This window comes from Watersipora subatra, chromosome 9 (genome assembly GCF_963576615.1).
Source record: "Watersipora subatra chromosome 9, tzWatSuba1.1, whole genome shotgun sequence".
Classification (NCBI taxonomy): Eukaryota; Metazoa; Bryozoa; class Gymnolaemata; order Cheilostomatida; family Watersiporidae; genus Watersipora; species Watersipora subatra.
In genome coordinates this window covers 20,656,159-20,791,204 of record NC_088716.1, presented here as the reverse complement: position 1 = coordinate 20,791,204, position 135,046 = coordinate 20,656,159, and the positions used below count along the sequence as shown (strand labels likewise).

The window sequence follows — 135,046 nt, the reverse complement described above, 5'->3', positions numbered from 1 at the left end:
GCACAGTTCCGTCGCTACCCACACTAACGATATACAGCCTCCCAAAAGCCCTTCCCACATTATGCCCGTCGCCTATCCTGGGGGTGCGGCTGTATATCAATGCCCACACCAAAAACTAGTTTCTTACTATTGTAAGTAAAATAAGCAAAATTCGTCTTTGAAAAAAAAGGAGGTGAAACCAACTACATTCCTAAAAGTCATGTACATTGTATGTATAGTCGACTGTCAACGTTATCAAACCATTATTGGTATCAATGTGTAGGAAAAAATTTACTGGTCGCATTTGATTAGTTGATTCAAGTACTAAACAAATGGTCGAGCTATGCAAAAGTGCCTGTCTATGCCGCTTTGATTGCACTTCATAAATCCGTCTATCAGAAAAGATTTCAACACAGGTGTCAAAGGAGCTATGATATATTCATTGTTTTGCAAATCATGTTTTGCATTATCTTCAACAATATTATTTTATTATATAATTTTTACAAGCAAAAACATTTTCATCTCGGCATAAAGCTTTTATTAAAAATATTCATCTAGTCGTGGCCACTCACAGTTTTAGCTGATACAATAAGACAAATTCATCTACTGCAGCAAACTCAAACAAAACATCATGGTTTATGCAGCACACATTCAAGTCTCTCTTTTCCATTTATGGCAGCTTCCACTCTGACAAAGCTGCTTCGGCTGGTGGGACCACATAAACATCCTGTAATCAGTAAAACAAATGCAATAAATATATGTCATTCATAGATATGTCATTCGAACGCGTATCTACTGAAAGCTTACAAATTGGGAGTTAGATAGATTGCGAGTGTAATTTTAAGAATGAATAAATGTTTAACAAAAGCGTTTATGCTTTTGTACTTATAAGTACGCCAAGCCAACGATTCGAAACCTTGGTTTTGGAAGTTAAAGATTTGGATTGATCAATCGACTTTCTTCACTTTCTACAAGTAAGAAGTGAACATCTAAAGTCAAATCATAAATCTAATTTACTAAATAAAACTGCCACAGAAAATTTGAAGCAAATATAGTTAGGTGAACCGATAAAAAATTATAAAACGATGATTAGTGATAGCAAAAAGCTAACATTTTATTAATTAGTACATGTATTAATGAGAACTAAAAATATTACCTTTAGTATATTCATCAATCTAAGCCATTGTATTGCTAGATGCTATGGATTAAAAAGAAGCCGTCAAGAACTCACTGTACATACCATACGTATCTTCCATGCGCAGGAAATTACATTATAACCTCAAACAGGGAAATATAATCTGAATGTAACCTCAACAGTATATCTATAGGAGACTCAAAGTAAAAGATAAATTTTCCTCCACTCTCCTATTGTCCTCCGTAGCACTTTAACCACCTGATGCCCAAAAAACTCGGAGTCACCTTCGCAGTAACTTTACAGCAATTTTTACAATTCTGTTGTTCGTCAATAAAATGTGTCGATCGAATAATTCATTAAAATAACGATGTTAACTAATTTAGTAAATATCAATGTCCATGCGATTAAATGAGAGAGTAAAATCTTTAAATTTGAGATCACAAACAACGCGTTTTACGAGTGATAACATTTATTACGACCTATATAAAAATTTCGTGCTGATGATTGGCTAATGAAGCAACCTTATATTTATCGCTCGTGGACTCTTTTCATCTTTTCAGATGTATCACTAGTTACGTCACAAATGAAGCACCTGCTGGAATGTGAGCTTTTTAAGAGATGGCCTCATTCAAACGCATATATCTCTGGACAGGATTGGTCTACAAAGACAAAAATGACATTAAATTGTAGCTGATGTTTTAGCCTTTTATTGGTCTTAATTTCATTAAATCGACCTTTTTGACGCAGCCACATCTTTAAGAGCTTTCAAGTTTAGAGCTTTTAAACACTCATTAAATCAAATAAACAAAATGCGCCTTTGCTTCAACTACCGATTAAAAATGCTCAGTAGATATGCGATAGTTTTAACTATAGCTAATTGTTTATTTTTCATATGTTCTGTTGATTCGTAAGCTCTCTTTGCTTATATATTTCAATTTTCATGACATATTTATTATTATTACAGTGTGATATAGTCTCCAGATTTAGTGACACAGAGAATACTGTACAAAGGCTGGTGGAGGAAATCATGCCATCATTACAAATGCCTTCAGTCAGCAAAATACGAGAGACGAGTAAGTCGACCAAGAAAATCAATAATTAATTTTTGTTAACTGCTGCAAATAAATGTTAACTGTTGCTAATAAATGTTAACTGTTGCTAATAAATGTTAACTGTTGCTAATAAATGTTAACTGTTGCTAATAAATGTTAACTGTTGCTAATAAATGTTAACTGTTGCTAATAAATGTTAACTGTTGCTAATAAATGTTAACTGTTGCTAATAAATGTTAACTATTGCTCTAGAAGCAATTGTTCCAGTCTTTTGTTCCAGTCTTTCTGTTCCAGTCTTTTATTCCAGCCATTTGTTTGGACTAAGCTAAAGTTTTACCTAAAGAGACAAGCAGCAGCTCAATGTATGTTTATTTGTAAAAAGTGGATGATGGATAATCATGTTTCTTCTTCTTTTGTATATTTAACAGCATTTAATGCCAAAACTAATTTTTGTTTTCTAAAAGCCTGCAAAGCTAAATTCATCATAAACTTTTTATATTTTTTTCTTTTATATAATGAGTCTGTGAGGTTTTATTACAAACATGGAACTTTATTGTTTTTTTATGCAGATTTTTTACTAAACCAATTAACTTTATTTTGTTCTGAGTAAAATATTGTTGCTTTCTGTGAATATTTAAAAATTTCTTTTGGAGAAAATTGTTTAGAAAAGCAAATTTTTTTTCAGACAAAAATATTTCTGCTTAAATAATTAGAAAAGTTATGTTATTGAATTTAATTTTTATTTATCCGTTCCTGAGAGCGAAAGAAATATTACACATTTTAATTAGTAATACATTTCTACAAAAATACTATGAAGATTGAGTGAATTGCTTGTTGCTTTAGTTTTTGTATGTTTGTACCAACTTTGAGCATTAAGAAATCTCTGATTCAATATTTGCCGCTTTTTTCAACTGAACACATACAAAACTATTTTTGATGGCTCACAGTCACTTTTGCAGTGAGTGTATATTTAAGTAGTTATAAAAAGTAAGTGATACACACATAAGTTGTCTGTATTATTACTGAGAGAACCAAATCATACGGCAAAATCTGCATTATTTTGTTGTGGATAAAAATATAAAAACTATAATATTATTTTGTTTGTAAATTGTATTAGTCAATTTTTTTAAAGCATCAAGAAATCTAATAATTAGCATTGCATGATATTTTTATCAAGTTCAGTAGCTTTTTTTAAAATAAATCCGTCACATGCATACTTGTATGAGCTATTCAAGAACATTATTACTTAAATGTTAAAATTACGCTACCTCTAGTTTCATATTCTGAACATAAAATGATTTAAATAATCATAAAGCCAAAGCATATTATCTAAAAGATGCTGAATGAAACCAAATTTTATTACAACAATCTTTTGTTGCTTTGCAATGTAGGATGCAGCAGTTTCAATACTTTACGGAGTGCAAAATATTATTCAACAACTTTCATAAACATAAAACATGAATGAAACTGAAAAAACCAAAAAACCGAAAAACTGAACTACATACAGTAAATTTCTATCGTAGTTTAACTAAGAGGGATCCCTCTAGAAGCATCATTGTGGTATCAGTCATTGCAGTTCATCATTTGTTTGTTTCATTTTGTGAAGTTCGAAAGAGCAATTTCTTTTTAGCACCTTTTATTTTCCCTAAATGCCTTTGACATCCAGTGATATTGTGGTGGATGGCGTCCCCTTACATTTAGCCGAGCCAAGCCGATGTACAGCCGAGTCAAGCATAGCCAAGCCAGAGCCGTACCGACTGAAGACCGAGCCGAGCTGGCCCGAGCCGAGACGAGCCGGGCCGAGCCGTGCTGGGTCCAACCAAGCAGAAGAGGGGCGGAGTTTAGCAGCTACATGTATATAAGCCTGAACATTTGTCTAGTAGAGCAGAGCTGTTCTGGGCCTGTTCAATGCTTGTCACTTGATTTATTTCTTGCACACCTTGAAGAACTAAACAGAAATATATGTATTGTACTCATGCATAAGTCTTGTACTAGTGGAGGAAAGTGAAGGTCGCACAAAACCTTTACACTGGTGGCAGCAGTGGGATATGTAAATATCCCAAGAACTCCACCACAGGATTTGCATTGGATCACTGGAACTCTGGATAACCTGGGCAGCACCACTCTTACTGAAAGAACTTCCTACTGGAAGAAACCCAGAGAGAGTTGTGGAAAGCCCTACAGGATTAGTAAATGCACTGCTCTGGAAGCAGAAACCTACTAAGAGGACCTATCTAAGGAGGCAGCAGGCTCCTACTAGAAAAACTTCCTACTGGAGGAAACCCAGAAAGAGCTGCGGAAAGCCTGCCAATCGGACCGGCAGGTGCACTGCTCCAGAAGCAGAAACTTACTAAGGGATCCAACAGGACTTGCTTAAGAAAGCAGTGTGTATCTACTGGAAGAACTTCCCATGGGAAAAAATCCAGAAAGGAGCCAGCAGTCGCAAACACAGTAGAGGCACTGCTCTGGGAGAAGAGTAGAAACCTCGTGGTACGGCGTGGTACGGCCCAAAGTGCTGACCTCGCCTCACCACAGAAAGGAAACCTTCCAGACCTCACGGAGCATGTCCTGGAGGACACCCCTAGAGCGCAAGCCCTCAGCCGACCGCACTCCACCAGCTATTTTCTCCCAGGAAAAGTGGAGGGGCGGCCCATCCAGTTCATACTGGACACCGGATGCACCACCAATCTGATCAATAAGCAGGTATTTGGTCGATTGCCAGGAATGGTGCGGGACCGACTCGAGAAGAGTGACAGCCACGGACTATTGGCTGACAGAACACAGCTTCCCTTCTACGGAATAATCCGTCTAGCTATCCGCTTGAAGAATGTGAAGACGGAGGAGGTTTTCATAGTGAGACGACTGAGCGAGGATGCCATCCTCGGAGTTTGAGCAACCGGTGGTTTGGGTGGATGACCGACAGCTAGTCTGCACGGACCGGCATGAGTGGTTGCTCCAGAGCAAAGTGCAGGAGATAAAGGGGGTAGTGATTCTCACCAAGACAGAGATGGGACTAATCAAGAGATTTCCCGACGGACCTCCTATGGCCAGTAGCCTGAACCAGCCAGAACCCAAGGGACAAGTCATCACCTGCTGTATGAATACTATGGAGTGGCCGCTGACTTTTCGGTCCGGAACCACTATCGGCACGTACACGGGAGTGGAGGCCCCGCTGGTCGAAGAGGACGATCCCTCACTGTGTGATGCCGGTCCGACTTCAATCAATGGAGTGCCGGCTCACCTTGAAGAATTGTTCCAGTCAGCCCAGCCGAACTGTGAGGACAGGGGACAAACTTCCAGGCTGGCAACCTTGCTGCGTCGGTATGCCACTGTATTTACTATGGGTGATGACGACGTAGGAAGGACCTCGGAGGTGGAACATTCTATTCCACTTAAGGAGGGCACTCAGCCAATCTGACAAACCCCTCACAGACCCTGACCAAAAAAGGAGGCAGATGCCGAAAGGCAGGTCCAGGACCTGCTCAAACGAGGACTCATCGAGCCCGCCGGAGGAACTTGGAGCTCCCCCGTAGTGTTGGTCCAGAACAAGAACGGAAAATGGGGCTTCTGTATTGATTGCCGGTGTCTCAACGCCGTCATGGAGCAGGATGCCTACCCGCTACCCAGGATCGATGACAGCCAGAGCGCCCTGTCCGGCAGTCGCTATTTTAGCACGCTCGATCTGGTGAGCGGGTACTGGCAGGTGCCCCTGGATGCAGAAGCGCAGGAGAAGTCAGCTTTCTCGACACGGTCTAGGCTGTGGAAGTGGAAGGTGTTGCCTTTCGAACTGTCGTCTGCCCCCACCACCTTCCAAAGACTCATGGAACGCGTCCTACATGGCCTCCACTGGAGAACACTGCTGCTATATCTAGATGATATTATCGTCATCGTCTCGAATTTCGATACGCAACTACATCGGCTGGAGGAGGTCTTCCAAAGACTCCACAAGGCCGGACTAAAGCTGAAGCTTTCCAAGTGCAAGCTACTACAACCTCAGGTTTGCTACCTGGAGCACATAGTAAGCCAGAACGAAGTCTCTACAGACCCCGACAAAGTGGAGGCAGCAGCGAAGTGGCTGAGTTTGCGCGGAGTAAAGGAACTCCAAGGATTCCTCAGGACGGTCGGTTTTTACTGTCAATACATCCCGTAGTTTGCCACTATAGCACACCCCTTGCACCGACTGACTGCAAAAAGAGAGCCCTGGAGATAGACGGAAGGAGGGCAGGCTGCATTCGACACGCTGAAGGAAAGCAAGAGCACCGCCCCGATCTTGGGCTTTCTGAATCCTCGGAGGCAGTATATCCTGGGCACGGATGCCAGCAGATGAGGAGTAAGGGCCGTGCTGTCTCAAGTACAAGAGGGCTGTGAGAGGGTCATTGCCTACTACAGCAAGACCCTCACCCCCTCGGAACGCAATTACTGCTTCACTCGACAAGAGCTACTTGCAGTAGTGAAGGCGGTCAAGCATTTCCGGCCGTATCTGTATGGCCAGGAGTTCCTCCTGCGGACGGACCACGCGCCACTCCAGTGGCTATGCCGGAAGAGGAAACCCTCAAGCCAATTAGCTCAGTGGCTTGAGAATTTGGCGAAGTTCCGCTACATTTTGAAGTACCAGTCAGGGACTCGCCACGGGAATGCAGACGGATTGAGCAGGCAGACCTGCGAGGACTGCCGACAGTGCGCGAGCATTGAACAGAGGGACGGGGGCCTCTCACGGAAGGAACTAGCAAAGGAAAAAGGGCCGTTAGCCGCGTGGGTACCGACCAGTTTCTTGGATGGGACTCCCGATAGAGCGGGATCCACCCTGGAGAACGTTGCATACCCCGAGGGGCTGGCTGGCAACTCGCATGGGACTCCCGCCCCAACAGTGGCGGGATTGAACCTGGGTGCCGGAGGTTCCCCCAAGAGGCTATCAGCCCCACCAGGAGTGACGGAACCAAAGGGTGAACTGGCAAAGACACAGGCTACCAGACAGAGACCAGTGGCCATCATGTACCGTGTCATCGTCACAGGAGAGGAGGTGCCAGCAGAACACCTTGAGGTCGCGAACAGAGAGCTGGGCATCCTGCATCACATGCGGGGCTCTCTGCGTATACGACAGGAAGGTGTGCTGGAAGCCTGCGTGGCCCCGCAGAGCCACGCCAGATGGTGCACCATCTGCCCTCCGGTCATGCGGGAAACCACGGTGTGGCAAACACACACCCTGGCTCACTCTGGGGTGGGAAGGACGATAAGTCGTGTCCAACTGACGTGGTACTGGCAAGACTGACATCTACAGTCAGACGGCTCATCAAGAGTTGCGAGGTGTGCCAGGCCGCAAAGCATGGAGGAACAAAGGCGGCCAGAGGAAAAACGAGGCTCTACGCAGGACGATCCTGGCACAAGGTGGCCGTGGATCTGGTGGGGCCATCTCCTGTCATGCCAAAGGGGAACAAGTGGGTGCTGGTTCTCACCGACCACTTCACCCGGTGGCAGGACGCCTTGGCACTACCTGACGCCACGGCCCCGGTGGTCGCCAACGCACTCGATGAACGGGTCTTCTGCTACCTAGAATTGCCCGAGCAGATCCACACGGACCAGGGGGCGCAGTTTGAGAGCCAACTGATGGCCAAAATGTGCCAACTCTAGAACGTGGGGAAGACCCACACAACTCCGTAATGGAATGGAATCGTAGAGCGGAATAACCGCGGACTAAAAGGCTCCTCGAGGGCGCTGATCCTGGCTCGAGAACAGGACGAGTGGGACCTACTGTTTCCCCAGCTGATGAGGGCATACAGAGGCACTCCCCACTTTGCGACTGGAGAGACGGCCAACATGCTAATGTTGGGACGGGAGCTGAGGTTGCCAGACCAGCTGGAAAGTCACCCCTCACCGATAGAGTTCTTTCCTGCCCACAAGCATGCTCTTGAGGTGCAGCAGAGGCTGCAGAGGGTGCACGAGGCGCTTCGGCAAAGCCAGATGGAGGTGCGGCTAGAGGATAAGGAAGAACCACCACTGTATGCCCCAGGCAACTGGGTATGGCTCACAAACAAACGCCGAAGACGAGGATAAAATCCCAAGCTACAGGCAAAGTTCATGGGGCCATACCAGGTCTTGAAGGACTGGGGGAACCACACGTATCTAATAGAACGGCAGGGACAGTCTTCTATCCAGAGCGAGAGAATGCTGAAGCCTTATCACGCTTGCCCGGAGAGGTTGGGGCAGGCCCCAGCCACTCTGGAGCCAAGGAGGGTCCAAACATGAAGGGCGCTTGACCAAGCAGGCTGGAGAGAAGGCAAGAGGAGAACGTTCCGGAGAACCGGAATCAAATCCGGAAGTGACCGGAAAGACCGCAACACCAGATCCCATCAGCCCCGCAATCCAATCAACTTCGGTCCGGCACAATCCGAGGCCGGCCCGTACAACCAGGAGGCCGGAACGATACGGAGATGGTATATGCTAATCGATGGAATTAATGGAAAACGATCCAGAGGTCGCACGGAAAGGAGGTAATACGGTTCTCACGGACGCAACCAAGGATTTCTTATTAAAGCACTCGCTTTCTCTGAACGACATCAGAAAGCTGGAAAAGATGCAGAGCGAAGGCAACACATCTCTACAGGATTTACTGATTTCGGTCACAACGAGTTTGAAAGAAACTGGAGAAGGAGTGGGTAGGCCTACACCGGCAAACGTGGTGGCCTACAAAAGGAGTAACACGGAGAGGGATGAGGCACGACAGCCAGGTTCTGCCATGTTGAAGATTACGGAGGAGGGAGCAAAGGCGCGGCTGGATGCCACTCTGACAGAAGACAGCGTAAAGGTGCTACTGAATGAAGTTATGCCGGAACCAGTGGAAGAGGAGTGCCAAGTGGCTGCCGTACGCATGAAGAAGAGACGGATCAGTCCTCCTTCACCGGAGTTGTCTTCTTCTCCGCCAGCCATTGCCATGAGGGAAAGCACACCCGTGAGGCAGCCGGAGCCAGAGAGGGTCAGGCCACAGAAGAAAACCATCGTGAGGACCATTAAGTACCTGTCTTCCCGGACTGTGGCATGGGCGGAAGAGCAGGTGCAAGATGGTAGTTGCCGGATCTGCCAGCTCACAACCAGCACCAGGCAGATCCAATTTCACATGCTGCAACACTACGCCGTGTTTGTGTGCCCCTGCGATTGGCAGCAAGTGTCAAAGGACCAGATGCTACTACACCACGCGACTCACCAGCAAGGAGGAGTGGAGCCGGTGGTATATCTGGTGGATCAAAACTCCTGGGAGCAGTTTTGCCAGGAGAACATGAGGGGCTCCCTGACGATGGCTGCTTGCACACTCACTACCAGAAGAAGGAGACGTCGCAGCTCCCGGAGGGAGCACAGTGGGCTAGGACACCACCGTGCCTCCCAGTCCGGGTTCGCCCAGCTTTAACCAGGAGGAGCAAGATGACCGTGGAGCCTGCTGGGTTACGCACCCTGGCCGAAGTGATAGGACGGACTCCGACCAGCCAGACCCTCCTGCAGACGCAGCGCAGCCGGGCCCGGTTGCTAGCGGAGGACGCACAGGAGTGGACGAGGGCTGCTGAGACTATGCAGGCATCCCTCCGGCAGGGACACCTGGAGGGCCGGGAACACCAGCTACCGTTGGAGGAGATAGAGCGCCTCCGCTATAGAGCCTGCCAACATGAGGCTCTGGCCCAGCTAGTCCTCCCACAGAATGTGAGTTGGAGACCCTAGTCGCCAATGGGGGGAGTGTGTGGTGGATGGCGTCCCCTTACATTTAGCCAAGCCAAGCTGATGTACAGCCGATTCAAGCATAGCCAAGCCAGAACCGTACCGACTCAAGACCGAGTCGAGCTGAACCGAGCCGGACCGAGCCTTGCTGGGTCTAACCAAGCAGAACAGGGGCAGAGTTTAGCAGCTATACAAGCCCGAACATTTGTCAAGTAAAGCAGAGCTGTTCTGGGCCTGTTCATTGCTTGTCACTTGATTCATTTATTGTACACCTTGATGAACTAGGCAGAAATATATGTGCTCATGCACAAGTCTTGTACTAGTGGAGGAAAGTGAAGGTCACACAAAACCTTTACACTATTTAATAAACTTATCAGGAAAATGCTTATTATTATATAGAAAGCTGTTAATTTTGAGATATGATTTAGTTAGCTTTTATTCAGCAAATTTTCACTTGTTGAGGTGCTAATCTGATTGACTGTGAAAGTTCAAGGATTCCTGTACACCGTATAATGCAGTGAATGTACGAGTACACTTTTGTTACATTAGAATACCTCAGTTTCTAAACTGCAATGTGCTGTTTGAGAATAATTGAGTTTAGACTGTTTGTTTCGTTCCAAGAACTCCTAAGATAGGCAGATCATATCCTACTGATATGATTGCTCATATCCTACTGATATAATTGCGTGGACCAGTAAAAAGTTGGTAAAAAATTTATGATTTCACAAGCTACCAAAACAAAAAGTGAACATTGATAGGCTTACATAAATATGTAAAATAGTTATTGAACAATGTAATGATTACAGAAACCAAGCAAATTGTAATGGAACTCAGGTATAATTACACATACATGTAAAAAAAAACTGTAAATACTAATATGATTACAACAATAAATGGTTTGTTTAAAGTATTGAAGAGATAGACTGGTGAACCGTCTGTCTCTTTTTTTCAAACAATTCTGCTTCCGTCATAACAACGAATTACTTTGTAGCTTTAAAAAACTTTTTATGCTTTTTCCATGTGACCCTGTAAGTGCAGCTGATGTTACAACTGATGAATGCCTGAGTGGAAAAGAAATCATTAGTTTGACTATTTGTTTGTGTACGATAGAAAAAATAATGAGGTGCTTGTATCTTACTTAAGTATGTTGTATAATGGAAACCAATTTATTATTTACACTATGCAATGAATGCAAGCGATGTTCAGTCTGTTTACTTGTTCAGGTCTTGGAATGATGTCACTTTAGTGTTACTATCATTTTCAGTGAATGTTAGGTTTGTTTAGTCTTACTATTTTTAGCATTGCTAAAAAACTCTTTTGATACACTCTCGTTAAAGCTTATGCATGATTCTGCTAGTAAAAGAGCGAACATTGCTACAAAGCGGTCATATCATTTTAGTTCATATAACAAACGTTAGGATTGTATATGTGAAGATATTATATAGGATGTACAGTAGAAAAGGATATATATATATATATACATATATATATATACATATATATATATATATATATACATATATATATATATGATGGATTAACCTTTCTAACAAAAAGTTCACAATAATAACAAATGAGTACTCAGATCACTATAGTTTTCATTCTGCTATTAATACGTAACTGAAGATTTATAGTTGTGCTTGTATTATACAATAGCATATTAAAATCTATTATTATGTATGTAATTTTAACTTATTCACAGGTGGAAGTTGTGAGATGATGCTAGAAGTTGTCTTAACAGATGGATTTACGATTGATGAGCAGCTGAAACTTCAACATTCTACTCCTCTTCCAAAGTCTCTTAAACACCTTCACACAGTCTCTTTACCATCAGGTCCATCATCAACAAGAGTCTGGAACTCTCAAATACTTACTGGAATGTATAAAAAGGCAGTAGCTACTATTGACAACAACTACCAAGTAAAAGGCTCATTCATCACGTTCAACAACGACCCTAAGGCGATGGAGGTCTACAAGGGCAGACTATATACGGCAGTGTGCGGAAATCCTTGGACCATCTATGTACATGACCAGCAAGGAAACCAAGTCATGTCTTGGACTCACAGCGACTCTTGTACCCACACCACAGGGCTAGCCGTCAACTGTGATAAAGTAGTGGTTCCAGACAGAAAGAACAAGCTTCTCGTTGTCTATTCACTGACTGGAAACAAACTTAAAGACATTTCTTGTCCTCAGCTTAGCCAAGATTGGGTCTCACTCTGTGTTTCAGGATTGGACAAGGTTGTTGTGTCTGACTACCTCTCATCTCAAGTCATTTTGATTGACATCTCTCAAGATCAGCTTCTTTGGACGTGTAAGGAAGTGTCTCATCCACTTGGAATAGCATGCTATGGAACGACGTATGTTCTGGTTACAGCACATAAGAGCAACACCATCAGAATTCTTGATAGCTCGACAGGTTGGTTTACTTGCATATGATAAACCGATTACTTGTGGGCTATTTTGCTGACAAATTTGCTTTACAATTTAATAATTGCTAGCTATAATCAGAGATATATAGTGTCGATATAAACCCATTTAATGCCACCCTGACTACTTCTCATAGTGAAATTAAACGCTATACATATTAATAAAAAGCTCTGATAGTCTACTCGCTAATAATAGACTTAGTATTAGCTTATGATTCAGAGTAACTGTATAATCTTTACTAGTTTTCATTTATTAGCCAACTATTTAAGATTTGTCTACACACTCAATAGACTGTCCGAATCAACTGAATATTGTATAATTTTCATTCGCAATAATATTCTATGTTATCATTAAGTCTCATAGCTGTACGCAAAACTATAGACACTGCGGCTCCTAGATAGGATATTAAAGGCCCATGCATTTTTACCTAAACGTCTTGAAAGACATACTTTGACAATCCTAATAATATTTAGTAATGGCATTTGGCACAACACTGAGGCAAAATAAAACACGTTTATAATCTCAATTATTTTTCATAAAATAAATCACTGTTCGCTTCACTCCTGATGCTATGGTCAAAAAAAGCAGTAGTCACCAAATGCTTCTATAAACAATTTAAACAAAACTTGCAGGATCCCTATGCTTTTGCTTTGTGTAGCCATAATAAAATTTGAACCGATTTTTAGACAAGCAAACTTTGTCTGTCAGTTTGTCTGTATTAAACAAAAAATAGGTTAAGTGTAAGCCTTCATTTATAATAGAAAATTGTATAAACTAAATTTACTTTACTCATTGGATGACCGACATATAATTGCTCAGTTGCCCTTATCGCAGTTAGTCTCAAACTGCAAGTCACACAGATAATTTGTACTTAAGATTGTCTAAAATCTGCTTTTGACTTGGTTTTATAACTAGTGTTTCGAACCATGCCAACATTCCTATGTCTGTAAGTGGTGGCATAATATTTGATGCTAATGGTATGCATCATGTTCATAACCCAGTCAGCTAGTATTTAGTGTCCTTCTATTCTGTATAAAAGGCTTTTGAAGGGCAGCCTGCCAAGCTAGCAGAGGCTTACTCCAGTAGAAATTTGGCTAAGGTTGTACACTAAGTTTAGTTTAAAGAAAACTCAGGAGGGTAGTGCAGAGTTAGAAGAGTGATAAGGCTAAAGTCGTAAGGTTGTCATAAATAAAAACATAATAGTTTTTCTACAATTAGTAGTTAAATAATGAAAATGTGTTAGAGTTTTTCTGCTGCAAAGACTAAAGTAGTAAGTGCAGTGTTACAGATTTTTACTAATGTAACGACAAACAGCTCTACACAGTCGTTTAAGACACTTCAAGCTAATTATCTATGGGGATCTTTGGTGCAGTTTTATACCAGCTCAGGGACGGATGATTTTGTGCGTAGGAAGGATAAATCTAACAGTAGTCATGTTCCTGAGTGACTGAAGAATGCCGTGGAAGCCTTTAGACAAATTTAATTAAATTATTTTACAGACAGCTGAAATTATGAATATGCTGTGACTGCTGATTATACTTATTATATTGTAGGAAAGGTAGTCTTAGAGCTGACAGGCAGCGCTATTGAGAATGGTCGGGTGTGTGACATGAACATATCTGGAGACCGCCTATTTGTAGCCAACCGTGATAGGAAGAACATAGCAATCTTTCAGCTACAACCATAGCTGTTGCCTTATCAGTCTGAGTTACTGTCTTCATTTTATTATGAACTATACCAAATCTAAAACAAAAGAATAAACTTAAGAGATGTAGTTGGCCAGTCTTCTAGAAAGTCTGTAAATTGTTACACACAACAAAGCTTAATCTGTTGACTTTGAAGAGTCATCAGATGAAGCTTGTTAATCTGATCAAAGACAATAAATTCATTGGCTTTGATTGGTTAAATGATAGGAAAAAGTTTCAATTTCTTTGATACTTCATTTTACTAATTGATACGATGACTTGTTTAGAAAATTTCTTATATTTGTCATAAAAGTCTTCATTTTATAAGCCCAATTATCAAATGTTATTAACAATAGAACCTTTACAAGACAATACTTTCTGTTGAAGAACTAAACATGTGAATCTGGTTTGGCTGCCTTGAAATGGCATTATAATTGTTAGTATTAGTAAGTTATCAAATATAATTATGGCATTTCAATGGAATGCATTTATTGCTAATAAATAGTTATCGTTTATTGTATTTCAGTTCTAGCCTTGTCATCCGTAGAGGCATTTTAATACTTCATTTATATATTATTGTTTTGTAGCACTTCCTGTTTCTTTTTTTCTGACACAAATAAGACACAATTGTATTATTGTTATATATAATCAGTCTAATTTCATTTTACTGGTCTTGTAGCTAAAAATCTTATTTTAATCAATAAAAGGAAAATGGGAAAAGGTCTAGATAATTTATATCTACATGATAAGTGCACAAGTATGCATGGACGATAGACCAGCCATCAGCACAACCTGCCCACAAAAACTTTAAAGACTAAAGAAATTGGTATGTAAAATATGCAATCAGCACAAACTAAAATTAACCATCGAAGCTAATTAAAAGTCTGTAAATTTCTTTGGCGTAACCCTTAGCCTCAAGGCAAACATCTACTCACCCTATGCCAAACCGAGCAACACAAAACTGTATGCTCATAAAAACAGTAACCAGCCACCAATTTAAATCAAAAATCTACTACGTAACATTAACTCACGACTAACTGCGCTATCCAGTAATGAGCATGACATTAGCAAAGCAGCAACACCTTACCAAAAAGCACTAAATGACAGCAGTTTTAGACACACACTAAAATACAAACACATCACGGCTTAGCCAATAATTCACATTTCACTCGTAACGATCTCTCACAGTGCACGGGTTGGCAAGTTTACTAGAATATTACAAATTATCGTAAATGTAAGCCACACGCATTGTTACCTAAACTCCAATGTGCGCTCATTTTCAAATTTTTGCATCTGTGATAGGCTCCACCCTTTTCAAACTTGGCTGATCATGCTTAGTCGTGACAGCGGTGATTAGCAATGATGATCAGGCTTAGTTGGCTGTCTAATTTCTCCTCCCTCAGCTGATTGTGTGTACATGCAACTAGTAATGGCTTCACTGGCTTGCTAATTGTTAGTGAGCCCAGCCACCTCACTAGGCCGAACCAACCACACAACCACCTCACACACCGCACTCACTTTTACCAAAGATGTGCATTAAACCTCACCTATATAGTCAACTGTTTACGGATATGGTTGCCTTAATTCAATATCCCACTAACTATTTCTGCTCTAGTTTTTATAACACAAGAATTAAGTCTTTCAAAAAACCTTCTGACTTGAAACTTTACTGATGTGAAATAGGTTAAAAGACATTTTTATAAGAAATTTTCATTGTATCTTAAATAACTTTTCAAAAGACGAAAATGTTTTTAATGTATTATCTAGAGCTAATAAGTTCAAGAAACCCAACTCATTTACACCTAACTTAGTTTTATTCGGTATTATTTATTAAAATAAATAATTTTATTTATTTATTTTATTCTTTATAAATGAAATTACCCAAAATTGAATAGATTTTACCAGAAAGTATCGGTATTTTTTTATCATTTGCCATTGTCTTTATGGTTCAAGTGATCTGACGGCTAGGATGTTTCAAGATTAAAATTGATAAAACTTGATAGCGATTAAAATATTTACACTAAGCAAACACATGATTACGACATCTATAATAGTTACAAAGAGACTGGCAGAATAAGGGCGTGCAAAGCTGTAACTTGAACGCAATAACCAATGTCAAGAATAGCAGTCATAGCAACTAGTGACAAAATTTCGAACGTATACTTTTCTAAGCGTTCAATGATCAAGTACAAGCAACAATCGTGATAAAGTTTTGTCAATTTCAATCTTGAAACATCCTGGCAGTCAGATTACCTCAAACATCAAAACCAATTGCAAATGATAAAACACTGATACTTTCTGATGAAATCTGCTACAGTTCAATTTTACTTCAGTTTCCATGACCTGTTTATACATTTCAATTAAACCATCACTTAGTCAACTATCTTTAACTGACCATCAGATCCTACTAAATTTACTGACAGCTTATTCTATCTAATTCTATTTCAAAAAGCTTAAAATGGTTGATATTTTTATTCCCTTTAAGTTAAAATAACAAACTATCTTCGAAATCCCTATTATTAATTAGCGAGGATTGAAAATGCTCTATTTAACATTTTTACTTCAACTCTGCCCCTTGCTATTTATTACTGTACTATTCTCTACTGACTTATAAATAGCTCACATATCATACATACACAGACTTCAACTCTGCTCCTTGCTATTTATTACTGTACTATTCTCTACTGACTTATAAATAGCTCACATATCATACATACACAGACTTCAACTCTGCTCCTTGCTGTTTATTACTGCACTATTCTCTACTGACTTATAAATAGCTCACATATCATACATACACAGACTTCAACTCTGCTCCTTGCTGTTTATTACTGCACTATTCTCTACTGACTTATAAATAGCTCACATATCATACATACACAGACTTCAACTCTGCTCCATGCTGTTTATTACTGCACTATTCTCTACTGACTTATAAATAGCTCACATATCATACATACACAGACAGATATATTTACTGGCCAATTATGTGAAAATATAATTTGAGAGTCAATTTTGATGCTGTTTCAATTCATGATTACTGAATGCAACCATCCATAAATAATAGAAATCTTAAAAAACTTCAACAATCTTTGAAAGCTTTATTTAATTATTATTGTAATAAAATAGGCTTGCTCATGCCTAAAATTAATGTGCAATGATGTTATAATAACTTTACTAATTTAAAATGTTTTGGCAAATTTTAATTGTTTTTCTGGAGTTTTTGAGGCAGCAATACAGGTATCAGGATCATTGCTCTAAATTGATTCATTCCATAATTTAAGATCAGAAACAAAGTGTCTTCTAGCTGAATTGTAAAGTATATCAAGCACACGATAGTTTCTAACATGTCATCAGTTACAAGATTTTAAAAATGATGTAATTTTTCTGATACCCTCAGGTTCGGGTCAGAAATACTTATATTGTTTATATCCATGAGATGTTGGCTCCCAATGATGCCAACATGATTGTTCCCTGAAATAGCTACCCTCAGTTAAGCTTCATATTAACAAGTTCTTTAGCAAACAATAGAGGAATGTAGTTGTTTGGCCTTTTCACAGTCAGTCTTGTTGAGTTACTCAGATCCAGGATGTACAATGGATAGCTGACGCGGTTGAAAAGACCTACGTAGTCTGATGGTGTAGAGTACACATTTCTGGCTATTTTTCGATCACAAATGAATGCATGGATATCTTTCAGCTTCAAGTGAGAAATTTGACAGGTTGTCTCCACTCTCCACTCCCAGACTCAGAAATTTCTGGTGACACGGGAGTGGATGGTAAAGAGTGGGTGTCAGAAAATCCTTTGTCAACTAACCCAATCATTATCAGCTTAATTTCCAAGGAGAGAAATCCTAGTTTTCTCATCAAGGTTTCGGTTGAAGTTGGTCAGAGAAAGCCTTTTGTTGTAGGATGAACTGTGATGTTGTGTCAGTTTTGCTACCATATTTCCAGAGTTTCCTTCACATATTGAAAAAGTTCGATGAAAATTTCCCTTAGTAACATTTCCTGTTGCCGGTAACTCTCTATAGCTTCCATGACCAACAATTCTACCACCTGTCAATATAAAGTCAGTTTCATAAAAACGAACCTTGCCCTACAAGCCTCAACACAGGTGTTTGATTACTCATTGTCATCAGCTTTGCAATCTGGTTGGTATAATCAACAACACATTCAAGGAATGTCGATGGTGAATCGCAATAAACAATGAGCAATGATAACGTTTGTGTTCGATCTTCTTTAGGCTTCTGCGAAAACATACGAATTTCCTTCCAGTGAGAGTTGTTCAAAAGATCCATTCGTTGTTTTCTAACACACACAGAAACATTCCAAGAACGCCAACACTGCATATGTTTGAAATTTTGTCAATCCTAAAAGTTTTGGTCAAAGTCCAAGCTACGACATCCTGGCTCCCTTTAACTTATATGCTTTCAACTCAGGCTATTTACAGATAACCTCCCTGCTAAATGCATATTATAATTAGCTTTCTATGCTTTACCAGCTTTGTAGCAGAAACATGAGCTTTTCAAGAAATGCATGTAAAGACACGCTTGCTTATTTAAATATCTATTACATTTGCTTATGAAAAAATAACACTCATTGTAATAGAATCTGGAATCTAAAACCTAATTTCATTTATGAGTGTACTTGAGTTAGGAATTACTAACTTTTGTAAATTGGCTGGACATCTTAAAAGTTAGGTATTTTTTATAACAAAAACCATCATATAAATTTACTAATAAACAAGTATCTAACATTGTTGATTGGCTGCATGACATTCTTTTTTCCATTTGCAACATTGTAATCTAATCCAGTTCAGCAAAGTGATGCACATTTGGAGAATAAAAACCTTCGTATTACGCCATTTGAAGTTATGTTGAAGTAAATTCTACTCGACAAGGATAGACAACTCCCAACTCAAGAGCGAGTTCACACAAACTTGATGAGTCAATAAACAGACTTGTGGGTGAGCCGATAACCAGACTCGAGAGTGAGCCGATAAGCAGACTCGTGAGTGAGCCGATAAACAGACTCGCGGGTGAGCCGATAAACAGACTCGAGAGCGAGCCGATAAACAGACTCGATGGTGAGCCGATAAGCAGACTCGAGAGTGAGCCGATAAACAGACTCGTGGGTGAGCCGATAAACAGACTCGAGAGTGAGCCGATAAACAGACTCGCGGGTGAGCCGATAAACAGACTCGCAGGTGAGCCGATAAACAGACTCGCGGGTGAGCCGATAAACAGACTCGTGGGTGAGCCGATAAACAGACTCGAGAGTGAGCCGATAAACAGACTCGTGGGTGAGCCGATAAACAGACTCGAGAAGGAGCCAATAAACAGACTCGATGGTGAGCCGATAAACAGACTCGATGGTGAGCCGATAAACAGACTCGATGGTGAGCCGATAAACAGACTCGATGGTGAGCCGATAAACAGACTCGAGAGTGAGCCGATAAACAGACTCGTGGGTGAGCTGATGAACAGACTCGATGGTGTTTTTTCTCAACTATTACACCCTAGCAAGCCAAGCGCAATAATTCTTGATGTTCGGTCAATAGCACTTATAGTGAATGCAGCTATGATACGCTGGCTAATATCACAATGCTAAAGTCAGAAACAGTGACAAGAATGTTATACCTATTTGCTTTTCAAACTCAAGCAGAGCTTATTTGTAAAGAACGCAGTATCTTTATTGGTGTTATATCTCTCAGTACCAAACAGTAACACACCAACAATGATCAAACCGGCAGGTTATATAGCAATCCCAAGAAAAATCCACAATTGATTGGCTGCACAGTAATCAGGTCAACCAATTCCACAATAACATATTTCGAATACAAAAACGATAACATTTGTCACTAACTAATCACGCAATACGAGTATTAATAATTTTTTTTAGTGTTTTTATAGTAACATGCAAATCTTAGAACAATATGGTAATAAATGGTTAACATAAAAAATTGCTAGTATCACACATACATACACTCTACATTGGACAAGTGTTAAGCGTGCGCCTTATAAATGACTATTCAAATTTGTCTGAATTGTGATAGATCCGTTGAGTTAGCAATTTGAAGCTCCCGGATTATAGGCTTAGAAAAGACGTCATCAACTCTTACGCATTCTGACGTCTACAAATACGGGTACACACTGATTGACAGCTCATTCGCTTTTACAAGCATGAAGTGGGGTCCAAGACCATTCGCCCATCAGTAGATCCTATCGGGGACGACAGTGACCCTCTCGGGCTACTGGACTCCCCAGTCAAAAACGATTTTTGAGTGCCAGTAGTCTCACCAACCACCTCAGCCCTTTTCAGGGCTATCATTTCCATTTTAAGGGTTTTGTTCTGCGACGACAATGGTGGAAACGCGGTGTCGTACTTGTCGTCCACTTTTTTTATTACAATGTCATTCAGCCTGGTGGACTGAAATTTTAACAGCTGAACCAATTAAACACTTTCGATCAATAGTTGATATTTTCAATAAAAATCTAATTCTCTAGTAAAACCAAATAAATGAATTCAAGTCTACATTTGAAGACTTTAAACCATAACTGTCAGGAACAACTTTTATTGTATATCCTAGGTAAATCAGCCACGCTGATTCCGATTTTGTACTCAAAATAAAGATTAGTCCACTAACCTTCAAAGTAATTTAGGCTTTTTAAAAGCGTTTCAATATCCGTTTCGAAAACAACACAATCGGCATTACAAGCTCCGCCCATAAATATGTGACGAAACCTAGCTTTTTCAGGAACGGAAGTTAGGAATGTTTAGTCCGATTTAGAATAATAGAGATGGGTGTCTTAAAACCCATTATCTAAATCCAGCCTGTAAAATAATTTCAGTTTATTATGTAAAGTATAAAAGCTATTTAAAATTGCTCGTAGCTTGTTACATGATGTTTAAATGGGCTGAACGCCGAAAAAAACGAGCACAAAAAGCTAGTTTTATCACAAGCTAGCGCTGTTATCGCGCTTTTTTAAATACGCAATGCTAAATAGCTTATCTACTTTTCAGAAAAGACTGATATTATTTTTAAAGCTGAATTTAGATATTAATGCATTTTAAAACACACATCTCTATTATTCTAAATCGGTCTAAACATCCCTACGTAACTTTTTTCCTAAAAAGCTAGGTTATGTCACATATTTATAGGCGGAGCTTGTTGTGCCGATTGTGCTGTTTTCGAGACCGATATTAAAACGCTGTAAAAAAGCCTTCATTACTCTGAAAGTTAATGGACTAATCTTCATTTTGAGTACAAAATCGGAATCGGCGTGTCTGATTTACCTAGTAAATACGTTAAAAGTTGTTCGTGACAGTTATGGTTTAATATATTACAAACATGGCTATATTCCAAGTCACATTTTACTTCTATTTCCATACTGGTTTTACCTGGTTTTAAGGGAAGTCATGTGACCGGCTGAAATAAGTAGTCTATCTTAAAGCAAATATTACTGTTTTACTTTTACCAGTTCAAAAATATAAAAAATTCTGAACCTAAACAGTTGTGCTTTTGTTTTGTCAGAGTGCATAGATTTGTTATATTAACTTGTTTCATGGTCCAGCACGAGTCCTGTTATTTATTTTTCTGGTAAGATTACAAACTTAGCACTACTTCCATAATAATTCATTTTGCTCAATCTTCGCTTGCTCAGCACCATCACAACTTTATGTGATTATAATGGTCAATGGCAGCATCTGTGCACATCTACATTTCGGGTTATTTGGCTTGTGCAATAAAATTTTTATAATATAGTTTTCTGCAGTTTTTGTTAAAAATGTCAAGAATGTACTGGCTGCTATCTTGAATCAGCCCAGACCGATTCAAGCTAGAAGGCAACTTGGAGCTAGTGGTTCCAGGGCAGCCATTTATCAAAAATAATGAACAATAGTTTCATGCGGTGGTCGAACATGAACGACCATACTTTGGGCAGGGCTGCCACCATCAGGTATATCACCACTTGCACCTTGCTCAGCCGCAGGCATTTGCGTCTGTCATGAATGTCAGCTGCCTTTTGTCCACAGTTACCACATAGTGTTAAAAAATTGCTAAACTCTGGTGAGCCACTATGAATGGCATCCCTAGGATAGTATCCCACTGATGCGGCTCACCATGAAAGGTTTCTCAGTCAATATGTCCTGCAACTATATTAGCAGTCGAATTTGTATAAAGGTAGCCAGGTGCCAGAAGACAATAGGTCGTGGCCATTGTTGTACTCTATTTGACCTCGAGAAAAGGATTGAACACTTGCTTGCTCAGCAAATTCTTGGTCCTCTCAGTATTGATTGGGAACTAGAGGAATCAACCTTCTAGCTTTCCTAGGAGGAAATATCTAGTGGAGTTCGCTTGACCCAAAGCCTGTGCTCTTATCAGTTCTACACTTTTCAGCCTACCGCTTTTCAAAGAAACATTTGATTCATCAGGCTATAGGTTAGCTAAAGATAGCTGGAGATGGTCATAAGGCTTTCAAGACAGACTTCCAGTATGCCATGGGTCTAGCTTTCCTCGTCCTTCATCAGTACGGTTTACTCTTGTCTACAGTGCTTAGAGTAGACTGCATTCGGCTGGTCCTCCTCCTCTAAAACTGAAATTGAATTCGTGGGTGTAGACTCAAGTTTTTCCACAGCCTCGAAATAGTTGTGTGTAGCCACACAAAACTCTTAACTTTGGAGTTCCTTTGGACAGTAGCCAAAGCTGACTTTCCGGGTCCGGTCAGTTGGTTGGCATGCCTGCTGCAAGGGTTATGAGTTGTGGGGCATTTGCGCAACTTCCAGGCTACCCTATTGTTATGCCCCTAATCATTTCCCCATTTCAGGCATTTCTTATTCTTGATTTTGCCAGGCGCACCTTTTTACCCTACTGTTCCCGCACAGAAGGGCCTCTATTAAACTGTTAAGTTCCCTCCACAATTGTTGCACCTGTTTGTTCAGCTGCTGCATCATCTGTGCAAGCTGGCCATTGACTTGGTCTAGTGCCACCAACACCTCCCTACGCGGCTTTCCCTCCGTGACCCTGACGAGAAGCTCCTAGTGTTCCCCAATCCAAATCTGGAAAAACAAATACCAGCTTGCACCATGTCAATAAATATGGGAATGGATACCGCCAGTAAGTGCTGTTGCAAGCAAGGGTTGTTCAGCGTGATACGCGTTGGCCCAGTAGAGATCCATGAGATAGCTCTTAGCTGTTCAGACTAGCCGTTTTATGCTAATGGTATGTTTGTGGTGGGTTGCCTGTGTGTTCCTCCAGTGACTCAGTGAGCATTCCTCTAATATAAATGTATGTCTCAAGATACTCTGTAAACTTTTATTGAACTGATTTTCCTGGCCTTGCACACGCCTTTGTAAAGCAGAGACCCAGCCTGCGCTAACTCCGGGACTGTTTGGTCTTTTTTGAGCAGGCAGCTGTCAAGCTAAATTGGGTTGGCTTTCTTCTTCTAAATCCCAAGAGACTGAGCAGCCTTTCTGTCACTCCGGCCGGGCTGACTCGCCCTCCCGGTTGAGTCAACCAGCTAAGATTGGCCAGCCAGTGTCTCAGATACGTGGCCTAAATGGAGGCTGGCGGGCCTCCGCCACTCTCGTAGTTCAGTGTTGGTAATATATCGCTGAGCGCAGCATTAAGCAGATAATCCTAAACTTTTGGGCATGTGTATGACTGATAATTTTGTAAGACGTAGACCTTTATATAGTAGCTTTTTGTATATACTTAGACACCTGTATTCCATCAGGGTTCGCGATGAGAACCTAAAAACAATCCTCGACTCATGTCAGAGTTCAAAGCGGTTTGACTTTTTGTATTTTCTATAAAAGTACTTATTTTGTTCATGATTTTGTGTTCACCCTTTATGTTGTCAGCCCATGAACAAAAGACAAACTTGACACGTTGACACTATTAATTTTAAACTGCTCTTTACCCAGTCAATAACTTGTCTTAAGTTATCTTAAATCTTTGTTTATACTCATCACACATGTAAATTTGGATAATACTATAGTGGGAATCAAATTTTTTCGGATAACTGTTTCTGATGCTTTTTTCAAATATTGTAATTAATTTATAAAAAAAATTGTTTCTCCTTCAAAATTAAAACTTGTGTATTGATTCTAATATGACTTTGCAGTAATAATAGTAATAATAATAATAGTACTTGTTTTTTAAAGTTGTACAATAGCTCATAAATTCATCAACGGTGATTTTACATAAGGCAGGGTTTGGGGGTGTTGACAACAAAGAAGGGACAAATTGGTGTATTAGTAGCTTTGTAAATTGAGCATATATCGTTTTTTGTTTTATTTGCTGCAATAGTTCTTCAATAAGAGTCAAAGATGGTATAAGTGGTTCAGGAATACTTTATTGCTCTGCATGCTGTGTATTTCCATTTAAAGCATCAGCAACGAAATAAATAAATTGATTATTGTTATACCATTATAGAAGCTGCTTTGCACACAAAAAGGTAAATTTCTTAAATCTGAAGCTATCAAAGATGGTGGCACCTACGAAAATGAATCCTAAACTAATAAGCACCTGAGAGTCACTGGAGGGTCAGCTACCAGCAGCATTGGACATCAAGTGACCTGCAACAGACAGCAAGTTTTCAAATATCACAAAATGACTGGAATGGCAGAATGGTTGAGGTACGGGATGTTCCAGACATAAAACAATGACACTGCCTGTCAGTGGGTGTGTGAATTCGACCTTGACTGACAGCCAACACATTTTTTAAATACTATAGGACCTTTAAACCTACTGCATAACAAATATCACACTAACACACAACATAACAAGATTTAAAACCGCTCCATAGAATTGCTATAAACTTTCATAGTTACTAATGCATAACGATGGGAATACAGCATAGTTAATAAACACATTGGTAATGGAGTAGCAGTACCCGCATGTGAAATAAAAAATTCTTCAATGGAAGCATTTCACAGAAATAAATCAAACATATTTTCCCTGATCAGGTTAACAAATTCACAGACTCATCCAAAGCTCATTTAAAACCACAAACAGTTTGCAAGCAATTGCTCTTGATAGGCAGTTTCTGTACAAGAGACAACACTTTGTAATCTGTAAAGGTAACTCGCAATTATAAAAAAGATACGGTGGCCCTTCTACTTATGAAAGTAATTTATTCTGGAGCCTTTTATAAAGAGAAACTGATTTTACCATATAAATTCCATAAGCCTTTCCAAGCCTCCACAAAACTCAGAGATAAGACTTGTATAAATAATAAAGACAAGTAATGGTTAATACCTATAAGATACACATATTAGAACTATTTTATGTACAGTACGTAAATTATTATGCCGAGTAGTAAAAGTATACAGACGCTCCTTAATTTACGAGCAAGATAAATTCTGAACAGTCGTTCATTAATCAAATTTGTTCGTAAGATGTCTCCGACTATAACATGTGCACTCCTTACGGGCTAAAAGTTTATCATTATTTTCATGAAAATCGTTTTTAGGTAGCAAAGCGTAGAAGTTTTGCTTTGTTAAAAAATTGTTTGGACACTATTGATTATTTTAGCAGAGCAGAAAGAGAGTTAAGGTCAGCAGTCACTTTGGAAGTTATTGAACAGTCAGAAGATAAAATCATTCAATACGAAAGTAACAACCAGAACGCAACTTGCCAAACAAATGATGCGAGTATCTTTATGGAAAAAATGTTAACTTCTGTTGCTGAATACATTATAATTATGGTTTGTTTATATCCCTTGTTTTTAATATATATTTGTAGCATTTGATAAATTATTATGTCACTTATAAGCTTGCAATTTTATACCTTATTAATTATTAGCATCACTGCTGTTATCTTAACTCAGCCCACAATAAATCGACACTCATAATTCTACTTCTATTGCACATTAAAAGCCAGTTTGGCTGCAAAATGTAGCAAACATATCAGTGATTACAATGAGCTTTTATGGAACATTGTTAAATATACATACCCTGCAGGATGAGATTATTCGATGGATTTAACAATTTGCGAATTCGCTTACTGTCAATTCCGCAAATTATTAAAATCCACAAATAATTGGTTTTATTTTTAACATATGAGAAAATAACTACTACCTCAAAATAGAAGCTAGTCCCTAGGCAGAGTTAGTAAACGTAGCTGAGTCCTAAGCTCTTTTAAAATCATCGCCAGGGGCCCAGGGCTTCGAGTTAAACCCATTGTCAATGCATCAAACTTCTTTACAAAATAATTCAAGATTGTTACAAGTTAATCAGAATTTGGCACAGCGTCATCATAAAAATCTCTCCTGCAGTTATTTACGTTGAAAAAACGCATAACTTACTACAAGTTGTTGGTTCACCAAAGGCTTCCAAATTGATGAATATGCGTGAAACCCTCTGAATTCAGTAAGATTTATAGCTTAGCATGATTGACATAAATTTCCTAACTAAATAGAACCCTAAACACGTGCTATAAGTACGTGGAAGTTTTACTCTAGTGCTAGCTGTTTTTACGGATTAATTTATTCGTGAATGTGTTCATCCGCAAATAATTTAGTCCACGAATATGCATGAAAAGACAATTCTCACGAAATTTAGCTCCGCGAATAATTTCATCCTGTAGGTTATAAAGGGTTACAGTGTAGACTGTAGAGTCTGTACGGGCAACACCCTCGTTATCTACCATTGTTCGTAACACAAATGTTCGTAAGTAGGTAGCGTCTGCACATGAAAAAGGAGAAAAGAAAACAGAGAAAAAATGAGAATAAGAAAGAATAAAAACTATGAACACTCTGCACTTTGGTGTTGGCCGTCCAGATGAGCCTAAGTGAAAACCACTGGAAGTTGGAGGAAGGCAGAAGAGGCGAGTTCTGTTGTTGTCTCAGTTGTTGTTGTCTCAGTTGTTGTTGTCTCAGTTTTGTTTGGTGAAGAATAAATGTTTTTAAAAGCGTAAGTAGAAGCATTTATTTACTTATAAGTTATAACTGCCGTCACATAGATGATGCGAAACTTGCATTACTAGAAACAAAAGTTGTGTTACTCTGAATGTGATAGATGATAACTCCAAATTACAAAATGAGAGAAAACAACATTTGTCGTTTTATTGAATTTTCTCAGCAAAAGGAACTGAATGAGATGCTGCCTTCAGAGCAGGGATTACGTCTTTGTCACAATTTCCATTTCCATAACATTTCCATAATTCATTTTCATATTATTTCCATTTCCATAACATTTCCATAATCTATTTCCATATTATTTCCATTTCCATAACATTTCCATAATTCATTTCCATATGATTTCCATTTCCATAACATTTCCATAATTTATTTCCATATTATTTCCATTTCCATAACATTTCCATAATTTATTTCCATATTATTTCCATTTTCATAACATTTCCATAATTCATTTCCATAGTTTTTTCCATTTCCATAACATTTCCATAATTCATTTCCATATTATTTCCATTTCCATAACATTTCCATAATTTATTTCCATATTATTTCCAGTTCCATAATATTTCCATAATTCCTCTCCATATTATTTCCATTTCCATAACATTTCCATAATTCATTTCCATATTTTTTCCTTTTCCATAACATTTCCATATTTCTAAAATGAAATTTCCATATCCATTTCCATAAAAATTATGGAAATATTTATGTTTATGGAAATGGAAAAGTAAACATTTCCATAATATGTTTAGCGATCCCTGGTGTGTACGTATGTGTGAGCGCTTGTGTGTCAAATGAGCGTGTGTGTGTGTGTGTGCAATCGTCAACTCTTCCCGAATATGTTGTTAATTTATACATAATATGAATATGATATTTGCTTGCTAATATACTTTATTTAGGGTCCAGGCAACATCAAAACTGTATGCTACCATTGCCTATAACTAAGCCAGAGATGATTTGAGATGTTTTGAGAGTTTCTTTCAGACTCCCTTAATAGTTTCTGTAATACCACTGATGTTAGCTGGGTTTGTGTGTTACCATTGTCCGTACATGTAGCCGAGCAAGAGACAATTTGAGTTAGTTTCTTCCAGACCCCTTTAATAGTTTCTGTAATACCACTGATGTTAGCTGTTTGTGTATTACCATTGTCTATTCATGTAGCCTAGTCTATACAATATAACTCCCCTCTGTTTATATCTTGGATTACGTGTATGTTACAATTTCCATAATTCAATTCTATATTATTTCCATTTCCATAAAATTTCCATAATTCATTTCCATAATTTCCATATTATTTCCATTTCCATACCCTTTCCATAATTTATTTCGATATTATTTCCATTTCCATAATATTTCCATAATTCATTTCCATATTATTTCCATTTCCATAATTCATTTCCATATTTTTTTCCATTTCCATAACATTTCCATAATTTATTTCCATATTATTTCCATTTTCATAACATTTCCATAATTCATTTCCATAGTTTTTTCCATTTCCATAACATTTCCATAATTTATTTCCATATTATTTCCATTTCCATAACATTTCCATAATTTATTTCCATATTATTTCCATTTCCATAACATTTCCATAATTCATTTCCATATTTTTTCCATTTCCATAACATTTCCATAATTCATTTCCATATTATTTCCATTTCCATAACATTTCCATATTTCTAAAATAAAATTTCCATATCCATTTCCATAAAATTATGGAAATATTTATGTTTATGGAAATGGATATGGAAAAGTAAACATTTCCATAATATGTTTAGCAATCCCTGCTTCAGAGTCACACCCACGAGAAACAAAAGTGCTAAGTCACAAAACTGATGAACAGGCTATAATTTCTAGAAAAATCTTTTGTAAGTCGAGGCAAAATTTTGACTGAAAGACATTTTGTAACTTTAGTTAATTTTGTAGTCTTTCATAAGTAGAGGTATAACTGTAAAACGATTAATTAATGGCGTCTAAAATTAATGGAATCATTTTATCGCCTCCGATGCAGTGCCAGCACATACCTCGCATTGATAGATGGATTGTCACATTGAATGAACATGAAAAAACTACTATGTCATTTTTATACTTTATTCACAAAGAATCTTGCAGCAAACTAGTTTGACAAATTAGTTTGGAATTGCCTTCCCACTCACAAATAAAGAGAACAACCACTCACCTTGTTTAGGAATAGAAATAGGCTCCTTGTCAGCAAGGGTCACATGATGAAGCTTATTATGAAATTTGTATCTAATGTAGAGTTGTTTCGCCTCCCCACAGCACGGGTCGTAAAAACCTGGCATTTCAGCCTGCGAGCAAAAATCACTTTTCATACGGTGATCGTACAATCACATCAAGGAAACAAACATGAATACATGTACACTACATTCATCTCTACTCTGATTTGAACAAGTTTCATTGTTGTACAGACGAAATAGATGATAGGATTATGAAATGCTATTAATGTCAGTACATGAGACTTGTCTTCACAACATCATTAAAGAATAGAAAAAGCATAATATTTTTATGCTTTATTATTTATCTAGAGGTGTTGACTGATGTTCTAAAAAAAGAATCAAGGAGATTGACTAACCAGAAGCTGAGATATAGTCAGCCAAACACAGGTCTACCAAAAAACATACGTGTTTTGGTAATCATCAATATATGACGTATGAAATCGACTTGTGTGCCATTGGTCAATTAAGCCAACTAATGCGCTCTCCAGTAACAATCACGGCGTTTTAATTGGTTCAATCCTTGGAAGTATAGAACAATCAAATTGGGCCTAACAATCATTGCTCTGAGAATTCCGAACCAGTCCCTCTGACATGTAGATTAGTTTTAGAATAAAATAATTACACGCATCTATAATTTCGCAACATTCTGCTATCACTTTCTACAAATTATATTAGTTACATCATTTATTCTATACGCAGTTATATTATTATTTTGTATAATATGCATTATGATTATTATATTAATCATAAAAAATAATCATAGATAAGATAATAGACCAATAGAAAAATCAAATCAAAAGTTATCGTTTTCTTTTCTTACAGCAAGAGCAGCACGGTCAAGTTATTCTTTTTAAGATTATGGCTGTAGTGAACTTACAGTCTGTTAATAGTGACGATAATCATGAAAATCAACTAAATGCTGCAGCAGATACACAATAGAAAAATGATGAATGAACAAAAATTCACATTCTCATTTCTTATTCTAAACGAACTGCAATCGTGGATGTCGCATATAGACTATACACGCGCCGTTCGTTGAACAGAGGATCTTCGGAGCATATCCGTGGAGATCGAGTTAAAATTTGAAGCACAATAGTCAAAATCTGCTCTTCTGTTTTGAAAAATCACGGCGAGGGGTTGTGGGCAAATGCCTTTACCACACAATGTTTGCTTGATTTTCCTGAGAAACCAGAGCTAGTCTGTAAATTATTTACTATCGCGAGAAGCGTTTTACATCTCGTAGCCAAAACAATCATTATACGTAACGGCGGTAAGGGTGCACAACTCCGGCACATGAACATTAAGTCGATTTTATACGTCACAGTTTTCGGGATTTTCGAAGGGTTTTCCTCTGATTCTTTATTAGGTAGACCTGTGTTTGGCTGGCTATATCTCAGCTTCTAGTTGGTCAATCTCCTTGATTCTTTTTTTAGAACATCAGTCAACACCTCAAGATAACTAATAAAGCATAGTAATATTATGCTTTCTCTATTCTTTAAGGTTGAAAAACTCGTAATTTATACTTTTTTTAATTTCCTGAGTCCCTAGTCTATTCTACATGTATTTTACTTTGTCAGTAATTATGCTTCATAACTGTCAGAATTTTGTGTGTGCTAGAACTAGATTTTACTGAAGCCATTATCAACGCTTAAAAATGTGAGCTCTGATTGGTCACCAAGCTGCATTTATGTACTTAAAATTAGACACTGTTTTATTCCTTAAAGGTTGACTTGCAACAAAATTTGCATTACCGTAAGTCCTTATGCTCAAGCCGTGCGGCTTGTCATTAGCCGCGGCTTCTGGTTCAAGGACATAGACCGCGGCTAAAGCCAAGTTTTTAAAACTTACGTGGGGCTTAGGACGGCTTCTCGATAAATGCGGTCTCTGTTCAGTTCCGTGCTATAACCATAGAATCGCAGTCATGATACACTTTTATGTACAGGGTTTAGGCGACCTACTCGTTTATTTTCAAGGTCATGGTTACGGAATACTGTACTTTAGACTGAAAAGAATTTATCGTTCTAATGCGATATGAATTCATGACACACAAGTGAGAGACAAGCGGTTGAGAGCGTGTTAATACCTGCTGACATCGAAGCAAATAAAAATTTAGCTGAGACATGACAAGTTGTTGATGCAAGTTTTCAGGAATTTTAATTCGAACTTGGAAGTAAAAGAAAATTATTTTCACAATGTACTGATGTAGTCTGTTTTCTTATTCAAGAGGACAGGGTATAGCGAAACCTGTCTCAACATTCTCGCTCCCGAAGGAGTCAAGGACGACAAAACCTCAGTCCGTTAGCTGCGGTCTGTGGGCATATGCGGCTTGTTGAAGGATTATTTTCTTTCGTGAGTCATCTGTTTTTGAGCACAAACCGCGCGGCTTGAGCATGAGGACTTACGGTACAGTTATTTAGTATCAAAATATTCACCATGTCTTACTCTGCTGTGCTGTATGTGCAAAATATGTGGAAATGTGATTACAAGCTCTTAAAAGCTCAAAAATGAACAGTTAATCGCAGCCATCGCAAAACCGCCTTTTCGATTATCACCGGTGACCAACAGGCTCGTCATGATTATCAGACAATGATATGTACTCCTTCGAGCTAAGGTTAAAAAATTAAACAAATTTTTACGGTAAGTTATAAGATATCAGTGCTGAAAGTGACAGCATTACAATGACGATAAAACAGATGCGTAAGAACAATAGACATACTTTTATTGAATGCGTGAAGTATATTTGTGAAAATATTTCGACCAATGAGGTTGCGTGAAAGTGTAAACAGAAGCCATATTGTACAACTATGTTCCATTTGAGCCGTTTTGGAAAGAGATTCTAATCTACGGCGGTTTTATGATGGCTACGATTAACTGTTCGTTTTTGAGCTTTTAAGAGCTTGTAATCACATTTCCACATTTTTTGCACCTACAACACAGCAGAGTAAGACATGGTGAATCTTTTCATATCAAATAACTGTAATGTGAATTTTGTTGCAAGTCAACCTTTACGCTTCAATGGCAAAGCGACTGCACTTGACTTGGATGTCAAGGTCACGACACGTACGCTAAAGTAGAGAGTGTGGCTGTCTACACAGACAGTTTATAATGCTCGCATTACCAAACATGCTTACTCCTTATATTAAGCGTAAACACACTTTTGTAGCTGAGATGTGACCTTAACAAAAATCATAACTTACCTTAGAAACATCGGAGGGAATCCGTAGGGATGAGTCTTTTACTTGATGCTGAAGGGCACATGTCACGTTTAAAACATATTCATCAGCTGTTTCAGTTCTGCAAGCAAATAACAAAATATGCTGTCTGTTCTTTCCAGATGTGACTCGTGATACATATCTACACGGCCTTCCTCATCTGTGTCTATATTCTTCAAACACCTACCTATGCTCTCCAATATGGATTCGGCCATAAAGAGCCTTGACAATTACCAGTCCGGCAATGCTCTCCTCGTGAATTATGATTTGCTGGACGGAATTGGCCATTAGTTCCACCTCTTCCTTCGCTGCCGCACGCCTCTGTTCCCGAGCAGCTTTGTGCTCTTCTCTCTTCTTCTCCCGCTCTCTAATAGTTATAAGAGATTATTGACTAAGTTTGCGTAAATAAAATATTTTTTATTAAAATCATTTCATCAATTAAATTAAAAATGACCAAACTGCTTAAATATGTAATACAACCATATAACTCCCTCTAACTAAAATGGCAGGACATCATACATTTCAAACAAGTAATCAAAATTACTTTATGGTTACTTGTTTAACATGTGGCTGAGATGGCAAGTTTGGTCGACATAATAATAAAAAGGTATGCTGTACTTTTTTGCTTTCAAGTGAGTTTGTTCTATTTCCTTGGAGCGAAAATTGGTGAGGATTAAAAAAAGTAGGGTGTAATGTGCACCCTCATGGGCAGTGGCATAGCTAGTCATATCTATGCTACCATACCAAGCAGTACCCAATAGCCGATATCAGCTATCGCAACCATAACGATTAGTGATGTCATTTTGCACAAAGTTTTCTTCTGATATTTAAATTGCAATCAAGTTTTATTAATTTCAATCTAAAACATAGGGACAGCCAGATCACCTCAAACATCAAGAGCAATCTAGAAACATAGGGACAGCCAGATCACCTCAAACATCAAGAGCAATCTAGAAACATAGGGACAGCCAGAACACCTCAAACATCAAGAGCAATCTAGAAACATAGGGACTGCCAAATCACCTCAAACATCAAGAGCAATCGAAAATGGTAAAAAATATCGACACTTCTGATGGAAATTAACAAAAATTCTGTGTAAGTTCATCTTCCAGCACCAAAATCTGAAGACTTAGGAGAGGGTTATTGTAATATCTGTTCGTACTTAATAATAGAGTTTTAGATTTAATTTTGATCAATAACAAATTTATTTTTTTAACGCTCCTTCTAAATGCAGACGATAAACAAAACTCTTCAACTGGCCGTCAATCATTTCGGTCATGTGACCATAACAAGAGGATAACTCCAACATACAAACCATATTCGAAATACTTTACTAAACACTCACTACAGGTATGTAGAATCTGATAATTTTTTTTATTTAAAAGTAGGGAAGTATTATAGTTTAGTAAGCATTATACTTGAGTTATTACAATAGGTTGTTTATTCAACACCGTTAATAATATTACGAGTTTTACAACTATTAAAGAAAAATAGATACATCAACACTTAATGTTGACATGCAACTCTTTCGCTATTAAATTAGTTTCTTCAACAGGACATAATTAAATATTCGGTCAAACCTAATAATTGACAAAGGCGCATATAACCTATCATAACTTTTGAATGGCATAGTCTATAATAAATTCTTCGGTACCAAATTAATCAGTATAAAATTTTACAGCAGCTCATGCCATAGAAATACCACGAATGCACTGCGCGATGAACTTGGCCACCTTTTAACCTTTGCTAAAAAAACTGAACATGTCCGAGTCGTATTATTACTGAGGAAGACAAACATAATCACCCTCAGTATTATTATTGCTATATAAAAATCACCCAAAGTCGATAGATCTGGATTTGGTGAAAATTTGCATCCGCATTGTGTCTGACACGACTTGTCATTGCTAATGAAAAATTCTGGTAAAAAAGAAAGTTCTTGCAAAACGAAACAGCAATCAAAATTTGTTGTAAACATATTTTCTATTGTCTCAACGAATACAGACAATGGATGACTTTTGTACCGGATAATGTACCGTTTAAGTACAGATATGATAACTGATTAACTACTCACTAATCAGAAATGATTTGTACGAAACCTGGTAAAGCCGCATCATGCGGCTTTTGGCCAGGCATAAACGCTTCGCCGGGCCGTACCACGCAGCTCGTCGTCGTGAAAGTGTTGTCTAAATCACAATCAACCAATTGAATACAAGATTTCTAATGCTGCGTAAGTCCTAATAGAATACTATTAGAATCCTAATATGATTCCTAACAAAATTATTCCTAGAAACGAAGAACTCCTAGAGACTGAGTCAGACACAGATTCTTAAAATGCTGCATACTTCAACTTATGCCTTCTTGTTTGTTGAAATATTTTTCATTTCTGTCAATTGTAGAGGCTCATCCTACACAGGAGCTTTTGCAAAAAATGTCAGCAAAACTACAGTCTGTACTAAACAATGGCTGCAAACCAACTACAGAGGGAAAACAGCTAATGCAAACTGAAATACACATGTTAGTGATGAACATGGACACAAACATCTTCAGCATTACGAATGACGGTAACCTCATTTAATTTATATGATTAAAGGTTAATCTCACTACAGATCTTAGGCTATCTGGTTTTCAGAAGCAACAAACAACGAAACGCAGCACCAAAAGGTAACATTAAAGGCAGCCATATTATATAACTCAAAACGTCAATATTTCAATAGGAACATTAAAGTAAACCAAGTCAACTTGCATAAAGAGAACAGAACGTAACTCAGGAAAGAAAGTTAGCGGGATGCCAGGCTTTAGTGATCATGAGCAGACAACTCATAGCCATAAGTTCAATAGTCTTTGAATTTTTGTTTTGTAACAGAAGCTACACATACGCAGCAACAGTAATATTAATCGTGGGTGATTTGTAATCTATTTATTTAAGTCTCAAAGTTTATGTATTCTCCGTGATGCTATAGCGATTAGTATCTAACAAAAAAATCCATGTGGCAGAGGATTTGATCTTACAACCTTCCTTTTACTCAGTGGTGTGCTAACCGATTGAGCTACGCGAGATGAATTTGATTCATTGGGCGATATGAGTGGTTAAATTACGCATAGCGACTTTGCACTTGGCAGCAATAACACGTCACTAAAGCTTGCTCTCACGGCACTTATTAATATGTTTAGCGATACAGATACTACCTTGCTCAATTTAGCCATTGGAAATGTGTCAGGCTGATGGCAAGTGGCAGGCAACTACATTACCTGCCACTGCTTATAAGCTGTTTTTAATACCAGTGCAATGCCAGGAATTCCGCTAATACACTTCTTATGTAAAGCCATAGTTTATCTCAAAAATATGCCAAGTCATTTCCCACGATCCATGTGGTCACAGAAGTTGTCTGTCGCAAGACACAATCAGCACAACCAGCATTTACTGAATCAAAAAGTGTACAGTCAGCAGCATGTTAACATAACTGGTATTGTACTAACCTCAATGCGCTATAAACACAAAAAAAGCATATTTATAACTTTTAGTTCCATAAATGGGAAACTACGGATTTTTGGTCTTTGTCCGCAAAAAGTAATATCTACACTAATTTGTCGTGACTATAGCTATTGTTCATTGGGCATCAAAAACAGTTCTTACGAAGGGCAACTGTTTTGCTGCCATTTATCATGTGGCATACATGTATATTTGAAAACAATACCATGAACTGCGCATATGTAAAATAAAGTTTTTGATGTCAACAGATGTCATTTCAAAGGAGTATCATCGAAAAACTTATATTGCGGGATTTGCTTTATAACCAAAAGACTGAACCGCAGCACCTTCAAATGTCCATTGCCACCAGAATTGATACTAACTGGCCAATAGTTGTCATAGCCTGCTCATGCAGTTGCCAATCATGCTGAAGCTGTTACTGGCGAAAATCACTGATACCAACCTGCTTGTATTTTTCAGTTTGATACCGCAATTTATAATTTTCTCATGACTACTGCTTACCACCACTGACACCAACTTGCCCGTAATTGCCAGTCTGACCACACAGGTGCCTATCCCTCTATAATAGTTGTCCCGACCTACCAGCAGTGGCAACAACCTGCCCGTAATTGTCCTATCCTGATCACATATATAAATCTCTAGATGGCTGTCACAAGCTACCAGCAGTGGTAACAACCTGCCCGCAATTGTCACAGCCTGACTATGCAGTATTCTATTTGCCAATAAAAACCATGCCTACTTGCCCTATAGGGCAAGTAGGCATGGCAAGTAGGGAATATGCATATTAAGGGCAACTTGCCCTTAATATGCATATAAAAGTCACACCCCGCTTATCCTGTTTTAAAACCATCAACCTAAGAGCAAAACCACTAAAAAACCTCACAATTAACATATACCTTTTAAAAAACCTAAGGAGAATACTTACATTTCTCGCTGTTTGTTGAGGTAAGGAAAAATTAGCAGCGCCCTGGCGGCAGCATAGACAAGCGTTGGCAACAACAGGCCATAGAATATAGCAGTTGGTTGAATTTGACTTGACATGTGTAATGGTACCGCATACTTCTGCTTGCCTCTTGTCAAGCTGAAATAAAGAACCATTGATTTACCAAAGCAATAACAGTCAGAGCTTTCGATGCCCTTGAACATCCTTATATTGCACTTGAGCAGGTCTTTCCTCTTTTACAACGTAACAATGACTTCATCACTATTGCTAGATGAAGAGCACATAGGTCTCTGCATAGTGCTATTTTAGCACTGCTAATCACAATAAATCTTAAAACGAAGCCTTAAAGATGAATTTAAACAATATATTGACAGATTTTATCAGAAATTACCAGCATCTATCTATCGTTTGCAATTATTTTTGGTGTGTGAGGTGATCTGCCAGGATGTTTCAAGATTAAAATCAACAAAACTAGATCGCAGTTAAAACGCTAAAAAATGTTGAAATGTCATCACTAGATGCGCAGTTTAATAATTAATATTGGCTAATGTACTGTGTTAACGTTGTAGTGTTACGGGTCACTATCTTCATTCTGTCAGTTTCTTGTCCAAAGTGCAACTACAGATGTTACAATCACACTTTTGCTCAAACCTGAGCCTTTTAATTGAGATCAAGTTCTATCGATTATAATCTTGAAACATCTTGGCAATTACATCACCTCAAACCAAAACAGTCGCTTATGTTAGAACAATATCGATATTTTCTTGGAATATCTACTATGGTTTTTGTAAGTTCATTTTTAAATGACAAGACAATAACTTAGAGCTAATCTGACTGTAAACTCTAGAGACGGTAACTCACTTTTTGCTGTAACCAGCGATTGCAACCACGGAGAGAGATATCACTTGAAATCTAGGAAGGTGACAGAAGGGAACACACGGAAAGTAAAGAACAGACTGACACCTGAAATCACCTGACACCTTTTCATGTTTATTCGTGCTTCTGATCGACGAAATAAATTAAGGACATGTTCAGATTTTGAATACATACTAGTACATGAGGTACACGTGAAGCGCATCGATTCCATCTATTGTTCTCACAATTGTAAGAGAACTAAGACAGATTTCGCAGCAATAAGCACATGATTGCCAATCGTCATTAAAACCACTAAAACCTCTTTATAGTTTAGTGTGTGTAGGCTATCAGAACTAAACACATGCTTTATAGCATATGCATTCAGTCAGTGTATGATAGAAACATTTTATTAGATTCAGCAGCCGATCGACAATAGAGTAATTGCCACGACAAGCAATAACACTGAATGCAGCATGCACATAATCACTTTATGTAAATGCATTAGACTGCAAAAAACAACTAACACCTATTTCAACTATTGATATGATTTAGTATTTGTTAATTGTATCCTTCTAGGTACATGATAGAGATACACATACAAGTTTATGTAAAGAAACAAATTGCAGATAAATGGTTATGTATATTAATGTATATAACTACATACATGTATAAAGATAAATGGGTATGTATATTAATGTATATAACTGCATACATGTATAAAACTAAATGGACTTTATGACTCAAAATTTCTTGAGGCAGCTGTACCGCTGTTTCAAACTTGGGGGGTCATCTCGTTTCGATTGATGGTTTGGCAAAATGGTGCGCTTTCGGACAGTGCTATGTATTCCAAGGTGATAACTCTACGCATGTCTGTATGATGCTGTTGTCTCATCAATTTACTACGCAGTCCGAGTAATCGAGCCGACCGTGGAACCGGAGCTCTTGCCATTAATACGCCAGAATGGCCCAATAATGAATGTTCCATATGCTAACCTCATACTGAAGTCTGGAGGTCGTGTGTACATAGGTGCATTCATGCAATGCAGTGTATATGCTATGTTGTATATTGTGTTGCATTTAACATGGGATTAACATCAAGCTGGATCAGGTGTGTGTATGGTCAAACGGCTAGCGATTTAAATACATGTTTCATGAGGGCAAGTGCTAAACAATCATTACTGACACATATACATGTGTACGTAGATGGTGACTCTTGGTTACATTCTACACAGCAGGAAGCTTTCATTATTAAATGTTGTATTCTTTAGTATAAAGTATACATACAAACAATGTACATCGTATTGGTTCATCAGAAAAACGAATAGCTGAGGTGAAAATTAGAAATTCACCATTATGTAAAACTACATTTGGCACTATCAATCTGATTTAAGACAAGAAACTATTTTCAGTAAAAAAATTCAACTAGCCCAAAAGAAATATGAAAAACAGTATGACTTATTGTGTTATACAAATTTGAAGCCTTTTTAAAACTTGCATACCAAAATAAGAAAAGAAAACCACTGATTGAAGTTTGACAGAGAGGACCCTGTCTAACAATGTCTGATTGCACATCAAGAAAGTCAGGTTTATTTGATAGAGTTTGTAGGTGATCAGACGTTGAAGATGATGGATTATCTCATTGCGTGAAAGCAGTTGAGGCAGATTAGGTTTAGGGCTGCGTTGAGGTTGAAGTCTTCAGCAGGTTGTGAAGGTCGAGCTGCATACAGATGGACTCGATAATACTGATGTCAAATGTTGGAGCAAAAGAATTTGCATGTTTGTCAGCAAACTTGGGTGGCTGTGGTTCTACGCTATCAGCAGCAGAAGCAATGGAGAAAAGAGATTTGGAAATTTGGCAAATCCAGCTTTTCGAAAGCAGTTGGTGAGGGCAGTTGGTATGATGGTTCTTCAAGCTAAGTTGGTCATGGCATGGATTCTAGCAGATTGATGTTTTTGGCAAGAGATCGGATGTCAATAGTATTGATGGTAGCTTGGGTGAAGTCTACTTTGTTGAGAATAATGTCACACAATCGATTCCTGGAATGGTTCTTGAAGCAGCTGATACACCTACATATTCAGTGGCTTAATGAGGGAGGTAGTGCTGGGTAGCAAAAATTCAATATGGATGTTGGGGAGGCTTTTGATGACCAGATGGGCATGGCAGTTGTCAACCAGCAGCAGAACCTTTCAGTCTTCGATGTGCATGTCTTTAGCAAAGTTCCTTGATACAATTGTCACACGGCGATGTCGTCATCCAAGCATTTTGTTAGCAGCAGGCTGATAAGGCAGACTGGAGTGTATTCATTGTTGCTAATTCTACTTTGTATTGTCATGTGTTATGTTTGTTATGTGTTATGTTACTTTGAATGTTATGTAGCCTTGTTTGAATAGACATAAGTCACATCATTTTGTTCTGTTGTTGTAACATCGATAGTGTGCATTTTTCTAAAAACTGGTATCAGAGTTTTTGTTGTTAGTTGTCAAATTCCATAAGTGTGTATTCAGTTCTGTATAGTTTTGTTTACTTCTCTGATTAAATGAAGCCTGGTGGTTGTCGTATTTGGGTTCGAATTCTATTACACACAATCAAATGTATGATTCAATTTTTGTTTCAGCTTTTTTTGTTACTGTCGGTTGATAAATTAGGTATGTTTATGGCGATGCACTTGCTATCTAATACCCATTTGACTTTTTTTGTCTGAAATTGCATTTTTTGTTTGTTTCCGTTGTTTTTATTTGGGGGAGTTTATTGCTCTGTACATTTATTGCGCTCTTCATATTTGGAACACCCGAGTGACTGAACTTCATAGTGTGTTTGTTAAAAATAAAGATATTGCTCAAAAAGTGCTCTTTGTGGAAGTGTTTGGAAGCAATTTGAATGTTTTGTTTCATATGTTGGTTGCAAAATTTGAGGTATATAGGTGGTTGTACCGCACTGTTTTACTTTGTGTAGTGTGTTCTTTGCTTTTGTAGTTGTTTCTGTTGTGTATTGGAGTTGACGATTATAGCCACTTCGGTTTAGTGCGTAGTAATGGTATGGTTGTTTCATTTTGTCAAATTCTTTTTTATGATGAAAGTGTTCTTAGCCAGTTGTTAGTGCTTGTAGGATGTTATCAATGGTTTTTATGTGGTTGGGTCATCTCTACATAATTTGGTGTTTGTTCTTACTTCGCTTGGTAGTAGTACAAGCAGATATATACCAAGTAGTTTGAAGGCTTAGGTTCCATCAAAGCTGCCCTTGGTCACATCAAATGCACATTGTGATTTTGTTCATAGTTCACTTTTAAGAGAAAGTAGGTTCTTTAGCATGCATAACATCGTGCCTTTTTTCTTGGTAATCATGGTTGTTTTGCTGGCAAAATGTTAAGTGCGTTTGCAAAAAATTTAGGAGTTGAAGAAGGGTAAAATACACATAAATCCAATGTGATAAAAGTTTGTTTGCTTTTTCGGGTATGTTTTGAACCATTTTAACACTGCATTTTGTGTTGTTCCATAAAGCATGTTTTTGTAGATTTAGAGGTTTTTGAATTATCTAGTACTCACTCGCTAATTATCCTTATTTCTGATTTTGTTGAGCATAATTGTCTGGATTTGGGTTTGTTTTACTTTAGTTTGTAGCTTTTGAGTTTTATATCGGCTTGTTTTTTATTATTATTGTTTGTTTTTTTTTCCAACCTGCCACGTTCTGTAAAGTTTGTTGGTTCATTTCTATAGTACTTAACCTTTTTGAGATGTTGTTATGAACTAGTCTGTTGTAATCTTGATGTTGATACAAAAGACTAGCCAAACTGCTCCCTATCAAGCAGCCCAAGCCTAACGGGCTAGAGCACCTGACCTGAAAACCACAGGTTGGGGTTTAATTCCCAAAAGGGTAATCAATGACAACAAAAATGGCATCCACAATGAATTTCTTTCTGTCAATGGGCATATCACCAGTTATCGCTTTGCCGCTGAGCTTTGAAATGTTCAGTCAAGGTCTGAGCCAACGTTTGTTGTACAAAGCTCTTACAAAAACACGCACGGCATCTGTGTGCAGTATGACCAGCAGGCTATTGATATTATCCAACACTTATATTATTTAATATTAATGAAAGGTCAGTCTCAGCATCAGTACTCGCTGATGCTTTACGTTTAGACTATTCTACACGCTTTTGTTTTGATGTACGTGTATACAATCTAAATATAGTAATAGAATCAGCTACTCAAAGTCTGAAAGAAAAGGAAATGTAATTGGCTAATAGGACAGAAAACTGACCTGCGTCAACAGTTAGCTAACAAAAAATAATAACTCCAATCAATGAGTCATCCTACCTTATATGTAGTTTGATTCCGAATGAACTATCTATCTTTAAAGTTGTGTTCCATTCCATTTGTCGGGACGGAATAGATTTATGAAAGCTAATTCCTAGGAAGTAGTGGGAGAGAGAAAGGCTAAAAAATGAATTCAAAATGAATGAAAGGAAATTCACCTATACTAAAAACGTATACATGCATTCAGTGAATTGTACATCAAGCTTCATACAACCATTAATAGAAACTCTGCTCACAGTTTAATGTAATTTATGTGATAACACGAATTATACAATGAAATATGTAATAAAATATTCAGTTAACAAGGAATCTTGCATAACATACAGCGGATATTGCACATTGCAATACATTTAGGTGAACTAAAAAAATCAATATTATTTATCAGAAATTCAAAAAACACTGACATTCCTATGAGCTTCGCTTAGAGCAAGTCATTGTATGCCAGGCCAATAGGCCAAATTCCGAAACAAAATTTTTATTTTCAAGCTAAATTGTGGCCTAATTATTAAGCAGATCACGTACTACATGCCTGATTACATAGCTTAGTTCTGATAGAATTGGCATCAACATCGAAACGCTGCAAATTATTTGATCGCTCTGATCACAAAAAAGAACTAGCTGGGTAAATTCCTGAAATAGTTTGTAATAACTATATTTATTACAATTATATTACATCTATTTTAGAAATAGGCATCAATCAAAAGTGATTTTATAATCTCCAACCTTGCTAGAACTGTGGTAGGGCAAAAATTATTATTAGCAGCTACTTGTGTCTGCTGAAGTTATATTGTTTATAAGATTTATTTTACAGCCAGAGGTAAACAAATTCTAAGATTCAATGATCTTAAACACAACTGGGTAGAATTTCAAACGAAAAGATTGTGTAGAAACAAAAAAAGATTTGTCAATTATTACTTTGACAAGTTTATTTCAAACAAACAGTTTCCAAATGAGGCAATAAAAGTATCTTAAATTGAAAACTTGTTAAATTAGGGAAAAATGTCCCACAATTCGGTGTTGTGTTTTTAAAGTTAATGAAAATAATTTATGATCAAAATGCAAATTCCATAATTGAGATAGATACTTTGTATTTTGATTTAAAATTATTTGCCTCTCCGCCTCAATGTTGGTATGTCACAAAAATGCTTCCATTAGTCTGATTAAGATCTATGATTAGACATTAAAATCTGCTGACTAATCACAAGCCTATGACAAGGTTCGCCTACCTAAATGGTTACATACCTAAATGGTCACCTACATAAATGGTCATCAACCTAAATGGTCACCAACATAAATGGTCGCCTACCTAAATGGTCGCCTACCTAAATGGTTGCCTACCTAAATGATCGCCTACCTAAATGGTTGCCTACCTAAATGCACGCCTACCTAAATGATAGCCTTCCTAAATAGTTGCCTACCTAAAAGGTCACCTGTCTAAAAAGTCACCTACCTAAAGGGTTACCTACTTAAAGGGCCGCTTACTTAAAGGGTCACCTACTTGAATTTTCACCTACCTAAATTTTTGCCTACTTGAATGGTCGCTTACCTAAAGGGTCACCTATTTGAAGGCAAAATATTGTCAGCAAGATTATAATCAGTGGGTACAAAGTAGAGGTGGAACGAGACAGGTTTTTTAAGTTCGAGACGAGACTCGAGACACTGTCTTGTAAAAATTCGAGACTCGAGACACGAGACAGTAAAATAATGAGCATTTGGTGATGATTTCACTACACAAGTACTAGCTACTTGGTATATATAAAATTAATAAAACTATTTTTTAATTGAATTTTCACCTGGTGTAAACGATTTAAATACAACATTTTAATAGTGATATGCATGTAGTTTTTGTAAACAAAAGTGACACAAACAGCTCTAAAATACCGAAGTTATATATTCTAAGAATTTTGAGCTTGATTGATCATAATAATTATAAACATATTGCTTTGTACATGTATATTTTTACCATCTATTGAATAGTTCTTACTTTTTAATGTAATGAAACCGATAGCCGTCGCTCTACAAAGAAATACCGCAACTAAAAGAACACACGATAACACTTTCATTCTTATCGTTTCATTAATGTTAAGTGTTGTTTGTGTATTAACTGTAGTATGTGAATTATATTTAAACTGTACTCATGAAATTATATTAATTACTGTATACATGTACATGCACATGTATATTCTTATATTGAGCTAATAAAACGTCATTGTTAACCGAACACGGACTATGGTCGACACCGCCTTTCGTTCGTTTCTCCGTGTCCGGGCAAGTTTTACCGGCGATTGGTAGTATATACGTAAAAGAGGCCCGAATTTTATGAAGGACAGTTGGTGTTTAGACACGATACGATACGACATTTTACCCGCAAGTCTTATTTATTAAATTGTATTATCCGAAGAGTAATTAGATACGACCCATTATCTGTTTTAAGGACACAGAACCGAACTAAAATATAACAGGGCCGTTGTCCGGACTACATGATTAGACTCAGTGGCCAACATAATCAATAGCAACAGGTAGTAACGGACCGGGTATAACTTTAAAGGCAGTTGCCCGCAATCCATTACAATATATGGAGTTGTTGCTACCGCAAGAAGCCATGTTTTGACAACCGTGCTCAGGCGCTTTAGTTCTATTTCCTGTCTCGAGTTTGGCAATAGTTAAGTCGAGACGAGACCGATACGAAACGGTCGATACTCGAGACGTCTCGTGTCTCGTTCCACCTCTAGTACAAAGAACGAAATGTGAAGTTTTATACAGAATGTGCAGATAGTAGGTGAGAAACTCACGAGCCACGCAGGCCGCAGGTAATATTCTGACTAGGTAAGGCTTTAGTGAGATGGAGACCCACTGAGTGGGGAGAAGGACTCGAGTCATGGAACCTCACGCCTGTTTGAACTGACGAAACAACTGAATAAGTCTCCGCTCTGTAGATGAGGCGACAGCGGACCATCTCCATCAGGCCGATGCTACCGGTTATCTCCGACCTCAGCCTCCGTGAAAGCTGCTGACTGTATGCTGTCAATAAGAAATACAACTTAACCATGCAGATATAATTTTATCATCAATTTACGCATCAAGCTATTTGCCCTTTTACGCACAGAGGGGCAACTCCAGCGCGTAAGTGGATGTCAAAGTCATTAGGAAAAAAGCTATTGCCAAAATACTTATGTGTTACATAAGCTGTTACATGTGTTAGCCAGACGCAGTGATACCAGTATTATGGATACCAAAAATAGCCCTAGTATCCTATCTAGTGATAATAGATATCCATTGGTTGCTACGATAAATGCCTGCACTCTTAAGTTTGCATTAGCATTTTCAGAAACTCATTTCATGGTGTCATTTAGAAGAATCTTAAGTCATCAAAAGTTTCGTCTATAACAGTAATGAAAACTGCCTCGTTATCATCTTCTGCGTTGCATAGTTCTTTGATTATTTCAGAATGGCCATGATGATCACGAAACGTTCAGACTTTTTATCCAGCCTTCGACAATATAAAAAATCAACTGTGCTATCCGTGTATCACGTTAGCAACATATATAGTTGGTACCTAGTAAATTGGTGTCAATAACAATATAAGGAGGCATAAATAAATAAATCTTACTATAAACCAAAACACTCAGGAATTAAGAACTTGATGCTGATAAGCTCAAGTAAGCACATCAGAAAAAAAATGGTTTTCATAGTCGCACACTAGTATTAAACACGCTGAATATTTTGGCAGGCTTTCATAGCCTCGTTGCTTCACAAGGTCCCAAATACTTCCTATAAGGAGGCGAATTACATGAACTGAAGCCATACACATACAGCCAATCCTCATTAAAATGAATTAATAGGGCTGGTGGGTGGAGGGCTGGTGGGTGGAGGGCTGGTGGGTGGAGGGCTGGTGGGTGGAGGGCTGGTGGGTGGAGGGCTGGTGGGTGGAGGGCTGGTGGGTGGAGGGCTGGTGGGTGGAGGGCTGGTGGGTGGAGGGCTGGTGGGTGGAGGGCTGGTGGGTGGAGGGCTGGTGGGTGGAGGGCTGGTGGGTGGAGGGCTGGTGGGTGGAGGGCTGGTGGGTGGAGGGCTGGTGGGTGGAGGGCTGGTGGGTGGAGGGCTGGTGGGTGGAGGGCTGGTGGGTGGAGGGCTGGTGGCTAGAGGGTCGTTTACTATCCATTTTAACTGATCTGTCGGCCTATATATACAGGAAAATCGCATTAATACACATATTGGCATTATTGGTATATCGCACAATGGCCTATATACATTGCGCTATATACTGTACACTATACTTTAGTGAATGTTTTTTTTTTCAAAATAGTGACCTTAGTCCTGTAATGGCAGAGCACTTGCTGAAACTTCCATTCACACAAAGTATTACAACTGTTTTTTATTTATTGAATATTAAATAAATTACTCATTCAAACTTATGTTGTGATCTTTTAACAAATTGATAAATAAATAAAATAAATTTTATCAACATGAAAGTTGCATAGCATGCAAATGTTGTGAGTGATTTATTTAAATGCCTTTAATAGACATTTAATAATTTTCTAAATTTTAATAAATAATCATTATAAACTGATTATCAATTCTTTGAATGTAAGTGCACTCTAACTACACCAACCAGGTCAAAAGTTGTCCATCCCATCCTATACACAGACTAACAGGTCATTTTAGTATTCATAGCACATGTTTTCATCACAAACTGTCCATACTAACTGTGTACACTGATGATGTAACACAAAGGAGATCACTACGTCATGACGCTATGATCCCAAAGCTCTGTCAATTACAAATTCTTAGAACATCAGAAACTGTAGTAAGCGTGATAAAGATTTACTATTCCAAGTGCTACGAATGACAAGCCCTCCTGCAGACTATGAGTTGCATCAATGAATTGTGATACACGCTGGTCCCAAAGGAACAACAGTCGGCGGGTGGACATGGCAGACACACGCGCGAGGATGCATGCTCAAATGGTCCAATCAGAATGTTAGTTTTCCCTTGATCACATAAAAACACTAGATAATGATGTAATGTATATAAATAAATCCCATTCTGTCATTGCACGCCTCTGTCTGTTAGGATGTGTAAACGCCATTCATTTCCACTTTTGTAGACTGATTTTGTCCAAACCAGGATGCTAAGAATATGTGGTTTCAAAACTCTGTCTGGTTTTTGGAGAATGGGCCTCTTAAAAACCCACCTGACTAAAAGCTCAATAATGCACCTTCACATGTATCAAGGAGAATTAATACTAATACTACTAATACTAATTAATACTACTATTAACTATTCTCATTGAATAACTCTATGGATCATTGTCATGGAAGTAGTGTAGCAATTTGCATTGAAGATGTGCCCATAGACGCTTGACGCAGGCAATCTGATTGGACTATGCTGAGCTTGAAGGTTGACTTGCAACAAAATTCACATTACAGTTATTTGGTGTCAAAAGATTCACCATGTTTTACTCTGTTGTGTTGCCTTTGCAAAATATATGGAAATGTGATTACAAGTTCTTAAAAGTTCAAAAACGAACAGTTCATCGAGGGCATCACGAAAACGCCATAAATTAGAATCCCTTTCCAAAACGGCTCAAATGGGACGTAGATGAACACAGATGGCTTCTGTTTACACTTTCATACAACCTCATTCGTCGAAATAAATAAATAATTTCACAAATATACTTCGCGCATTCAATAAAACCATGTCTATTGTCTTTACGCGTCTATTTGATCATCATTGTAATGCTGTCACTTTGAGCACTGATATCTTAAAACCTTCCAAAAAAATTTGTTTAATTTTTCAAACTTAGCTTGAAGGATTGCATATCACCCTCTCATAGACATGATGAGCCTGTTGGTCACCTGTGATTGTCGAAAAATGCTGCAGAAATTATTCGAGCTGTTTGGCAGGAAGTATGGGTCACATGATCAGATTACGACTCGACGATTAGACCAAGCCGAAACAAAACTGTAAGGTAGCGAGCATCTATATTTGATACAGAGTTTTAAGTAAAACCTAAAGTGTTTGTCCAAAACTGGACTACAAGATGTTTTATATTGAGCCTTTTATTGTCCTTTAATTCACGTGATAACATCCCGTGTCAAAACCATAACCAAAATGTTCGAGAACGTTATCAAAACAAAGAGATTCCAATCTACGGCGTTTTCGTGATCGCTGCGATTAACTGTTCATTTTTGAGCTTTTAAGAACTTGTAATCACATTTGCACATATTTTGGACCTACAACACAGCAAAGTAAGACATGGTGAATCTTTTAACCCTTTCGCTGCCAAAGACGCATTTATGCGTTTTCTAGAGTCGAGTGCCACACACGTATTTTTGCGACTTTCCCAGCAATTGCGTTGTAACTTAATTTTATTATTTGTTGACAACATAACCCACAGTTTTTAGGACTTTTATGAAATTGACAGTGTTGTCCGAAGATTTCTCTGTAAAATTACCCTAAAACAACGAAGCAATTTCAAATTTTTGCTTGAGAATTTCCAAACTGAAAACGAACATTTTTTGCGTACGTTTTGTTAAGTACCACGCGAGTCAGAAAACAGGTAATTAGTTATGTTGATGACATTATAGCCAATTCAGATTCAGATTTTTGTGATTATAAAGATAATTAAAGTAGCAGCATTGACTGACTCTGATAGTGGTAGAAGTAATAGTTTTGTAAGAGTAAGGAACATTGTGGAGGATCGTCTTAGCTTCGCAGCGATCGTAGCTTCACATAGCTTTATCATCGCACAATGTATAGATACATTAAATTTTTTGCATATCAATGTTGGTTAAATGTTTGCAAAATAAAATATGTAAAAAAAGATTTTAGTTAGTTTGAAATTGAAAAAATATTGTATAAATATCATGAAGCAATATCGGCAATTTTCGGTAAAATGGCTGGCACTAAGCCGATAGCCGAATTTGTACATGGTTGGCAGTGAAAGGATTAATACCAAATAACCGTAATGTGAATTTTGTTGCAAGTCAACCTTTAATGCTAGTATCAAATACATTCGAAGCACACAGATTCCAAGTATGAACTAAGCAATGCATGCATTCAGAGGTAGAGGTGGGGTACAGACACACAGCCTAGCTTACTCTAACCTAAACTAGGTGAAACCTAAACTAACCTACTATGTATTTGTATTATCGTTATAATTTATACATTTTGTCTAACTAGTACCCTGGCAAACTCGCGCATCTCGAGAGATTGTCATGAGTAATCAGTATGTGTATAATTATCCCATGAAGCATGTAGGCGGCTGAGTAGCGTAGTGGTTAGCGCGCCGGTCTATAAAACGGACAGACTGAATTAAAAACCTGTGTGAAACTGCTTATGGAACTGCTCCATGTTGAAAATCTGAACATGGTATGTTGGAAATTACGTAAAGCTTAGACTTGAACACTCATTCATTTCTTACATGATCAAGGAAATTTTTGTATCTTGAGGTGATTGTAAAGGTTTGAATGCGTTTCTGAAAGTTATAGGTAATAAAAATGGTCCAATATAAACAAGCTCTTTTTTACTCATGTAGAGCGCAACTTTCAAACATGTTCAACGTTTTCTTATTCAAAGGCAAATTTGGTGAATTTTAGACATGATGACCTGATGGCCTGATGACCTGATGACCTGATGACCTGATGACAAAACGACTATAATGTTTCCCAAACACGAATTTAGCAGTAAGTCTACATTTTGTCAAGTTGAATGACTTCCAGCAAATATTAACAGTGTTTTAACTTACAACAAGTTCCACCTGGAATGAGAAGGTCCTGAACTGAATCGCACGTCACTCCAACACTCGCCGTGCTACAAGCCATAATACATATATACAACAGGCAGAGCACGGATTACACGGAATCAATATATACAGTTTATATAGCAGTATAAATAAAAAATATATATCAAATAAACAGGATCATAATCAGAAAATCAGCAAATATTCTGTCGTCATGGGGACTGCACAGCTGAAGATCATTTCCTTTTACCAAGATAATTAGCCTTACAAAATAGCACCACAGGGTACTCTGGTCCTATAGATGAGATCTGAGGTAGCAGCCTGATTTCCTTCTGCTCACAGCATGAGGACATGTACTGCTGTTACATGACACACCTGAGCAGGTCTCCAACTTGACACTTATGTGTGGAAAAAAAGGTTTTCTTATTTGTTCATTGAACACACCAACTGTCTACTGAGTGACAGAATAAGAAAGCTATGATTTTATGAGCCAGTGTGAAAGAAAAAAATGTGTCACCTATTGCTCTTTAGATGGTCAGCTAGTCATAAAAAACACACATTTTTTTCTAGAACTGATAGAAAAAACTGAGTTTTGGCAGCTGAAAATGTAATAATAATATCCAAGCTAATCTCACATCTATATTTATAAATATCTATCTATATTTATAAATATTTATATATTTTTACAAACATATATATATTTTTACAAATACAGTTCCACCTCGATATACGAGCTTAATGCATTCTGGGACTGAACTCGTATGCCAATTTACTCATACCTCCAGGCACTATTTCCTATATGACAATATAGGAAAATACTCAACTAAATACAAATTAATGCGTTATCATATTATGAAAAAACACATAAAACAGAATATTACGGTTGAAAAATGTGTTTTCAAATGTTGTTATTCAGTATATATGCTAACAAAGTACCAAATACATACTTAGTTGTTAAAATCAGCAATAAAATGTAACACTAATATGTATACTACAGTAGGTTTTTACCTTCGAAACAGAAGTAGTGACTAACAGCGATCTGAGAGAGACTTGAAAGCAACACAATCGGTACACTAAACTTTTGTGACACTACGTAACAGAGACTTTGAATTTAACTCAAATGAATTTAGCTTGTTAAACGTACACTTGAAGCTAAGTTTCAATTTTTTCTCAACTTGCATTAATTTTATCGTCTTTATTTTATATTACCTGTTTCCGGCTTAGTGCCCTTTGTCTCGCGTTCACTATAATTTTTAGCCGACATCTTGAAAACTTTTTTAATTGATTCAATGAGAAAGACCGAGCGACGCTGTTCTCAAAAGAGACCTCTCGCACACTTGGCCATATAGTGGCCATCGAGAACTGGCTCGTATCATCGTATATCAAGGATTATTCATGTCTCAAGGCTGAAACTTGGTCGAAATTTTGCTCGTATCTCAATTTCTCATATATCGAGGCACTCATATGCCGAGATATGACTGTATATGTATACATTTACAAATATATGAATATATATTTACAAATATATATTCATAAATATCTACATATTTATGAATATACATTTACAAATATATATTCATAAACATCTACATATTTAGGAATATATATTTGTAAATATATATTCATAAATATGTAGATGTTTATGAATATATATTTGTAAATATATATTCATAAATATGTAGATATTTATGAATATATATTTGTAAATATATATTCATAAATATGTAGATATTTATGAATATATATTTGTAAATATATATTCATAAATATGTAGATATTTATGAATATATATTTGTAAATGTATATTCATAAATATGTAGATATTTATGAATATATATTTTTAAATATATATTCATAAATATCTATATATATTTACAAATATATATTCATAAATATCTACATATTTATGAATATACATTTACAAATATATATTCATAAATATCTACATATTTATGAATATATATTTATAAATATATATTCATAAATATTTACATATTTATGAATATATATTTATAAATATACATATATGTATATTTATATATATACATAAAGTATATTTAAATATACTTTTTAAATTCCCAATCTAAATATATAAATATATTTTTATGGTTATTTATTTATACATGTAGTACACATTTATATAAATATTTATTTACAAATATATATTTATAAACATCTATACACACCTATTTATGAATATACATATATTTATCATAAATACATATATATTTACTAGCAAATATATATATACATTTTAAAAAAATTATAATTATATATAAAGATATTTTAACATTTTCCTGTTTATACAGTATATGTTAACATGATAAAAGTTATTACATATATTAGTTATGTATTTATAAATTTATTTATATAGATGCATAAATGCTCAAATTTTTATGTATATGCGTAATATGAATTCTGAACTTTGCATGTGTATTTGTACATTATAAATTCAGACCACACACTTATCAAGTTTTTACCCCTCTTAACATAAAATTAGAATTAGTTTATCCCACTCATACACAAATAATATATTGTCATATTTTGTAAGACGTGTCAGGACTCCAACAGTCACTCAAGTTGGTTTTTTTCACGAGTTGTTAGTTTATATATAAGAGTGGCACACAACATGTCAGGTTTTAATAGCTCAGCCATATATCTGCAGGTTAGACTGTCCAAAAGCCTTCTATATAATATATATGAATGTATATAGAATGTTTTTTGGAATATCTATATATATAGGAACCGCCTTCACAAAAATATTACTAAGTAAAGCTTGTAGCAGTCTTAAGATTACTCAAGTGAATACATGCTACATGGCTATTGATTGACAAGCTTGTCTGTAACAGGAATAGTTCTTTAATTGAGGGTGTTACAACTGAAGACAGCGAGAGTGGAAATTCAAGAGCATGCCGATCGCTCAAGAATATAACTGTATTCTTCACGTCATCGTCATCGGGTGCGAGCTTTGCAAAGCTCATGACCGATACTCTTCAGCTTCATTTCAATACAACAGATGAAACCATCTGGTTCCTGTTTATTAATCAATGTTGGATATTTGCATTTTAAATTCATTGTATCTACTGTTTGAAGTTCAAAACTCATTACAACTCGACAGTTAGCGAACTCTGATGTGAGAGACACTCAAAGCTGATGGAGACAGCGGTTTAGTTCTCCTAAAAGCGAGGTAACGATGTCCAAAGCAAGGATGTTTAAGCAGGGATACACTGGAGCTGACACAAGCAATGACTCGGAGGTATATTTGTTGTAGAGATGAAGTTTACATATTCATTGTCAAATTGCTTTTTCAGAAAATTGAATTCTCCAATGGAGATTGCACTCTGTCAGCTGTGCCATTTAATAGAGGTATCACATCAGTATTTGATATTTTAATAGAACTCTGCCTATAATCATTAGAGCTTTACGATTTCCAAAAGCAACTATTTATAGATGATTCGTGATAATAAAATCGTGATATAACTATTACGTCAAAAACTTGTAACTTTTGTTAATATTTATTTCTATATTTAATTCAAAAAGAAACTGTTTAGCGATCATGATAATTATAAACATTTATTTAATGAATGGCCGTGTGCATGGAAGGCCGTGGAACGAGCATATTATAAGACTAGAAAGCTCAGGCGTTTTAGTCCCAGCATCGCTCAGTCTGAAAATCGTCGATGAGATAAATCGCCATTACATTATTTTTATCGTTTATACGATTGGCTATATCTCGTTAAATGGTGGTGATTTTCCAATCGTCTACCTTCAAAATCAGCTTTTGAGTTGGCCTTACTACCAAAGGGCAGAGCCAACCCAGTCGCAGGAGCCATAATAGACGCAGCAGATTTGAACCCAGATAGAGCACCTGGAGGTCTGTCATTGTGCAGTTTACTGTACGCTCATTGCAGGTCGAACTAAAAAGCAGCCCATGTGATCATGAATAAATTTGGACACACTAAACTCTCTGGAATGCATTTTAAGTATTTTTATTTAACACCATTCTGCAATACTATTTATGAACTATCCATGATTGTTTTGCGATTAAATAACCAATCATTATATTTTAGTTGCTCTGTGGGTTGAAAAAAAGTTGTGAGTCTCTAAAATGCGATGGTCTAGAAGAAGAAACATGTGGCCCAGTCTATGCCTTCGCAACGATAAACATTATCGCAGCGCTCATCATCGTCTTCAATATTGGGCATATCGTGGCAGTAAAAAATACTGCTGGCCTGCTCAATACTGACCATGGTCACAGTGTTCTTTGGTGAGCTCAAGATTACTAACTTACTAGGCCAGGTATTAATAAAACACAGAGAGTCTTCAGGTCGCTATGATCTGGACTTTCATACATTAGTCACTCGTTATTTATTCATACGTTTACTCTCAATTTCCAGTTTCTCGCAATTCTCTAATTCTCATGTACATGTATGTAAAACCTGTTGTTTCCAACAATTTTCTATGATATATTTTAGAAAAGGTTTCTAGCATCGACACATCAAATACGTTGAGACAAGTTTCTCCTTTAACTTTACATCATTATGTCGAAAAAATTGATAAGCAGGGATGATCATAGGTCAAACTTGCCGCTAGCAATGCGACTGGCATGGTTGTCTTAGGTTATTTTTAGCACTGGCTGTGGTGACTACCACAGCCAAATTTATGTTTGTGGGTTCTGTGTCCATAAAGACAAAGGAACTAACACTATCGTGACACCTACACCATCAGTTTGACCTATATGAGCCAACATTGACAAAACTTAGGTTGAGAGAGTTAGAAAGCACATGGCAAAACTGCTGTGGTTATACACAACAAATTGTAAATAGCATCCCGCGTAATATCCAACCTTGAGCATGGGAAAGTCTTTATATATTCAAATGATTGAGTGTTATGTTTGAGAAAAACAAAGAGTTGTGTCCAGAAGTAGAGTAAGTTTTTTTCAAATAAAGCACCCAACAGGTAAAAAATCACTACCTTTTTTCAAACATAAGCTAATTTGAAAGAGAGTTTGAATTTAAGTTAGACCAACTTCTATGCCACTAGCCACAAAAAAGGACCTGTAGATGGGCTGGGAAAGAGCTTTGAAATGACTGTAAGACAAAATATCCTTGGTAGAGCTACTATAAAAGATGCAGATTCATTCAATGTTCACTATCAGAGACAACCATAATTGTCATCAAGCCTGAAGAAATTCTTTAAAAAGAAGCCTTTCCAAACCCAAAGTGGAAGAGTGTTTTAGGACTAAAGGAAACTCGACAAATTCATTGTGTGCAAAAGGTGCATGTCAAAAAAACTGAGTGTTAGCTGTGTCCATCAAAAGTGTAAACCTGGAAAATAGAACCACAAAAACCAGTCTTTTTGTGATGTTTCGTTATACATGCCCTAAATGGGCTTTCATGACTTCAAGATTTGGCCAAATTAGGCAACACTAGCTTCTTCTTGTTCAGAATATTATGCTCTTTCAGATGGAACAGTTCAAAATTGTATACCTTTAAACACAGAAATAGAATTTAGCAAAAATCTCTCTGTCTGTCATGTCATAAATGAAGGATATGCCTATTTATTACAGTGTTGCCATATTCGATTTCTGCCTCGGACTGAATGCCCTCATCTACTCAAACTGCCCAATGCAAAATCGACTGAGAAAATCTCAGATGCTCTGTACAATCAGCACGTCTGTAGCCTTCACATTTGTCGCACTATCTGTCTTTTGTTTGTTTGCCATCGCTATGGAGCGGTTGAGGGCGGTCAGACAGTTTACCCACAGACCAAAAGCTAAAGCAACTGGTCGCAGGCACCGGTGAGTGTAAAGATGTCAGAACAGGTTCAAATGCAAATCCTAATGATGAAAATTAGATGATATTCAAATTGGAATTTAAAGCCAAAAAAAGAAAAGAAACGAACGCACAAAGTTAGGTTAGCTAGGTTAGACATGCTGCACCTCTTTAAATGTTAGCTTAGAGAAATATAAACCTTGTATATTGCTAAATCCTAGAAAGCTGTCAAAAATCTAAATCATTATAATTCCATAAGTCAACATTTTTCAACTAATTCCAATTTTCTGCTGCAATCAAACAGCAAGTCATAAATTGACTGCTTTTCGTTTGAAGATAAGCCAAGTGGACACAATTTGTAAACTAAATGAAATTAATAAACTTGTACAAAATTGGAAATAAATGCTAATATGGAAACTTCAACGTTGAAAATTTTTTGCCTAAAATAATCAGCCACAATGAAAATGTGTCCGCTTTTTTACTTAGCGCCATCTGACATATACTTTACTAAAATCGTTTTTTGACCTTCATGTAGCCTGCATATCAAAGGGAAATAAACATTCTTTGCCAATGCAAACAATACCATTTCCAACAAGAATGGCAATGTAAACTAAAATAACAGACAAAAGATGGATATCTCAAAACTATAAAAACTCTTGCAGAATTCATTAATTAAAATTCTTTTAAAGATGTAGTTGCATCAAAATTTAAGTTGATCTTAAAAGAAAGCATTTTTTTTCTCTATCAGTTGATATGTTGTTTGTTGTGTTACGCGATCGCATTGCCAAGATATTTTAAGATTAAAACCGAAAAAATCTGATTGCCGTAAAAACGCTCAGGCCACAAAAACGTGCCCAGCCTCGCCAAAAATGATGTCACGCGTTTGGCAACCTGTCTCTATCTCTCGTATTCACATCGGCTATTTGCGATAAAAGTCTAGTCTTACGCGGCTCTATTGGCATATATCTTATTTTGTATTTGCTCATGTTGGCTAAAATAAAATTTTAAATCCTGCTACAGATGCATTATTATGAATGTTTAAAAGGTCTCAAATAACGAAAATTGAAAATTTGTTCTACTCACTTTCTCCAAATGTTGTGTAAACATTTGGGTACCGACTACCAATTCTACCGGTCTACGGTAATTCTGTCAAGTCACTTTATGTAGAACGCGGTCTTTGTATCAGCACAGTTCTGCAGCTACCCATATAAACGATATACAGCCTCCCATAAGCCCCGCCCACATTATGTCGCCTATTACCTATTGCCTACGTACTAGTTTCTTACTAGTATTCTTACCGAATACTAAATAATTGAAATAAGCAAGCCACCTCTTTGAAAAGAATATAGACAGGGATAGAGTTTTAAGGATGAGAAGTCTGCTGCAAACTGGATTTGAACTCACATTCTCCAGTTCTGCGGACACCCATATACCATATCCGATTCACTACAATATTCTGCAAATCATGTTTTGCATTATCTTCAACAATATTATTTTATTATATAATTTTTACAAGCAAAAATATTTTCATCTCGGCATAAAGCTTTTATTAAAAATATTCATCAAGTCGTGGCCACTCACATAGTATTAGCTGATACAATAAGACAAATTCATCTACTGCAACAAACTCAAACAAAACATCATCCAGCACGCATTCAAGTCTCGCTTTCTCCTTTATGGCAGTTTCCACACAATGACAAAGCTTCTTCGGCTGGTGGGACGACATAAACATTCTGTAATCAGTAAAACAAGTAAATGTAAACAAAGTAGATGCAATAAATATGTCATTCACAGATATGTCATTCTAAAGCGTATCTATTGACAGCTTCCAAATTGGGAGTTAAATAGATTGCGAGTGTAATTTTAAAAACGAATAAACATTTAATAAAGGCACAAGTACGCCAAGCCAACGATTCGAAGCTTTGATTCTGGAAATTAAAGATTTGCAATGATCAATCGATTTTACCCACTTCCTACGAGTGAAAATAATTTGTCATCATGACTCTAATTTACCAAAGAAAATTCGAAAAAAATATTATAGCTAGGTAAAACGGCAGATAAGCTATGAAACGATGATTGAAGATAGCAAAGAATTATCATTTTATTAATTAGTATATGTATTTATGACTATAAAAAATATTACATTTACTAAAGTATAGAAGACTCTTTAGTTAATAAGTTAATTTACCTCCATTCTGTCTTCTTCTGCAGCAAAACGCTGCTGACGCCTGTCAGCTTTGGCCATAGGCTGTCTACTCTAATCTTTTACTAAAAGTTGCTCAGATAACTCTGAGTAGCGGTCGCTCGAACTTGAAGCCATTTTAAAACTATGTATAACTTAGTAATTGTTGAAACGCGTTGAATCAGTAACGATGAGAATGAATTCTCTAACTAGGAGAATCTTCGAGATCACAGACAACGCGTTTTACGAGTGATAACATTTATTACGGCCTATATAAAAATTTCGCACGCATGATTGGCTAACGAATCGACCACATATTTATTGCTCGTGGTTTCGTTTCAGATACCTTGCTTGTGACGTCACGAAATAGGCACCCGCTGGAACGTGAGCTTTTTAAAAGAGGGCCTCATTCAAACGCATATATCTCTGGACAGGGTTGGTCTACAAAGACAAAAATGGCATCAAATTGCAGCTGATGTTTTAGCCTTTTATGGGTCCTAATTTCATTTTTGACGCAACTACATCTTTAAGGACCTTAAACTCCTCAGATACGACTGGAATAGTTTTACAAAGTGCCCAATGCTTACACAGAGCTAAAAACCCAATCGAAGTTTCGTTGCGCGTGTCTAAACTGAATTAAAAAATGAACATTTCCAATATTTCCTGTCCTATTGTCAAAAAATTAAGTGATACATCAGCTAATAATAAATTGTCCAATCAAACTCAAACTTTGTTAGAATTAAGCTAGTTACAAGCTTATAGACTTTTGGTACTTCAGCTGAATTTCCCAAATGAAGTTTCCGCTGCCGGAAGCTTCTTGTTCAGTCGTCGTGTGATCACCACTTTACGTACACTTTGCAGAAAACGGAAACTTTGCAGTAGCAGCAGTAAGAACACTACCATTGTGATAGCACTTTGCCTAACCATGGTAGTCATGACCACCTCTCAGGTGGTAGACTTGCATGCCACCAGAGATAAGGACCATGAGATCATGCCATGCAGAACTGGGTAAGCTGAAGGAGAACAAAACGGGCCATTGTTTGTCACAAGGTTGACGTGCTGGTGTTTGTTTGTTAGCATTGTTTTACATCTCATGGACCAATTTTATCAGGGCCAATCAAAACTTGTGAGCTTTTGAAACTTAGGTATCACTGCACACGCTGGCTGAAAATAGGTATCAAAAATTGCCATTTTGTCTTAAGAATTAAAAAACAAAATCAGTCGTGGTTATCCTGTGTAGCCACCAACAAATCTTGCTGAACAACGGAGGGCTAAAACACTGGCCCTTGTTACCACTTAATTTGTAAACGATGGTAAACAATTTTTATGTAGCACAATGTCTGTTCAACATAAAGTTAGTGTTTGTTTGAAATTGTAAGGGCAAAGCCAGTAACGAAAACTGGTAAGAGGCAGTACAAGAAAATTACATACAGTAATCACTCAGTTATTACCGTTAATGGAGATCAGCAGACTAAAAAAGTTAAAAACTTGCTAAGTACCGTCATACGTCGACATACATGGCTCATGGGTACGCAATGAGTTAAAATAAGCACAAACTTTATTTCTCCCTTTTTTATTTACGTGAACACTATACACAAGACAGAATAATTGTGGCTAGGGTACTGGTTACTATATAAATCTATTACCCTACAAGATGAAAATATTCGTTAGTCATAAAAATTCGCGATTTCGCGAACAGTCAATCCCGCGAATTATTAAATTCAGTGAATAATTAGTTCTATTTTTAATCAAAAGAGAGAATAACTACTGCATCAAATTGAAAACTAGTCGCTAGCCTAGTTTTTAATGTAAATGCTAAACGTAATTGAGTTCCAAAACATTTTTAAAATCATTGCCTGAGCTTTGAGCTAACATCATTGCCAATGCATCACATTTATTTACAAAATTATTCGAGGTTGTCACAAGATATGCAGAATGGCGTCATCGCGAAAATAGCCGCAAGGCAGAAGTACTAAACGTAGCCGAGTTCCAAAACTTCTTTAAAATCATCGCCAGACTTCGAGCTTTATTGCCATTGCGTCAAACTTTACAAAATTATTCAAGGTTTTTACAAGTTATTCGGCATGGATTCAGCATAGCAAAAAAACTCTCCTAGTCTTTTTACATTAGAATCAACTCCATCAATCTCTAATACCGAAGTCAAGGACGATCATGATTCTGATCTGGACATTATGGTATGTATTTGATTTGCAGTGCAGATACGTTTTTCCATAATCAACTGCATTAGTTAATTCTTTTGTTTAAAAACTCATCGCTTTCATCAAATACTTCAGCTATTGTTTTTGTACTTCCTCAACACTCGTTAATATTTTTTCTTTTTTGTGTTTACTGCAGATTGAGAATGAAACAACCTACTCCGATTACGAAAACTAGAGACAAGTAGTAATATTCATCAAGGTAGGAACATTGGCAGAGAGGCAACCAGTCAATTTAGATCCCTTCATCGACAACAACTCCTTGATATCGCTGTAGCAAACATGATTAAATTATATATTTTATTTCATGTATAGATGTATTATAATTTATTACAAACTTGAGTGTACAAATAAAATATTTCAAATACAAATACAATTTTACAAACGATGAATGGAGTAAATATAAACAGTTTAGTCCATATGGCGGTTGTTTAGCAATAAAATTAAACTGGTACTCTTGATAAGTGAATAGCAGCGTGTAATGGTGCTCTCTGACTAGTTATTTTGGTAATAGCAGCTCTGTCGCTGTCACTGTCTTGGGTAGGTGTTGAAGGCGACTCTCTCGCTACTACATGGCTGGTAAGGAAGTTATCATCAGAACTCTCCTCGTGGCTTACTATTGCAAAGTTCTGCTGGTTGGCCAAAGATTTGTGCTCGTAAAGGCGTTTTTGTTCCTTTTTTAAAAACAGATATATTCTTCTCGTAAGTAGCTGCGGTCACTTCAACCTCAATTTCCAGACCTCCCTGAATGATTGGTGATCTTCTAAGAATGACATCTACCACCCTTGCAATCATTGTTTTTCGGTTTATGATGAAAAATCTCTCTCTCACACTAAAACAAATAATAAAGCAGTAGGGATGGAAAAAATTAGTATTGCGTTTTACTGAAGAACCAAAGTAAAATTCAACTAATTTAGTAAATGTAAAAAACTCATTACTTACCACAAGTTGTTGGCTTATCCAAGGCCTCCAAAGCGATGAATATTCGTGAAAACCTCTGGACGCAGCAAAAATTGTTTACCGTAGACTAGCATGATCGCCTCGCAGTTGTAAGCTAAATATAAACCGAAACACGCGGTGTGTTCATGCGTAGGAATATCTATTACTAGCCGCAATAGAGTTAACTTTTCCTAGAGAGTGGCAGTTTTCAGCCGCGAATAAATTCATCTGCGAATATGCATGAAAAGACAATTTTCGCGAAATATAACTCTGCGAATAAATTCATCCTGTAGAGTAATGGACAGGATTAGGTTGGCCAATGTACTGTACTGATACTGTATCTACCGTACTTTTCGGACTAATAACCGCACCCCTATATAAGCTGCATCTGCTTTATTTTCCAAAAAATGATAATAAAACAATACATAGGTCACACATTTGTATAGGCCGCAGAACTAAGGAGCTTTTTAACACGGCAGCAACTTTGCTGTTTAAAACGGAACGTATTAACCGACGCTTTTTAACCTAGTGCCTAACGTAACAGTATTGTTAGGCATTGTTTCGTTTTTTCTTTCACCGCTAGAGGTGCACTAACCGGAGATTCCGGTTAATGCGCCCTAGCGGTGAAAGAAAAAACCACAGAATAGCTGCACTCTTATATGAGCCGCATAGCTCGAACATCAGAAAAAGTAGCGGCTAATAGTCCAAAAAGTACGATATGTTAACCAGTACCTTAGCCGCAATTACTCAATCTTGTGTATAGTGTATACCAGAAATAAAAAAGGGTAGAAATAAATTGTATGCTTATTTTAACTCATTGCGTACCCACGAGCCATGCCATGTAGCTCAGCACAGAATGTGAGTATAGCCAAGAGCCACATGGTGCGGCTTTTGTAGGCTTTGTATAAAACGTTTCTGATTAGCAAGTAGTTATTAGCCAATCATAGAGGTAAGTAAATAAAAAAAACATCATCTGTCTGCGTAGAGCAAATGCAAAATGTGTTTACAGTTCACACTGAGCTTAGTTTCACTTCGCAAAACCTTAATTTAAACCGAAGTTCTTCTTCACGATTGACTAATCATGTCAGTGGCATTACAGCTACAGTACATGGGTTTCACAAATTGGGGGTCAATAGACTTCTACTAACTATTTATTAAGCAATAGTAGTAGTGGTTATTTATTGTAGCTGTGATAATTGTAATTTTAACAGTAATAATAATGGCATAAGCTATAGTAATAGTGATTACTCCTCTGACTCGGAACATTCTCAACTTGTCAACCACTGTAGTAAGAAGAAAAAATAAGTCTTCGAGCTTATTCTGAAACACATTTGCAACCTTTAATGGTATCAACTGATGTAAATTATCATGCTGATTATTTTGGTATCAAAATGTTTTCGTAGACCGAGTGGGTCAATAGTTATGACAATTTACATGCACCATTGTCAAATATTAGGTTTTATCAAATAGTTAACTATGTCCTGATAAAAACATCACTTTTTTAATGAAAGGGTTGATAAAACATATCCTATCAATGATTATAAAAGAACATTTTATGTTTTATTTTTACCATAAATATCGAAGGAGCAAAGGCTATACCCTACATTACGGTTGCAATCTAGAAAAATTCTAATGAAAGAGTACAGTGGTATATCATAGGAAAATTTAAATGAAACAAAGAGCGCTGCAGAAATATGTCTTCTGATTTTACCAATCGTAACATGAAAAAATCTTCTATCAGTTTGGTGGAAAACCGAATTTTTTATTAAACTCTCAGACACACATGTGACACTCTCAAAATTTCTGATCAAAATCTGACTTGATCCAAGATCAAGATCACAAACATTCAAAAGACATGGTGTGACTCTATTTGCATGGCTACAATTTTATCTAAAGAAAAAAATGTTACACACCCATCCCAGTATAAGAATACTTTGGATTCATGATCCTTGAAAAAGCTACAATCCAGGAAATAGAAAATTGTAAAGTCACTATTTCATTATTTGTAGGCTAAGCGTTGTCCTCTTTTTTCTTAAGTTCTCTAGATGGTTTTGAGATTTTAGGGCTCTTAATAGACACAATGAAAGGCATCGTAAGCACGTTACACTTTTTCACTGTTACAAAAATGTAACTGAAAAATAGCGACATGTACGGCTGCTAGCAGTTATGCTCACTGAGAGATCTTACTGGGTCAGAGTATGGGAGAGATTTATGTATTTTATACTTTTTTATTCATTGTCTTTAATTTCTAATTTTAAATTAATATTTAATTAATTAGTTAATTAATTTAATTTAATTAATATTAATATAATTAATATTTGTTGGCCCGTGAAGTACTGAAGGGCCCCTAAAGGTGAACCACATGATATCGAGAGCTGACTACAATAAATTTGTTACTATTAGGTTCGGCACTTGCGTGATAAGAAGTACTTTACACTCACATTCCACAGGCCTTGTTCAGCTGCTCATCACCATTCCTATGGTAGGAATTGGTATCTGCTACTCCATCATAATCTACAGCTTACTTCGTAAGAAGCACATGCGTAAGTTACCAAACTGATAACTTGCAGTATTAAATTTTAGTAAAAATTAAATACTAGTATTTAATCATTAATTTATTTAATTAAATAAAGTATTTAATGCTTATTAAATTTTTAAATACTAAACTCAATAATAACTAAATAAAGTACTTAATTAATATTAAATTCAGTAGTAACTTTGGAGTATTAAATTTTGGTTCAAATAGCATGCTGCTTTTTACAACTACAGTAGATAACAACATAAATAATCCATTCTGACAACTTCTAAGTTAAAAGGGATTTAAAATTATATGAAGTATAAAATGCAGGCAAATATCCTAATCCGTTTCAAGGTCTTCTCAAACTCACCTCTTTGGCCCTTAAGAACGAACATACTAAACTTAACTTGTTAATTTAATGGCTGTGCAGTAACTGTGGTATTATTGGTTTATATCAACAACTTTTCCTTGTTCTCCCTCATCACTTAACATTTGGTTTAGGGTTGGTGATTCCGATAATTTTACGTTAAGAGGCACGCATGCATTCCTAAAATGAAAATTTATATCAATTTTTTTTCCGCAGAAATGTCTACCCTGCAAAAAAAACTATCGTTTATGCCTACAATATAGTCAAAAATATATAATAGAGATATAAATTATATAAATATAATATATTATATAAATATATAATAGAGATAGCCCTATCTGTCGTTTCCCTCCCAAGTACAGCAAGAGAGAAAATGATATTTTAAAGGCCAACCACGGGACTCGTTATTCAAATCAAATTTGAAAACTTGCGCCAACATGATGTTCGAGTTATACAGAATTTTTTACGTAATTCAAAGCGAAACTTCACATAAATTCTTCACTATCAATATAATTTACATGAAAGGACGTTAATGATATGTAGGCTTGTCTATAGTACAGAAAGATAGGCGGGTAATGAATAAAAAAGATTAATTTGATCTTTTGTGACAACAAACGACAGTTGTTCAGTTCAGTATGTTTTTCTGAAAATAAAAATTATCGCCAGAAACCTGGAGGTGATTAGTTAGACATCAACCTTAGCTGTTATTCTCAATCAATACACAACCGACGCATTTAATAACTCCCACACTTTGGAATTTCAGCCCAAATTACAGTTTAAATTCAACATTACCATGGTAGACACAGCCACTGGCAACTCAACTTGCTCACAAATAACAAATGTTTTAAGCATTTCTATGGTTTTCTGGTAAACATTTACTTTTGGAAAACTAGCTAATTAAATGTCTGACAGAAAGCTGATAAGTACAAGTGTGTATGTTTGTAAAATGGTCAATTTATTAATAACGTATTGGCGTGAAAGATAAGCTTTCCAAACTTACTGTGTCTAGAAATTATGGTGGTAAAGGTCAATTAAAAACCCCGAATTTAAAAAAGATTCCTTTATGTTTGTGAAACAGTTGTTAGACAAACTACCATGTGTTCGGTGAAGAATACCACTGGCACTTGAACTAAGTTCAGTGTGTTTGTTTGGTATCGTCTTACAGCGCTGGCATGCGTTTGGCATGACATTGGTTCAATATCCATATATATTTCTCAGAGTTGGTGTGTGTATCTGTCGTCGTTGTGTGTGTCTAGCTATAGCTATTAAAATCTCAGAACAAAAAAGTTGTATTGAAGAAAATTTGATCTCGGACCCCCTGATTCACTCGTATAATGCCTTACCAATTCAGCCACACGAGCTTGATGGATTCATTGGGCAATATATGTCGCTATATGGGAACAAATACACAACCGCTATCACAACGTCACAACGTAATATCATGAGAAGCAGTAGCTCTTATTAGGAAGCTTACTCCAATTATCCATTAGCAATGTGCCAGGCCAATAGCAAGTGGCAGGCAACTCTCATTACCTCTCACTGTTTATTAGCTGATTTTTGATACTGGGGCAACGCCTGGCATCCAGCTAGTCTATATATATATATTTCTCAAAGCTGGTCTGTTCATTATTGTGTTTGTCCAGCTATAGCTATTATCAATATCTTAGAAGAAAGAATCTGTACCGCAAAAATCTGATCTCGGACTGTCCCATTCGCCGGTCTAACGCCTTACCAATTCAGTCACACGAGCTTAATAGATTCATTAGCTGATATATGTCGCTATATGGGAGCAAATATGCAACCGCTATCCGTCCCGACGCAAAGTGATGGTGTAATGTCATGAGAAGTTATAGCTCTTATTAGTAAGCCTACTCAAATGATCCATTGACAATGTGCCAGGCTAATAGCAAGTGGCAGGCAACTCTCATTACCTCTCATTGTTTATAAGCCGATTTTTCACACCTGGGCAATGCTGGGTAGCACAGCTATTAAAAGTATAATTGTTGAATTGTCAAAAATAATCTGTTGAACAGCAGTTTCATTGGCCAATTCACTATTATTGACAAACTATTCTATTACCAGTTCAGTATTATTGACAAGCTACGCATTACCATCTGCCTGCCATGGGTCAATCACGTATTACCAGTTTAGTATTATTGGTCAATCACGCATTACCAGTTGAGTATTATTGGTCAATTATGTATTACTAGATGAGTATTATTGGTCCATCATGTATTACCAGATGAGTATCATTGGTCAATTATGCATTACCAGTTGAGTATTATTGGTCAATTATGCATTACCAGTTGAGTATTATTGGTCAATTATGTATTACTAGATGAGTATTATTGGTCAATTATGTATTACTAGATGAGTATTATTGGTCAATTATGTATTACTAGATGAGTATTGTTTGTGAATTATGTATTATCAGTAAGACGATAGTTAACCCTTTCGCGGGCGAATTTTCAAAACTAAATCAGACTCCCATGGGCGAATTAATTTTCCACAAAATCCTTTTTTTTAAAAGGTTCATACACTTTTCTGTGTGTTATTATGTGCATATATTTATGTTTAAAGGTGCATATGTATACATGTATATGTCCATAGGCATATATACATATTGTAAACAAATAAAAATGTATAACATAAAATATATGCTTTTCATAATAATTGTCTATTTATGAATATTTTCGAAAGCATTCTCCTTTACAAAGGCCCATATCACAGTCTTTGCACCATGTACTTATTCGTGTAACAAAGAGCTCCCACAAAGATGTACTTCTTGGATTGACAGGCTCAAAAAACTATTCAAAATACTCTACTGGTTGAGCATCTACTGGAGTAAATACTGGGCCTGTCACTGCTATAAACTGCTGAATTGTAGGAGATTTATCTCTGTTTATGTTGGTTACATTCTTCCAGGCACTGGCATCACTCCTACTCACATCCTCATCATTACTGCTACCAGCCTTTTCCTCACTGTCACTTCCAGATGTAAAGTCATTCCAATCACAATGCAAACCTGATTCACTGACATCTCTTGCTACTAAATCTAAAAAGTCACTGTCAGCTCTGAATCTCTTAGTAATTTCGGTACTAGTACTTGCTTTATTAGAATAATCTCGGGAGGTTCTTTTAGAAGTCGCCATGACGGTAAACTAAAGTCAAACTCTCGAAAAAAATTCGGTAAATAAAAGCTAAAACCGAACCAAGAAAAATAAAAGTTGATAAATTATTTAGAACAATTTTCTAATTTTTTTCGAAAGTTTATTTATTCATCGCTGCTAAAAATGATCATTTTTTTTCAACCTTGAAGTCAATTTTTGAGGCTAACCGAAACTACTATATCGTAGCTTGCTATTGGTGAAAAAAGTAAACAAAAAACAGCATTTAGCTAACCAGAAACTGCAATAATAAAATATGTTACCGAAATGACAAAAACGTCGCACTGCCCATTAGCAGCCGTATCGCAAAGCGACAAAAACGTCGCTCTGCCCGCAAAAGGGTTAACAATAGCGAAGGCATATGAAATATCATAAAAAGCTCTGGCATGCTTGGTCAGCCAGTGCAACCACTGAATTATCCACACGATGCCCCTGGACAAATAATTCCACGGCTTTACATAGGCCTCGCCTATATCTTTTGTTTCAGTCTCAGAAACTTCCAGAGCAACACAGAAGCTCAGGAGCTCAACTCTGAGCGTCGGCCTCCTCAGCCTGACCTACTTCCTCTCCTACTTGCCTATCATCATCACTATAATACTCGAGGAGAGTCGTCTGCTCACTACTAGCACAAACCTCAGCCTCTACACAAATGCATCTTTACTAGCAAGTGGTGTAGTTAATCCAGTCATCTATGCGGGCTGCAGCAGGGAGTATAGAACGACTATAAGACGATTCTTCTGTAGCACGAGCGCTCGGGTCAGCTCAGCAGAGCCGACTCGAGCAGCCATAATCCAAGTAGCTCACACTCAAGTAGTAGAATCAAACACGACGATGTGAAGGCGTGGAGATGAGAAGCAAGTGCAAATAACTCCCAATCAGTGTTCAAAGGGGTGCAGATTACACGTGTCCACTTTATAAGATACTACTTAAACCTCTAACTGCCGGCTATTAAAAATTCTATTTATGAGTAGTTGATAATGAACACCATCAAAAATTTTCAGATCGACCAAAGATGTGGAAATATACGAGTGATACATTTTGTCAAGAACTGACTCTATACATATGGGATACCATCCATAGCCAAAATAGTTTCACATTCTGGAGAATAAGGCAAAAGATCAGCATGCTAAATAATCCATGCCAAATAGATGCTTTCTAACCTAATCCTTTAAGGCCTCACGAGCTGGTCAACTAATTAAAGTTGCACTGCACAAAATTTTAGTAGATTTTTCAAAAAATATTAGTATTTTTCTATTATTTGCGATTGTTTTTTATGTTTGAGGTGATCTGACTACCAGGATGTCCCTACATTAAAATCAATAAAACATAATCGATAAAACACTGATAAAAATTAAACCGCTTAAAATAAAGTTAAGTGCGAATTGACGTCACTAGTTGTTATCATTACAGTAGTTGATATTGTGGCCATCGTGTTCGAGATGAGGCATTACATTTCCCTATTCTGCCAGTGTCTTTGCAATCGTAGACCTCATACTCGCACTTTCACTCGAGCTGAGCACATTAATTGTGATCAGGTTTTGTTGATTTTAACCTTGAAACACCCTCGCAGTCGAATCACCTCGAAAATCAAAAACAATCGCAAATGATAGAAAGTCAACAGTATTTTCTGGTATAATCTAAAAAAATGCGTGCAAGTTCATCTTTATGGTTTTTTGAAAGAGAAATGCAAAACCTGACAGCTTTAGTAAAAAATATTCACTTCATTCTGGCATAACCTCTCGACAAGACATGGTTAGTTATTCAATCATTGAAATTCAAGGTATCAGGGAACGTGACAGCATGATGTGTTGAACCGTTTCAAAGCCCACTGAGGTCTAGCATAACAACAGCAATTCCTGGATCAAGAAGTCACATCATTTTTGTTGTGACTTTTTTTGTATGGAGTTGTAATACAGTCAATTTTCAAACATTCCAAAAAGTAACCAGGTGTCTCATCAACGATAGGTTTCTGACCAATAATAGGGTGATGATCAATAATAGGGTGCTGATCAATAATAAGGTGATGATCAATAATAAGGTGATGATTAGTATAAGGTGATGATCAATAACAAGGTGATGATCAAAAATAAGGTGCTGATCAATAATAAGGTAATGATCAATAACAAGGTGATGATCAAAAATAAGGTGCTGATCAATAATAAGGTAATGATCAATAATGAGGTGCTGATCAAAAATAGGGTGCTGATCAACGATAGGACGCTTACCAATGAGTGTGCAGTCATATTTGACAAGGCAAACTGTTTGGTTCTATATTTTCCCACACACATAACTTCAACGATGAATATCCATCCATAGACACAAACTTTTCTCATTAAACAAGCATGTATTTAAAGTTAATGTTGACAATAAAGTCTGCTTCGAAAATGATACTGTTAAAAAATCTTTGATAGCTCGTCAATACGGAGATGAGAAGATAACTCTTAAAGAACTTGTAAAAATTACTTTTCTTGATCTAATGAAATATATGTTCCAAAAAGACATTCAGCATCAGCTTATTCTAAATTATGTTCTTTCTTCGTGAGTTGTCATCTTTCCAATCTTAACAGTTTCATGTTTACAAAAAGCTATGGTCTCAAGAAAGCTATAGACATATGAAAGAAACTATAAGCAAATACGCTGCTTCATACACAGAGCAATTTGCAATGTATGACAACAAAAGATTTTTGAAACAAGTTAAGGCAAACAGACAGGTAAAAAGTATAACTATTTAGAATATGTGAGAGTAAATTGCACCCACATTTTTATCATTCCTTATCGCAAAATCTACACATTGGTGAGCCTTCACCCAATTCAAGTGTTGTCTCTAAGGTAAAGTAACAACAAAAGTCTATTTATATTTAGTTTTTAAATAAAACATTTTTACGTATAGCATTTTAACTCTGAAAACCTTTTCACATAGTTTCATAGAATAAGTTTATTTTAGTGCGATATGCAACTATTTGGAGAATATATCATTGCTTTTGGGCCCTGAAATGAAATAAACAAACTAAATGTATTCCTATAAAATATATACTCCAACATGCAACTGTTTCAACATACAACTGTTTTAACATACAACTGTTTCAACATACAACTGCTTTAACATACAAACCAAATTTATTGCCTTTTACGACGAGGTTTGAAATAATTGAGTCATGGTTTGGTATACAGATGAATTTACACAATTTTTTTGTAGATTTTATCGGAAAGTATCGGTATTTTTTCCATCATTTGCGATTGTTTTTGATGTTTGTGGTGATCTGACTGCACTTATGTTTAAATATTAAAATCTACGAAACTCGATCACTATGAAAATGCTCAGAAAAAAAATGCTTTCATTGCAATAGTTGATATCAGCTATTGTTTTCAAGTTGGCAGCGTTACGCATTTCTATTCTGTAACTACAGACATAATAATGTCGATAGCTACAGAATAGAAACTAGACAACTATAATAGTCGTCTTTGCAACTATAGACACCATAATCATAATTACACTTTTGCTTGATCTGAGCATTTTAATCAAGATCAAGTTTCATCAATATTAATCTTGAAACATTCTGGCAGTCAGTTTACCTCAAACATCAAAAACAATTGAAAATTGTAGAAAAATGCCTACAATGTTTAATAAAATCTACTAAAATTTTCAGGAAGCTCATCTTTAAAGGCTGATTACCATTGCAGCGGCATATGTCGGTTGTAAAGGTTTTCCTCTCGGCAATTATTGGTCGGCGATGGGCCCCGAAAACCCATGGCATCGCAGATATATCGGAAAGCAAAACAACCGCCAAACTTTCTCAATATTTCACAGTGCATCCACAGCAGTGTGTGCACTACTTAAGCGACGGTGATTGGCTGTCAAAGACTACTGCTTCTATATTTCCCTTCATGATATTTGCTGCAGGACTAGTAATTTATCATTTTAGTGACTATTATAATAAAAACGCTATGCCATGCACTATTGGCTGATATGATCGCCGATGGGGACGTGCTAGAGCGACTAATATTATCACAGACGATCACCGATGTATTGCGGTAGTTACGCCAACATACTCCGATATCGTGTGAACCAGCCTTGACTTACAGACGGACATTAATAACATGACTTACCTGTGCTTAGTGATATTTCTAGAGAGAGTCCAAGACAACTGGTTTGACCCTCCCATACCGACCACCAAACCAACCCGACTTTCTAAACTATAGGGCAAAAGACGACGCCAGTAGCCGGAGAGTGTTGCAGTACCCCTCGTACCTCGCTCAAAATTGACCAGCATCGTGCTGTCAATGAAGATCTGGTCCTAAAATGAGTGACCACCTTGTAAAGTCATGCGAGCCTAATGCTGTTAAAAGGTGGACAGTAAGAGCTTTACTCTACATGTCTGGCATTCAAAAATATTGCATCGAAAGGGAAAAGAAACAATAGTCGGCATGCAGGTTATGGGGGCAACCGAACCTTTTATATATTGAAATAAGAAAAGTAACAAATTTAATGCTAACAAAGCTAGTGGGAAGAATCATTGATTTTAGCTATGCACAACAGGTCGTCGTCGACTTACGACTGGTTTACATTCCGACTGACAGGTCATAAGCCGGTTGGAAAGTAAACTGTCTTTGAATATATTACTTATATCTTCTTTAAATATAAAATAAAACATGCATAATGCAACACAAAAGAAATATTTTTCTTTTTTACTATAGCAAACATTCTTATTGAAAACATACTACCAAAAGGCAAAAACCCGTTTAAGGTTTCTGTATATTGGGTTCATGCTGCGTAAAGTAATAAGAATTTTACCTCAATAGATTTGTGACCAAAAGCCTCTCAACAAATACAAAAATTGAAAAGTTTACCTAAAAAAACAATATTTAAGGTCGTATATTTGGCCAAAGTAAGTCATATAGGTTGTAAGTCGACATCGACCAGTATAATGTGGATGTTGTAAAAGGCCAGAACTAGTTTAGCTAATGTTGTACCTCGATACTTTCCTACCAGCAGCGCTGAACTCAAATCCATGCTTTAATATATTAGGGATAATTCTATGAAAGGTCAGGTTAGCAAGCAATACACCAGTCACAAAATGATAACTCTACGGGCAGTTTTGCCTGTAGTAATACTCCAGACAACAATGATATCTCTATAAATATTGTGTGGATAACAGTCCCACAACACACAAACATAGCTCTATGGAATGTGGGGTTAGCAGCGTCACATTAGACAACAGTGATAACTCTATATAATTGTGTGGATAACAGTAACAAATCAAAAAGCTATAACTCTATAGATTTTGGGAATAGCAGCAACAATGAGATCTCCACAGACACCATTTGAACTTGATGGTTCAGTCTGTTCAAGACGCTCAGCAAATCTAAACAACTCCGGCTCAGCAATTCCAAAGCTACCAATGCACACAAGGAATTCATATTTGCGATACATTGATGACACGCGACAATTCAAAATAGGTGCTTACTTTTTATATCGTACTGTATAGGAGGAAAGTTATGTGCGAGCCTGATCAACTTAAAGGCCCACTTAAAATATCTGTGCTAATGAATGGCTCATAGAAATAGTATGTCTATGATTAGGTTTGTCCTAGGCAGGTGTCTATGGTCTAGGTAGAGTGAACCAAAAGCTATTACAACAGCAACAGGTTTTAACCATTAAAATATTTATATGGCTCAAATGATATAAGCAGGTCAGTAAGAAAATATTTTATACCTAGAAAAGAAGAACCCTACCGTTAGGGAGAGATTACAAACTTAGGGAGAGAGAAACAAAGAAAAAGGTCAATGAGAAACAAAACATTCAATGAACTGACCAATAAGAAGCAAAACATTCAACGAACGGACCAATGAGAAGCCATAAACTCGAAATAATGTAACTAACCAATGAGAAACTATCCCCTCAAAACACTGGTTACTGACCAATGAAAAAAAATACCCTCAACGAACTGACCAACCATACACTCAACAAACTGACAAATGAGAAACTATACACTCGACAAACTGACCAAGGGGAACAAAATAACCTAAACAACAAAATATTGTACTTTAGAAATAACTAAGCTACAACAGTAAGATTTCACAGAAAGAAAGCGTGGCACAACTACTGCCATGTTTGATGTTAGCAAATATACACAAAACTGGTATAAATATTCATTCTAACTGAAATTTCACCTAATGTTGGTCCCAGTATCAACTCACAACCTATAACTTAAAGTATTTCAGCAGCAAATGCAAACAAACACTTTAATGCTAGCATAGAAAATGAATGCACATTTTGGCCAATAGGAAAGGAGAAGCCTTTCCTTTTGACTAATGGAAAAGAAGAAGCCTCACCTTCTGACCAATAGGAAAGGAGAATCCTTGCTGTAGTCTCATACGAGAGCAACTAATAGAAGCTAGTTGATCGAAGAGTCTAATGCCTTCTTCTTCCTCCTCTTCGTATTCTTCATCTTCATATTCTTCCCCATTGTCTTCTCCTTGAAGGGGCCCCTCTTCTTCGTCGCTGCCATAGTAACCCTCCTCAAACACACTTCGCATGTCTAGACACACTTCTGTCATTGCCTGATGACAAAAGAAATCTAGTAGACCCCTTGTTGATCATCATACTAAAGACTTAGCGGGAGATTAGCCAGTCCCAGCACAAATACAGTATCTAGTACAAATAGCCAATCACAGATGATCAGAGCAACATACTAACCAATCACCGAAGGTCCTCACCTCAACCGTAATCAAATAAGACTCACCAGTAACCTTTCACAAACAACAACCAATAAAAAAAATTGAACAAGTGGTACATACTTGTGGATTGTAGCTACGCATCTCCTCTTGAAATCTCTTTTCCTCCAGAAACCTTTCATAATCTTCAACAAACTCGCGGGAGGACTTCAGGTCTTTGACCTTAACAACGAGCTAAAAACGACAAATATTTACAATTTTACACACTCTTTCAACTTTGTATAAATGAAACTGTAACAAAAAACAAATACTCAGCGTAATAGCATGCAGATGAATACCAGAGATATACTAAATAAATCTAAAATCGTGAAAAGATCTAATAGAATTTGGATTTGGAGACCAACAGCATTTTTGTTGTGACTACTTTTTGTAATAGCCTATGACGAAGGCTTGTTTTACAGTCAATTTTCAAACAAAAAGGTTTACAGCAAATAGCCAATAATGGCCTCAATTTGTTGGTTAGCTGCCCTCGACAGGGTGCTGACTAATGACAGTACAGTCATAGCTCGAAATATGAGTTATATATATATATTATATATATATTATATATATATAATATGAGATGCGGGCGACATTGCGAAGTTTCTTCCTTGAGATACAAGTAATCTTAGAGATACGAGCCGGTTATTAATGGCCGCTATATGGCCGAGTGCACGAGAGGACAGTTTCCAGAACAGCATGTCGCAGTCTTTTTCCTTGATTAAGTTTGATAAAGGTATTTCAAAGGTTGACTAAAACTAAGAGCAAAAAAGTACAACCAGAAACAGATAATAAAAAATTAAGACAACCAAATCAAAGTTTCATAAAAAATCAAAACTTGGCTTTAGATGTGTGTTTAGTAAAGAAAATACATTTAAGTTAAATTCAAAGCTTCTGTTTCGTATCGTCTCAAAAGTTTAGTGTACCAAACGTGTTGCTGCCGAGCGTCTCTCCGACCGCCGTTAGCTACTACCTTTGTATCCAAGGTAAAAACTTACAGTAAGTAGAGCACATAGTGGTGTTACATTTTATTGCAAATTTTAATAACTAAATGGGTATTTGTTACTTTGTTAACGGAGGTACTAAATTACAACACTTAAAAACACATTTTTCCATCGTAGTATCTTGTTTTATGTGTGTTTTTGTACTCGTAACGGGTTAATTTGTATTTAGTTATTTTATGTAGGAAATACATGTGGTGCCTTGAGACACAAGTAAATCGACATACCAGCGCAGTGCCAGTACGCATTAAGTTCATAAGTCAAGGCATGACTATGGCCATATTCAACAAGAATAACTAATTATGGTTCGAGACCTTTTAAGCCCCTTCCATACAAATTGCTTCATCGATGCATCTCCATTCATCACTCACCCTTGACTAGGCTGTTTTGCAGTTACAGAACTTCAAGAAGTGTCAGTGAAGTTGAAATTGTCTACTTGTGTTACCACCTGGCCAACCCTTGAAGATGAGCTTACACAAAGCACTCGTGAATTTCATCAATAAGTATCGATATTTTTAGAGCACTTGCGATAGTTTATTATGTTTGAGGTGATCTCTGACTACCTTGCTTCAAGATCAAAACCTGATCGCGTTTGAAACGATAAGAAGAAAAATACACGTGAAATTATGCCATTAGTTGCAATCCTTGCTATAGTTGATATCAGCTATTCCGTTCAAGTTGTGACGTTACGAGTCCCTATTCTGTCAGTTCCTTTGCAACTATAAATATCATCATCGAACTTTCGCTTGATCGCGATCAAGTTTTGTCGATTTTAATCATGAAACATCCTGGCAGTCAGATCACCTCCAATATCAAAAACAATCACAAATGAAAGAAAAAATATCAATATTTTCCAATAAATTCGACTAAATTTGCTGTATGTCTATCTTTAACCTGACAAGATAAAAAACTTCAAGCAAGAAAAACTTGTTTCTGGAAATTTCTCCAGTCAATCAGGGCTCACCTGCTGGTTTTCAAACTCTGCAAGCCCCTTCGGTCCAAGAGTATCATAAACACGGCGTAGATGTTCATCACAGAGAACTACAAGGGATATTTACTCATATATCAATGCTGACCATAAACTTGGAACTATGTAAGCGAAGAGACTACAACATGAAGATCTATAAAAAAACTAGTGAGAAGATGCAAGTCATAAAACTTTCAAAGGCAAGTCTCATTTAAATCTATATTTTGTACTCGATGTCAGTAGGCAATATCAATCACACACAGTTATCTTGCCATGACTTCTACATACAAATCTTTTGATCTGACGTAAAATTTGACCAAATAATTGTTTCAATGTATGAAGTAATGTTCAACATTATCTCAAATTTCTGCCAACATTACAGTTCTGCAAGTAAAAGCAAAAGTAACCGGGAAAAACTGAAAATAATTCATACGAATAAATTAAACTATAATATAAAATATAAAGAGTACTTAGCTGTTAGTCAACCACTTGTAGTGAATATCTGACAGTTAAGTGCTCTTTATATTTTATATCATTGAGTATAATGATAATTAAAATGATTATTATACAATCATTGAACGTTTGCTACAGGTATTATTACAAGAAAAAATCCAAAGAAATGAACTCATAAAAAACAACGAGTGAGGTTCACAGAACCTGAGCATTACTGCTAGCCATAGGCTAAGGGTAAACGGTGACAATACTGAAAAGTTTTACATTGCTGTACCAAAGAGGACTTGAGGGGTAATCCAAGTGATGAATTAAAGCTTTGTTCAATTTTATAATCCAATTTATAACACTAGCTTTTAATATATTTGATACATTCCTGTCATTTCATAGATTTATATTATATATTTTTAATGAATATCCAGCAAACTTATCTAGCAGTTTGCTAGCTAGCTTATCTAGCAGCTTGATAGACCGTGTTACTTGCTTATCAGCAGGCATGGCTTATCAGTAGTAGGGTCGTATGTGTTTAAGGGCAATTTTATGGCATGAAACTAGAGCTGATGGAAACCAAAAAGTGTTTGTTAGGCTTCCAAATAAAAGCAGTTAGAGTTTCCATCCTCCCACATAAAAGATGAGTTCAGTATTGTAGTAAAGACATTAATATCATTAATAATCGAATTTATTTCCAAAATTCTTTGCCCTTAATAACCCACCATCTCTGGCCCGTTTGATGCGTTGGAAGAGGTTTTCGGCTGCCTTCTGCGATGAAGGGGAGACATGCTTGTCTGGGTGAAACTGAAGACTCAGCCTTTTGTAAGCAGCATTGATTTCAGCAGCACTGGCCTATTACAGTAAAAAATGATAATTGAATGAGCGAAGCATCCAATTTCGCTGGAAGTCAACAGCATTACCCATTACGGTATTTCCACTTGTACCGCGAAGGTAGGCAAGAAACAATCCTGACTCCAAAACTATAGAGAGCTGTAGTCATTGAAAACGGAATCTTTCCAGTGCAAAGTTAGTCAAGGTTGAGAATGTCTATATTGTTTTCACTACAGACCTGTCCACATGGTGTTTTAGACAAAATCCTACTGGTTACTGAGAGTAATTTCTAATAATAGAATTGCTGAGTCACCAATGAAATGTAAAATCGATTCCAGAAAATACATTTACCACAGTGATCCAAAATAAACTACAGTATTAATATGAACTATAAAATGCTATATGTAAGCAAAAAGAAAATCCGTCTAATGTAGGCCTAAGTGGCGTTCCAATCTAGTTAAATTGGAAATGTTAGATGTTAAATGTTAATTAGATTGTCCAAGTGTTGGAGGCGTTTGAGTTTAGGACACTTTGGTGAAACGAAAGGTCATAATGTCAAAACTCCATATATGAAGTCATAAGATTCAAACAGTATTTTTTGCAAAATTTAATTTTGGCTTTTGCTATACAGATAGCCAGCCTAGCAGTGCTGGTAAGACTCAAATTCAGAACGCGAACAGTGAAAAAATTGTCACAGGGCCTTTAATTTTCATTAAAATTGCAAACCAGTCGTTGAAAACGTTTTTATTTGTTCTAGTGCTATTTAATTTGGAGAATAAAAAACTATTATAACATGGATTTTACAATAGTTGCAAGTCTGCAAGGTATTGAAAACTAACTAAAGCGATTAATTTTTACTGCATACCTTCCTATCAACCATTAAAATTCCATAATAAGCCCATCGTTGCTCTGAAGCTTCGCTATCAAAGGTATCACCGTCTTCATCATCGGAGTTTACAACTTCATCTTCAAATATTAAACGCTCACCTTCGGGCCGCTCATGTTCTACGGAGGCTGACATATTTGTTTGCACTCGCTAACAGTGCCGTGCCTTGGAAACATTTTGCGCAAAATTGTTTTTGATTTTTTATCAAATACAAAATAAATAAAAAATAAAATTTTCAAATAAAAAGTTTTCTGAAACTAAATAACACAAAACCATCTTGAGACTAGTGTGTGACAACTCCAAATTTCAGCTCCAGACACAGAAGGAGAAAACCCCATAGTTTGCGAGTTGAAGTGATAAGCAACGGCAAGAGGATAGCATTTTACAGGATGAATAAGTGCGTTATATTCCTATAAATTATTCGACCTATTATAACTATGCATTAAAAACCCTTAAAGTTTTGCTAACAGCAAGCAATCTGCCTCTATAAGTTTATAAATTAGAAAGGGTGCACCATCTCCCAGTGTGCTTTATCAACTACATTGTTAAAAGAAATTATTAATGAGAAAATGTTGTGTTGCCAACGATGTGATGAGAACAAACTAAAAGAAAATTAAACGTTTTTTGTGCATATTACCATCTGCTATTTTCACTGCAGAATCATTCCGTCATACAAATAGTTATATTTTTCTTACAGGCAAACAAGCTCGATACTTCAAACTTTATAATATTATTTCTTCTACATTTCACTATTTGCTGTCATACTTATACTGTACTCCACATATGTTTAAAAGTGCATTACAACTTACTTCATACATGCATCTGTAAGACATTATTGTTTACTGAGAGGGAGGTCTATCTCAATACATGTATATGCACTTAGAGATAGATACACATATATAGGCTACACAACAAACATACATGTACATAAACACCTACCTACACATCCATATACGCAAGCATAGATTTATATATGCATGCACACCCACACACGTGTATAAATATATTGATATATATAATAGTAATTATATATATATGTCTCTTAATCCTATTTATTTTAAACCTATAATTGCTTAGCTTGCGTTTATACATTTTACCAACTTTTGGTCGTTTTACCCGAAGAATACACCTACTATGCACAAAACTACTTAGTAGTAAAATGCTTTAACCATTTTGGTAACTTTCGCTCAAACTTGTTTTTAGTCAGCTCTAGTTTTACTATTGAGCACTTTTTCAAACAATGCAATAAGCCTTCATATATAATAGTAAATATAATATGTATTATTTCTAGATATATATTATATATTACATTATATATACAATATAGACCTATATAGTTATAAATATTATATGTATTATATATATAATTGCATGTATATATATTACATATATAGTTTCTTTTCTAGATTACACTAATTTTATCTGTTTTGACCTTCTGATCCAATAGACCAAACGACAAACAACAGGCACTATCAGCTTTATAATGTGGCAATTTATTAGTTATTATTATTACTTATTGTGATTGACTGTTGTAGAGAATTAAATGTTGGCCTAATGTGTAAAATTTGACAAAACAAATAACTTAACTAACCTGATAATTTAACTAAACTAATTATGGTAAAACAAAAACCTCATATTTATCCAAAGTTATTCACTGATGAACCCAGAAAGTTGTCACCAGCTTCTTGTATGTTTGACTTTTACTCTTTAGCATGTGTCAACGTGAGCTCTTCTACTTTTTAGCATGTGTCAACAGGAGCTCTTCTACACTTTAGCATGTGTCAACAGGAGCTCTTCTACTCTTTAGCATGTGTCAACATGAGCTCTTCTACACTTTAGCATGTGTCAACAGGAGCTCTTCTACACTTTAGCATGTGTCAACAGGAGCTTCTCTATTTTTAGCATGTGTCAACAGGAGCTCTTCTATTTTTAGCATGTGTCAACAGGAGCTCTATGCAATAATCTATGCCTCCGTCTATGTATCCAGATTCGACAACAACAGTAGACAAATGTCTCTCGTTGTAGCATCCGTACAGTGATGGGTATCAGGGTAGAAGGTAGTTACTCAGGCTTTTGTATTGGTTGGCTATTTATAAGAAGTAATATATTTTTAAGACAAGAAGTGACATCCTATCAAACCTTGGTATTTCCAGACAATAGCTTGTGGAGAGTTCTAAAATTCACACCCATAGATCTATTTATTAGCCGTCAGGGTAGAATTTGCTTGGCGACACATTATTTGGTTTATTTTCTATTGGTTCTTATTAATCTTTCATAGAATTTGGCATTTTTGTTCTTTAATTTTCATGTTTAGACTGTGAGCATTCCTTTTAACATGCATAAAAACAATGAGATGTAACTCTATTACATGCGAACCAATGAGGAGTAACTCTGCTACATATGAACCAATGAGATGTAACTCTGCTACATATGAACCAATGAGGTGTAACTCTGCTACATGTGAACCAATGAGGAGTAACTCTGCTACATATGAACCAATGAGGAGTAACTCTGCTACATGTGAACCAATGATGAGTAACTCGGCTACATGTGAACCAATGAGGAGTAACTCTGCTACTTGCGAACCAATGAGGTGTAACTCTGCTACTTGAGCATCCAATGAGCAGTAACTCTGCTACATACGAACCAATGAGGAGTAACTCTGCTACATGCAAACTAATGAGGTGTAACTCTGCTACATGCAAAACAATGAGGAGTAACTCTGCTACATGTGAACCAATGAGGTGTAACTCTGCTACATACATAAAAACAATGAGATGTAACTCTGCTACATGCGAACCAATGAAGAGTAACTCTGCTACATAAAAACCAATGAAGAGTAACTCTGCTACATATGAACCAATAAGGTGTAACTCTGCCACATGCGAACCAATAAGGAGTAACTCTGCTACATACGAACCAATGAGGAGTTACTCTGCTACATACGAACCAATGAGGTGTAACTCTGCTACATGCATATAAACAATGAGATGTATCTCTGCTACATGCGAACCAATGAGGAGTAACTCTGCTACATGCGAACCAATGTGGTGTAACTCTGCTACATATGAACCAATGTGGTGTAACTCTGCTACATATGAACCAATGAGATGTAACTCTGCTACATATGAACCAATGAGGAGAAACTCGGCTGCACTTCAACTACTGCTCATAGCAAATTTTTTAAACATTTAGCATTGAACAGAACCACAGGTAATTTTTATGAACTTCACATGTTTTCAGTTAGGATGATGATGCTTATGATTTTTTTATTATGCTGTGCTTAAAACATAAAGCTTAGCTTTTGTTTTATGTATTTGTTGTATTCCCCATTGCGAGTGCATTTCTTTTCCTACGATGCATACAGATCGATCTACAGCAGTATCTACTGTAGTTATAAGCATGGAGCAGTTTTTTAGCATTTCTCACCTAAGTTTTAGTATTATAGCTTTCTATTAACAGGATACAATCACGTATGTGTCAAAGTTGTCTATCCTTTTACTAATCAATGTTTACTTCCTGCATTAATCATTTGATTCTTCGAACTTTTGTCAATTCAACTGGTTTTATATCTCTATTTTTCTTGCAGCATCAATTTTAGAATCTGAGATTATTTTAAGCTTTCTTATTTACTCCTTCCAGCTTTTTTCATTTAGAGGTCACCACCGCAAATGGTATGCCCTGGTGCGGGGTGCATAGCAATTTGTTCATGCGATTTGGTACAGGAGCAATCATGACTAGATGCCCTTCCTAACACCATTAATGGTTCTCATGTGATTTGAACCCATGACCTACTGATCATATGCCAGCGCACTAACCACTGAGCCACGGCTGCTCCCCACGTGATTACATACTAGTGCTGGGCACGAGTAGTAATACTCATTGAACTCACGGGTTTATCTTCTTTCGAGTATCGAGTAATAGAGATTTTGGGTCTTTCGGTTTCAGGTTTTGACTTTCGAGTTCGGGTTTTGGTATACGGATCCGTCGGGTAGTGTGAACAAAAACTCGGTCTATTAACATGGTCATTCTCCTAGCATGGGATTTGCTGTGACCATTTGCTTATGATATTCAACACAAGAGCAATCGTGACTAGATGCCCTTTCATAACACCATTAATGGTTCTCATGTGATTTGAACCCGTGACCTAGTGATCATATGCCAGCGCACTAACCACTGAACCAAAGTTGCTCCCTCTTTCATACTTACTAATAAAGGTAAATATGTAATACTTTGGCAGTTTCATGTACTGTGAGAGATTGTCAGATGAGTTGATAAGCGTAAAATTAAGTATATTCACAATTATTCAACAATGTCTAATGCAGTAAACTGGGGCAGATGTCATCATATTGAGCTACCAAACCTAATACTGCCATCTTGAACCCTGTTTGGTAGTTTCACACCGTTGTTTCAGACAGACTACTATGACTCTTATTGTAACAAAGACTAGGATGAGTATTAAAAACAGTTTATAAACATAGGCAGGTGTTGTAGTTGCCCGCCACTTGCTATTAGCCTGGCACATTGCCAATGGCTAATTTGAGTTAGCTAGTATCCATATTGCTCAACTTACTAATAAGAACTGTGAGAGCAATCTTTGGTGACATTGCGCATAACGCAGAAAGATATGCATATTTTATCCCAGAAAACCACTTGTGCTTTGCAAGACTGCAGTTGCATCTTGCAAAGCTTAGTTGGTTAAGGTAATGCCTGGTGAACGGGATGTTCCAAGATCAAACCTTCTCCAATACGGAATGGTCATTGCTAGATACTAATCGCTATACCTGAACAAACTGATGACAAACTATGAGATTTATATATATAGATATAATATATAATATATATAATAATTATAATATATATTATAATATTATAATATTATAATTATAATTATATATATTATATATATTATAATAATATAATATACTAAGACAATAAAATCTTCAGTTATAAGCACTCTTCAACATCACAGTTAGAGGCTTGTTTCTAAAAACTGTTTTCCAACAGATGACTTAAATAAAATCAGATTTAATTTATTCTGTTTTCTCTAATATGATGGCGTTTGTGATACAAAACAATAATAGCTTGTACCTCATAACTTTGACTCCGCTTGGGCCTTTTTACATGTTAGACTTTTCAAGTCATATACTCTTTTGCCTTCTCTGTTTAGTTTACCTATAGCCTCACTACCTACTTACTGTTTTGTGTGGACATTTTATTTGTTATTGACTAGCAGTTATGTACAGTTGTCAAGAACTTTTTATTTTATTTTCAATTAGACAGGTAGGTGTTTAGGTGGTTGACCCTCAGAATCCTGTTGGAGATTTGAAACCAACTGTTTTTAGTGCTCTGGTGAGAGGCACAGAACATATGCATGTGAAGTTTGGATGAAACTGTCAGAGAAATGTGGAAATGCATAGTGTTTATGCAGACTAACAGACATACGCACACACCCGCACGCACACACACTTGCACTCGCACGCACATTCTAGTAAACACGTGCAATTAGGGATGACGTATTTTTACCATGACTTTGAAGACAACTTTCTTTTGTATTAATAGCTCTAAAGTTTAACAGATAGAGACCTTTTCTAGGTTTTTTACTTGCAGTGCTTTTGAAAATTGTCAATAGTGTGTAATCGTGTTTTGAGGTCTTATGTAGCCTTACGATGTTTAAGGCAATGGTGAGACGCTACTAGAAGTCGAGGTAAGTGATGCTATCACCATGGTATTAAAGCTATCAGATTAACAGTATAGGATTCACGGCATTATTGGCTTCTCGGTGCACTGACATATAAGTTACATGGCAACTCACGAACAAGCTCATTCTACAGTTTTGTATCATGGTATGTACTTTCACGTTATTTAACAGTCACTTTATCTGTTTTCCAACTACAGCTCATGTGAAATTTTACGCTAACTTTAGGAACTCTAGTTGACATGTGTGTAAATTTTTATCTACTAAATGGGGACTTATAGATTAAGAGGATAACTTTGGTTTAATGTTTGTTTCTTCCATCTATGTTTGAAGTTGTCGTTAGCTGATACTTTTTGTAAAACTTTTTAATTTATGCTTTTGATAATTCATGCTTTTAATAAGTTTTGCATGACTTAATTTTTTCTCAAATTTGAATTCAAAGGTTTGATGGTTATTGATAAAACTCTTGCAGCGCACGCATGCACGCACCATAACACACACACCACACAAACGCATCACACAAAAGCACCACACAAACGCACGCACACAAACACACCACACAAACGCACGTACGCATGCACGCAAACACAATGACAAAATGTGATCTATTAATATCAAAAATATTTACTCACCTACTGGCTTATGAAAAAAGCCAAGTACTAACTTACTAAAATATTCTATATGCCAGCTAAACAAAAAGTATTTTATATCACTAATAGGATGAAACACAAAAAGATCAGGTTGATGAAAAAGAAGTAGGAGGGAAAATTTGTAAGTCCCCTTAACTTAAATGGAAATCTAATTATTTCATATTTAGTTTTCTTTTTTATTTGTCCTTCCTCAGTCTGGTGTGTTGTCAGAGATCATCACGCAAATCAAGCACAGAGACCAGTATCTGCACAGTCATTTAGAAATCCAGGTAGTTAGTTGTTTAGCACATTTATTAAAGTGTCGGGCTAGAAAACTAACCGTGAAGAGTTTGAATCCTATATGATTCGTATCTTTTTTTAAGCGCTCACCCTTGCTTCAGATAGACAAGCAGATAAACCCCGCTCTTATCATAAGAAAAATTCTCTCAACTGATCCTTCTGTATGAGTCATAGATTATGTTATGTTTTTGGAATCTGTTAAGAGTTATATATTTTATTTTTTATTTTTAGTCGAGTCGTAAGCAATCAAACCAGCTCTTCATCTGCACTCTCGTGTAGATGAGCAGGGTGGCTAGCAATCCTGCAGGACTAAAATACAAAATCTGACAAAGAGGGAAGAAACTCCTATGTGAGCCAACGACCAGCTAGATAGAAATGTTGTCTCAATAAAAACACCCAACGGAAGGCAATGGCACAACACTGTTGAAATCTGCTAACCAATGTCATAGTTAAGCCTGGTTTCTATATGACAGAGCAAGGCGCGCAACAAGGCACACGACGTCATGCGTGGGCCGGCTGTGATGAGGAAACTTCAACGCACGACGATCGCGCGACGTGTGCACACTGATCGCAAGGAGCCACCAGTATGAATCCTTGCAACGAGTAGGTGCAATTATGTATCCTACAATACACCGCTCGACCTTTTCAACCTATCCCACAATTCAAAGAAAGGCCTGTTTTTTGAAGAAATCGGGCTCCCGTACGAAAGAGTAAGCCTGGTTTTCATATGACAGCGCAAAGACGCAATGGAGGGCTGTTTTCCGAAGAAATCGGTTTCCCATACGAATAAGTAAGGAAATTACCAAACTGTCCAATGCAAGCCTGGCGCCTACGCGCGCTTTGGAAACACTGCATCGCAGCCCAAGCAATGCATTGCGCATGATCACTGGGCCGGGCACGATCATTGCGTTGTCATATGGAAACCAGACTTTATAGGAGGTGGAAAAAACCATGATCACTAGAGACTTCACAGGACGTGGTATTTAAAAAGAAAAAAAAATTTAGAATATAGTTACTATCGTTATAATTGTGGGTTTTCTGGTATCACAACAATTATGAGTTTTCACTAAATTATAGAAATAACCTTTATCTTACCAATTGTGAGTAGCCACAATAGAGTATAAAGCAGAGAGAATAAAGCAGAGAGGGATGGAAAAGAGAGAGAGGAGGGAGTGAGAGAGGAAGTGAGAGTGATAGAGTGATAGAGTGACAGAATGATAGAGTGATAGAGTGATAGAGTGATAGAGTGATAGAGTGAGAGAGAGAGTGATAGAGTGATAGAGTGATAGAGTGAGAGAGAGAGATTGATAGAGTGATAGAGTGATAGAGTAAGAGAGAGAGATTGATAGAGTGATAGAGTGAGAGAAAGTGAGAGAAAGTGAGAGAAAGTGAGAGAGAGGGAGATTGATAGAGTGAGAGAAAGTGAGAGAGGAAGTGAGAGTGAGTAAGTGAAAGAGAGAAAGAGAGAGAAGTAGGGAGAGAGGGATACACTCACAGATTCACCAGAAGTCTATAAGCCAGCATCTATTATGCTTAGTCTCGACAGCATATAAGTTTTATCTTTTAAGTTTTGAGTTTATCTTGAACACTTTGTTATAGAGTTAAGCAAAAAATGTAACTTTTTTACTTATAAAAAAGCTCATAATCTTAGCATTTGCATGTTATGATACATTTATTTGCATATCTATACTTATGTAGAGGATCCGCCACGAACTCTTCACTTAGAGCCAACCACTTTGTTCGAGTATAAAGGTATATGTTTTTATACAGTTAAGATTGTGTACATGCAGTCAACTGCCTAGACTGAAGCTTTCCCATGCGAGGCTGGATCATCGCTGTCGTACCTCTTATACCAACTGGGACCAAGCTAGGCTTGGTTTGTTTTGTGCCAGCCTTGCAGCTGGTTGGTCCCTTTAGTACTGGCTCGGTGGCCGGCTAATTCTACCATCTGGCAGCTGGCTAGTCGTACTCCCTACTGGCTAGGCTTCTCTTTGGCTCGGTATGGTATGAATGGCTCAAGTCCCTCTCGGTTAGGCTAACCTGAGCTGTCCTTCTGTAAGCTGGCCGGTTGGACGCGTGAACAGCTGGGTCCAGTTGTAGTTTGCTCTTTCCATCACACTTACATTTATAATAACATTTTGCAGACACAAAGTAAGACTATCGGCTACAATTATGTCCAAGACTACCAGTGTTACTGCAACAGAGCAAACAGGATGTGGCTTAATAAGGATAGAAGCATCTTATAGAACACAAAGTGTGTGTACATGCTGACCGTGGGTCATACACAGATGTGATAAAATACATGGACTCATAGGTAAGTAAGACCAACTTGATGAGTGAGAAACTCACCATCTGGAAGATTGCATTGTACAAGAGCTAGTTATACAGTCAGCTGCCATAAGAACAACTATGCAGAAGTTGTTAGCTATCATATTGCTTTTCATAGCACCGACCATCTGCTTCGCAGAAATTGTAAGATATGATGGGTATGTATGACATATATTACTACTGAGCAGCTAGTCTGAAATTTTAGAGTATCATTTTTGCTTCTACAAATATTTCCTATAATGAGAGCCATATCAGTCCATTCAAATCTGCAAAAAATGGTTACAATGCTTGGAATTTGAACGCATTACATTTAGTTCAGAATCCCAACATGGTACCACCTGAGCTTATAATTCACCTACCAGATATTTGAAATAGCTATGCATTTACTTATTCTGTACACTTTATTGGCACACAATCAAGGTCAACGAGACTGTCAGGACATTAGTTTAATTTGATCAATAGATTCTATCGACTGAATCTGAATGCATTGTAAGTAGAGATATGCCAATAAGTATAATTTTAAACACTATATGTCAAACAGCTTATTGGATTTTAGTAGTAGCCAAGTGTTGCCCTTTTTTCCTTTTTTTGGCTTTTTCTTTTATTGTTGTTCTGTTTTCAGATCTCCTCAAACATCAAAACAGTTGCAAATTGTAGAAAAATACTGAGACTTTTTTATAAAATTTACTAAAATTATGTGTAAGTTCACTTTCTAACACTAAACCTTAACACAGCTTAGGTTACATCTGGTTATTTATAAAGAGTATAGCAGTGATAAAATTCAGAAATCCAATTCTGGTTGTTTCAGGCACAAGGTAATGCGTGTTCAGGCTTCTGACCAGGAACAACTGAAGTGGCTTGGAATCCTTCATGATAGCACTCTGGTATATTTAGTTAAACCCTTTATTAGTTCGCATCACCGAGATAGGTTTGAGGTTCCTTGAAAGTAAAATGACTTTTTCACCGCCAGAAAGTCGCAGTGACCAGAACTGATGCAATTAAGTTTAGAAAAAGTGTTCAGCATGCCTGATTTTAGATTTAAAATTAATTATGCGTATCTTGTTACGGACTCTGATAAAATAGTTAGTACAAGTACAATAACTGATTCATTTATGTAGTAATGCGTTATTCTTGTTGCGTTTAGATTGATTTCTTTTATGTCACTATTAGTAATACCGGACATTGATTTATTAAATTGATTGTTAGCCATCTATAGATTTATCATTTGATATTATCTACCAGTAGATTTATTATTTAGTACAAGTAAAATAGCTGACTTGTTTATAGAGTATTATGTTATTCTTATTGTGTTTAGATTGGTTTCTTTTGTCACTATTAGATATATTGGATATTGATTTATTAAATTGATCTATAGGTTTATATTTTGTAGCCATCAATAGATTTATTACTTGATATTATCTATCATCAGAACTATTATTTGATTATTAGCTATTTGTAGATTTTTTATATTGGTTATTAGTTATCAATAGATCTAACATATTGATTATTAGCTATAAATAGATTTATTATATTGATTACTAGCTATCAATAAATTAATAAATTGATTATTAGCTATCAATAGATCTATTATATTGACTATCACCTAACAGCAGTTTTTGTTAATACAGTCTAATCTCGATGTGTTATCACCTTAACTTGATGTCGAAGGTTTCTTGAAACAGTTTTGCAAGCAGAATATAAAAACTGGTATAAACTACAAATTAAACACAATAATAATAAAAATAGATAAAATATGTCTATTTAAAATTACATGAAGGGTAAGAAATAATAAATTACGGCACTTACCCAGTCATACCTATGATTCGACAAGCTTACATTTTCTCTGCAGATCTGTAAGTAACTGGGATCAAGCTAGGCTTGGTTTGTTTTGTGCCAGCCTTGCAGCTGGATGGTCCCTTTAGTACTGGCTCGGTGGCTGGCTAATTCTACAATCTGGCAGCTGACTAGGCTTCTCTTTGGCTCGGTATGGTATGAACGGCTCAAGTCCCTCTCGGTTAGGCTGGGCTGAGCTGTCCTTCTGTAAGCTGGCCGGTGGGACGCATGGACAGCTGGGACCAGTTGTAGTTTGCTCTTTCCATCACACTTACATTTATAATAACATTTTGCAGACACAAAGTAAGACTATCGGCTACAATAGTCTGAGACTACCAGTGTTACTGCAACAGAGCAAACAGGATGTGCCTTAATAAGGATAGAATCATCTTATAGAACACGAAGTGTGTGTACATGCTGACCTTGGTCATACACAGATGTGATAAAATACATAAACTCATAGATAAGTAAGACCAACTTGATGAGTGAGAAATTCACCATCTGGAAGATTTCATTGTACAAGAGCTAGTTATACAGTCAGCTGTCTGAAGAGGAACCATGCAGAGGTTGCTAGCTATCATTTTGCTTTTCATAGCACCGACCATCTGCCTTGCAGAAATTGTAAGATATGATGGGTATGTATAAAAGTATGTTATTACTGAGCAGCTTATCTGAAAAATTACCTTTTCATTACCTGCTTCTTGAAAAGCTATCTATTGGTTTTCAAATGATGAAAGTTGCGATTGTCTCTAACAATACTTTAAACTGTGTGAGTTTGAATTTTTCAAATTTCCAACTATTTAAAATTGGTGAAGCTTATACAAACTCTAAATATGAGCTGACGAAATATTTTAGTAAATTTATATAATATATGATATATATATTATTATATTAATAATATAATAATTTATATTTATATAATATATAAATTTATATAATATTTAGTAAAATATATGGGTATTTTTTATATTTTGATATCGTTTTTTATGTTTGAGGAGATCTGACTGCCAGGGTGTTTCAGGATTAAAATCGACGAAACATAGTTGTGGGTGAAATGCTCAAAGAGATACATGGCAAAATGATGTCACTAGTGGCTATCAATGCAATAACTGATATCAACTATTGTATTCAAGTTTCAGCATTGCAAGTCTCTATTCTGTCAGTCTCTTCACAACTGTAGACGCCATAATCGTACTTTTGTGGTCAAGCTTTATCGATCTCAATCTTGAAACATCCTAGCAATTGGATCATCTCAAACAAAAAGCAATTGCAAATGATGAAAAAATGTCGATACTTTTTGATAAAATTTACTAAAATTATGTGTAAGTTCACTTTCTAACACTAAACCTTGACATAGCTTAGAATACATCTGATTATTTATAAAGAGTAACAGTGGTGAAATTCAGACATTCAATTCTGGTTCTTTCAGGCACAAGGTAATCCGTGTTCAGGCTTCTGACCAGGAACAGCTGAAGTGGCTTGGAATCCTTCATGATAGCACTCTGGTATAGTTAGTTAAACATTTATTAGTTTATATCAGAAAGATAAATCCGGTGTTCCTTGAAAGTAAAGTAACTTACTCACCGCTAGAAAGAATTAATAGTCATAGTGCTCAGAACTGTAGCAGTTAATTTCAGAAATGGTTTTCAGAACTCATGATTTTAGATTTAAAATTAATACTTAGTATCTTGTTACAGACTCTGATGAAATAGTTAATGCAAGTACAATAACTGACTCATTTATGAAGTAATGCGTTATTCTTATTGTGTTTAGATGGATTTATTTTATGTCACTATTACTAATACCGGACATTGATTTATTAAATTGATTATTAGCCATAAATAGATTTATCGTTTGATATTATCCATCAGTAGATCTATTATTTAGTACAAGTAAAACAGCTGACTTGTTTATAGAGTATTATGTTAGACTTACTGTGTTTAGATTAGTATATTTTATGTCATGCTGGATATTGATCTATTACATTAACTATTAACAACCAATAAATCTATTGTTTGATTATTAGCTTTAAGTAGGTTTGTTATATTGACTATTGGCAATTAATAAATTTGTTATATTGATTATTGGCAATCAATAGATATATTATATCAATTATTAGCTATAATTAGATATATTGTCAAAATTATTGCTACCAAGAGATCTATTTTAATTATTATTAGCTATAAGTATATCTATTATATAAATTATTACCTATGAATAGATTTTATTAATACAGTCTAATCTCGATGTGCTATCACCTTAACTTGATCATTTGTGAGATCTGGTTCATAATTTGAGCAACGCAACTTTAACGTTATGTCGAAGATTTCTTAAAACAGTTTTGTAAGCAGAATATAAAAACTGGTATAAACTAGAAAGTAAACAAAGCAATAATAAAGATAGATAAAATATGTTTATTTAAAAATATATCAAGGGTAAGCAATAATACATTACGCTACCTACTGTATCATATCTATGCTTTGACAAGCTTGCATTCTGTTTACAGATCTGTAAGGTAAAGTACTAATGAAAACCTATTTTTACCGATTATCACTCTAACTTCTAAGGTTTTAGGTCAGAGTTCAATTTGACAATATTTTTATATGACTTTTTATAATGTATTTTACTGCTATTACTGTTATTAGATGAAATATTTATCATTTTAAGAGGTTCAAATAATGTGACATACATTGTATCCAAGTTTGAGTAATTGTTCCAATGAATAACGGTTTGACTAACAAAATGCATATTTAAAGAGGTTATGTTTTTGTGTCAAAGTGTTGCCATTATGAGCTTTCTGTCAAAGAGCTTTTATTAGTGTCTGTTTAGTTTGTAATATTGAAGTATTTTATCCAATAATTTAATCTTAATGATAACAGCTCGATTTCTGGACTTACCCGAGTCTGGTTCGTCCAACAGACATAAGAGTAGGCCCAGAAGAGTTCGAGCAGTTGGCTGATGACCTGGTAGCTCATGGCTTCAACTACACCATTATTCAAGAAGATGTACAGAAGTAAGATTTTATGCATAGTATTAAAGCTAGCAAAATAATTTAGCTGGTAATTTAATCACTACCAATTTATATATATGTATATATACTTCTAATAAAACCTTTAATTTGACGCCACCACTATTTGACTGCCACTTTGAAAGTCTTTGCTCTTTGCAAACCCATTGTAGAGTGTGATCGGGAGAAAAGTGTCTTCAAAATCGTACCATTAATGGCTCTGTTACATCAATAGCAATTAATTCTTTCATTGTCTCTGTTTGTATCTAAGTTTGTTTTTGAACTTCAAATGCTTTTATTCTTTTCGTTAAAATTAATTAATAAATTAATTTTTTTTAATTTATTGAAATACTTAACAATTGTTTCAGGCTGTTTTAACGCCGTTTTGATAGTTTGATGTGAATGAAAAATGGTTGATGTTTACTATGGCATATGAGCGACTAGTTTCAGGTTGAAAGTTGTTTGTTGCTATGCTGCAAAAAGTTTATCATTCATGCGAAATGCAATACGCAAAATTTTGCTCTGTCAACAAATTGTTTGGATGCTACGGTCGAGTAGATCAAGAGAGTTGAGGTCAAAAAACATTGTAGCAGGTATTGAACAGCTGTGTGCTCTATCAAAAGCAGCACTCAGATTGCAACTGGCCGAGCAAAGGATGCAAATAGTTTTGTTTCAAAAATGTTAATTTTTGTTTTTTGATGTATTACAAGAATGATTCATTTATGTCACTTGTTCTTGAATATATTTATTTGTAGCATTTAATAGATTATTATTATGCAACTTATAAATTTGCATATTTGTAGCATATTATTTGATAGCATTCTTGCGGTTATGTTAACATGGCTTACAATGGATCGACGCTCATAACTCCTCTTCTATCACATATAACAAGCCAGCATTGGCTGCAAACTGTAGCAAACATATCAATGAGTGTAATGAGTTTTTATGCAACCTTGTTAAATAAAGTTATAAAATAAAAATATACTTTCAAATTCATAATGATAAAAAATTTAAAGCACCAACAAATTTCAAAGCAGGGCACAAGGCCACAGGCTATAATATCATCGCAGGTTGATTGTAAGCAATATATATTAACTGGTAGAGATATTTCTCAGCTTCTCAATGCATATTTATTGAGAGATCCTTGGTTAGTTAGCAAGTTTATTGCATACAAAAGTTCAATGGAGCTCAGCCGCAGGAAAGTGTAAAATATAGGCGAAATTCGCTTTGCCCGTAAAAGGGTTAAATTTATCTTCATAAAACTCTGACAAGCTATTTGAAAAACACAACACTAGCCTTTATTTGAACACCACCTCCATTTGCCGGCCACTATTGGGAAAGGGTTGGAAAATAAAGCACAATAGCGCTCAAATAGAGGGTTTACGGTGTATTTATATATGTCAAATGTATATATACTCGCATATATATAAATTGTTTCCTCACCCCGGATACCCCATATGGGTGGTAGATTCTGCTCTAACTCGAGTCTCCTACCAGAGACCTGGGAGTTTGAGCACTCGCCTCAAGATCTTAGCTGTTCCCAATAGCGCACTTTTCTGCAACTCAACTGAGTTGATTGTTGTTGGTATTTGGGCAAGCCACATTTTATGCGCTGGTGTTATTGCGCCCAGTGCCCCAATGACTACTGGGATTACAGTAACTGTTGTTCTTACATTCCAGCATTTTTCAATCTCTTCTCTAAGAGGGAGATATTTCTCTACCTTTTCTTTTTCTTTGCTGGCTATATTGTAGTCATTGGGTACTGCTATATCTATTATAGTAGCCTTCTTGTTTTCCTTGTCTACCACCACTATATCTGGTTGGTTTGCTAGGACATGCTTGTCAGTTCCGATTTAGAAGTCCCAGAGGATCTTAGCGCGGTCATTTTCATTGACCTTACCAGGAGCTTCCCACCAGTGTTGTGGTTTATTAAGGCCATACTCATCACATAGACTTTTCTATACACAATACCTGCGACATGATTATGCCGCTCAGTGTATGTGTTCCCTGCTAGCTGCCTGCATCCACTGATGATGTGTTGGATGGTCTCAGGTGCATCTTTGCACAGTCTGCATCTAGGATCGTCTCTAGTGTGATAGATTTTCGTTTGGAGTTGCCTTGTTGGGAGCACTTGCTTCTGAGCTGCCATGATTAGCGACTCTGTATTGGCCGTTAGGTTTCCTTTGTTAAGCCACATATATGTCTGGTGAAGATCGCCAACCTTAGATATTTTTCGGTGGTAAGCACCATGAAGAAGTTTCGTGTGCCAGTCAATTTCCTCATCATCAGGGCCTAGGTCCGTTGTAAGAGCAGCCGATTGAAATTCAGCTAGCAACTTATATGAAATGGCCATGGAGACTGCATATGCTTTGATGCTTTGCTCCTCTTCTTTCACTGTCTGCTGTACACTTTTGAGTCCCCTACCGCCATCTTTCCTATCAAAATACAATCTAATAGTATCAGATTTTGGGTGGAGTGCTCCATGCATGGTCAGCAGTTTACGAGTTGCTATATCTGTTTCTTTGATGGCTTCCTCAGTCCACTTTATTATGCCTGCTGGATAGCTTATTACTGGCAGTGCGTAGGTATTTATTGCCATGACTTGGTTCTTGGTATTGAGCTGGCTCCGTAAGACCTGCTGAAGGCGTTTCTTGTATTTGGTAATGGCTTTGTGACGTACCTCGCCTTCGTGGTTGATGTTGCTTTATATGTTGCATATATATATATATATATACATATATATATATGTGATATATATGCGATATATATACAGTGTATATATGCGATATATATATACAGTATATATATGCGACATATATATATGCGATATATATACGATATGTAAATATATGCGATATATATATTGTGTATATATGCGATATATATACAGTATATATATGCGATATATATATGTCGCATATATATATCGCGTATATATATATATATGCAACATATATATATATATGTCGCATATATATACTGTATATATATCGCATATATACACAGTATATATATCGCATATTTTTACATATCGTATATATATCGCATATATATATATATGTCGCATATATATACTGTATATATATATCGCATATATACACTGTATATATATCGCATATATATATCATATATATATATATATATATATACTTTATATATAGTATATATATATCGCATATATATATATATGTATATATATTGCATATATGTATATATATGCGCGATATATATATGCGATATATATATATGCGATATATATATATATGCGATATATATGCGATATATATATACATATATGCGAGATATATATATATAAAAGGATTACATATATATATATATATATATATAACCCTTATGCAAACAGAAGGATTACAAACTGGTTTCTTGGTTCTTATATATATTTATATATATATAAATAAGAACCAGGAAACCAGCTTGTAATCCTTACGTTACGCGTCATAATCTCTCACACAATCATGACCTTCAATAATGCTAGTAGTAACCAGTAACAGTAAGCTAGTAGTGTGTTTTCGTAAGCGCTTCAAGTGTGTATATTTTAACCGGTGTAATAAGTATGTGCACATTTATTCATCAGTATGACCAGTTGGACTCGTAGTGTAATGAATAACTCTTTTGTATGCGGAATTGAAGGTTCCGTGGTCAAGTCCAGTGCGAAGCAGACTCTTAGTTCCTAAAACCTTGTCGCTATAACTGGCATTACAAATGATGAATGACAAATGTTGTAATTCATATATATAGATGTGTATATAAATATAATATTTATACGTACATGCATGTACTATTATATATACATATTACATGAATAACAATTTAAAGTTTTCTTTAAACTTATAAGGTTGATAGAGAGCATGGGTCAGCACCCTCATAGTCCAGACAAAAGGCAAGTCAACATCATTCGGGAGAATGTGCTTGGAGGATTCCCAACTTATTCAGCTGTGAGTACCATCAGAGTTTCACGCACTGTGCAAAAACTACTGATAGGTTTTTAAAAAATTGTTATAGCAGCTTGCTTGGAGACATGTCTAATTGCAGAAGTCTTGTAGCTGATACGCTACTGGTGGTAAACTCCACAAATCTAGAGCCACTATTAAAATTTAGTGAGTCATCTAAAAGCATGACTATTATGACTAGCATTAGCATGACTAAAAGAATGATTATTAAGCAAAGGCTTGTCGGCTGAGTTGGTGCTCACTTTCAGTTTTAATAGTGTTATGTCATTGTTTGCAGTACGTCTTTCAACCTCCAATATGATTACAGAGTAAGGCATATAAATAACATTCTAGAATGGCTTGTTACTTGTTGCTCTTCCATGTGTGCAAGCTATGGCAAATCCATTGCTTAATTGCTTAAAGTCTATTATATTCAACTAAATATAACATACTTTTGCTATTATTTTACGAGTAACACCAAATATATAAAAAGGTAGTATTTACGTTTGTAAGTTTTAAGCACAGTTCGTATTAAGGGTAGGGTAACTCCTCACATGATAAAAAATTCTGACAAATTTGGAGAAAGTACAATGTTCATAATTTTTTGCGTTATTTAATATATCACCATCATTGACAGCAACAAAAATTGTTTAATAATTTCATTTTCTACCTGCTGACATCATAGTTGGTTCACATACAATATCTTATAAAGGTTTTACAACTAGAAAGATTTAATCAAAGCTCTCATGCTTTGGAAATAGGAAGGAGGCCACATTATAGCAACTAAAAATTTTATATCATAATTGCTTAAATACAGAGATCAGTATGGAAAGTTAACAAGAATAAACTGGATAAATTATGAGCTGAATGTTGTGAGCTTCTACCTAGACTGTTTTCAAATACTTTACTCGTATACAATACTCCAAACTTGAACGCAATAGTCGATGTCATAACTAAAAGGACAAACAGAAAGCACGACCATTGATGTATTTTTTGAGGATGTCTGGGCATATCTTTTTTTAGTGTTTTACCTGTGATTACCTTTGTCGATTTTAATCTTGAAACATTCTGGCAGCCAAATCACCTGAAACAACAAACAAGATCTGAAATGACAAAAGCAGCTATTTGCTCTATAAAAACTACTAGAATTTGATGTAATCCCATCTTTAAACAAAATGATGTAGTTTGTCAGCTGACCCTGGGAAGGTTGACTGGACCACCCGTCTCTCCTACCATAACTTATAACGCCGTCCTTATCTGTCAACGGTGGATGTTGTTTGTCGTTTTGACTACTGGAAGCTGTTGTTTATGTGCTGTAGATATACAACTGGGCTCAAGAAAAGAGGTCTCAGAATGAAGACATAATGAGCCTACACACTCTTGGAAAAACCTATCAGGGCCAAGATCAGTATCTAGTCAAGGTAGGGGCGTAGAGTACAATGTCCGCTTGATTTCAATCTTACTTTTAAGGTACTCAACTTCTTGTTTTCTGTAGCCAAGCAGATGTATATAGAATTTGCATCCTTTTTCAGCTGGATGTGTTAAATTTTCTTTGCACAAAATAATTAAAAAAACAATCTTATTGGTTATCACAACAAGTATATTTATGGTCTAGTAATATCATTCATTATTTAAAACAGAACTCAATGTAGCCTACGTGAAATGCAGTATGCTCACCAAAATATTTTTGTTCATTGTTGTTATTGGCTGTTGAACATCCGCCAGCACCTTTTCCACAATAAAGGAATTTTTATTCTCTGATTGGCACAATTAGTTTGAGGCCTCAAAAATTGGCCTATTAGTTCATATGATTAAAGTTTCAGTTTAATAAGCTGAACGCCATGAATTGGAGTCTCCCATTGCTCAACATTATAGTTATCTCATTAAGTTCGTACAAAATTTTTGTGACATGCATGAAAGTTCACTTAAAACTGCTGCTATTGTATCACAGAAAGAAACTGCTTTGACATCCTTACTGCACTTTATCATTTCTGATCATTTAACATTGATTCAAAAGTCACCTTTTATTATGACGAATCTGTCGGTCCTCTTGGATGAATCTCGAATGAAACTGATTTCAGATAAAAGGAATTAGTAAAATTTGTAATCTATCCAATGAGGACCACTCATTTCAACAAATCAATTATACATAAATTATTTCCCACTCATCAAATACAAAGGCTTTTTAATGAAGGGAGTGACAACTATCATTTAAAATGACTAATAATAGTTAATAAAAACAATATTTACAATAATTCTCTCTGATCTAATTATAATTTAAAATAAGCTAAAAACTACTTGTAAAGGCAGCTTGTAATCTTTACTGTCATGTCTGTCTGTCTGTCCATTTGTCTGTTTGTCTAAAGTGAAGCTGTCTGTCCAATTATTGTGCAGATAGTTACTCTCTGTGCTTTATCAACACACATGATGATCTCTCACAGCATAGTCGACTGACAGGGTATTAATTGTATTAGAGATGAACTCATACATAATTTAAGTAAACTTTATCCAAAAGTATCCAAGTTTTTCGATTATTTTGGATTTGTAGAGCTTTGATGGAAATTCTTAACTTTATTAACGCATAGGATCATTTGTGAGGTGATTTGAGTGGTTATTATGCAGGTTACAACCTTTATTAAGTACCGTGAAACCTGAAATAACATTTCAGTGCAACTTTATACCAACTTGTTAAGCGCAATAAATATGAATGCAATAAAATATGAAAAGTTACAGTATGATAGCAAGTAAAAGTATTGAACATTAACTGAAATGTGGCAAGAAACAATATAACATGGTATAATAAAATAAAATAGCATATGTAACTAACCTGTAATCTCTAGTAAATAATCCAATGACAATTGACAACTTAATAATTAAGAGTAGTAATTCAAATCTAGCTGCCGTCTACAGATGTTAGAGAAACGTCACGCTATGAGTTAAGCAAAACCTTAGCTTATGACTCAACGCCGGCAACTATCATTGGTATGAACTCCAGGATTGCTAAACTAATAAACTTTTTTTCTACAGGATTTGTTTTTATGTTTAGGTGATCGGGCTACCAGGATGTCTTAAAATTAAAATTGACAAAACTTGATCGAAGTTAAAACCCTCAATTCAAACTAAGGTGTGATTATCATGTCTATAGTTGCAAAGACTACTTGTAAAATAGCTGAAATAGTTGCAAAAACAACTATAATAGTTGTCTATATTTTCTATTCTGTAACTATAGACATCATAATGTCTTTAGTTACAGAATAGAAACTATAGACAACTATAGTTAAGATAGATAAAGTAGTAGAAGATAAATTTGCATAAAGTTTTTGTAGATTTTATCAGAAAGTATCGGGATGTTTCTACTCCAAGATAAAAGTTGACAAAGCTTCATCGTGATTTAAACACTCAGATGAAGCGAAAGTGTGATTATTACGCCTATAATTACAAAGAAACCAATAGAATAGAAAAGTGTAACCCTTCAACTTGGAGGCAATAGACAATATAACCTCTCACAACAATAGCAACTAGCGAAGTTATTTTGCATGTATTTTTTAGCATTTTAACCGCAATCAATTTTTTTTATTTTAATTTTAACACATCCTAATAGTCAGATAACTTCCTACACCAAAAAAAGTCACAAATGATAGAAAAATATTGATTGGCTATTCCTAATAAAATCTACTAAAATGTTTTGTAAATTAAACTTTAATATAATTAAACATATAAAACACTAAAAGTGTTTGATTCCACTACTTTGCTTCATAAAAGCGTTTCTTATGAACTTGAAGTAGTGTTAGTTTCCCTATTTTTTGTAATTCATCTGCTTTTTTAAGTAACACTTTAGCCTGTAACCACTTATTTTTCAAGTCAGTCATAACCACTGCTTAATTAAATTTGCTTTATTTTGTCAAACAAAAAAGAAGAATATTTCGATACAACATTCAGTTGTCTTTGCATCTTTTAAATTTACTTCGAATAATGTTTATTTTACGTCAATTAAGCGTTTCCAGATCTTTTATGGTCTGCATTTTCATTTTACATGACAGTTACAGGTTACAGTTAAAAGTTTTCAACTCATTTCAAATTTCGCGATATGAACAAACTGCACACAACATCTAACAACTATTTTAAAAATATAATTGCTAGCTGCTTTAACATCTTTCATTTTAATATCCGTTATCTTAGCAGAGAAAAGTATTTTAAAAATTACATGTATTTGTCAAACCATTTATTTGATTTCAGTGGCTAACTTTTGTCCTTTTTTTGTTTTGAAGTTTTGGTATGGCATAATTTAGGAATAATTTTTGTTTAAAATAAAATTATTTCTAATAAAGTGATATCAAAAACTACAAAATTTAAAAGAGTACTTTTTTCAAATTAGTTTAATTTAAAAAGATTTAAAATGTTGCTTAGCTAACAGCAGAACAAAATGTCTTGTAACTCAACCCAAAAATTAGAGAGTTACGATTTTATAGGTTTTACATAAATATCAATATATTTACATTTCGATGATTAAATTTTAACATATCTTTACGTTGTCATTTGTTTATAGTTAGGAGTCAAAAAGAACACAGCAAAGCCAGTGGTCTGGTTAGACTCAGGAATCCACGCCAGAGAATGGCTGAGTGTGTCGACAACGATAAACATCATCAATAAGATGCTGACGCAGTACAAGGCAAAAGACAGCACAGTGATGGATTTACTCTCGACCTTTGACTTTTACTTTATCCCAGTGGCTAATCCTGATGGATACGTTTACTCTCATACTTCAGGGGTAAGTAGATAGATAACATACTTACAGGGATGTACTTACTGTGGTGTGCGAAGTAAACTAGGATATATTTGTAGGAAAACTAACATTCCTATTTACAGTATTATTAATCACTGTGAATTTAGTCAATAGCCATAAATTATATATTACTCATTAAATAAAATGTTAAAATAAACCATCAAATAATTATATAAAATCTTTATTTTGTTCTAATTTCAAATATGTAGACTGCAAATATGTAAATATGTTAACCAAACAAATGTGAAATTATGTTTGTGAATGTCTGGTAAATTTTGAACTCGTAGTTTTTAATGATTGAAGATATCAATCTGTACAAATATGATCATGCCACATTAATATTTTTTTCAAGTCGTATACATGTATCAGATTTAAAATAAGCAAATAAGAATGTATTGTGGCCTTCAGAAGTGGACAGATGGGAAATATGCCTATTTGAGAAGAATATAAGCGGCTCTGTTGGTAGCCTGAGATACTGAGCTGGAAGTGCGCAATTTTTTGAGCAAGCTGTAAGTTGTACTAGCTAACTAGCAGAAAACTTGCCAATCAGGTCTTTTTGGTCCACTTAAACAAGAGGAGGTCATATTAATGGGCTAAAACATGGCATACAAGGAGCAATGGTAAATGCTGATAATAGCTATTCTAATGAACTCTACCAACACTACAGAATGTAAACAGCACTCACACATGGCCGACTTTGCTTTAGACAGGGTAGACCATTAAAATCAGGTCATTAAAATCAATATCTATCTATATTCTTACAGATGATGCAACAAATTAGTGTTCATACTTTGACTGTTTAATGGTTAACAGCAATAGCCTAAAATTCGTAACTACTAGAACTTTCACACATGTTTAGTTTGAGGGCTATGTGCTCGAACCTGCTTTTAATTGATAGTTGGGTTAATGGGCTATATACATGCTGTTTGCCAAGCGATTCCAGCTAAGTCTATACCTAGGTAGCCTATAAAATTTCCACCCTTACAGTAGTGTTAAAGTTGGGTAGGAAATAGGCTAAATTGCTGTGAATCAAAGACAATTGTATGATTTTTGTCAATTCGAAGTCAACAATAACTGGTAAATTGTGTTTCATATTTGTTTGCTCTATATATTTGTGAGCAGTGGCTAGACAAAATGATTTTTAAAAAACAAATTTTAAACTAGCAACATAACTTGGTAGATACAGAAGTATATGATAGTTTGATTAGAGTCATCTCTAGTTTTCTTGTTGTTTTATACTTTTATAGAATGCACATTTTTCAGGGAAGGTTGTGGAGGAAGACCAGAACTAGGCATGTCAGTGGATCAATTGGCGTTGATCCAAACAGGAACTGGGGCTATCATTGGTGTGGTAGGTGGTTACAACAATTTGTTATTTTTCATTTCTAAAATTATGCACAAAGGCCAATTTTACATTTTTATGGCTGCAACACGATTTTCTTTGCTAAAAAAACAAAATAATATTAGGGCTATCAGCTATGCAAAAAACTCAAAAATCCTATTGAAAATCATTAGCTAGTTAGATTATTAACTGCTCCTGTGAACTTGTCATACTTGTATTTAAAAAAACTTGGTTTGTTTTTGCTTCAACATTAAAAATTAAGAATTTTGATATAATATGTTGTAAGTTTAATAATGACTTAAACAGTCATTATTAAACCTATTAATATATATATAATATATATATATTATTATTATATATATTAATATATATAATTATTAATAATTATTAATAATTATGTCAGAAGGACATGAGAGTGACTCGTGACTCAAGTCTGATATAATGATCTTCAACTAAAACTAGTAAAAATATATTGTGATTTGTTTCCAAAGTCTGTCACTTTTTTCGTGGCCAACTGTTGCCCTTTTTTTCCCATTTATTTGGCTTTGTTATTTTTTATGCCATAATTTAAAAATATTTTTATTTTGAAATAAAAAAGTTGCCAATAAAGTAAAATCAATTTCTTTTCGTAATACAAGCAGTAGTTATGCTTATATGATGGTTAAAAATGTGTTAAATCTTTTATTATACATACGTCGACTACAAAAGCACTTTGTTTCTGAAACCTAATAGAAAGGCAATATAACAGCGATAAAATTTAAAAGAAACTCATTATCTCAAGCTGATTAGTTTACGGATTACTCCTGTAGATTTGAAATATATTTTTCATAATACGTTTAATAGTTTTATCTCATGAAATGCTAAATTCCTTTCTCTTTTAAAAGTATTTTTGCACCAAGACTTGCTGAATGTCTCTTGTACAAGTCAATTTGAAATCCGCATTCATATGAAAACTTCTTATGAGTTTTTGCAAAAGTGTATTTACGTACATATGAGCAGATCACTATATCTTGATGCATAATTATGCAATCATCAAAACGCGTCATTGGGTATTCATCAAATCAAGTTTATGTATTCTTGTTTTATTCAAAGATCTCTACATGTTACAAGAACAGAAAGTTGTACAAGTCTGGTTGACCTTGAGCATTCTGTTGTTTCTTATCTAGACAATCATCTTTTCAATAATATCAAAAATCTTTTTTAGTATCCGGATCTTCTCGGTCAGCGAGCTCTGACAGTTACTGCGGTCCTTATGCCTGGTCAGAGAACTGCGTGTACAACATGAAGCAAACATTGCAGAACCTTGGTTCACGTCTAAAAGTTTTCATGACTCTTCATAGCTACGGGCAGATGTGGTTTGTGCCTTACGCTTGGTCTAGATCTGCCTATCCCACAGACTACAACGAACTGGTGAGAACTTTCATCAAACACTCATGTGTTTCGGGGTGATCACGATATTGTGGGACTCACTCCTAAACCTGGTTTTATACAATTTTTTAACCATTAAAAGTTACAATAGCTAAGTATGTGTGGAGGACGGGACTATTCTAAACCTAGTCACTTATGTATATTTCTTAACCTGTCAACATTATGCCTAGTCACTTATGTATATTTCTTAACCTGTTAACTGTTGACCATAACCTGTTGTATATGTTTTAACCTATTTCTATTTCTACTGTTATATAATACTACATTTTTGGGCCTGCTTCACAGGCCTGCTAGCACCCCATTATGCCTATTGTCTGGGCCTGCCTCACAGGCCTGATGTGAAACAATGAATGTTATATAATTGTGGGCGGAGCAAATAGTATAAAAGGAGAAGGCATAGGCCAACTCTTTGGGATTCTTCTTACGGATTTGATACTGTCAAGACAGAGTTGTACATGTGCTGAGATACGTTAAATACACTATATACTTATTCTTACAAACTGTCTGCGTTTGGTGCCTGCCTGGTTAGCTGAATAAGGATCCTTCTGCCAGAACTGATCTGGCTTCAAGCACAAACTGCTTTAGGGAGACACCTGAGGAAGGCTAGGGGTTGGCTGCGTTACGATCGGACCTGATCAGAAATGCGATAGCATTGGAGATCAGGCCCTCCAGTAAGCTTGCCGGGACCTAAATTAGCCAAGATAGGGTCTCAGAGAGCAGGCCGTGCTAGCCTTCCAAGTGAGCCTGAACTGAGGACAGCCCGCCGCGGCCTGATCCGACCACTAGGTGTGTCAGGCAGGCCGACGAGGGGAAGGCCCAGTGTTCAGACTGCACTGCCTTGCTAGGGAAGTAAAGCTGGCTCAGCTACCGGGGCCAGACCTTTACACTGGTGGCAGCAGTGGGATCTAATCAATCCACAAAAGATAACTAGCAAGGCACAATCATGGAAAGACGCACTCGTAGCGCGGAACGACCGGGAGTCCCCCAAAGGGAAGGACTAGAGGGTCTAGAGCGATTAACGAACGCGTTAGAGAGGATGCTTGTGAACCAAGAGGCACAAAGGAATCCGGAGCCACCGGTACCCAGAGAGACATTCAAGGCTCCTGAGTACGATGGGAACGGTGATGTGGAGGCCTTTATAAGGCAGTTCAATGATGTGGCTGTCGCCAATGACTGGGGAGCCAGATCCGCCTTATTACACATTCGAGGAAGGCTGAAAGAACAGGCCAAGGAATGTGGGCATGGACATACACTACAGGCGGTGTTCAACACCCTCCGGGCAAGGTTCGGCATGACCCCCAAGGAGGCAAGGTCGGAACTGCAGGGCCTGAGGAAGGAAACCCACACCACGTTATTCGAGCATGCTGCTCGTATAGAAAGACTTACGAGCATTGCGTTCGAGGAGTTGTCCGATCGAATGAGGGAGGAAATGGCAGTGGATACCTTCTGCGGGTCCTTGGGTAACATTTACCTGCAAAGACACCTTTTGGCAGTACCCACCCCACCCTGGAGGCCGCCGTGAGAGCAGGAAATGAGTACCTACAGATACGGCCCGAGATGACCATTCGACAGAACCATCCAGCGAGACCCGGGGTAAGGGCAGTCCAGCCGGACAAACTCGAGCAGGCCATGGAAGAGCAGGCCGTAATAGTCCGTGCTGCCCCCGACTCATTGGGTCTACTCCTGACCACGATGAAGGATCTAAAAAAGGAAATGGCCGATCTCAAGAGACAAGTCAGTCACTCACAAGGTCCCCCACAGCAAGTGACTCGGGGAAAAGAAGTAAGGAGATGCTGGGGGTGTGATCAGGCAGGCCACTGGAGGAGGAACTGCCCCAAGAACCAACCCCGTAGCCACACCACCCAAGGACAGAACCAGGGAAACGCCTACCGCCCGCAGCAGTAGGGCAACCTGCTGGCTGCAATAGGGCACCAAGAACCAATAATTACAAAAAGGTGAGAGGGGCAGGCCGAAGGAAGGCGGAGGTGGACCCGGAAGGCTGGTCCTACCCTGCAAATCCGGTAGCTATCACGCAGAGGCCTCCGGTAGGGAAGGTTCCCACCTACAACCACTACCAGAGCTTAGAAGGCCTAGCCGAAGCCGAAGGAGACATGGAGATGGATCCTCAAGCATCGCCGCAGGAGGTCCAACAGGCCCAGAGGCGGTATGTTTGCCAAACCCAAAGGCAAGCTAGACAAAAAGCGACATCAGGAGATGTCGGTAGTCTAGAGGAAGGTACAATCGGGAAAAACTACTCCAAAAGATCTGGACCGCGAGGGTCGGGACCGAGAGCCGATCCAGCACCAGCTGGAGCTCTCGAGAGACCTAAACACAGATCGGGAAAGAAGGAGAAGTTAATCTCGAGCGAACGCCTCCAGGAACCAAAACGACCTAGGTCGGGGGAAAAAGGCCCAGCCAGTGCTGATCCTTCCCAGAGATTTGGACAGGGTAGATTGGGAGCGAGAGCCAGTTCATCCGGAGCTGAGCTTCTCCAGAGATCTATACCCCCCAGATCGGGAGTGGAAGAGGAACCAGCTATGGTGGAGCAATTCCAGAGACCAGGGGGTCGCAGATCCAGGAACGGGTGGGGCTGGGATCGAGCCTATTGCCCCCCAGGATCAGGAGTAGAGGAAGGACGGGAGTCGAACCAAGTCGACCCGTTCCGGGGTGGAGACCCAAGCCAACGCCTGAGTCCGGTGTCGGGTCCGACAGGCCGGTACGGGGAGAGCACAAGGCCAGCTGCTCCCGAGGAAAGCCTGGCGGACCAGCTCGATGAGAGTCCACCACCGGACAGGCATTGGCGTCTGCCACGAAAAAGATATTCCAAAGGGGCGCCTAACGACACCTGCGAAAGGAATGAGTTACCAAGAATCGGAGCCTTGAAAAAGCCCCACAAATCTAGCTACTTCTTGCCCGGGAAAATGGAGAGACAGGACCTGCTCTTTCTCATAGATACCGGCTGCAATACGAACCTGTTGTCAAAGAAGATGTTTGACCAAATGCCAGCCCGGATTAGAGATCAACTGGAGGAAAATGACCGATACGGTCTGATGGCAGACGGGAGTAAGCTCCAATTCTACGGACTAATCCGACTAACCGGGAGAGTCCGCGATGTACCGATCGAGGAAAACTTCATTGTGAGCCAAATCAGCGAGGACGCCATCCTGGGGATGCCCTTCCTGATCTCACACCGATGTCACATGGACTTCGACCAACCCGTCATCTCCATCGGGGACAGAAGACTCTCCTGTACCAATAAATACGGCAGACTGATGGTGTCGAAGGTACACACCTGGAAGAAGGTCACCATTCCACCATTGTCTGAAGTAACGGTGGCGGGAAGGATATCAGCCCGAAATTATGTACCTGTAGGCATAATAGAGGGAGCTGACCCGCACCTTCCGGTGGCACGTAGCCTGAATCAGCCCGGAGACCAGGGCGACGTGGCCGTGCAATGCCTAAACCCGGGTAACCACCCCATCGAATTGGCGGCTGGACAAGTGATAGGCTTGTACACTGCCATCAGGGCAGAAGATGTGCAGGCCGAACCCTGGACTGAACCAAAAGACTTCAACACCGAAGTAACTGGAGTAGGGTGTACAGCTGTATACGCTGGGAAAGCAGTGCCCGAACATCTAGTCGAGCTCTACGATCAGGCCGTCCGAGGTTGCTCGCACGACAAGGAAAGGCGGAAGTTGGCCGCCCTGCTGGCTAAATACCAGGATGTCTTCAGTAAGTACGAGGGCGATGTGGGGCGGACCGATCTGGTAAAACACAGTATACCGCTGATAGAAGGAGCCAGGCCCATTAGACAACCTCCCCATAGGTTGGGGCCCCTCAAGGAGGCAGAGGCGGACAGACAGGTGACCGACCTATTGGAAAAGGGCCTGATCGAACCTGCAAATGGGGCCTGGAGCTCACCAGTGGTGATGGTTCGGAAGAAGGACGGCGGGTGGCGGTTCTGCGTGGACTACCGGCAACTAAATGCCATCACACAACAGGACGCCTATCCAATCCCAAGAATCGATGAGAGCCTGGACGCCCTGGCGGGAAGTCGATTCTTTAGCACACTAGACCTGACCAGCAGATACTGGCAAGTGCCAATGGACCAGGAAGCCCAGGAAAGATCTGCTTTCACCACCCGAAGTGGGCTATGGAAGTGGAAAGTGCTGCCGTTCGGACTAACATCGGCTCCCTGCAAGGACTCCACTGGAAGACTCTCTTGCTCTACCTGGACGACATTATCGTCATCGCCCCCGACTTTGAAACACACCTGGCTCGCCTGGAAGAAGTCTTCCGGAGGCTGGCAACGGCCAGGTTGAAGCTAAAGCCCTCGAAGTGTGAACTCCTCCAGGAGAAGGTGAAATATCTCAGACATGTGGTGAGCCCGCAAGGAGTATCCACTGACCCGGAGAAGATCAAGGCAGTGGCAGAATGGCGAGTCCCACAGAATGTGAAACAGTTACAAGCATTTTTAGGGATGACTGGATACTATTGGCAGTATCTGAAGGACTATGCCACTACCGCCAAGCCACTCACTGTTCTGACAGGAAAAGGAAAAGCCTGGCAGTGGGGCAACGAGGAGCAAGCGGCATTCGAGACACTCCGACGGGGGTTGGTCACGGCACCGGTCTTGGGTTATCCCAACCCCGGGAACCAGTATATCTTGGATACCGATGCTAGTAACGTGGGAGTGGGGGCGGTGTTGTCTCAGAACCAGAATGGTAGGGAGACAGTAGTAGCGTACTACAGTAAAACACTCAGCCCCGCAGAACAGAATTACTGTGTTACCCGTAAGGAACTGTTAGCGTTGGTAAAGGCCGTAAAACACTTTCGACCTTATTTATATGGACAGCGCTTTCTACTCCGAACGGACCATGCCTCATTGAGATGGTTGTGCCGACGAAGGGAACCGTCGGCTCAGGTGGCCCGGTGGTTGGAGATCCTGTCGGAGTTCACCTACCAACTGGAACACCGACCCGGGGCCAAACACGGGAACGCCGACGGTTTGAGTCGGCAAGCCTGCCCGGAGGACTGCCGGCAATGCACCCGCATAGAAGAGAGAGAGACGGAGGTCCAAGTAAGCAGGCTATGATGAAGGAAGACCCTAACAAGGTGGCCGCCATCAAATTGCCCGGAGAGCGGAACTTCCGTCAATTGGTACAAAGCCAGATGGAAGGGAACCAGGCCGTGGCCCGAATGTACTGGGCTGTAAGAAATGACCAGGAATTGACGGAGGAAGAACTGACATTGGGGAACAATGAGCTCCGAATCTTACACAGAAGGCGAGAAGCCATGCGGCTATCAACCAACGGTGTCCTGGAGATTCGGCTAATAACGAACGGCTACTCTCGATGGTGCACCCTATGCCCCCGAGCAGACCGAAATCGGGTCATCTGGGAAACTCATCGGCTGGCTCATGCAGGGGTGCACAAGACAACGAAGAGAGTCCTACTAAATTGGTACTGGCCGGGCCTAAGTGCAGACATACGTCGCCTGATCAAGACGTGCGAGGTCTGCCAGGTAGCCAAGACCGGGGGGAACCACGCCACCAAGAGCCGGCACCGACTCTACGCCGGGCGACCTTGGCAGAAGTTGGCAGTGGATCTGGTGGGACCAATGCCAGAGACTGAGAAGGGGAACAAGTGGATTCTCGTGATCAGTGATCACTTCTCAAGATGGCAGGATGCCATAGCCATTCCGGATGCAACTGCACCGGTAGTGGCCACGACCCTGGATGAGAGGGTATTCTGCTACTTCGGCCTGCCGGAGGAGTTGCATTCGGACCAAGGAGCCCAGTTTGAATCTAAACTCATGAGCGAGTTGTGCAGGTTATGGAATGTAACCAAGACACGGACTACCCCATACCACCCTCAAGGAAATGGAATCGTAGAGCGAAACAACCGCAGCCTGGGAGACTCATTGAGGGCCCTACTTCTCCGCCGAGGACCAACAGAATGGGACCTGTTGTTACCCCAAATCATGAGGGCGTTTCGGGGCACACCTCACTCCGCCACCGGAGAAACTGCGAACTTCATGATGATGGGCAGGGAGCTGCGTCTGCCCGACCAGCTATCCGAACCAGTAGCCACGGACAACCAAGCCATCCAGCCCTACGTGTTGGAGTTGGCCGGTCGGCTAGAAGAAACTCACGAGATTCTCCGGGAGCGCCAGATGAAAGTAAGGGTAAAGGATGAGGAAGAGCCACCCCTGTTTGAAGTGGGAGATCTGGTGTTGTTGGTCAATAAGCGGCGAAGGAGGGGTGAAAACCCCAAACTCCAACCCAAATACGTGGGGCCGTACACGGTCACCAAGCGTCACTCTAATAATATCTATCAAGTAGAACGGCAGGGTCAGGTATCCGTTCAGAACGAGGAACGCCTGAAGCCCTATGTTGCATGCTCAGAAGCAGATGGTAGGGCCCCGGCCACCAGGGAGCCGGCTCGGCGCCCCAACATGAGAGGAGCTACCGGCAATAGGAGAAGTAGAGAAGAACCGATCGAGTTGTTGCCTACCCTGGAGTTCCACGCGAGGGAACCCGCTTTCCAACCACCCCTGCAGCCTAGGGACAGGGACCCTCTTCCCGCACCCAGTAAGGGGGAAACATTCCGGAGGCGACTACTGGAAGCCCTGACGGAGGAGGAGCATCCCCTTCCCGTGGATAGCAGTATTGAGGAGGAGCCCGTTAATGCGCCAGAACACGGGAACAGGAGAAAGGGAACAGATGGAAAACTTCCAACTCTCAGAAGAGGTGAAGAGTAGCCCAGCAGCCAGAGAGAGATACGAGTTGTTAAGGAGCCGTTTGGAGGACATAGATGAGCTGCTGAAAGAAAGAAACCTTGTCCTCGACGAGGAAGGAGAGTTACAATATCGAACGTTGAAAGACTCTATGGAGGAGTTGGAGAGGGCGATGACTGCGGAGATCCAAACCACCAGAACAAGTGAGAAAGGACAAACGATCTGGAACGAAGGGGCGAAGATCGCAGAGGCCGGAGAAATCTCCGAGAGAGAGAGATTTTCCGGCCAGGGACGATCTGGACCAGTAACTACTGGCGACACAGTTGGCCCGGGCCAAGGACGAGGCTCCACCGGAAACTGGCCGCCATTACGCTCAGTCAACCACAATGCTGCTCCTAGCCAATTCGCATACACGTCATTTCACGACTGCTCTCTGTCCCAGACAGTTCGCAATTACGTTAGCCACATGGACCCGAGAAGTACCCAGTACGAAGATAAAGAATTGCAGCAACTACTCACGGAGCTTGACGGAATACTTGAGGAGACGGAGACAACAGCCACACAGACAGGCATAGATCCAGCGCGCCGTGTCAGCGTATCTTCAACAAATTTAAAGGCCACACCAATGGCATATAAAGGGACCAAACCAAATCAGGACGATGAGATAAATGTGCGAGTGATCCGGCTAGGAACGACATCAGCCAAGAAAAAGCCGAAACGGAGCCCGAACTCGGCCAAACGAAAGGACTCTCCCAGGAACGTTTGGTATACGCCCGAATCCTATAAAAAGATGGAGGCTGCAGAGGACAAAGAAAAGGGAGAGTGTCGATTATGTGGATTCCAGAATAGAGAAAGCCGGGTGGTGCGACGCCACATCAGACAACACTTCTGGCGATTTTGGTGCAAATGCCAGAAGAATTCTTCTTCATTTTTCTCCATCTATAAGCACCAACGGACGGAGGAAGACATCGAGAATCACCCGCGCGTGGTTTTTCAGGTGGACGAAGAGTCTTTTCAGGAATTCTGCGAATACATCGGGTGGGAAAACCGCCCTCCTTTCGGCACCTGCATGCCGGTCAAAGATGGGAAAGGATGGACGGCAAAGAGAAAAATAGAAACCACAAAACCAACGATTGCCACAGAACCAGGGGCAGATATTCCAAACCTGACAGTCAGAGTACAAAATCGCCAGGATACCAAAGGCAGGGAGGAACCAAGTCGATCCTTCCTCTCGGGATACACTATTCCGAAAAAGATAAAACGAGGAGATACTCAACAAGAAGAGCCAATATTGGAAATCCATGCCAGCACGGCAGATAAGGAGGGAATAGTGGAGGAACCAATCACAAAGGTACACAGGCCAACCAGCGGAGAGAAAAAGCCTCACTACTCCAACAAGAGGGAAGTCTATCTCCGCCGGGCCGACCGTGAAGAAAAGGAATACCGGCGATATCAAAGCTTAGCCCGAGCTAGCTACCAAGAGGTACAGCGTTTACGTAACTGTGCAAACCAATATCGCTAGACATCTATGACTCCACCTCGGGTAAATTGTTGACCCCAGGCCAAACAATTGGGGGGGAGTGTGTGGAGGATGGGACTATTCTAAACCTAGTCACTTATGTATATTTCTTAACCTGTTAACATTATGCCTAGTCACTTATGTATATTTCTTAACCTGTTAACTGTTGACCATAACCTGTTGTATATGTCTTAACCTATTTCTATTTCTACTGTTATATAATACTACATTTTTGGGCCTGCTTCACAGGCCTGCTAGCACCCCATTATGCCTATTGTCTGGGCCTGCCTCACAGGCCTGATGTGAAACAATGAATGTTATATAATTGTGGGCGGAGCAAATAGTATAAAAGGAGAAGGCATAGGCCAACTCTTTGGGATTCTTTTTACGGATTTGATACTGTCAAGACAGAGTTGTACATGTGCTGAGATACGTTAAATACACTATATACTTATTCTTACAAACTGTCTGCGTTTGATGCCTGCCTGGTTGGCTGAATAAGGATCCTTCTGCCAGAACTGATCTGGCTTCAAGCACGAACTGCTTTAGGGAGACACCTAAGGAAGGCTAGGGGTTGGCTGCGTTACGATCGGACCTGATCAGAAATGCGATAGCATTGGAGATCAGGCCCTCCAGTAAGCTAGCCGGGACCTAAATTAGCCAAGATAGGGTCTCAGAGAGCAGGCCGTGCTAGCCTTCCAAGTGAGCCTGAACTGAGGACAGCCCGCCGCGGCCTGATCCGACCACTAGGTGTGTCAGGCAGGCCGACGAGGGGAAGGCCCAGTGTTCAGACTACACTGCCTTGCTAGGGAAGTAAAGCTGGCTCAGCTACCGTGGCCAGACCTTTACAGTATGCATACAGAGATAGGGTAGCGACACACACCCCCCCCCCCATATGGCGATGCAATGTCATCATGGAAACAAATTGTCGCTTTCATTCAGTCATGATCTAGTGTCACTGTTTGAAAGCGAAGTACCTGTGCGATTGGTCATTTATGTGCGGTGGAAACGGCTTTAGCAATCAAAGGCATCACACTTGTGCTTGACCTTCTAAAGATACAACCTTGAAATACTACAACCTTGCACTACTATATCACTCTATCGTAGCACGGTATGCTTGTCGGCGTAGCACTTTTGCACTGGCGTACTCAGATGGCCCTACACTGCAGCTGTATGGATCTTAGTAAAATATGCTTTACAACTTAATATGCTATGTGATAGATGTATGCATACGTTCTAAGCTTACTGAGTCTGTCTATTTATTAATCAATCACTATGTTTCCATGATGCGCAGTGCTTCGGAGTTGCGCTATCTCCGAATCATGGAAACGGCGTCTTCGCACTGAAATCACTGCGCACTGATCAGTGCGAAGCCAGTGCAAATTCGCAGCAAGGAAACAGCGACTGCGCAGTGGCTGCGCATAGCTCTCATGCCGTGGAGACGGATTTTTCGATGGCCATAAACTAGTACAAAGGTTGTTCTGCTAATCTTGTTTTTTTTACTATACTTCCGATCTTCTTTCACATAAACTTAATTATAGTCTGCATTCACGAGGATGATAAGGTGATTACTTTCCTGGACTTTGTTATCGATGCCAACACTTCGAAAAATAGGTGGCAAGTCCTAAATTAACGTTTAAATAATATATTACTTAAAAATACTTATTAAAAATATATTACTATGTAAAAAGTGTGTTAAGGTTTGTAAAACATTGTGAATGTGTATTGTAAATAAAAGTATAATGACGACAGAATAATAAAAAAGACTGTTTATGACGTTCGGTATCCGTGATCGATTCTATTTCTCCATCAGGCGATTCGATTTATACAATTTCTCTTCTCTGGCTAATTTGCGGTATTTGCTGAAAACCACTGCGCAGCATGGAAACGTACAATCCCCTCGACTTCGGAGGGGGCTGCTTCGCAGTACTGCGCACCATGGAAACATAGTGAATATGCTACTATGTTATCGGTTAATGTCAAAGTTCTTACAAATAACTCGTCAAATGTTTCATTTTTTCCAACATTAAATGGTTTGAAGTGAATAAGGAGAAATGGTGTCAGGAATTTTTGGGAAACTCTTCACTGTTTAAACATCTTTTATTATAATTACAGTTGCATATATGTATGTTTGTCATACAGTATACACACATATGTGTGTTTTATATACACACAATCTCATACGTACTGCATAAAAAAGCAGATGCTGGGAATCGAACCTGAGACCTCACAACGCAGACATCCTAAAAACTGTGTGAGATGTATAAACTAGGTGAATGCCTGGCATTGCCGAGTATTAAAAACAGCTTATAGACAGTGGCAGGTAAGTAGTTGCCTGCGACTTGCCAATAAATAAATTAATAAGTTAAGTTAGCAAATAAATTAAGAGACAAAATAAAAACAACTGTAAAGGTTTTCAAACTTTGTCAAACAGCTTTTAAACTTCATATCATGAAGAAAATGCTTCATGCAGGTCGAATAAATTTTTAAAAATAAAACGACTATAAAAAGGTTTAGATGTAAATGTGAAATAGTTAGCAAGTATTAGCTAAATTATGTCAGTTTTGCTACGATTACAATAAAAAACTATTCCGTAACGATACAATTAATACGAACTGAGAAAACAAAACGAAAATCCTGAATATATTGAATTAATAATAATAATTCTTGCATATAAGTGTGTGTATAAAAAAGGTTACTGTTCCACCAGAAGCTATCCATCAAAACTTTGACTACGACATTAAGGAGACAATATACTTGTTTGCGTGATAAAAATTGTCCTTGACCCCAGATATAGTAATCAAACCTTACAAAAAATATTTCTTAACAGGAGCATCATAACGCGTGGCCGCATCGGTAAAATAATTAGCGTGCTCTATAGCTATAGCCGGAATGACAGATCCACATACACACATACTTTGAGAAATATAGACGTACATATAACTTATTTCGATGCATATTCAAGTGGAAGGTAAAGTGTATAAAAGTATATGCAATGAATATTGCCTCAATAAACCACACCACTGGTGGGAATCTCCAAGGACTCACCTAACATGTCTGTTTCTTTTGGTGACAATGAACTGTGATTGGTGACATTTGCAGGTCAGCCTGAGCATTAGTGCAACCTCTGCTATGAGGAAATCTACAGGTGCATCATACAGAGTTGGACGAGTGCCAGACCTTCTATGTAAGTCTATAGCTAGTTGCCCAGTACTTTTTTATTTAACTCTATAAAGGTTGTGTGCAATTTGCGCATTTTTTTATTACAATATTTTTACAATACATTTTCCCAATTTAGTTTTTTTTAACCGATCATAGGCTATACATTTTTGATACCCAGTTACTGCAAAAACATTAATATAAATAACTGTGTAGCACATTAAAAATTCTTTAAAAAGTTTTGAGAAGTTCTAGAAAATATCAAGTGTTCTTTTAACATCACAGCAAAATCAATCTAATATATTTAATTTTTCGAAATTTTTTAAACATTATGGACATCAATTTTGGGAATGGAAAAGTTTCTACTAACAGCGCAAAAAAAAATTTCATTTTTTGTCACCAGATTTGCTAAATAGATTTTGTGTACTTTTCAGATGAAGCTTCAGGATCCTCTATGGACTGGGTGAAGGGCACACTAAAAACTAAATACGCCTTCGCTATGGAGTTGAGGCCATCAGGAAATGTTGCAAATGGATTCATAGCTCCAGTTTCTGATATCGCCCCAACTGCTGAGGAAGTCTGGGAAGGCTTCAAAGTTGTAGTTGAGAAGGCTAAAGGAAATCTATTAGCTGGCTAGTTTTATACACTTGTATGACCAGTATTTCAATAAATATACTATATACACCTGCCACTCGCGTTATTCTCTCGATTAATTGCTACTAAAATAGCAAAATAGTATGATAGTATATATATATATATACATTATATATACCGGCACATTATATATATATACACTAGCTGTGCTACCCGGCGTTGCCCAGGTAGTAAAAATCAGCTTATAAACAATGAGAGGTAATGAAAGTTGTCTGCCACTTGCTATTAGCCTGACACATTGTCAATGAATAATTTGAGTAAGCTTACTAACAAGAGCTACCGCTTCTCATTACGTTACTGCCATTACATTATGCTATGATGGAGAGAGGTAGCATATTTGCTCCCATATAGCGACATATATCACTTAATGAATACATCAAACTTGTGTGGCTGAGTTGGTAGGGAGTCAGACTGACAAACCAGAGAGTCTGAGATCAAATATTCTGCGTTACAGATTCTATATTCCAAGATATTAATAGCTTTAGATGAACATGTACAACGATGGATGACAACATTTACAAATATCTATATATAGCTATATATAGTGGGATATACATGTACATATATAGCTATTTTCCATAACTAATATATATGTATATCGTTGATCATTAATCACATGACCTCTATTTTGCTATTGTGGTAGAATACGCAGTTTTCATCCAAAGTCCAACACCGATATCTGTGATCTTGTATCCTGCCTTTCCAGTCAGATAGAGATTTTCACCCTTTTAATAACAAAAGAGGTCAGCGAATATCTAAAAAATTTGAATTTAATCGAAAATGACTAAAAATTGAAAAAAAAACAGACCAAGCACCACAGCTTAGTTAAATAGAAGGAAAACCTTTGCTTGTAATAAGTTCGGGCAAGGAGTTAAAAGTCACCAATGTCAGACATCTAATACGAGTGGTGAGGTATTTTAAAAATACACTTTTTCAGTTGTTACAGCAATTTTTGGGAGAAAACTACTGTAACAAACGACAACTGTAACGGAAGATTATTGTAACGGAAGACTATTCTAACAGAATATATGTTAACATGATGGTGAGGTATGTAAGCATCAGAGATATTGAGCATTGATTTGTTTCAACACCCATCAACCTATCTAACTAGTTTTACTGCATGGGAACTCCATAATCTCAAACATACACAAAGTTAAATTATCTTACTGCTCTAAATTAAACATCTGAACACCAGCTTATGATGGCACCTCTTCATCTGCACACCAGCCTATCACGGCACCTCTTCATCGGCACTCCAGCCAATCACAGCACCTTTTAATCTGCACTCCAGCCTATCACGGCACCTTTTAATCTGCGCTCCAGCCTATCACGGCACCTCTTCATCTGCACTCCAGCCTATCACGGCACATCTTGTTGTAGGCCAATTTTTTGAAGTTTTCATTTCAATTACTGGGTCTAAACCAAAGCAGGTTCAACAACTAATACAAATACCCATTTTGATCAGTTTTCTACCTTTTCCACACTCGCAGGTTTACATATATGAATCATCAATGAGATCAACTGTGAAATATTTAGTTATCAGTTTTTAGTATTTTGGTCATAAATTAAGCTAACAACACATGATTTTTTATCAAAGCAAACTTTTACAGATTTTCGCAATAAATTATTAGCCTTTAGCACAAACCAAATATAATTTAGGTGAGTCGAAAACTTCAAAAGTATGAACGGTGATACTCTGATAATCCCACAAAATCTGGATGTACTTCATAATCGATGAAATATTGATTCATAGACACCATAAAAACCATAGACATCGCAAGCAACATAAAGATATCAACTATGCAGTAATATAATTTCATGAATAGATTAAAAGTTTGAATCCGGTAGGCAAGAGCCTTACACAATGCCATCACAGAAGTTAAAGATGTGTTACCATATATTTCAGGAGAGGTACTATAGTTGATTTGCCTAGAATAAACGTAACTTTTTAAAAAAATCAAAAAATACTATGGCAATAAAACAACCAACACAGAGATAGAGATAACAGATAGATTTTACGCAAAAGTTACAATCTATGTAATAAAATATCTTTATGATCAAAATTAAACATGTATCGTCAAAGACAACATTACATATAGTGTAAACGAAGAGCTTGAATGAACGACATGTTCAAATATTGTATTTAGAGTCATAAATTCACAAAGATACTGAATATATCAACTATACCTACAGAACTCTTTGCGAATAGAAAATACTACATTGTGAAGACAACCCCAGTAGCAACACTGATTTTTCGCCAAGCAAAAGTTAAATGACTTGGAGCTACAGGTTGGAGCTTCACCTCCAGCTCACAAGTGACTAGCTGTTTCTAATATCCCACCAATGATGCTAAGTTTGAGAAATCCAGAAAGGCAAATAGCAAACACTGAGGTTGCTGGTAGCTCAAAAATTGACATCGATGTAGCAGCATCAGGGTGTAACAACTCTCAAAGATTTTCTATAATTTAGCTAGCGCATGTACAGTAGCATAGATGTAGACAATGTCTTTCCAACTAGCTTCGTGTAGAGTTTGACTTGATCTTCATTGGAGCTCCGACGCCGTACTGTTTTTAAACTATTATAGGTATAGATTGTGCGATCGTGCAGGCAGCAAGTGCTATTGAAGTCGTCCTCACTTACTCTATCGGCATCTGTTCAACAAAAAAGACAGGAAAATGTTGATGGTCTAAAAATCATGGTAAAATCAGCTTAGGATGTATTCAGATTATTTATGTAAACTTTAAAGGTGTGAAACACATACTGCTGACTAGGATATGATATAATAATTAGTTTCATCCATGGAAGAACCAACAACTTGGAGTTGTCCTCTTTACGCGGCTCTTGACAATCTAGTCAAGGATCATTATTCTATCGATACCCCTACCAATGGATCTCATGAAAACATTTTAAGATACACGGAACATGATTTACAATCCAAGTTTTTGGGTATTGTCACCGAAAAAAGTTAAGTTGTTAGCGAAAATCTGAGGCTACAATAGTCAAGGACCATAAGTCAGGACAATAATCAACACCCACTGCCAGCAGACGCTACCCAGCTCAGTGTTCCCGTACTTAACATTTCTTGATGAAAGAAAAACCCACATAAATTTACAATTTTTACGATATACCAAGTTGGAATCCAAATGTATCACTTGTACCCATCATATACTCCTTATGTGTATCACTAAGTACCCATCATGTAATTCTTATGTGTATCACTAGTGCCCCATCATGTACTCCTTATGTGTATCACTAGTACCCCATCATGTACTCCTTATGTGTAGCACTAGTACCCCATCATGTACTCCTTATGTGTATCACTTGTACCCATCATGTACTCCTAATGTGTATCACTTGTACCCATCATGCACTCCTTATGTGTATCACTAGTGCCCCATCATGCACTCCTTATTTGTATCACTAGTGCCCCATCATGTACTCCTTATGTGTATCACTTGTATCCATCATGCACTCCTTATGTGTATCACTAGTACCCATCATGTAATCCTTATTTGTATCATTAGTGCCCCATCATGTACTCCTTATGTGTATCACTAGTACCCCATCATGTACTCCTTATGTGTATCACTAGTACCCCATCATGTACTCCTTATGTGTAGCACTAGTACCCCATCATGTACTCCTTATGTGTATCACTAGTGCCCAATCATATACTCCTTATGTGTATCACTAGTACCCATCATGTACTCCTAATGTGTATCACTTGTACCCATCATGCACTCCTTATGTGTATCACTAGTGCCCCATCATGCACTCCTTATGTGTATCACTAGTACCCCATCATGTACTCCTTATGTGTAGCACTAGTACCCCACAATGTACTCCTTATGTGTATCACTAGTACCCATCATGTACTCCTTATGTGTATCACTAGTATCCCATCATGTACTCCTTATGTGTATAACTAGTATCCCATCATGTACTCCTAATGTGTATCACTAGTACCCATCATGTACTCCTTATGTGTATCACTAGTACCAATCATGTACTCCTTACTTGTATCACTAGTCCCCCACCATGTACTCCTTATGTGTACCCCATGTACCCATTATGTACTCGCCCACTACTGAATCTGGTCTATCAAATAATTTATCATGACGGACCTTGTTCTGTGGGTGGAGCGAGTCTGGAATATTTGCTAATATCTAGCTGAGGCAAGCAATCCTCTATAGGAGTCCACTTGTAGCTCTCAGGACAAAGGAGGTAAGAAGGACTGAACTGAGCCTTGTATCTACAAACACGGAACTGTTTTGTAAAAGCTAATGTAGTGCTATTACCGCACTTTTACAAGATGGATTGATTTAAGGCAGCCATGGAACGACTGTCAGGCAGATTTTAAAGCAACAAAATTTTTATCAATAATTAAATTTAAGTAAGCCAATGTACGGTGTTTACTGAAGCACTATTGTTATATGCGGTGTCTACCTACACTGGGACACTTTTATTGTTAGCCAATGTACGGTGTTTACTGAATCACTATTGTTATATGCGGTGTCTACCTACCCTGGGACACTTTTATTGTTAGCCAATGTACGGTGTTTACTGAAGCACTATTGTTATATGCGGTGTCTACCTACCCTGGGACACTTTTATTGTTAGCCAATGTACGGTGTTTACTGAAGCACTATTGTTATATGCGGTGTCTACCTACCCTGGGACACTTTTATTTCGCTAATAATTAGTTTCGTGAGTAGCACACAAAGTAAAATTTTGCTGCAACTTAATTTCGTGATGCTGATGAGTGCGAAAATATAGTGATGTGAAAATAAATGCAGCTGAACAAACAGATTAGATTCCTCAGGTCCAGTTCACTAGCAAGAAAAAATTTTCAATTTGAGACTAGTTTGTATTTGTTAACTGCAGGTAGAAATGTGTGGTCGAGATCCATAATTCAATTTGATCGCTTGCTGCCATTTGTTTCTTGGACTATCAATGACGTCTAGATCCTTCTATATGACAATTTTATTGTGTATATCAATGAACAAAGCTATTTAATTTCGCATTTTCGCTCGCTCGTTATGATAGTTTAGTTTCGCTCATGAAATCTTTGCGAGAGGATGACTCAGCGAAAACCCGAAAGTTAGATGACCCGAATACATAAGTGTCCTAGGGTATAACCTTGTAACCAATTTAAAAATACATGTGAAATATTTGTATGGACTATTCGGTATGCACTAAACAGATGACGCCAGCAGCTAACTTTCTGTAGATGAGGATTGCTGATAAGTCTATGACTATATGCTGCCGAAATCGCTGCCAAGGCAAGTCACTAATAAAATAATCTTAGACAATTTTGAAAATCATCAGAACTTGGAGTAGATGAGTTCCACGTCCATATATTTTGTTTGCTTATGTATATATATTGTTAAATTGTGTGCATAGATTATGTGTATATATCATGAATATTTCATAGAAACTATGTGTTTGCCATAAACCTATTTGTATAAACCTAAAAGTTTATCGTCTGTGGTTCAGTTTGTTCAGCTAAAGCGATTAGTATCTCACAATAAAACATCCGTATGGCTGAAGAATTGATCTCGGAACCTTCCATTTACCAAGCGATACTCTACCCATTAAGCTATGAAAGATGCAATGAATTCATTGGTCGATATGGGTCGTTATCTGGGTTAAAATACGCAAAGCACGCTGTGTTAGCAACGTTACTAAAGGTGCAAACACACTAGGAGATATGTAGTGTGATATCGTGCTGCGTGGCTCTCATCTCCGGTACAACTCGTTTAGCAAGCTCATGCAGAGCGATAACGCCTGACATTCCTTCAATCAATTGTTTTTTCCCAGAATGCAATTATATGGCTAGTAATTTTTTCGTATCGATGTTCACCAACGAACAGCACCAACATTTTGCTATTTTGTTACGATTGAAAAATCATCAAAATGAACACTGAATTGTTTATAAATTTTATACAAGCACTCCCAGCCCTGTATGACACAACACACAAAAGTTACAAAGAAACCCAGTTGAAAACCAACATTTGGAGTCAATCGTTGCACAGGTTGACCGTTTAAAGAATGATAAATATTTATAATATTAAAAATAAAAACTACTAGAAAGTAAACTATATACGTATATACAAATCATTAAATATTACTGTTAAAAATACAAGAATCATTTTTTTATGTCTTCTTGTAGCGTACAATCTATGAAAGTGAGATAGGCCTAATAACAAAAGCGGAAGCTGCTTACGTCGTTGCCTAGAAGGGGCCATATTGGCTTAAATTTATTAACAACTCTGAAGAAGCTAATGATACGGAATTTTATTGGCAGTTTGTGAGTATGCCCACGTTATTGTTTGCTGTTGAAAGGCTCAAGTGTATTTAAGTGTGATCTATTACTCATGAGGAAGAAAATGGAGTTTTTGGGTAAAATGAACTCACTTCATCTTCGGACAGGCGTGGATGTAGAAGCCCATCAGGTAGTACTTTAGGCTGCTGAGTGACTTGTGCAGCTGTTGTATCAAATAGATTGACCTGTAGCAGACATGTTACCCTCAGGATAATACAACTCCCTATAATCTTAGCACCAATTATTGACTAAACAAGTTACAAAGTAATACCTTGAGATACGAGTGTCCTAACATACAAAGAATTTGAGATATGAGGAAAATTCTGAGCAAGCTTTTGCCTTGAGCTCTCGATGCGACCGCTTGGTGGCCGAGTAAGCCATAGAGGCTACTTATGGGAACAGCATTGTTAAGTTTTTATCATCAATTTGAAAAAAGTTTTTGAAACGCTGACTAAAAGTGAAAGTGAAAATGAGACATCAGAAGCCAAATTAGAGGAATAGGAATGTAAGAAATATGAAAGCAAAATCGAATTAAGTTTAAGTTTGTGAGATTGAAACTTACTTAAGGGTTGACTTACAACAAAATTAACATTACAGTTATTTGGTATAAGACTCACCATGTCTTACTCTGTTGTGTTGTAGGTGCAAAATATGAGGAAATGTGATTACAAGCTCTTAAAAGCTCAAAAACGAACAGTTAATCGCAGCCACACGAGACAGCAGTAGTTTGGATTCGCTTTCCAAAACGGCTCAAATGTGACGTAGTTGTTACAGGATGGTTTCTGTTTACACTTTCACGCAACCTCATTCGTCGAAATATTTTCACAAATATACTTCACGCATTCAATAAAACCATGTACATTGTTCTTATGCGTCTGTTTTATCGTCATTGTAATGTTGTCACTTTTAGCACTGATATCTTATAACTTACCGTGAAAAATCGTTAAACTTTTTAACCTTAGCTCGAAGGAGTACATATCATTGTCTGATAATCATGACGAGCCAGTTGGTCACTTGTGATATTCGATAAGTGCTGCAAAAATTATTTGCGAAGTATTGGGTCACCTGATCAAATTATGACTTGACAATTGAAGAATGCCGAAACAAAACTGTAAAGTAGCGAGCATCTATATTTGATACGGGGACTTCGGTAAAACCCAAAGCATTTGTCATAAACTAGTGCTAAGATATGTTTTATAGTGAGCTTTTTATTGGCTTTTCAATACATGTGAGAACATACGTGACAAGACGATTACCAAACAGTAATGACTATGTCAGATAAATAAACAGATTCCAATCTACGATGGCTTTTCGTTTTTGAGCTTGTAAGGGCTTGTAATCACATTTCCACGTATTTGGCACCTACAACACAACAGAGTAAGACATGATGAATCTTTTGATACCAAATAACTGTAATGTGAATTTTATTGCAAGTCAACCTTTAAAGTATGTATAGACAGGCTTATTCAAGTTTAATTTAAAGGTTATGTTATGCAGAGTCACAAAAGTGCAGTAAAACAACACGCATTGTTGTCAAGTCTCCTTCAAACTACCGTTAGCCTCCATAGCCATTAGCCGTAGCCACTACTACCCAATGTCTTAAAGGTAGGAATTCCATACAGTACTGTGAAGGAAACTGCCAGCTGTCTATTAGGCCCGATTCCCATATATGCTGCAAGTACCGGCGACAGCACCGCAGGGCTATCAGCGGTGAAATGTGAACCTTCACGCCGAGTGCCGCTGGCCGTCAACGTAATAGTTCACGGCTATTCAACTTCCACGAAGAGCCGCAGGCAAAACCTTCCCAAAATGCAATGTACAGGTGAAGGTCAGCATTTATGAAACGGCATTGGTAGAAAACAATTTTTATGTGATTATTAGCGATGCAGCTTTATGTGAACAGAAGCCACCGAGTCTAGCGTCCCAAGTGTTTTGCTGTGTGAGATTACCCCCGGGGTCTCGCATTCGAGATGAAAACCAGGCTTTACTCTCCACAAGGCAGTCAAACATCAACACCGAATGTTACATGTAAGTGCCAATGAAATATATGTTAAAATATATGAATAAATATATATAATTATACATTCATGACAGGCAACCAAAAATATACATGCAGAGAGCGTGTACGCAGTACAATTCTGCCTCAACGATCGATTCTTCCTCTTATATATTTTTGTTTACATTAAGGCTCCGCCCCATTTTCTTTGTTCCTTACAGTTTCTTCTCAGTCAGCTTCTTGGTCCCTCGGTCTTCTTCTCGGTAATCCGAGTTCTTACCGGTAGCCGAGCCTCCCTCGGTACCTCGGAGGCTCGGTCCTCCGACCGTGATGACCAGGAGGTCTAGCGCTACGGCCCTGATAGTGCTCTGCCGTTACAGCATTGTATATAATAATATCAAGTTCTATTGCAAATAATAATCAATAGATTGATATTAGTTACTTTTTAAGCCAAGGTGGTGAATTAGAACAATTAAAAACACATTTTTCAACAACCATATATGGTTTTCGGTGTTTTTTTTGTTTAGAGAGTGGCAACGGCTTTATTTGTATTCAGTTCTTTTATATAGAAAAATTTGATTTGAGATTAGAATGAATTAACATACAAGCTCAGCCCCAAAAACATTAAGTTAGTATCTCGAGGTAGCACTATATACTAATAAAATAAGTACACTAGAATGAGTTAAATAGAGCAGAAGGTTTTGATTAGTAAATAACAATCAATGAGCAGGTAAAGATGTTACAAGCTGAACAGGAGGAAAAACAGAACGACCTACTAAAGGAGCCAACATGAGTCTAGTTAAAATATATCTATGTTAATAATAACACAAAGAAAACTACAAAATATGCCATAAACATACCAAAGGCAGTAGAATTGAACCAGTAGAGATGGAAACAAAGTTTCCACATTTTTTGAGAAGTTGGAAGTAGCCTTAGTACCTGAACGTGCTGTAAGTGCCGAGAGTTAGAAAGTCATAGGTTGGATCATAGAAAAAATACTTTGACGAGATGCATTCTGGCAGCACGTCCATCACCTCCACAGCTATTATTTGGCCATCAAGTAAGTACTGATAGTGGAAGGAGCCGAGCTCCACACCGTCTTCGCTTGTTTCCTGTAACAATCTCTTCCGCATACCAAGGCTAGTATCAACAGATTGGCCATGAGAGAATGCCTTGAACGTTCATCCATTACTTTGCATCTTAAAGGACTACTCAGCCCAAATTTAAAAAATTTTTTATTATAAAGTATATATTTATCATTTGAGATTTCATTTGTTGTTTTAGGTGATCTGACAGTCAGGACATTTCCGGATTAATATTGACAAAACTTGATTGCGGTTGAAACGCTCAGAGGAAACAGACGAGTGACACTGCAAACTTGAAAGCAATAGCCAATGTAATAACAAGAGGGACAAACAAGCAGCACAGCACGAATATTGGCGTCATTTTGGGCAAGTCATGTCTTTTTCTTCTGAGCGTTTTATCTGGGATCAAGTTTTGTCAATTTTAATCTTGAAACATCCTGACAGTCAGATCACTTGAAGCAGCAAACAAAATCTCAAAGGATAAACATATCTATACATTCTGATGAAATCTTTTAAAACTTAATGTGAAAAACCATTTAAAAAAAATAGACCGATAAAAGTGCTTCTCTCCAAAAAAGGTATAAGATAATCACAAAAGAAAGATGGGGCTTTTATAATGATAAGTGAACACCTTCAGATGTGACAGTATTACATTTCCATACAGAACTTTACTTTTACTAACTTCAAAACTGAAGACAGTTGTATTAGTCACATTCCTATCTAATATTGCTCATTATCATCCAATACTTAAATATTGGTTGTTGTCTTCTCATGCTAAAGATCGCAATATTTTACCTGTATGATATATCTCAGACTAGTTTTAGTAAGTGCAGTATTCAGATTAGATTATGCTAAAGATCGTAATATTTTACCTGTATGATATATCTCAGACTAGTTTTAGTGAGTGCAGTACTCAGATTAGATTATGCTAAAGATCGTAATATTTTACCTGTATGATATATCTCAGACTAGTTTTAGTGAGTGCAGTACTCAGATTAGAAAAAGGTAATAAAGTGTATCTCAACCTCATAAACATTAATTAGCATCAACAAACAACGCGAAAACTCTTTTGGATAAGAGGTAAGAGTAGATCACAAACCTTGAGGGGAGAGTCAACGAGAAACCTTCGAAACTGGTGCATGTCGACTTTAGACTTGGGATCTCCGTGCACTGCCATCTGGTACTTCTGATAAATTAGATGTTCCTCTGCCACAGTTTCCTTAAATGTGGCACTTTCAGGGTAGCTCCGGACCATCCTCAACTAAATCAGAACCGTAAATAGAAAGCCTAATCACACTCCAGACAAACTGTTTGAATAGTACAATATTCCATCAGTGAATCGTGAATCAGATCCAAATCGTAGACTTAAACTTTTTTGTTGAGATTTAATAAAACATTTTACCAGAAAATCAAATTAATTACAAATCTTTGTCACATATGACCATGTTCAATTCAGCTACAAAAGCATCTAATGAGAAAATTTAGCTTTATCAAACCTTTTGATGCAACAATCTATTTTATATGCGAACAGAATATTTATACATTATTATTATCATATGCCACAATCTATTGAATGTCAGAATCGTATTTACAATTACGGTGAAATTCGGATGGATGTTAAAAATGAAAAAGTTTAGGAGTTAGTTCAGAAATTTTGTGCAGGTGACACAATAAAAGTGCTAGTGCCCTAGCTGTCCAGCGTACCACATAAGATAGTCAGGTGTGTCATATAAGATAGTCAGGGGTGTCATATGAGATAGTCAGGGGTGTCATATAAGATAGTCAGGGGTGTCATATAAGATAGTCAGGTGGGTCATATAAGATAGTCAGATGGGTCATATAAGATAGTCAGATGGGTCATATAAGATAGTCAGGTGGGCCATATAAGATAGTCAGATGGGTCATATAAGATAGTCCGATGGGTCATATAAGATAGTCAGGTGGGTCATATAAGATAGTCGGGTGGGCCATATAAGATAGTCAGATGGGTCATATAAGATAGTCAGGTGGGTCATATAAGATAGTCAGGTATGTCATATAAGATAGTCAGATGTGTCATATAAGATAGTCAGGTGTGTCATATAAGATAGTCAGGTGTGTCATATAAGATAGTCAGGTGTGTCATATAAGATAGTCGGGTGGGTCAATAAAAGGCAGCGAATAACTGTATGCAATTGATTTTTTTTAAATGCCTGAAAATGGTCTGTGACGCAGGTGTATGGCTACTAAGCCAAATTTCATGGGTTCAAATCCCCTATGAAGCAATCTTTTACTCCAACCGTGGCTTCGTACAAAAAGACGGACACAGCTCTTATGATAGTAAAGAGTGAGAAGTGAGGATATACTCTACGCAGTTAAAATATCTTAATAGTCAACTTTAGCAACCTCAAACTTGTGTTTAGCCGTTGAAGAGTCGTATTCCTCCAGCAGGTCTGTCAGCCCCTTTCCCTGGTTTGACTTATTGGATGGACAACTAGATGTAGCATTAGCTTCTGTATTACTGGTGCCCGCCTTTTCTAGCTTTTTTAACATCCTCAGTTGCTTTGCTTTCATAGCTTTGGGTTTGTTAGGATCCGCACCTACCCCTTAAATAGGAAAACAAAGCTGTTGGAGATCAGGCTACCTTATGAATATGATAACACTAGCGGGTTTATTACAAGGCAAAGCCTGTTGGTCCATGCATGCTATTTGGAAAATCTAGTTAACCCTGACAAATTAATACCATAACTTCTTAATGAGATACTAAAAAGATCATAACCTCTGACCTCATGACTTTTCATAACTCTTAAAACCATGAAACTGGTAAAGTCTCACATTATGTCAAACTGGTCTAATATATCAGACAGAGGAAACAGTTCTCAAATAATAAAAATGTATAAACAAAACCAACTGAATCTTGCCTGAATTTTATAGGAGCAAATCCGCTTTTAATCCAGGCTCTGAAATAACTCTAGCATTAAATAAACTTACAAGCAGTGTAAACTATTAAAACTTGGCCGATTTTGAAACTTTCTAGAGTTCAAGCTAAGAAGGCATCGTTCAAATTTTTGACAAGTAATTATCTACTCCATGAAGAAAAGATAACTCCCAATTTACCTTTAGTCACTTCTTTGTGAACAGAAACAACTGGATTGCTGGTCTCAGTAGTTGAGTCTTCTTTAGCCGAGTCCTGATTGGGTTCTGTTATACTTCCTGTCATCATGTACCTATGAAAAAATGGCTTTTTTGTGCAAAACGCATAGTGACAATCACAAACAAATAGAAAATACTTGCATATTTTTTGAAGCAATAAGGTTTGTTTGCCATGATTGAATATAGAGTGTACTGGTCCAGCACAGGGGTTGAACAACACAACTAAGCATATTTAACATTTCTTCTGAGAGTCACAGGTCGTTCCCCTAGGGCCCAGCTAACAGAACTTCCCTAAAGCAATGACACTACTTTGACCGGCGATATGCGTCATGTACTGTTCCCATGCCAGCATAACGCAGCAAATGCACCTAATTATCTTAATCTCTGTTAAATAAACTATCTATAAGCAGACAACTCCAAAGTTAACTCAACTCGTTGCTTATCCCAAAATACGAACTGCAAGGTCCTGCATATTTAGGCATGAAGAAAAAATAAACTTTTGAGCATTGCCGCCATTTAATAATAAAAGCAAAATGATAGAGCCAACTATTGGATATAGTGGCGCATTGATTCATGACTGTAACTTATTTTATGATCACCAAAAATTACAGTCATAAAAGATGCAATGATCCCTCACTTTCTGAGGTAAACTGAGACTCATGCAAAAAATTGAAAGTCTTTGAAATAAGAAATTCCTCTTTTTCTCAAGTTCATTAGATGATTTTAAAAGTCAAGAGTTGGAGAAGCATGATGAAGGATGTTACAACCACTTTGCACTTTTACACTTCACAAAATTTTACAAGAAAAAAGCGACCCTGCGACGACAGCTATCACAATGATGCTGGCGGAGTGATCTCATTGGGCTAGAGCATGTATTTATATATATTAGTTTTTGTTCATTTTTAATTTCTTTGTATCCTTTGCTGATTTTTTATTCCGCAAAGTACTGAAGCTGCTAATGCTCAACCGGGATGTAACATACCGTTAGAGAGACAGAGTGAGACAACTCCTAATAGGATAGTCCACCATTGACATAGTGTAAATTGATTAACTTGTACTAAAAACGGTTAAACAAATACGATTTTTAGAGAGCTAAAATAAGCAAGTTGACCTGTTGAATTTTTTGATGACCTTCTTTTGGTGTTTGCTGAGCTTGAAGGCTGTCGCATCACAGCGTATCATGTAAGCTGGACAGCACGTCTTGTTCATCCATGGTTTGTAGCAGTAACAACCGCTTCTGTAAAACAAAACATAACTAGGTATAGGTTCATTATATAGTAACACTTTGACACTGAAAACTAAAGCACTTAAATATTCGTTTGTAAGTCGAAACCATTGTATGCTGAAACAAATATTCATATACATTATAATTTGTTTAATCTATTCTAAAGCCTAAAAACAATGTTAAAAATTTACAGTAATTACATATAGCATTAAAAAAATACATGATATAAAAATGAAAAACCTATATTTAAAACCTAAACTATATGTAAAAGTTGAATTAATTAATAAAGTAAAAACCAATAAAAAACATTTTTATTTGTAATGATCTACAATAGGGACGGGTGAATGGGAGAGAGACTTGGCAATGCTCAGTTTTAGTAGTGGGCTGAGTAACAGAATATCCATTTTAAATAACCTTAATAAATTTATATATTTGTTTTCATTTTTTGTTTTATTCTTAATATCCAACAGCTTATTAACTTTGGCTCATAAATAAAGCTGTGATATTTTTAAAAATATGATCATTATCTGTCAGAAATTACTTCTTACAACTCAAATTTGAATCATATATTGAAAAACAGAAAAATGAGACTTCCGCATCACTCCTCTTGCATACAAGTAGAGTTACATTTACTTCCTCTAATGAAGATGGTCTGCAATGGATTGATGTAACCACAAAACCTCATAACGACTTCATAAGGAATAAAGAGTTAAAATTCCATGCGTTGGCTGAGATTTACTGCCCTTGATAACGTCAAAAATATATCATGCGAAAAATTGCAGACTTTTGGGGAGACTACTTGAACTTTTTAGTATTTTGCAACTAATTCTATAAATTAATCTCATTTAATTTAATTTAATTAAATTAAATTATTGGATTTTTCCACTAAGACTACCTTTAGCAAGTGCGTAAACGACTGTGGAAACCCAATATCTTAATAATTAAGAAAACACGTTACCACTAAGTAGAGGTGGAACGAGACAGGTTTTTTAAGTTGGAGACGAGACTCGAGACGTCTCGTCTCTCCACTAAGAACTTTGTTTACATGTGTTTATGTTATTTCGCTGTCAGTAACTTCATCTGCAGAGATTAAATTAAATTAAAATAAATCAGGTTAAATTCATACTTTTCAGGATCTTAACTCCCTTAGTATACGAGGCCAAAACACTAATAAAACGGATTGGTTCTTATATATGGAGTGTAGATATTTTCTCTAAACAAACAATAATTTTACAGTCAGAATAACAAAAATAATTGAAAAGAAAATTACTGAAATAAAATATGAACAAAAACATATATATGTTCCACTAACCGCATCATAGCGAAAACTAATCATTGCGAAAATGTGCATAAAACTCAAGGACAAAAGATTGACATGTCCTGTCGGTTTCGCAAGCTGTTCCTTACAAAACCTCCAAGAGTAGTAATGTTCCACATCACCTAACATAGTGCTTTACAACTGACAAAACTTGCGCTCGCTGTAGTATACTCTGTATTGTCTTCACCTATTTGGTTGAAAACACGAGTACTCCGAGATAGGAAGTTTTAACCTCATTGAGCTGCTTCTCCATCAAACTAACAATTATTTAACGGAAAAAAAAGAAAGAAATTGTATCTAAATGTTCATGTTATAGGCCTAATCAGAACATCCAGGTGATCTCTTTAAGTTTTGCAAATATCTATTTACCATACCTTCTCCAATTTCGGTTTATAAGAGCCTGATAATCTTGCACTGTCAGTGTGTGGGCCCACATACCTAAAACAAAACAACTTATGTAACTTCTGATACCTCAAAGTATGCATGATGTAAAGATGGCGTAGTGTTGAGCTTGTCTGTAATATGTTAGACAAGTTTAAAGTAACATTTTGGCAATGTTATCAGTATTCTTTTATAGTAGTATGAAGTATAGCAAAGTTTATTGGTATTTACTGCACGGAAAAAACTTAGCAATGAGCAGTAGTTTGAGCTCTTTAGGTGAAACGTAAGCGTCCTTATTGATTAGCTATATAGACTTGGAACAATTTACAAAAAACTGGACATCACAGTTAAAGCTTATCCGTCGATTACTGGTAGAAAATAAGACATATGCAAAGCCTACTATAATCTATACTTCAATTGTTCGCATAATTTTAGTTTTTTAAAATATGTGTTAACAGCAAACTGAACGCCAAAACGCTTAGCGATTACTAATACAATGAATAATTGTAACAATCAACAATTGTGAGCGAAGAAGATGGGAGTTCTGGAGATCAGATTAAGTGCAAGCATGATGACTTACATAATCATATTTAAATTGCTAAAATTTACTTATTGAAAAGTAGATAACATATTCACACAAAAATGTGCAGATTGCATGCTAACCTGCGGACGTAGAGCTGTCTTTTCCGGAGCAATATCCACAGTTCTGAGAAGACTCTTTGGACAAAAACTGAAAAATACTGTATGAGGACATCGCCTTAACGCTTTTACACTGAACTTTTGAACAAAAAACAGTATTACGCTATCTTATCATCAAACTAATGTATATTATGTTAGTATGGTTCAATATAGAAAAAAGGCTCCGCGATATCCAATAAAGGAAGTTTCACATCTGTAGCTTCTTTTATTTCACGCTGTCAGGTCGGGACCACATTGAGGCGAGCCGTGTATGCACGAAAGTAACTATTATAAGTTGAGTACAAGAGGAGATAGCTTAAGCGTATTATTTTCGATTACAGAGTCAGAACGGGTTTGGGGGCAGGGTTGCTACAGAGAGCTTTAGCTAGTTCTTCGGCTATTTCAGCACCTGGCTACCGACTTCAGCAAATTTTTTTATTAGTATTTACCACCGCTCCCCACCGCTAGGCCCAATTTGGTTTTCAAGTTATGATGTCGCGTTTATAGATATTTTATTTGCGAACTTCCTAAGTAATTGTACTATCACAAAGTAATGTACATAGATAACACCACTGAACCTTTCACACTTGAGCGTTTCAGTGCTCCATACAAACTAAGATTCCCATTAGTATGAAAACATGCCAAGGTTGTAGGCCTACAAATATATTAAAAGTGGTCCGAGCATGATCCAGTTAACTATGGATCTTATGTCTTTGACTGGCGTTTGTTGTAAGCTGTTGGAGGGCATTGTTCATTCTCACATAAGCACACATGATAAATATAGCATACAGAAGTTCAACATGGGTTTCGGGCTAAAAGATCTTGTGAGTCACTGCACATTGGATGATTTAACGAAGAGCCTTGAAGGAAATATGATAAAGAAATAATATACGCTTTTTTTAACCGCTTTCAATTGTTTGAACCATCAGAAATTAATAATACAATGTGGAATACACCAAGTGAATGGCAAATGTATGTTAATACTTCTAAGTGTTCAATAATTATTTTTGGAAATACCAAAGCTGTTAATATCCAAGATATAAAATATAGATTAAACAATGTAGTTTTAAACACTGTAAACAGTATCAAATATTTAGGAGTTACAATAACAAATGATTCTAATTGGAGTGAGCATATAGTCAAAAAACATTCAGAGGCTGTTCAGACTCTCGGCATGCTCAGACAAAATTTCTCATCAGCACCACCTAAAATCAAATTAATTGCATATAAGACCTTATGTCGACCAATAATGGAGTTTGCTCTTGAGGTATGGGACCCGAGCGAAAAAAAATATGTACAATTGCTTGAAATGGTCCAGAACAAGGCAACGCGTTTTATAAGTAATTTGAGGGGAAGGGAGGGAGTCACACAAGAAAAATGACCAGTTGGGCCTTGTGACTTTGGAAGAACGTAGACAGGTCCAAAGGGTTAAAACTTTACATACTATTATAAAATCAACAGACCCATCTTTGAAGGAATTAAACGATTTTATTGACACTTGTTTTAAGGATTATCATCCACAAACACGAGCCAAATTCAAGGGACAACCTTTGGCTATTTCTAGTAACCATGATAAATTTTTAAATAGTTTTATACCGAGAACCACTCGCAAACTTAGAATTTAACCATTTTTTACCAATTGATCCTGATGGTCTCCCCTTTTGCCTCGGGGCGGTCTAGAGGCTCTACTTTAACATGAAGATGAAGAAGTAATAAGTTGAATAACATCGTTTTTGGCTGATAGAACACTGGTAGTTGAGATTGGGGCATGACTTCGGTTGGTATGTTTGCCATTTTCGAAGTGCCGCAGGGTACAGTTCTTATTTGTTGTTTTACTTTTTTCAATGACTTACCAGAGATCATTAATTCTCAGTGTACACTGGTGATGCTCTAGTGTATCCTACACAAAACAAAGCAACCATGCTGCAACAAGATTTTTATTATTTTGAATCTTGAGCTAAACTTTAACAGATGAAATTTAATCCACAAAAGTGTTACCATCTGTTTGCTGGCAAGTCACCCCTGTTGACTAATACAACAATTCTATCAAGCTATTTGGTCAACGTTTTCAAAGTGTGACTTTTGATTCTTATCTTTAGTTAGAGTTGCAGAAGTATTTGAAATTTACTAAACATATTTGTAAAATTGAATCTGAGGAAAGCAATTAATTGGCGTGTTTAGGAGGGTTCTTAGAGAAGCAGATCAAAAGGCAAGAAAAGTTGTTTATACTGAACTGGTTAGACCTGGTCTTGAGTGTTGCTGCATGGTTTGGGACCTTTACCTAAAAAGGATACTGACTTGCTAGAGCGAACTCAAAATGCTGCAATAAGATTCGTATTTAGACAAAAAGATGGGGTTAGTTTTACTGAGACAAGAGATATTTTGAATTAAATTTTGAAAATTAATTTAAAGACAAATTAATTTTTTGAATCCTTGAAACAGAGATGAGTTAAACTTTGTCATATTGTTTTTAGTAAAATTCTGACTGGTGATATTGACATTAATGTAGAAGTTAGGGTTACAGAGAATAATTTGTCAGAGGAAGTTAAGCCTCCTGCATTCTCAACTTGTTTTAGGCACTACTATCTACCTTTGATTACAACTCACCAGCTTAAATGCTTTTTCTGGCCTCGTACTGTATGACACCTACATACCAAGGTCCAGCAAATATTGAGAATAAAATGAGTTCTGCTGCAATTTTCACCTCCTCGGATGGTCTTTTGCGGAAACTTTTAAACTGAGCTGAGCTTAGTCTTTGGGGTTCTTTGGGCACCACTTTGCAAAAACAGGGTGACTGTTATGGCCTGTCGACGATGATTGTTAGATTATCTATTTTAGTTTGGAAGGGTGTTCTACAATCAGGAACTTACCAAGCTTTTATCACTTCATATAATAAGCCTTAATAAACAGGGCTCCACTTATAATTGAATAAGTCATTCTTATAACTACATAAACATCAACTAAAATCAATTTCTAATACTAATTGTAGGCTTTAAAACTTAAAACTATGACAATATTCAAACACAGCAAGGTTATTGTGAAAATATGAAGGCTCTTAGAAAATTTTAGTCATCGGGAAAAAAAACAGGAGTTAAATGCAGTTGTTGGTTCAATTTAGATATGCTCTTCTGAAATAACGCTTAGAGTTAAATGGGAGTGCCATAGTGTTTGCAGATATGCAAGCTGGTTTGGTAATTATGTTTGTCAGCTCTAATTGAAAATATGTAGCTCATGTTTAACAAGAGCGCATCATACATAAGCCAGTTTGTCTTTAATTTTCAATCTACATTTAATATTTTTGAAAGGCAAATTATGTACACAAAAACATAAAACTAAACACACATACCTACCCATATAAGTACTCTAGCATGTAATTGTTTTGAGAGTGCAAGTAATTTTATGCTGCATCAGACCTCAAGAGTTGGAACCGAGGTAAAGTGATTAGGGTCAGACAGAAGTCATACATAAAATTACAAAGATTTAGGTTCCTGATTTAACGAAATTAGCTAACCAATAGGAATGCAAGATATTTTCAGATGTACTCATCTTATCAGAAAAACAATCCTTAGATTCATCAAAGTAGATTAATAAGTGAATAGCAGTGTAATAAAGTGTAGTGTACTACTAGTGTACTAAAGGATTATTGAGGGCTGTTTCTATGCTTGTAAAAGGTGATCATATTGAAGCTACCCACTTCATCCGTCAGTTTCCTACCAACAATTTCTTAAAATACAGTAGATGCTCCTACAACATAAATAATCCGTTCCAGGAACGCTTTTGCTTTAGGGGTTTCACGTTATAAGAACATTAAAATACATGTAAATTGTCTAATCCATTCTAAG

The 135,046-nt window shown here is 37.2% G+C and overlaps 3 protein-coding genes across 3 annotated transcripts; 1 reads left to right on the top strand and 2 right to left on the bottom strand.

The window, feature by feature from the left end:
* Positions 1–24,329: 24,329 nt before the first annotated feature.
* On the bottom strand, positions 24,330–77,831 carry LOC137404881 (dnaJ homolog subfamily C member 11-like). Its single transcript, XM_068091108.1, has 14 exons — positions 77,676–77,831; positions 76,702–76,831; positions 75,536–75,612; positions 73,655–73,765; positions 73,190–73,417; positions 70,964–71,151; positions 49,700–49,764; positions 44,745–44,973; positions 41,953–42,072; positions 36,769–36,924; positions 32,541–32,720; positions 32,339–32,435; positions 29,084–29,213; positions 24,330–24,559 (listed from the first exon to the last, which is right to left on the bottom strand). Exons 1-14 carry the CDS (start codon positions 77,829–77,831, stop codon positions 24,528–24,530), a joined length of 1,899 nt encoding a protein of 632 aa, XP_067947209.1. The 3' UTR covers positions 24,330–24,527.
* A 20,565-nt stretch (positions 77,832–98,396) lies between these two features.
* LOC137404880 (carboxypeptidase B-like) lies at positions 98,397–115,047 on the top strand. The gene is made up of 6 exons (XM_068091107.1): positions 98,397–98,423; positions 99,988–100,209; positions 101,488–101,575; positions 102,771–102,976; positions 114,354–114,438; positions 114,845–115,047. The coding sequence occupies exons 1-6, from the start codon at positions 98,397–98,399 to the stop codon at positions 115,045–115,047; spliced, it is 831 nt and encodes a 276-aa protein (XP_067947208.1).
* A 1,902-nt stretch (positions 115,048–116,949) lies between these two features.
* On the bottom strand, positions 116,950–131,336 carry LOC137404233 (arginyl-tRNA--protein transferase 1-like). Its single transcript, XM_068090397.1, has 10 exons — positions 131,190–131,336; positions 130,520–130,583; positions 128,714–128,839; positions 127,567–127,676; positions 126,856–127,055; positions 125,570–125,731; positions 124,325–124,497; positions 121,482–121,574; positions 119,189–119,316; positions 116,950–117,715 (listed from the first exon to the last, which is right to left on the bottom strand). Exons 1-10 carry the CDS (start codon positions 131,278–131,280, stop codon positions 117,534–117,536), a joined length of 1,329 nt encoding a protein of 442 aa, XP_067946498.1. The 5' UTR covers positions 131,281–131,336; the 3' UTR covers positions 116,950–117,533.
* Between the last annotated feature and the right edge of the window lie 3,710 nt (positions 131,337–135,046).

Bases quoted from the DNA above. Each gene is read 5' to 3' on its own strand.
- LOC137404880 (XM_068091107.1), top strand. From the start codon at position 98,397: ATGACTCAACGCCGGCAACTATCATTG. The intron at 100,210-101,487 runs GTAAGTAGATAG...CACATTTTTCAG, and splicing joins TTTACTCTCATACTTCAGGG to GGAAGGTTGTGGAGGAAGAC. The intron at 114,439-114,844 runs GTAAGTCTATAG...TGTACTTTTCAG, and splicing joins ACGAGTGCCAGACCTTCTAT to ATGAAGCTTCAGGATCCTCT.
- LOC137404233 (XM_068090397.1), bottom strand. From the start codon at position 131,280: ATGTCCTCATACAGTATTTTTCAGTTTTTGTCCAAAGAGTCTTCTCAG. The intron at 128,840-130,519 runs GTATGGTAAATA...TTTGTTTTACAG, and splicing joins ATAAACCGAAATTGGAGAAG to AAGCGGTTGTTACTGCTACA. The intron at 124,498-125,569 runs GTTTGTGATCTA...AGATTGTTACAG, and splicing joins TCGTTGACTCTCCCCTCAAG to GAAACAAGCGAAGACGGTGT.
- LOC137404881 (XM_068091108.1), bottom strand. From the start codon at position 77,831: ATGTCAGCCTCCGTAGAACATGAGCGGCCCGAAGGTGAGCGTTTAATA. The intron at 71,152-73,189 runs GTGAGGCTTCTT...CACTCATTTTAG, and splicing joins CCTTTCCTATTGGTCAGAAG to GACCAGATCTTCATTGACAG. The intron at 49,765-70,963 runs GTAAGTCATGTT...TATGGCTTGTAG, and splicing joins AGAAATATCACTAAGCACAG to CACGGCGAGTGTTGGAGTGA.